Here is a 144,179-nt window from a genome sequence, read left to right on the forward strand (position 1 = left end):
AAGCTGTGAAAGAAAAGGTGCAAGGAAATTATCATTCTGCAGGATGCAAGCAAGATAATGTCAACTAGATCAAACCAAAACTCAGACCACAAGACTATCAAACTGCTTTCACACAATGGTAGACTCATGTTAAAACAAGAGAGTCATTGATCCATAACTAAAATGTTTTTCTACCTTCCTAACAGTTCTTAGAAGATCCACTAACTATATACACAACACTTCAAGCGATCATATTGATTTCTACACTCAGAAGAATTACAGCATAAAATAAAATCGAATTCATTGACATTGACAGTAAATCCAGAGTTTCAAACAAAACAAAAAAAACTACTTTGCAGAAAAAAAAACTGAAAAGGACATCACATACACCGGAAATAAGGAAAACGCCAGACGATAGGGTCCTTATTCCAACTCTCTGGCAAATATCGTGCAATAGCAGGTAAAAGTGTTGCCCTGTACACATAAGGGATGTTAAAAAGTATAACAATAATATACAACAACAACAAAGCCTTATCCCACTAAGTGGGGTCGGCTAATATAACAATAATATAGCAGTTGAAAATAAACTATAAATAAAGGACCTACGAGAGAGCAATGATCCCAAGAACAAAGAAATAGCACGTCAATACAGCATTGACCAAGTCTTTGGATAAGAACTTAAAAAGTAAAAATAGCGATAACAGCATTGCACTCCCCACAAATGGGAATCTCATGGCATGTTCATTAGACATTGTCTCCTGCATGATTGAAAATGAACGTGAATTTCTACGCAGGGACAAGAATACAAGGACAGATGCATCACAAAACAAATAAAAAGGACAGCTGTACTTACTGAAGGTGGAGTTGGCTTCACAGACCGGTAGCAACCCACAAAAACTGTGAGACACGCAGTTAAAACTACATTTAGGTTTGGATCTACCTTCACAACAAGTGGTGCTAACGTTAAACCTGCAGCCAAAAGCAACTTAGTCATTTAATTGCCGAGTGATGACCATTCCACCAAACCTCAACCATGGCATCTAAACATTACAGAATATACACTGCAAATTTTACTAGATAACTAAGATGCATTGCACTTATAACACTGGGATTGGAAATAAAAACAGATAGGCACGTAATCTCACATACTTTCCCCAAATTGGCTAGTCAAACAAGAACTGTGAGAGTGTACCAAGAAATTTTTTCATCCCCTTTTCATTTCAAATACTTATAGCAATGAAAAACATACAGAACAAAATCTGGCAGTGCATGTAAACTTTATTAGCCCGCTTATCTCAACCACCAAGCATATCCTACAACATATCGGTCTTAAACCAAATCAATGGGTGGTTCTGTCATTCCCTAATTCCTGTTCATCATATCCCTACTTTCATAAACTAAAAGCAAGGCTATAAATAGCCAATTATATTCTAGTTCTTCAAGATTAGTCCAAGGCCACCAGATGCTCCTCAAATTTTGATTCTTTTTAAACAAAATAAGTAAATAAATAAAACAAATAATTTGAAGCTTTTAGAGACTAGTGTCATTTTTCCTCACTGAAAGACCCATCAAGATTAGAAATTTATGTAATTCTACTCCCCCACAGCTCCATAGCTCAATGAACAACTCAATCTCAAACTTATTTTTCCTATTTATAGAGCAACATTTTCCAATACCCACAAAAAGAACCCAATAAATTAAAATTGAGAAAACAAATTCAATTTACTGCTTACAGAGAGCAAACCTGCTAATGCGATATTGGCAATCCGCTCAACGTTCTTCATCGTTAATGTAATCACGCGAAAAGAACCCGCTTCGAACTACAATTCCAATCAAATCGAACTGGACTAATACTCCTCCTGAAAACCCTATAAATGAGATCAAATTACAAGGTGCAAACCAATCAAATTCCCCCAAAACGCAATCTCAATTTCAACAAAAGACGCCAAATTTACACACAATTTTGAAAATTGACGAAATTACCGCTCTTGCAAGAGAAGGAATTGACAGTACCAGTGGGCCGCGACGCAGACGATTTCCAAACGGCCTCCTTCCGTACAGATCGGAGATTTTGATAAAATTTGCAGAATTAGGGTTTTACCTGACGAAGGCAATGGGGGGATTTGCGGGGTTAAAGTTACAAATCAGAGCCTGACAAAGAGAAGTGGCTGTCAGGTGGGATTTGGTGACGGCCAATAAGGAAAGAGATCGTGTGAGAATTAAAACCGTGGTACGGTCAAAGATGGACGTTTTCATACGTGGCGGGAGGTGATTGGCGGTTGTTTAAGGAACGTGCGTTCGTATCTGCAATGTGGATCGTTTTATCAGTCATAAATTTGATGACCGATTTGTACCCTTTTTAAGTGAGGCACATAGGTTGACGTTGAGCAGCCAACCATATTTCGCCATGTCGGATTTTGGAACCTCAAAAGATCTCCTTTTTCTAAGATTTTACCGCGGCTGATGTCAAAACTTTTCCGTTTCCCTTTTTGGTCAAAACCGTACTATGGAATTTGTTCGTTGTGGCTCAAACATTATAGATTGGGACTATTGCCCTTCTCCTATACCGGATCCCTTTCCACTGAATCCTCATGATCCATTAATCCGGATCCTTAAAATTTGATTAAACAGTTAAAAACAGGAAGTCTCATTAAAAGTTTTAATAACTTTAACCTTTGGATCAAATTTCAAGGGTTCAAATTGATAGATCATGAGGCTAACTGGTGGCGAATTACTGTTATCTACACATTTGTAATGGAGATAACTGGTGGCGAATTACTGTTATCTACACATTTCAAGTTCGGAAGAGGCTAGTTAGGAATTGCACTATACTTGTGGTCATGATTAAGTAGATTCATAGCTTATAGAATATCGGACTTAGGACATTCTTTTTTAATTGAGGGAGCTGTTGTTCATAGTTCCCCCCCCCCTCAAAATTACTCTTACTCATGGAAGAAAATATCCAAAATATCGCCGATATATCGGCGATATTTTCGTTTTTTTGAGTTACCGATATTTTAATGAGTATCCAATGAGTTTTCGTCAAAATATCGCGATATTATCGATAATATAGCGATATTAACTATAATATCGCCTAATATCGCGATATTAGTCCAAAAATTCCTGAAAATTTTGAAAAATCTCAATTTTGAGCATAGAGGGGTTCAAACCCCTGCCACTTAACTCCTTAACGCCTTAACCACTATACCACTTATGTTGTTGTGATAATGTGCTACAATATTTATATATATTCTTTTGTTTTGAATTCTTTTTACAAGAAACAAATTTGCACATTTTCCAAATTTTTTGTGGTATTATATTTTAAATTGTGTCAATTAATTACTTAGTCAATGGCATGTGGTTTTTAATTTTTCTATTTTTTATTTGGTCATTTACATGGTAGGGCTGGAAAAAATTCCGGAAAATCCCAAACCAAATCGAAAAAGTCTCAAACTCAAATCGAAAAATCCCAAACCAAAACCATTCTGAAGTTCGGGAATCCCATCTCGAAAAATACCGAAATTTTCGATATGGGATTGGTTTCCAAATCCCATTTGTTTGGTAATCCCGAAAAATACCGAAGTATTCGGTTTCCTATTGACTTTTGAGTTTTGGTTCTTGAAAACCATTGTCATGGTTGCTAACTACTCTTCAAAATACACTCACTCTACACATAGAGATGATGAAGATAGTGAAAATTTTGAACCTCATAGGAACTCTATGTGGTACTAAGTCACTCATGTATCTTACCATACAATGTATAAAGTGTAAAATATTGTACTAATTCATTATATATAAATGATTATGGTGTGTTTAGACTTCTTTCATTAATTTCTACATATTTTCTACATCACAATGTTTGTCAGCTCGCTATATAATCAACTTGATAATGTTAAATCCATCATGCAATGCATTTCCTTCCAATTTTTTGTGATAAACTAATAGATAATTGACTAAATAAACATCCTGCAAAGTTTCAATAAAAATTTCCAAGTTTTTCTTACAATTTCCGTGGTTTCCATGTAATTTTTATCAATATCGATATTATCCCGATATTTCCATCGATATTTCCGTGTTTTCGGATTACCGATATTTCCGATATTACCGATATTTTCTTCCTTGCTCTTACTTGACTATCACTAATATTTTCTTAACAAGTCAAATAAAAATTGTAAGTAAAGTTTATGTTTACAAAATATTCAAATTCAGTGGCGGAGTGGGGGGAACGATAATTGTGGCGCGGTGTGATACTTACGGTAATGATTTTGATGATGATTATATGAACGAATATGGTGTTAGAGAACTTTTTAGTGTAGCTTTTATAAATTATCAACATGCTCATTTTATAATAAGTGTGTATATTTATAATTCTACGACATAGTCAATAAAATATTAATCATGTCATTAATAAGCGTTTATATTTATAATACTATGACTTAGTCAATACAATATTATTGATTTCATTCACCCATATTAAAACATGTAAATTAGTCTTTAAATAAGTTCAGGACAAAAATTTATATTACAAAAGACATCATCACATATATTTTCTTTAACTCTCTAAGCTAGGGTATATTTTGTCGAACAAATACAAGTGCGTGACAACATTTTCGGGTGATTAAAGTGGATGTCATGTCGAGTAACCAACAATGGCACATGTTGATCACATAAAAGTGTTAGTACACCTGTTTGTCATCGTTGATCAACTTATATGTTGACACACTCGTGCACTAAATCGCACTTACACTATTTGTAATAAAACCTCATTAATCGGTTCTCTCAAATTCATGCATGAGAAGTGACTTGTTACTTAAGGCTTAATTTTCGCTTCACATTTAGTTTTATAATGAATTCATCTACAATGTGTAAACACGAATTTGCTTGTGATGAATGAGACAAGAACACGTATACAAAATAATATTTTGTATTTATATTGGGTTACAATCTCTTTTACAAATTTAGCCTCTGATTAGATCTTCGTAACGTGTAGGTTTATGGATGTACTGTTGATCCAAATGGCCGTTGGGGCTTGATCTTAGGATGAACAGTTGTGTAGATTTGTTGATGTTGTTGATCCAAAGGGCCTTCGGGGCTTGATCTTATAATGAGCAGTTGTTTTCTTCAAGGGCCGTTAGGCTTGATCTTGATGAACGGATGATCGGATCTTCAGGTGCCTTTAGGGCTTGATCTTGATGAACAGATGAACGGATCTTCAAGGGCATTCGAGGCTTGATCTTGATGAACGGTTGTGTGGGTTTCTTCAAGGACCGTTGAGGCTTGATCTTGATGAACGTTTCTCCAAGGATTTGATGAAGAACGAAGATAGCTTTCTTGATCCTTCAAGATTCTTGGGAATTTGGATGATTGGATGCTTGGAAGCTTTAGAGTTTCAAAACTTCAAGGATTTGGGGAATTCTCTTCCAATTTGGAAGTAGAGAAATGTATAAGTGAATTGATCCCCCAAAATGAATGCCTTGACTTCCTATTTATAGAATTCCAAAACTTGACTTTTGGATTTAAATAATCAGATGAAATAAATCATTTTTACCCTGTGTTGACATGTGTCATATTTGATGACTTTTCCGATTTATTTCGATTTTTCGTTAAGTCACATGCTACGTGTAAAATTTATGTGACATGTGAGCGTTGAGAATTTAATTATTGGTCAACATTTATTTCATCGAAATTTTGATGTCTACACAATGATAACTCATATTCCGTGTATTTTATGCAAGATTTAATCGTTGTAAAGATTCATTCAATCCCTAACTGTTGAACTTTTCTAAACCACTCAATACTATGTACCATAGAAGAAAAATCATACCTCATAGAAGAAAAATTATACATCATGTACAAAACCAAAAGAAAAAACTTGATGAAAACAAAATGAAATGATGCAGAGGGGCAAAATGGACATGTACTGACAACATAAGGAAGAGAACAGCAGAGAAAACAAAGGGAATCTTCAGGGCCTGTTTGGTAATTCTACTTTAATCTAATTTTTTAGGAAACTATTATTGGTTCTCTAAAAATCTTATTTGACACTCCTCACAAGTGTATTTTTCTTTCTAAATATAGAAAGTTTGGAGTGCTAATAACAATTCTCACTTTCTGAACTCAAAAACAATTTTCAAATTTTAGACCTTAAAAACTTGTTTGGTAGGACAATTTTAAAAAAATGAACTCAAGACTAACTAAAAAATATAATCTATTATCTCAAAAAAATAAAAGTGAGTTTTTAAACTTAAACTCACACATTTCTTTTCTTTCCCTCCTGCCCTCTGACTCAAAATATATCCCTCTCTTTTCTTCTTTCTCTCCTCTTTTGTTTTTACCTTTTTCGTCTCTCTTCCAATCCACTCTCTTCATTTTCTCGGTTATTTCTCTCACCCATCTTCCTCCCTATCTCGTCCAATCCTCTCTCTTCTTTCTCTTTCCTTCAATCATCTCTTACTTTCTTTCCTCCTCTCTCCTCTTTCTCTCTCTTTCTCTCTCTCTCTCTCTCTCTCTCTCTCGACCCCCTATTTTTAGATCTCTTTGTCTACTTTAAGTTGTAAGATTTAAAAATTTTAAATAACAAACCAATCAAATTTTTGAATTTTAAAGAAAATTATTTTGAAGAAATGTTTGAGAAATGGTAAAAATTTTCATATAGTATACCATTCCTTTCCCGGTCTATCTGGAATCCCTTAAGGGTGCGTTTGTTGCATCGAACAATCTCAGACTGAATTAGCTTCAGGAAGTAAGCTGGACTGGCTTAGACTAGACTAAGCTGGACTAACTTAGTGAAGCGTTTGGTGCAGTGTCGGACTAAAAAGCAGAATAATTAACAAATCCTAATATTATATTATTTAATCTATATATATTAATATTATATTATTAGTATACTCTATACTTTTTTTCATAACAATTCTCCATTTTTCTATTCTCTCCCTCCCCATTTTTTTTCTCCGTCCAAAGCAACCCAGTCCCTAGATCATCCCAATCGCCATCCAAACCCAGAAATAGAATCTTGGCCTCCTTCTGCCACAACCCGTAGAAGCAGTTCAGCAGAATCATGGCGGCAGCTGATTCTTATCCAGGAACAGATTGGTGGAGTTATGAGTGAAGGACCAAAATACCCACAACGAATCGAATGAGAAGAGATCCAATTCAAAAGTTGTTTGGCAAAGTGTTGCATGTCCTTTAGATCTGTGTTTGAAAATGGTTTTGGGAGAGTGAGATTGGGAGTCGATGAAGTTGAGGAACTAAGCAGAGAAGTGTTGCCTCTCGACAACGAGCTCGGCGATAAAGCATCTCGGGGATGGGCAAATCTGAGGTCTCGTGATTGTGGGTTCAAGACGAGGAGGGAGAGAGTGGTGGCTGTTTGGTGGTGTAAGAGGGAGAGCGGGAACGATGTGGTTGTCGTCTCGTGAGACAAAAAGCAGAGAGGGGTCTTCGCTAGTTCCATGGTTTTCGGGACTCTCGCTAAGGACATCGCTAAGAACCTCTAGCGATGTCCTTAGTCTAGACTAATCCCAGCTAGTCTCATTAATATTAGTCCTGTGAAACAACAAACATATGATTAGATTAATAGTCCAGTCTAGTCCAGTGAGAGCTAGTGAGGGTAAACAAACGCCGCCGCCAATCCACTCTCTTTTCTTCTTTCTCTCCTATTTTGTTTTTACCTTTTTCGTCTCTCCTCCAATCCACTATCTTAATTTTCTCGGTTATTTCTCTCACTCATCTTCTCTCTATCTCGTCCAATCCTCTGTCTTCTTTCTCTTTCCTTCAATCATCTCTTACTTTCTTTCCTCTTCTCTCATCTTTCTCTCTCTTGTGACCCCCTAATTTTAGATTTTTTTTGTCTAGTTTAAGTTGTAAGATTTAAAAATTTTAAATCACAAACCAATCAAATTTTTGAATTTTAAAGGAAATTATTTTCAAGAAATGTTTGAGAAATGGTAAATATTTTCAAATATGATACCATTCCCTTCCTGGTCTATCTGGAATCCCTTAAGGGTGCGTTTGTTGCATCGAACAATCTCAGACTGAATTAGCTTCAGGGAATAAGCTGGACTGGCTTAGACTAGACTAAGCTGGACTGACTTAGTGAAGCGTTTGATGCAGTGTCGGACTAAAAAGCAGAATAATTAACAAATTCTAATATTATATTATTTAATCTATATATATTAATATTATATTATTAGTATACTTCATACTTTTTTTCATAACAATTCTCCATTTTTCTATTCTCTCCCTCCCCATCTTTTTTCTTCGTCCAAAGCAACCTAGTCCCTAGATCATCCTAATCGCCATCTAAACCCAGAAATAGAATCTTGGCCTTCTTCTACCACAACCTGTAGAAGCAGTCCAGCAGAAAAATGGCAGCAGCTGATTCTTATCTAGGAGCAGATTGGTGGAGTTATGAGTGAATGACCAAAATACCCACAACGAATCAAATGAGGAGAGATCCAATTCAAAAGCTGTCTGGCGAAGCGTTGCAGGTCCTTTAGATCTATGTTTGAAAATGGTTTTGGGAGAGTGAGATTGGGAGTCGATGAAGTTGAGGAACTAAGCAGAGAAGTATTGCCTCTCAACAACGAGCTCGGTGATAAAGCATCTCGGGGATGGGAGAATCTGAGGTCTTGTGATTGTAGGTTCAAGACGAGGAGGGAGATAGTGGTGGCTATTTGATGGTGTAAGAGGGAGAGCGGGAACAATGTGGTTGTCGTCTCGTGAGACAAAGAGCAGAAATGGGTTTTAGCTAGTTCCATGGTTTTCGAGACTCTCACTAAGAACCTCCAGCAATATCGTTAGTTTACGCTAATCCCAGCTAGTCTCATTACTATTAGTCCCGTGAAACAACAAACATATGATTAGACTAATAGTCCAATCTAGTCCAGTGAGGGTTAATCAGGGTAAACAAGGCCTTCCTTCCCAAACCACCGGCAGCGGGCTTCAGAAAATGTCTTAGTTTCTACTTCAGTTCCACAATCTTCAAAACCAGCAAACTCCAATCCTTACCCTGCACCTGTTACCTCACCACTTTTCCTCAAAAGCCCACCATACTCAGCAAACTCCGCCTCTCTCTCCGCCCCCTTCTTCCCGCTCAATTCCCCATAATAGTATGCAAATCCAACGGCTAGGGTAAATCCTAACACTCAATCTTTTTTACTGCAGCCAATTGTAGTTGAGTTTTTTCAGTTTTTGTTTTATCAACTTATATAGTATGTTTAATTGCTAGACAGGCATAGACTTCGATGTTCTATCACGGCCATAAGAGCGAGAAGGGAAGCCTCATCGACACGCCAATGGAATATTTTGGATTATACTTGCTAACATTGGAATTTACTTGGCTGATTATGTGTTTCAGGTAGTGTTTTTATTAGTGTTTGATTAATCCAAAATTAACAGCTTTGTAACTTGTAATTAGTTCAACGTCTAATTGGGTTTAAATTTTATGATTTGTTTACGGTTGTGTTAGGTTCGCGTGATTAAAATGCTCTACTTGTACCACAATTGGCCTACTTGGTACCAGTTTCTAACAGCAACATTCTATCATGCTAATTGGTGAGGCATATGTATGATTATCTAACAAATTATGGTTGTGTTACTTATGTTGCCGGACTGTGAATCTGGATCATTCATCGGGTTGGTTTTAGTTCACGTATTCGTTCTTTTTAGGAGCCATCTTTCGAGCAACCTTTTCTTGTATATTTTTGGTGAGGGTCGTTTTCTTCTTTTCTAGTAGGGTCAAATTAATACTGAAGCTGAAAATTGTACCCGACGTATAAAATACCTATTGAAAATTAGATAGTTCCCGTTTTGCTTGAACAAGAAAGCTAGTTGAAGAAGAGGAAGGGAATTTTGCTCTGTGGCTTTGTTATATTCTTACCGGGGTTGGAGCAAACCTTGTTTCGTGGCTTTTTCTACCAAGAAATGCAGTTTCCATTGGAGCCTCTGGTGCTGTTTTCAGATTATTTACAATCAGTGTCTAGGATCTATCTTGCAAAAGAACGGAGAATTAGATGGAGATCTTAACCATATAATACAAGCTGGATGGATGAAGTGGAAGAGTGCATCCGACGTGTTGTGTGACCGCCGTATGCCACTGAAGCTCAAGGGAAAATTTTAGGACGACAATAAGGCCGGCGATGCTGTATGGCACAGAATGTTGGGCGGTGAAGCATCAACACGTACATAAAATGGGTGTAGCGGAGATGAGGATGCTTCGTTGGATGTGTGGGCACACGAGAAAGGATAAGATTAGAAATAAGGATATCCGAGGTAAAGTAGGAGTAGCCGAAATTGTAGGAAAGCTGAGAGAAAATCAGTTACGGTGGTTTGGACATGTGCAAAGAAGGCTTACTAACGCTCTGGTTAGAAGATGCGACTACGGGATAGAGGTTCAGGGCCGAAGGGGTAGAGGAAGACCTAGGAAAACTTTGGAAGAGACTCTAAGAAAAGACTTAGAGTACTTGGATCTAACGGAGGACATGACACATGACCGAGCACAATGACGTTCTAAGATTCATATAGCCGACCCCACTCAGTGACTTTGATTTTTCAAGTCTCCAATCGAGAAGTTTTCCTCACTCGAGAAATTAAGGGAATACTACCTCAACCTACATGCTTCACTCAAAAAACTTCAACATACAAGCTTCAACAAAAGAAAAATTCAAAGAACTTAGTGAATAAGGTTTTGGTGTATTTAACACAATACGTTGAAATGAAGTAAAGCTTATTTATTGATATCTCCGATAAGTTACAAATATGTACATATACATGAGTCAAAATAAACAAACAAGAGGGGGCCTTCACAAAGGTTGCTTAGGAGAAGTCTCAGCAGTCGGTAGAGCCCCAGAAAGAGAAGGCACCGGAGGGTGATGACTCAGAGCCTCAGTATTGGACAGAACCCTAAAAGGAAGAGGCATCAGAGGCTGATCATTTGGAGCTTCATTACCCGGTACAACCTCAGAAGACGAAGGCAATAAATGCCTTTGGAATAAACCCACAAACCTCTGATGATCAAGTAAAATCTGACCATCAGATTTCTTCACTTGGTCAAGCTTCCTCTTCATGTTTGTAGCATAGTCATGTGCGAACCTGTGCAACTGTTTATTCTCATACTTGAGCCCTCTAATCTACTGCTTGAGACTCATCACTTCAGCCGCCACTGATTCAACTTGGCGGGTTTGAGCAAATAGGTATTGTGCCATATTCGACACAGAACCGGCACACTGAACACTGAGAGCCAGAGAATCCTTAACAGCCAACTCATCAGACCGTTTGGAAAGAAGTCTGTTATCTTTAGGAGTGAGAATGTTCCTGGCCACCGCCGCAGCGGTTATATCATTCTTCTTCACGGAATCCCCAACGGTAAGAGGACCAGTAGGGGATAAGAAGGATATGCGCCATATGTTGTCTGGAGAAGGCGCGGCTGCCTCTTCACCAATGTTCAAGTCAAAACGACGGTCAGAAGGGCCAAACATTTTCAAAGGTGTTGAAGAGATAAGAGGTCGGACAAATCAAGATCTTAGAAGTGCAAGAAGGGAGTTTCTACTGGTGGAGATTCAAGTATGCTTTGGAACTTAATGCCAGCCTCTATAAAAATCTGCACTCGACGGAACTTCAGAAATCGAAAAGGCGTTTGCTTTCTCAAAAGTTGGGCTGCTCAGAGACCACGAGGGCCGATCTCAGAGATCGAAAAGGCGTTTGCTTTCTCAAAAGCTGGGCTGCTCAAAGACCACGAAGGCTAATCTCAAAAAATCGAAGAAGCGCTTGCTTTCTCAAAAGCTGAGTTGCTCAGAGACCACGAGGGCCGATCTCAGAAATCGAAGAGGCACCTGCTTTCTCAGCCTTGTCAGCACCTGTCACATGCACACTCAGCTTTGTGGAAATTACGGGTAATCTGTTGAAGATTTCTGGTGAAGTATAAAGCACGTGAATCTTACTGTTCAATCATCCATTTTCCACATGCAACATCAGCTCATGGGTACCACAGATAACTTTGCCAAAGATCTTTGACAAGGTTTAGACACGTGAAGCTTGCAGCTCCCACTATATCGCTATGATCAAGAAGGGTAAAAGAATAGCAAAGAAACAGCATTAACAAAGTTTCGACACATAAATTTTGAAGGTTTAGCTACCATATTATTACCCATAAGGGTAAAGGAACAGCACCACTGCTGGATAATTGGAAAGTCCCAGTGTATCAACCTCTGTGCTTCGTGGCAAGGTAGACTAGCAAAAATGCCCAACCTTTACTCACATTCGAGAAAACACTCCTAACAAGATTGCTTGCTCCAAAATCGAAGAGGCACTGCCCTCCGAATCTCGAGAGCCAGACTCCCAACAGGATTACGTTCTCAAAAATCGAAGAGACACAGCTCTTCGAATTTCAAGAGCCAGACTCCCAGCAGGATTGCTTTCTCAAAAATCGAAGATGCACCATTCTCCGAATCTCGATAGCCAGATCCCCGACATGATCGCTTGTTCGAAAACCGAAGAGGCATCACTTTCTCAACTTCGAGAGCCAGATCTCCTTGGATAAAGCTTGTCTGTAATCTTCACACGCAACATCATCTTTCCAAATACCACAGACCACTTTTTCAAAGTGCTTTGTCAGAGTTAAAACACGTGAAGCTGGCAGCTCCCACTTCAGTGCTATGACCAATAAGGGTAAAGGAATAACATTACTACTTGTTGTTAGGGAGACTCCTATATATGTCGACCTCCATCCTCAACGGACAGGCAGACCTGCAAAAATGCTCAACCCTTCCTCATATATGAGAGGGCACTCTCAACGAAGCCTCTCGAAGTACTCAGCTTTCTTTCCCCCCGATAATACCTTTGCAAACAAGCTACACCAGAGCAAGAACATCTCATATCATCAGGGTTAAAAGCAAGAGTATCCCATATCATGCTTTTTCTCTGTCTTTTCCTTTGGCCTTGTTCTTACCTGCAAGACAAGGAGAAAAAGAGCAATCAGTCAGCACTTGGCCTTGTTCATATCATCAGGAACTGACTGCCTGGAACCCCTTACCTAATTACTTACCTGGCATTACTCTCGAGTACTCATCTTCAACATCTTATGCTTCCAGAGAAGATACCACATCTGCCTGAGGAACAGATAGGGCAAGTGAGAAGGATACAAGGAAACATGTGGAGACAAACGTAACAGAACACGTGCCGATACTTCCACTACTTTGTCAACAGCAAAAGTATCCCATATCAGCAGGGTCAAACGTACTCTAGATTTGATGGACTTGTTTTGACCCTCAAATTCTTCAATCGGCCTTATACTCTGGAGGTAACCAGAAAACCCTCCAGCCCAGTTCAAGAATAAGCCTATGGAAAGTTACTTCTTCAAAAGAAAAAATATCTCATATCATCTCTTCTCATTTTCTTCTCTTTATCCTTCATGCTGCCTGCAAGATAAGGAGAATGAGAACAATAAGCTGGAACTCGAAATCAAACTTCTGATATGGGACTGATTTCTTGGAGCTCTGATTGCTTACCTTGTTTGTCATCTCTTTCAGCAGATCCCCTAGCTAGGCGACTTGGGGGACTCCTACTACATGGTTTGTATCGTGCTTAACCAAGCCTGAAACTACAAATAAGCTTCAAGTGAAATTGATACATTACCTTGTGCATCTCCACTAGTTAAAGATACCACCTCTGGACGGAGGAAGAGTACTTCCCAAGAAGATGCCACATCTACCTATGAGACAGATAAGGCAAGTGAAGACATCAGAAGCCAATCATAGAGCGACACGTGTCAACATCGGAAGCCAATCACAACACGGCACATGTCAATGTCAGAACAAGGCTAGAAACTCTCTTCTATAAAAGGAGATCATTCTCCCAAAATATTTCCTAATGCCATTTGTACTAAATCATTCACTTGTACCCACTAAAGGAGAGCTTGAACCTATGTACTTGTGTAAACCCTTCACAATTAATGAGAACTCCTCTACTCCGTGGACGTAGCCAATCTGGATGAACCACGTACATCTTGTGTTTGCTCTCATGTCTCTATCCTTTTACATACTTATCCACACTAATGACCGAAGCAATCTAGCGAAGGTCACAAACTTAATATTTTCTGTTGTACCAAAGTCCTCATTGATTTTGTGCATTAACAATCCTTAAGTCCTTACCTTTTTGCATTGGTAATGGATGAGTTAACAGGACATATTCAAGATGTTATTCCTTGGTGTATGCTTTTCGCAGACGATATAGGGTTGATAGATGAAACTCAGGAAGGGGTAAATGCGAAGCTTAACCTTTGGAGAGAAGTGTTGGAATCTAAAAGTCTTCGCCTAAGCCGATCAAAGACAGAATATATGGAATACAAGCGGGATGGATGAAGTGGAAGAGTGCATCCGGCGTGTTGTGTGACTGTCGTATGCCACTGAAGCTCAAGGGAAAATTTTATAGGACGGCAATAAGGTCGGCAATGCTATATGGCACAGAATGTTGGGTGGTGAAGCATCAACACGTACACAAAATGGGTGTAGCGGAGATGAGGATGCTTCGTTGGAGGTGTGGGCTAACGAGAAAGGATGATATTAGGAATGAGTGGGTTGGACATGTGCAAAGAAGGCCTACTAACGCTCCAGTTCGAAGGTGTGACTACGGGACAGAGGTTCAAGGCCGAAAGGGTAGAGAAAGACGTAGGAAAACTTTGGAAGAGACCCTAAGAAAAGACTTAGAGTACTTGGATCTAACGGAGGACATGACACAAAACCGAGCGCAATGACGTTCTAGGATTCACATAGCCGACCCCACTTAGTGGGAAAAGGCTTTGTTATTGTTGTTGTTGTAGTGTCCTTGTCAAAGGTGATTTCCGATCTTGGAATTTTTGTATCTTTTTGACAGGATGAATCAGTTTATGCTTAACCAGTTAACCCTTCTTTTGAACAATGCAGATGTCTTGGGACTGGAGGAAGATCCTCGAAGTGCTTATATTGGGCCAATTTGTTATAGAAAAGGTGAGCTGAGATTTTCAGAACGCTGACCTTGTTGCTCCTCAAGTCCTTTTACAGTTTTGTCATAACTTGTGTCAGACTATCTGGTTTGACACAAAATTACAGTTCAGATATCTGTAGTTTTTTAGTTTACGTGTCTGCGTGTGTGTGCACGTTTATTTTGCGTTTTTCTTTATTTTTTCCAAGATCAAGTACATATTTGTGTACAGATTACCAATATGATTCTGTTTTTGTTGCTGTTTTTGGCAACAACTAGGTTATGGAAGCAGCCCATCCTTCTACTGCATTATCGGGATCCTTTGGCAGAAATTCGTTGATGAATGTCAATCACATTGCACATCTCTCGGGTGCTCTTGTTGGTGTTTTTCTGGTATGGATTGTCAGCAAGGTTCCTTCTGAACCCCCATCACAAGAAGGATCAAGTTTCCAAAGCAAAGCAATGAGAACTCGACTACAGTTCGATATTGGAACCACACTTATATGCTTGTATTGCAGCCGTTAATATCATGCTCACCATTGTGCTCTATTTTTTGTTGACCGTGTGTAAAATCTTCTGATGCTAATTTATTCAATACAAAATGGATAGAATTTTCCCCAATTGGGTCGATCGGGATCTGAACCAGATGCGTCTTCAGATATAAGCTTAATGTTTAGACCAATAGCCATGGGTCCGAAACCGCATCAAGAATGAATGAACAAAGGAAATTCTGAATGGCCCATAAGCACTTTTGTTGAAAGTGCTTTTTTATAAGGACGCTGAACTGAAAAGCGCTTGGAAGTGTTTTATAACCCAAAAACATTGAAAACTTTTTCTCAACCATGTTTGATTACCTAAAAGTGTTTTCGATCTTTCAAAAGTGCATTATCAGTATGCCCCTTAACATGCTACATTAAGCGTGTGAGAAAATGAATCCTCATTTTTTATGAAAATGATATTCTAAACTAATCTAAGCTACGGGAAATGGGACTCAAACTTTCGCCGTAAGAGGGCGGGCACACCACTCTGTCTACATTCACGAGACTCTTCTCTATAAAAAGCAGCAGCAGCATGATTTCTCTTCATGTTCTCAACTGCCAATAACTATATTGATGATTAATGTGGGAAGGTACAGGGTAGAACATTTCATTTACAACAAGTAATCAACATGCTCAAAAAGAAGCAAATTTCAATGAAAAGAAACACTTTCTCTTCACTATCTACAACATTTGTACGCTGAATTTTCTTCCGGGAGAATTCTATGATTTTGTTTACATCCAAATCGAATTGTTCCTTCAGTTCAAGAACACAACTGTACATTGCTGTGCAAACTGACCATACACACCAAGCTGGCCCTGAGATTGCTTCCTGCATATAATTGGCGATCGCTCCCCGAATTTACAATTATGCGACAGATACATAGACTTTGCAGCAAGCGATGACACGTCCAACGAGAAATCACCATCTCTTAAAACCATTCTTCCTTTTCTAGTTGCTGAAGCTGACCCCTTTTGATCACTTGCTACGGCTGAAGGTATCTGTAAAACATTGGGATGAAATGCACTTGCAGATCTCTTTTGATATATTTTCTCTAAGCTCTCAAATGGCTCCTCTCCTTTTTTAACCTGAGGGGTCTTTTCCATACTTTTCGCAGAACCGAGCATCCTGTTTGCCTCTTTTGTTAATCCAATTGAACACCAAGCGTCTGCAACAAGCGAGACAGTAGATTTCTCTGGCTGAACACCAAACTCTTTCATAATCTGGAGTATTTCTTCAGCTTTCCATGGCAGCTTTGCTTCTCCAAATCCCCATATTAGGGTCTCAAACGTCTTCAAATTGGGAGAAATACCGGACTCATACATCTTATCGAAAACTTTAATCGCATTCTCCATTCTGCCAGAACTGCACCATCCACTTATGATGGTTGTGAATATGACAACATTGGGACGAACTCCTGATTTGATCATGGTTGCCAATAGTTCTTCAGCTTTCTCGACTTCTTGAGCACGCACGTAACCTTTGGCAAGAATGCTGTATGCATGCCCATCAGGTTTTATGCCGGCCTTCACCATGTCGTCAAATATTTGCCTACACTTCTCCATAAACCCTGCCGTGCTCCATGCATTCATGATGGTGCTGAATGTTATCACATCTGGTTTGACCCCAAATTCTTCCATCAACTTCAGCACCTGCAAATTAACACACATTATTTGTGTCAATAATCAAAACAAACACCATTTCGTGCAATCAAATAGCTATGCGATTCTGTAGGTTAACTCGCCTGATCAACCCCATCTCTATCCATGGTGTCTACGAAACCTTTAACCAGCGAGTTAAAGACAACGATGTTCGGGCGCAGACCAAGATCTTTTATCCTGCGCATAAACCTTAAGGCCTCCTTCAACTTACCTTCCTTGCAATACCCGCTTATGATAATGCCACAAGTTCGCTCGTTCGGATACAACTTGTTGTTCTGCATCTCTAAAATCAGTCCTTCTGCCTGACTCGTCTCTCCATTTTGTGCATAAGCTGTTGCTAATGTGTTGTAAGTAACAGCATCGGGCCGCATTCCAGAAGCAACCATCTTATGCACCACGCTCCATGCCTCCGTGATGTTCTTCTTCTTACACCATGCTCTGACTAGTACATTATAAGTCCTGATATTCGGCTTCACATTTTCCTCTCGGGACATCATCTCTAGCACTTTCAAAGAATCCTCAGGCTTACCCGAAATCCCATACCCTTTGATCAATGTGTTATAAGTACTGGTAGTGGGTTTCAATCCACTCTCCTTCATCTTCCTAAACATTTTCATTGCTTCCTCTACGTTCCCGGATTCAGAAAATGCATTTATAACAGCATTGAAGAATATCAAATCAGGACTCAATCCATTCTCTTCTACCTGTGAAATAACAAAAGGAATGGACTCGAAACGCTTCTGGGCAGTCAAGGCAGCCAACAGTGTAGTGTATGATATCAGTGATGGCATGTGTCCTCCTTCAATCAAACCATTGAAAAGGGACTGAGCCTCCTGTGGCTTCCCTCTTTCCACCAAAATGTTCATTAGCCTAGTTCTCGAACGCACGATTCGACAACTCTCTTTGGCAATGCAGATAGCACAATGGGATTGTCTCAATGAATCATTAGACTTTGAAATCAGATGCAATTGATCCTTATCATCTGGGTAATTTCCCTGTTGGGTTAAAATTACAAAAAAATAAAAAAATAAAAAAATAAAAAAAAATAAAAATTTACTAAATCAAACCCTCTAAAAACTTCAACTGTAACAAATCAAGCAAAATAATTTCCAGTGATTAGAATCAAAGCAACACATAATCATATCATTAAGCTAATTAACAGAAAAAAGTTACCTTGATGGGTAACTCTTGGACCGTTCCATTTACAAAAGTGGCAGTCTTTTCTTCATTTTTGTTGCCTGATTCTCCCATATGGATGTTTATCTTTGCACTGAACAAAATACCAAGAACATAATATTAATTTTTTTAATAATTTTTTTAATTTTTTTTAGTTTTCACAATTTTGGTTTTCCGGGTAGAAAACAATCAGAAGACACCAGAAAATCAAAGCTTGGTTCTTCATGGTCAAATCAACTTGAACATTAAGGAAAAAGATTACTGAAAATATATAAGATTAACTCAAAAAATAACATCTTGGGCAATATAATACCAACTAATAATAAATTGTATGGAAATGTGGCATTTTGAATATTTCTTGAAGAGCCAGAGACAAAGGTTTCACCTTTTAGCTTGAGATTGCAGAAATTTGCAGGCAGCGGGAGAGAGAGTGTGTTGTTGGTGTTGCAGAGTTGTAAGGAATGAAAACACAAGGAGAAGATATAATCTAATCTCGGAGCGGGTGAGAGACAAAGCGATGGGATAAGGGGGACAAAGTGAGGCTCTAAACTCTCTTCCATTAAATTTTAAAAGAAAAAATAAATTCACAAAAATAAATTCACAAAAAAAAAAAAAAAAAAAAAAACCACCTGCGTAACAAGACTGCAGGTGTTTAGCAAGTTTATTATTTTTTTAAACATATATATTTTTTTTCCAAACAAAAAAAATTTAAAATAAAAAAAAACAAATTGTTACACGTGTCGCAGGAAAGAGCGTAGTAAAAGTGCAAGTGTGATCAATTTTATTATGATTTCTTTTGATACACATAATTAAACAGAGAATAATGAGAATCAGTTGTACATCGGTGCGTAAGCTAATGCAGTAATTCATGTTTGGACCCATAAGCAAGAACATTTATGTTAAAATAATTTTTGGCATGACATGATTGGGTAGGACTTGATTTTTTTTTTGGAATTTTAACGAAAAGCTCCCGGTACTGTTCATTTTAACGAAAAACCACATTTTTATACTAAAAAGTCAATCCTGGTACTATTCACTTTACCCTTTATTTTGTCCTTATCATTAAAATTCAAAGTTTTCAAATCCTTTTTATTAGTTTTTTTTTTTTTGGCAAACGGGTAGGAATTGATTTGATAGAACCCTAATTCGTAAAAGAAAGAAAGTGCAGAAAAAGGAAATAAAAGCAAAGAAATTGAAATTCATTAATTTCATTCATTCCTTTCTAATAAGGGTGCGTTTGTTGCATCGGATTCTTTCGGACTGGACTATCTAGGGACTATGGTGAACTGGCTTAGACTAGACTAAGTTGGACTGATTTAGTGAAGCATTTGGTGCAGTGTCAGACTAAGAAGCAGAATAATTAACAAACTCTAAAATTATATTATTTAATCCCTATCTTTTTTAATATGTTTTTATGAAAAGAGTTTTAACGAAACACTTCTGGTATAATAGGGAATTGTTATTGGCATTCATAAAATCTCATTCTACACTCCAAACTTTCTATATTTGGAAAAAAAATACACTTGTGAGGAGTGTAGAATGAGATTTTTGGAATATCAATAACACTTCCTGGTATAATATTATACTCTATATCTTTTTAATACTTTATTATTAATTTTAACTTTTTATTTTTTGTTTCTAGAACCCTCTTCATCTCTCCCTCTCCTCTCCCATTTTTTCTCCCTATCTATCTTCTTCCAACTCTAGAAGTTGGAGAGCTACAAGATGCACATCAAACAAATCTCTCTAATCCTGTTTGAATTCCAGTCTTAATCCATCTGGAAGAAAAAACGCAGAAGATGAAGACAAAAGCAAAACTGGATCCCGTTTGAAACCCAGATTGAATCCATCGAATCCCTCAAAATTACAGCCTCCTCCTCCCCCCCCCACAACCCTTGCACCCTTATCCCAGTTAACTACCACGACAGCCCAAGTCATAGATGACGAGAAAAACCAATCCTCATTGCCCTTTCCGACTTTTTAGGCTCGAATTCAGAAGCCATTGATACCCTGAAATCGTTTTTGCAGCAGAAGATGAAAACACGATGAAGACGACGAGGCGCTCAAGATCTTGTAACGCTTGGAGTGGATGTTCATAATAGAGAGGGTTCTCACTGAAATGGGAGGAAACGATGGGATGAAGAAACGGGACTACTAATCCCATCCTTTTGCATGGTATTAGTAGTGAAGCCCTTAACGAACACGAGTCCCGTTTAGTCTCATTAAACCTAGTCATTTACCTGCACCAAACAAGGGACTAGGACAGTTTCTAAGCCAATCCTAGCTAAGAAGGCCAAACAAACACGGCCTAAAGGTTCATAGCCTTATCACATTCAGTATAAGCCTAGAAGCATCTAAACCAATAATAACCCGAATACCCGACTATATATTGACCCGAACCTATTGGCCCATTAATAATTAAAGTAAGTTTTAGATTCCACATAGCATGTTCTAAGTTGGATTACTGACGCTAGAAATCGCACGATGGTGGCCAAGGGAGGCTAAAATGACTTTATAAGTCTTTCAGAGTCCCAAAAGTGTAGACTATCGTGACGTAGCCACCAGCGTCCTTTTTTTTTTTTTGGAAAAAAAGGAAAAAAAGAAAAGAAAAACATAATTGTGAAGTGTCCAGCCTAGCCTAGCCAACCATGTTTCCATACTTCACTGATTTTGTGTCTACGTAGGTGAATGATTCTACCACTTCTCTAATGAAACAAAAAGTATTTAGTAAAGTTGTCGCGCTACAACGCCATACACAAAAGGGTAAATATCACAAAACATTGGGTAAGACAAAATATAGGAGGAGGTTTATTTTTTGCGTGCCGATAAAGATGCCATGATATCTAGATGTTTTTACTGAAATTTTTCTCTTAATGAACAACGTAATCTAGACTTCCATAGTGAAGTTTTTTTTTTCCAACCAATGATAATGTATGAAATGATCAGTCTATCAATCACCATCACCATTGCAATCTACTTTTACCATGACAAATTTGCCATGCTGAGATCATGATCTTTTCTTGGAGAACATTGTCAGATAGCTACAATGGGCTTTAATATTGGGCTTGAATCAGTTCACTATGGGTTATGGGCCGGGTCCCCATACATTGGTCTTAGCTATAAGCCCACGGCTCTACGAACTCTGCTTAATGCAAAAGTACTTCATTCTTACCGCTATTGGCAAAATTCTCGTTTCCCTTCAGATTTTCATAAGAAAATGCCGCGAAGATTAAACATTCAGACTACTCTTCTTTCTTTGTAATTAACAATATTTTTTTCGTTAATCACAAAATAATCACCGTGATTAAAACCCGGATTCAAGATTCATTTGAATATTTAGCGCAATTGTAAATTCTCTTTGAATTTTGGAAATTTTTTTCTGGAGTGGGCAATTTCGGGTAAAATTAAAATTATGCATTACCCAAATGGTTATTTATCCTCAATTTTGCTGGTAAAATTCTTCCATTTCTTGCTATGTTTCAGTATTTGCTCAAATGGGTCTCTGGTATTCACCGTTTTCCTAGATGTATCTTTCTTGTTTTCTCCTACATTTGAAAATTTAGCTCGTTTTGTATTTGTCAATGTTTTTGAATTGTTGCCATGGAATTTGAAAAGAATTTCATTGTGCTTGTTGCTTTTTTAATCCTCAAGAAGTGTAGATTTTGTTGCTTAATGGGGTTAATGTGGCATTCCAGTTTCCTGATATGGTTCTTCATGTTTAGGAGAGCAACTTATGTAGAACGAGTTCACTTTGGTGTCCCTCTGCCATAGTCATTCGATTATTAGAGCGGGACGTTATGGTGGCGAGACAATTTTTGAGTTTGGTTTTATTATCTTTTGCAGGTATGAAGGTTTGGATTGATATATACGGTCAAGACTTCTTCTGCAGCGAAACTCATTTCGGTTTGTTGTTTCTAAAGTGGTGATTGATGGGTTCCTTTTTGGGCCATTGGATTTACTTGTGTTTTCACATACATTGGTTTTTCTACCGGAAAGAGTTTTCCTCAAATCAAGGAAGATGTGAAAAAGGATTTTCTACCAGCCTTTGTTTTGGAAGGAGGCGTATGGCCAATTGTGCAAGTAGTAAGTTTTCATTTTATACCTGTGAGATATCAGCTCCTCTATGTCAACTTCTTCTGCTTGTTGGATAGCTCCTTTTTGTCATAGTTCAAGCAACAACAGGACGCTCCATGGAAGCAATGGATGAAATCTTTAGTATATGTCAAAAAACTACAAATTCAGCTTTCGTTTGAGGCCTCGATGATTACAGTGCCCCATGTAAGAAAAGGAAAACAGTTGAGTGAAAAAACTGAGATACCTATTGGATGTGAATGTAAATACCATGTGCTGTGCACATGATATTAGATAGGAGTGTAAATGACATGTGATGTGCACATGGGATTAGTAGTTTACTCTCTAAGTCAATGTATTATAAGAGTTTAAAAGGGGCTTTTCCCTCCATGTATTGTAAGAGTGTAAAAATACAATTACAGAAAAGGAAATAAAAATTCTTTGAGATTCATAGCTTCTTCTCTAAACCTTTCTTCTTCTTTGTATAATTTGTGAGTTGTTCTTGATCTCTTCAATGTGTTAAGATGATACCAAGAGTCAGGTTCAATTGCGCGGTGTTCCCGATTCATGTTTTTCGCTGCTCCGATTACTGTTAAGGTGATATTTTTCTTGTAAATTTCTAATTAGTTGTTGAAGTTGGAATTTGTTTTGGGGATTTTGAAGGCTGATGCCATACAAGAATGTTGTTTGAAGAATTTGTTGATGAATTGCCTCAAGGTCGATGCCAAAGGTGTTGATTGTTTGCTTGTAAATGTGATGTGGATCTGAAGGCCGATGCTGATTATGTTGATGAATTAGTTAATTCTTGAAGTTCTTGATTTTTTAAGGCCGATGCCATATCTGAGTTTCTTTCATTCTTGATAATTTCTGAAGAATATATCGATTGTAGTTGGGTTTTTTTGAATTTTGTCATCTGGGTTTTTCTTACCAACATAAGAATGTCAATATTGTGCATTTGTTTCTATTGCTGGGTATTGAAGATTGTTGTTGCTGATCATCATGTCAAATTATGTGAAGATTGAAAGCTTGTTGGGTATGCTTACTATTAAGCTTATTGATGATAATTTCATAAAGTGGAATTTCCAGTTTTCGTCTGTTTTACGTGGCTATGATTTATTTGATCATTTCGACGGTAGGCTGTTGTGTAGTAGCCTGATGCTCGATGACCTGCTGTTGTGTGGTAACTTGCTGCTCGGTAATATGCTGCTGAGCAGTGGCTTACCGTTTGGTGGTGGGTGGTTGTTGCTCAGTTCCATAATCAAACATACAAACTTTATCACCTTGAAACTCCCCCTGAAATGAGGACTCAAAGGAACCAAAATAAATCTCCGTTTCATGAAAAATGACATCGGTAATGATAAACATTTTCTTGGTTCGAGGGTGATAGCATCGATAACCTTTCTAAGTAATAGCATACCCCATCAACACACATCGAAGTACTCGAGGTTCAAGTTTGTTTTGTCGTTATGAAGGGTGCACGTGGACGAAAGTCACGCAGCTAAGAACACGAGGGGAAAGGTTAGGGACTGGCGAGCAACTGAGCAGAGACATAAGAGTCCAAAATGATGTCTGAAACTCAAGAGTACTAGAGGGAAGCCGATTAATAAGGTAGGCAGCATACGTGAGGGCCTTACCCCAACAATATAAGGGAAGATGTGCCTCAAGAAGAGAAACACGAACCATTTCTAACAAGTGTCGATTCTTCTGTTCAGCCATCCAATTCTCAGTAAGACTTAGTTTAGAGAAAATGGATCATAACCTCTTCTTGAGTGTTATAGAGCTTGGATTTTAAATTTCCACTTCCGGGAGGTGATTCATTGGAACCTATACGTCCATAATGTTTGATGCATGAGACATTAACATTCCTATATCCGCGGATTGTCCTTTTGGGACATGGATCCATGTGGCGACATCATGCAACAGTTATGCTTTGGGAATGCAATAGTTTAGTAGTGCCATATTCTTCTTCTTTCGAATGACTGAATCTTTTGAGTCTGAGGGTCTACCACGCTTTAGGAGTGCAACAGATGAATCATTTGTTGCCACATTATTTTGTCCAACAGAGACATCAATTCTTGCAAACACATTTGCAGCTAATATATGTGATTTTATCACTTTCCATTGCATCATTAAATGCATCTGGCATTTGATTGGCAATACTTTGAAGATGAACAATTATTCTCACCTCATTTTCACATTGATTGCTGCGTGAATCAAAATAAGACAAAATGGGTACATCCCACAACAATTCTCATCGTTCTTTTGGAACGGTCTTTTCTCCCCCTAACGGCGGAAAAACTGTCTATTCAAAATGACAGTCCGCAAACCGTGCGGTAAACTTATCCCCAGTCAAGGATTCCAAATATTGAATGATATATGGTAAATCAAATCCAACATAAATTTCTAGTTTGCGTTGATGCCTCATTTTAGTACGTTGTGGCAATGCAATAGGTACATAGATAACACAACTAAAAACTCGTAAATGTGTAATGTTTGTCACGTAAACATGAATTGTACTGAGAAGTATTGATGGTTGGCACTAGGTCTCAACCAAACTAATAATGCATCATGTAAAATGGCATCTCCCCATGTAGAAACTGACAATTTCTTTTTCATGAGCAAAGTGCATTAATCAATTTCATCCGCTTAATAAATGCTTCTGCTAAACATTTTTTAGTATGGACATGAGGAACATGATGTTCAACATCAATGCCCAGTGACATGCAATAGTCATAAAAAATTTGAAACGTAAACACTCATGGATTATATCATCATTTACATGAATCAAGGAACTTCTAGTCCTTATTTAATAGTTTGTGGACTGAGACTTTTATGGCTTTATTACAATTAAGTTGTGGCACTGCGACACTTCAAACTTATGGTACTCATCAAGGAACCTCATGTCTGATCTTGAGGTCAGGGAACTTCATGTCCAATCTTTTTGTATGATGATGATCAAGGAAATTCAGGTCCGTTCTTTTTACATGGTGGAACTTCGGGTCCAATCATTTTATATGATGAGGATCAAGAAACTGCAAGTTCTGATCTGATCAAGGAATTTCGGGTCCTGTATATACTTATCATAACAAAAAGAAGTACAATAAATAAACTAAAGTAATATGCGGTAATTCCAGCCATGGTAAATAAATTTCTTTTAAGTAAATAAAACTTGTGACAAAGACTTTAATTCAACACCATTCACATAAATAAATCAAAACTTAAAGCAAAGGGCGATAATTCCACTTACTGTAAATAAATTACTTTTAAGTATATGAAACTTTTGAAAGGGCTTTAAACCATCACCATTCACATAAAACAAAAGTATTAGACCCTTTTAATAAAGAAATGGACCGACGAGTCCATTTTGAATATCATCATTTTCTTTTTTCTTCTTTTCACATGGGGCCAATGCACTATTCCAAAACCTTTTTCTATTTCTTTTTTCTTCTTTTCACATGGTGCCGATGCACCATTCCAAAACCTTTTTCTATTTTTTTTCTTCTTCTTTTCACATGGTGCGTTGGGACCATGTGAAAAAAAGAAGAAAAAAAATAGAAAAAGGTATTGGAATGGTGCATCGGCACCATGTGAAAAGAAGAAAAAAAAAAAGGTTTTGAAATGGTGCGTTGGCACCATGTGAAAAGAGGAAAAAAAAATGACGATATTCAAAATGGACCCACCAGTGCACTTCTTTATTAAAAGGGTCTGATATTTTTGTTTTATGTGAATATTGTTGGTTTAAAGTCTTTTCTTTTGTTTCATTCCTTTTATTTTATTTTTACAACTCTTTGGGTCCGTTTGTTTGACCGGATTAGGGAGGACTGGACTGGACTGGACTGTAGTCCCTTGTTTGGTCTGTACCAGGATTAGGTTTAATGGGATTAGGTCTGACTCGCTAGGATTAAACCCCTCACTGGGAGTTCTAAGCGAAGCACCCCGATCACCCCCGGACTCGTAAGACCTCTGCGCTCCTGCAAGAGAGAACCTCGCTCAACCTCGATCCTCGCCGTGCTCCCTCCTTGCCCTGCTCCCTCATCGTCGTCCTCCTCATCCTCATCTCTGCATCCTGCTCGCCCTCATCTGGTAAACTTCAAATCCGACATTATTTCTTCGATTTTTTTTGCAGATCGTGATATTACTGGGCTTTATTTGATTTAGGTGTTTTGGGTTTGATAAATTTTCAATTATAAACCTCTGCACTTGAACAAATTAGGGTTTTGATTTTTAGGGTCAAATTGAGATTAGAATTTTCAATCATAGCTTGTCGTTGCTCTGGGCTTCGATTGATGGTTGATACATGCTTTTTAAGTTTGTATATCTTTTGATTCTGGTTTTCTAGGGTCTGTAGGTTTTAGATTTTAATTTCTTAACCAGTCAATTGTTGATTTGGATTATAAGTTACAAAACATTGTTGAGTTATTGCAAACACAAATGTATACACAAACGATCCTGGCTATATTACGCCAACAATCAGGGGTTTCCCTATCATATGTTGCCAGAGCGTATTCAAACAATCTGTTTTGTTTGGCTGTCCAAGTCGAATTGGAGTGTGGGGAAGATAGCTTGCTAGGTGCCATGATTACTTGTCATGATTACTGCTACTTGCAGATCAATCCTCTTGGCCTTCTTTCAGGCTTCTCCACTGAGCCCTGTAGTTATCTTTCATGCTTGAAAGTAACTGATAGAAAGTAAATATGTAATATGTACCATTGATGGGAACTATTTGTGACACTAGACTTCATATGGAACACTATCCAACCTTATTTGGTTGACAATCACTGCTTAGTCTTAAATTGAAGCCAGTCAGGTGAGGAGTGGTTTCTTCCTTATTCTCTCTTCTGGGTTGGCAGTGGCACGAAATAAGATTGCTTCTGATTGCTCAATATCTGTTCCATCTCTTTCCCAAATGGCAGCTGCTTAGCCTCTCTCTCCATCTGCTTCATTATGTTGTCCTCTTGGCCTGCATGTTTAACGTACAAGCAGAGTACAAACAAGGGACTTTTAGAAAAGTTAACCCTTTCTTTAGCACATTAAGGCCTTGTTTAATTTGATGGCATATTGGATTGGACCAAATAAACCACTAAAAATTCAGTATATGTTGATTCAAAACGCAGCAGTCAACTTTTCGAACCTTGTTCAAGTTGAAAGTTCTGTATTAAAGTTTCTTACTTGTTCATAATTTTACAGTCAACATTTTTAGAGTGATGATGCGTGTGTTTTCCAAATTGTCTGACTGCTAACTCTGCATCTTGAATCCAAGTTTTGACTTGCGTTCTTATTCCGGCATTCGGACTTTTATTTTTCTTATTGTACATAGTTTATTATTTTATGTTGATGTTCAAATTGCTTGTTTGTGATTCTAAACATAGAATTTAAACTTTAATTCCCTGAATCTGGTCATTTGCTCTTTTTGTTGTCATTTTATAACTGAAAAGTAATATCATACATGCAGAGGCTTGATTTTTTATCGGAGAGGATTCTTTCATTAGCTTTTGATGTGATTTCATCTCTGTTGAAACAGGGCCTGTAAGTTTTCTGATTAGTAAGTTTTACTGAATAAAGATCACCAAAATTCTGCCAACTTCATTCGTTAGGAAGTGGAACTTTGGATGTTGCTGGATCACAATTTGTTACTTGTTCAATCCACTCCTCTTAATTGGTTTTTTTTTTCTTCTTTAATCGTAAATCAGGGATGGAGAATAGTTTCTCCACATTTTTCATCTCTGTTGGACTCTGCAATCTTTCAAGCATTGGTAATGAATGAAAAGGTAAATTTCATTATCAGAAAAAAATGGGAAACATATATATTTTGAAACCTGAAGTTATAAGTTGAACTAACTCCTGTTTTTCTGGCAATTTTTCAAGTAGGATATCGTAGTGTGGGAAGAAGATGCAGATGAGTACATACGAAAGAATCTTCCATCTGACATAGTATGGAAAGTTTATACCACATTTAGTGTGTGATATGTAAGACATTTTATATAGGTATGAGGTATTACTACCAGTTGCATACTATGTGTGTAATATATGCGGCGTTGTCTTATGCTTAAGTGCTCTGCCTAAGATGTAAAATTGATGGGGTCTATTAGAATTGAACCATATTCGCCTTTTGGATTGCACGCCTGAGAATTCTGTCCATTTTTTTATCTTTCATGTAAAATACTTGACTTTTAGTGGAAACGAATGCATGCTTATTTATCATGAATGAATACGTAAGGTATGAGCCTTGCTCATATTTTGACATATAATTATCAACACACAAGAAAATTTGGAACAATGCTACTTTTGAATCATGTATGTTTCTTTCATTGGCAAGAAAATTTGGTTTTTGTATTTTTATTGAGTCTCACTCTCATCCTATATTATTAATTTTAATAATATCTGTAATAAAAAAACAATTAAAATAGAACAATAATGTAGTTCTAGTCTGAGCAAACACCAAACTGGTGAACAATATTGTTTTCATTATCCTGCTTCTTAGTCCGACACTGCACCAAACGCTTCACTAAGCTAGTCCAGCTTAGTCTAGTCTAAGCCAGTCCAGCTTAGTCCTTGCAGCTAGTCCAGTCCGAGACAGTCCGGTGCAACAAACGCACCCTTTTGGGTCCGTTTGTTTGACCGGATTAGGGAGGACTGGACTGGACTGGACTGTAGTCCCTTGTTTGGTCTGTACCAGGATTAGGTTTAATGGGATTAGGTCTGACTCGCTAGGATTAAACCCCTCACTGGGAGTTCTAAGCGAAGCACCCCGATCACCCCCGGACTCGTAAGACCTCTGCGCTCCTGCGCTCCTGCGCTCCTGCAAGAGAGAACCTCGCTCAACCTCGATCCTCGCCGTGCTCCCTCCTTGCCCTGCTCCCTCATCGTCGTCCTCCTCATCCTCATCTCTGCATCCTGCTCGCCCTCATCTGGTAAACTTCAAATCCGACATTATTTCTTCGATTTTTTTTTGCAGATCGTGATATTACTGGGCTTTATTTGATTTAGGTGTTTTGGGTTTGATAAATTTTCAATTATAAACCTCTGCACTTGAACAAATTAGGGTTTTGATTTTTAGGGTCAAATTGAGATTAGAATTTTCAATCATAGCTTGCCGTTGCTCTGGGCTTCGATTGATGGTTGATACATGCTTTTTAAGTTTGTATATCTTTTGATTCTGGTTTTCTAGGGTCTGTAGGTTTTAGATTTTAATTTCTTAACCAGTCAATTGTTGATTTGGATTATAAGTTACAAAACATTGTTGAGTTATTGCAAACACAAATGTATACACAAACGATCCTGGCTATATTACGCCAACAATCAGGGGTTTCCCTATCATATGTTGCCAGAGCGTATTCAAACAATCTGTTTTGTTTGGCTGTCCAAGTCGAATTGGAGTGTGGGGAAGATAGCTTGCTAGGTGCCATGATTACTTGTCATGATTACTGCTACTTGCAGATCAATCCTCTTGGCCTTCTTTCAGGCTTCTCCACTGAGCCCTGTAGTTATCTTTCATGCTTGAAAGTAACTGATAGAAAGTAAATATGTAATATGTACCATTGATGGGAACTATTTGTGACACTAGACTTCATATGGAACACTATCCAACCTTATTTGGTTGACAATCACTGCTTAGTCTTAAATTGAAGCCAGTCAGGTAAGGAGTGGTTTCTTCCTTATTCTCTCTTCTGGGTTGGCAGTGGCACGAAATAAGATTGCTTCTGATTGCTCAATATCTGTTCCATCTCTTTCCCAAATGGCAGCTGCTTAGCCTCTCTCTCCATCTGCTTCATTATGTTGTCCTCTTGGCCTGCATGTTTAACGTACAAGCAGAGTACAAACAAGGGACTTTTAGAAAAGTTAACCCTTTCTTTAGCACATTAAGGCCTTGTTTAATTTGATGGCATATTGGATTGGACCAAATAAACCACTAAAAATTCAGTATATGTTGATTCAAAACGCAGCAGTCAACTTTTCGAACCTTGTTCAAGTTGAAAGTTCTGTATTAAAGTTTCTTACTTGTTCATAATTTTACAGTCAACATTTTTAGAGTGATGATGCGTGTGTTTTCCAAATTGTCTGACTGCTAACTCTGCATCTTGAATCCAAGTTTTGACTTGCGTTCTTATTCCGGCATTCGGACTTTTATTTTTCTTATTGTACATAGTTTATTATTTTATGTTGATGTTCAAATTGCTTGTTTGTGATTCTAAACATAGAATTTAAACTTTAATTCCCTGAATCTGGTCATTTGCTCTTTTTGTTGTCATTTTATAACTGAAAAGTAATATCATACATGCAGAGGCTTGATTTTTTATCGGAGAGGATTCTTTCATTAGCTTTTGATGTGATTTCATCTCTGTTGAAACAGGGCCTGTAAGTTTTCTGATTAGTAAGTTTTACTGAATAAAGATCACCAAAATTCTGCCAACTTCATTCGTTAGGAAGTGGAACTTTGGATGTTGCTGGATCACAATTTGTTACTTGTTCAATCCACTCCTCTTAATTGGTTTTTTTTTTCTTCTTTAATCGTAAATCAGGGATGGAGAATAGTTTCTCCACATTTTTCATCTCTGTTGGACTCTGCAATCTTTCAAGCATTGGTAATGAATGAAAAGGTAAATTTCATTATCAGAAAAAAATGGGAAACATATATATTTTGAAACCTGAAGTTATAAGTTGAACTAACTCCTGTTTTTCTGGCAATTTTTCAAGTAGGATATCGTAGTGTGGGAAGAAGATGCAGATGAGTACATACGAAAGAATCTTCCATCTGACATAGTATGGAAAGTTTATACCACATTTAGTGTGTGATATGTAAGACATTTTATATAGGTATGAGGTATTACTACCAGTTGCATACTATGTGTGTAATATATGCGGCGTTGTCTTATGCTTAAGTGCTCTGCCTAAGATGTAAAATTGATGGGGTCTATTAGAATTGAACCATATTCGCCTTTTGGATTGCACGCCTGAGAATTCTGTCCATTTTTTTATCTTTCATGTAAAATACTTGACTTTTAGTGGAAACGAATGCATGCTTATTTATCATGAATGAATACGTAAGGTATGAGCCTTGCTCATATTTTGACATATAATTATCAACACACAAGAAAATTTGGAACAATGCTACTTTTGAATCATGTATGTTTCTTTCATTGGCAAGAAAATTTGGTTTTTGTATTTTTATTGAGTCTCACTCTCATCCTATATTATTAATTTTAATAATATCTGTAATAAAAAAACAATTAAAATAGAACAATAATGTAGTTCTAGTCTGAGCAAACACCAAACTGGTGAACAATATTGTTTTCATTATCCTGCTTCTTAGTCCGACACTGCACCAAACGCTTCACTAAGCTAGTCCAGCTTAGTCTAGTCTAAGCCAGTCCAGCTTAGTCCTTGCAGCTAGTCCAGTCCGAGACAGTCCGGTGCAACAAACGCACCCTTTAAGTCTTTTTAGTTACTCAAGAAGTGATAGTAATAATAAGTCTCAATTTGTGTTCCTCCTCCGGTGAGTTTCGAAAAAGTCGAAACGGTTCCCATAAGTTTTGGAGTCAAGAGTAGTGTCTGCAACTTATGAGAAGATCAAACCGTTAGATTTAGCTCAAATTTTAGTATGATATGGATAAGAGGATACCAAACAACTTTCTTGAAGAAACAGTTTTGATCTGAGCTACTAAAAATGGAGTTTCGGTACTCATAAGATGGATGTCGAGTTTTTTGCTGAATTGAAAACTGGGTTGGTGTTTCAGACATCTGCAACGATCGCACCGTTAGAATTTTCTGAAAATTTGATATGTTATAGGTACTAAGCAGATGAACAACTTTCAAGAAGAAAGTATTTCAATCTGAGGTCAGCAAGTTGGAGTTCAGAGGCCGTTTACATAGCTGTCAGATTTTCTACGGATTTTGAGTCTGTACCCTTTTGCTTCTGCAAAGGATGACATACAGTTATACAACAAGATATATAGTTGCTTCAAGAAAATCAGTAGTACAGAGATTTGAAGATGAAATGAAAAGATTTTCTTATCTGTGAGATTTCAGCTGACAGAGGTGAGAGGTAGGTAGTGCTTCACCGGATTTGTGGCGTTGTGCTTTCCACTGACACGAGAACTTCTCGTGCTGATAACGTGTTGTAAAATCGACAGTATGTGTGCAGTAGAATAAAAGTAAATAAGACACAATATTTACGAGGTTCCTCTACAGTCAGTGTGACTGGAGTACGTTCTCGGGGCAGCAGTGATGCTTTTATTTATAATCTAGAATAATAGGAGTACAAAAATAACTCTCTATACTCTCATCTCTTCTTCCTCTCTTTTCTTTCCCCTTCCTCTTTCTTTCTTCCGTTTGTTTTGTGTGTGTGCTCTCCTCCTTCTCATTCACTTTATAGGCAAAGAAATCACTATTTATATGGGTCATCCACGTATTATTTATAACATATAGGACGTAATTGAGGAGAGCCCGTGAACGAAATTTTAATTATTTTTTAATAAATTTCTTCCAACTAATCTTCCAACGAAACTCTCACTTACTTTACTTTTATATATGAATGGGGAAGCAGCATGTGATCAGTAAGACAGTAACTAGATGCTGTTGTTGTTGGTGGTGTTGGAAGTGGAAATCCCGTTCACCTTCCATTGTCTCACTAGGGCTATATAGGCCGCTACGAGTTGATATGGGAAAAGAGCTTGGGTGGACAACATCACGATAACGTTATTCGTACGACAATTCTCACAATATAAAATTCAATGTATTCTACGTTTTAATAGAGAGAACCTTTGATAGAGGTGTCATGCGATCCGGAGTATAAGACAAGCTAATAAAACGTTGCCACAGTGATATTTATGAAGCCAAACCAACTGAACATCGTTAGGGTTTGTGCATGTTTGTGAGGGGGAAATGGAATCCATTGCCCCATTGAGATTTTTCTGCAACCAGATTCCATGCATGCTCGCTCTATGTGAGAGCTAACCTAATAAAGCAGTCATGCCGAAGTCTCCCTTTTGATATAGGTGCCCATATCAGATAGTTGAGTCTATAGACTTCAATCATAAAAGTCATTAGGCACCCATCACTCACCCATTCAGTGTTTATCCTTAAGCTCTCTTCATTTGTAAGTAAGAAGTTTTAAGTTCGATTCTTGCCAAAGGTAAATTTGAACCACATTATTGCTAACCTATTGTGAGGCTAAACACATCCCCTCTCCGTTAATGTAGATAATATCATTTGTGAAAAAAAAAGTCTCTTCGACTTCTCAAAGTCTCAAATTCAGATTGAACAAATTTGCATACGGGGCCACTAGTGGGGGACCCACAAAAATTTCACGTACAAGTTGACTGACTTTTCTTGCTGGCACTGTTTCTACTGGGAGATGCTCCAATTAATAAGAAGATACAAAGGAAGATGTAAAAGTAGGGCAGATGACAACAATGCTTGCTTGGTTCCCAGGATTTAGGTTACAAGAGTTGGATGCTGTCTTTCTTCTTGGAGTACTCGTCTTTCATCCCGGATCAAAATCTAATATGTTTCTTTCCGTTCCTCGCAAGCCACTGAGTTCTCCGAAACAAGAGATCAAAAAGATTGTCCTCGTTTTTTCAACTGAGTCGCCAGTGTTACACCGTTGGAATACTTCGAGTAAACTAGAGTATGTATAGGATACACCGGCGCTAAAACCCTTTTTCAGCTAATTTCATGTCATTCAACCTGTCAGATAATCCTGCTCTTCGATAGCCGGCAACCAACAGATCATAAGTTGATTTCGTAAGTTCATAAGAACCCTCAATACGTTCCAAAAACAACTCCAGCCTGTCATGAGCCGAGCACCTGAAGTACGAACAGATTACCTTTTCGACATCATCCTGATGTTTAAATGACAATCCTTGCTTCAACATCCTCCCAACAGAGTACTCTACATCATCCAATCTATCCAATGCGGCATTCAACCGTATAATTCCACAGTGGACCAGCAACAGAACTTCCGAAACTTGATTGGCCTCCGTAAGAATTACAAGCAACTCCTCCAATTTCTCCACCATCTTAAGTTCAATGTACAATCCCACAACCATCTCAGCCATCTTCTCGTTGATCTTCAATCCGGCATCTAACACTATCTTCAAAAAGTCTATTACTAAATCAAAGTTTCTCCGTTTACAAATCCCTTCCACCATACTTTCCAATACGGGCAAGCTTGGCATGTGCCCTGATAACACCATTTCTTCATAGAACCCATCACCCAACTCAAAATTGTTTGATTTAATGCAACCCGAAATCAGATATTCATAGGTTTGAACACCAGAAGTGAATCCGGCAGCCTTCTTGGCCGAGTACCAAGCTTGCAAAGAATCAGCATTGCCCAACTTTGAGAATGCAAACATGAACGCATCATATGTGTCGGAATCGGGTTTAAATCCCTCCGAGCTCTTCATTATCTCAAATAGGCTTAAAGCTGTCAACACATTACCGGAAGAGAAGCAAACATGTATAAGGGAGTTGAAAACGGCAGAAGTGGGTTTGATTCCATTAGCCTCCATAGAAGAAAACACTTGCATTGCAAGTGGGAGATTGTGAATTTTTCCACACAGAGATATCAGCTCGGAGTAACGATCATGATATCTCTCGTTCGCCCCGAGCAACTTCTCCAGTTTCCACTCCAAAACCTGACTAATCAAACAATGCGCAGACATATATAAGTAGAAGTTGTTTTCAATCTTCTTGCCAACCAAGAAAAATGCAAATTATCCAATTAGACTAATCAATCACAGTGCCTGTTTGAAAGTGCTTTTACTAAAGCCCTCTTAGATAACCAAAATCGTTTATGGCAATGTTTGTCACAGATTTTTTTTGCTACTTATGGATTGTAAAATATTAGAAATTGTTTCCACTCCACGTGCTTCCAATAAAAGCACTTCCAGTAAAAGCGCGTATGAACATAAAACCTTTCGTTTCCAAACGAATGCTACTTTCTTATGGGCATTCCGTAAAAGCCCAATCGAGTTGAGTTCTGGACTCATTTCCCCACTTAAACAACATAAACCATTTCATTTTCTATTGATTTTCTCAGCAACCAAACACCGGGTGAGAAAATACAAACACTTCTCAAGAATCTAACTTTGAGCTACAACTACCCTAGTTAAGGAGCGGTAACATTACCAATCGGGATTTCTCGGGAGAGGAAGAAGAAGCGAGAGAACTGACGAGGGATTCCCAGGAAAAATCCGAGCTTTGGAGGGCGGAGAATTCATCGGAAGAGAGTAAGGATTTGATGCGTGAATTGGGTTCCTCCACCAACCTCCCAAGAAGAAAGCTTGTTTGGTTGCTCAGCCAACGCCGAGAGTGAGGGCTACTCGCCGAAGCCTTGTGCTTTAAACCCCTTCTCGCAGCCGATAAAACTCGGCAGACCAACGCCATGGCTCTGTTAGTTCCTCTACTCTACTGGAAAGTCGGAAGAAAACCAACTCAGATAAGCACCGGAGGTGCAGGCCCAAGCCCAAGTCCGACACAGGCCCAAGCCAAATCTTTCACCTACCGATGACAATGTGGGGCAGCGGAGTGGGGTAAGGGAAACGATTTTTGCACATTTGTTTTCGCTTTTAAGATATGGAAGTGTTATTGGCACTCCAAAAATCTCATTTTACACTCCTCATAAATGTATTTTTCTTTCTAAATATAGAAAGTTTGGAGTGTAGAATGAGAAATTTGGAGTGCTAATAACAATTCCCTTAAGATAACCTTGTATGTTTTTGTTTCCAAATTAAACAAATTAGCCGATAAAAAGCTATATGATAGCACCCAAATTTTTTTGATTCGGCAGTTCAACACAACAGAAAAGGCAAAAGACTAAGGTAAACGAAGTTTCTCCAAAATAAAGATCATGATGTAGTGCTAAGGTGCAAGGACACCGGCTATCTACATGCGTGCGAGTCAAACGAGGTTGTAAGGAAGCTGACTAACGAGATCCCCTGAAGGGGTTGGTTGATAAGCGGGAATTGGACATGGACATAGCTCACTCTCCTGAGGAAACTGAAATCCAATTCCAAAAGTATCTGTACATTACAATGTAAAACTTTATTCTGACTGCTTAAAAAAACGTAGCACATACACGAATTAATTTTACACGTCATGGTACTCTCCAAACTTCACCAGAAATTTGGGGGTGGTGGTTTGGGGGATACAACAGAAATATCGGTTCCGGTTTTACAATAAAAAGAGGAAAATTTAACATTACGAAAAGAAAAATCCACTCACCCCATATGGAATCTCATGTAGATTGATCTGCATCTACAAAATCACACTTTCGCACTTTTCCCTTTGTTTTCGGAGGAAACTAATCGAAGGGACTCACTTGTGCTCTATTTTCTGCTGACGTGAACTAAAATGATCATGGCATGCCGAATTTGGACAAGGCAGACTGGAACACGGATGAAAAGGGTTGAGTTGCATTTTGATCATCGGCTTTAATCTTTATTTGAGCTTTGGCAGATGATGTGTTGACTATACACTCTATCAAAAATGTAGAAGATTCTTCTGCCTTTTGTGCGAAGAAGAAAAACTTGAAGTTGGGGGATTGACCACCGGATGCAATGCAGTGGATGGATTGGCCTTGCATATGCCGTTGGAGAGCTTGAGGCGTTGTCAATGCTGCAACTCCTTGAGGATTAATAGAATACTCCTGCATCAAATGATAGATGACACTTGTGAAAAAAAATATATATAAAAAAATTGTACAGAAATATAAATCCAGGTATCCAGGTATAAACATTATGCAGGCCGAATATGGATTCCAAGGTGTACCTGTGATAAAGATATCGGCAGTTGGCGCCACTTCTGCTGAAAAGTTGTTGGATCTAAGACAGCTTTTGGATTAAGCTTCAATGGAGGAGGTGAAGGTGCAGGTGCAGGTGCAGTAGGTAGTCCCAAGCCAAGGAGATCATCAATTGCAAAGCTAGACTGCGGAACATTTCCAGACACGCTAGGGTTTGAAATTGCCAACTCCGACAGTTGAGAAGTGGGAACAGACAAAGACGAAGCATCGTATGAAGGAGCACTATATGCATAAGAACTATTATTGAGACCTCTTGTCTCCTCCTTCTCTGAAGTACTTAATAGCAGATCTTTATCATTAGCTTCGACTCTATGAGGAACAACAGTATCTGTAGATTCTGTCCCAATAGATACATTTCCAATTTCATCTGAAAACTCAAACGGTCCTCTGTGTTCCTTATAAGTAAACATGTAGGATGGCTGCAAGCATTTCATAATATCAGTCTTTGTGAGGCCTCCCTTCAACAAAGCTCTCAATATATTGTAAACAAGCGAAAACACGGCAATCAATAAAGATAAGTAGATATGGTTTACAGTTATATTCAGTAGTCACATATACATTGTGTGTGCCTTTTGTTCGTCTATCCTGACACCCAGGAAGGGAACTGGGAGTGTTGTTTTCTTTTAATATGTAATCATTTACATGGGAGGGGAATTGTTATTACCTTTTGATATACCACAGACAAACTGTTAAATTCGTCGAATATCCGATCTTTGATTTCACTGCTCTGGGTATCAGCAAAGACAGAAACAGCTTGCTTTGGAGGGTTCACCACTCGTTCTGCTACACTTATGTTATATTGCAAAAGCCTGTAGTAGAATAAGGCTCGATCATGAACATCCTGCAACCAACTGATAGTTTATTGAACATTCCTATAGAAAATATGACAAAATTCTCACCAATAGAAAATAATTGTAGAAGTAGAAGACTTTAAATTTAATCATACAAAATAACAACAAACACACAAGAACAGGCACCTGATGAAAATCAGCAAGACCTGCAGCCAGTGCAGCTCCCAAGGATTTTTGAGTCTCAGGCGGCCTCTTAAAAAAACACTTCATTACTGCTGTGAGTAGATGTAAACGAACCTGTGCAATGAAACTGTTCCATCACTCAATAGTATATAAGTAATTAATAGCACAACAAAAGGTTTAATTCATGAATTTGTACCATTAGAGGTTCAAAAGTATATCTATAGCTGCAAAATGCAAGAAAGAAGACCACAAGATCCTAAACAATCCCCACATTTTATACATTTAAATACAGAAATAGTAGACCCCAGTTTTGCTATTAAATTCCAAGCACTAGGATTTGAACCCACATTGGGCGATCAATTGAGACAGCAACACAATACTTTTTCTTTTCATAAATAAAATCCAAGTATATTCTGAGTAATTTAGAACCATCAAGAGGCTAAACAGGATACGGATCATCATCAAAACCAACTAATATACACTTCACCAAAACAAAATAACTTAATATCTTCTGTTTGCCACACGAAGTGAAGACATTGACATATAAACTGTGGCTCATTAAAATTCCAGCATATGTTTAGATGGAACAGAAAATGGAAACTTAGTAAATTACCTCAGCGGAATGCTCATCTTCCCAATTTTCAATCAAACCCTCTAAAATATAAGGTGCATCATGCATTTCGTGAGAATACTCCCCCAGCATCCATATAAGAGCTGCCTTGGCCTTGGGTTCTTGAACATTTTTGCTGCTGATGTTCCCAACAACCGCAATACAATCCTGACTCCATTGTGGATATTTCCTCAGCAGATCTTTTACAAGAACCTGTATAAAAGAACTCCAAACTTGAGTCATTCTGGCTAGTTATCGAGTATATAAAAGTAACATGATCATTACTTTGCTTTTATTTTCTATTTTCCTTCACTTTCTTTAACTGACCTATACAATCTCTAAGCCATTTAACATGTCATTCACAGGAATGAACCACAGTAAACTGGTTGCTCAGAATTACCATTATAAGTATCTAACAGAAATCAAACATGATGATTTACCAGAGCTTCAGCAGTTACATAGTCCTTTTCCATCTCCAGAAATTGAAGAAGTCGGTCAACAATTGCATTCACGTCATACTGTTGTAGAGCTATTTTCCCAACTGCACGAATCGACTCTCTTGCAATGGGAATATCAACATTTGCAGCATATTCACATAATTCCGTCACTGAAATGGAATCAAGATCATGCATCAGTCAAACTTGAAAGCTAACAAGAAAAACAGCACCCGTGACCAAACCAAAGAAAGGATCACCTTAAGAACACACTTTTACCATGTCACAGACAGACACAAATACGCATACACATACACTCAACCTATTGCTCAGGAATCTGTAATGAATTTCAGGTGGTGTTTTCTTACCGATTTCATAAGTGTTACTCTCATTTGCCACCGCAGTCAACATCTCAAGCTTCAACTTTTTAACATAAGATGGCTCATTGTACTGGCAATAAAAGTGTTTATAATCTGAAGAAAATATGAAAGGTGCACGCATCACCAAAAGATGCAGATGGCTTAGAACCGCATAAGATTGCTCTGGACTTCCTGAACTCACTAAGGTCAGGAGAGGAGCTTTAATACGTTCATATACCTAACCAATAAAAAGAGGGAAAATAAGCTTTAATTAGAGGAGTTAATCTTATAAAATTGCACGAATGGTACACGATGGTGCAACATGGATCATAGGCATAAAAGTCAAAATCATCAGATCCTCAAATGTTATTTCTTTTCCATGCTAGAATCACTTTTGATACTATATGGATTATTTTCCAACTAACAAAAAAAGGGATGACTAGCAGCTGAAAGTTCTTCTATATTGCTATATATATAGTAGCTCCTATATGATTATGCAACTATGAGAGTTTACCTTTTCTAACATTAAAACAGCTATAATTCTTCCTACTTTTTGAGTTGCAAAAATAAAAGTTTAAATGAAATTATCTTTATGTTTACCTGCTGATGAACATCAGTCATTGACAGAGTCAATTGAAGAAATACTTTAGTGGTTGCTAAGACAACAGCACCATTTGCATGCTGAAGTCTATCCTCGAGCAGATTCATGACATCAAATATCTCATTGGGATGTGCAGGTACATACTTAGCTACCAGCTCAAGCACCAGACACTGTGCCCATTCACTAAACTCCCTAATCCTGCATAAGAGAACATGTACCAAACTCAACTGCTGTTTTTTCATCATTAGTTAAGTTAAATGGAATTATTGATATTAAATCATTTTGAACAATTAAAAATTGGCCCCAGGTGAGAAAGTTGGCATATTACTTTGGCTTTCTACTTATGCGCTATGTGGAGGAATCACCATTAGATATGATATTCACTATACCAGCATGATGCAGAACCCATATGGAAAAGAGGAGAGAGAGGGAGAGAGATAAACTACCGGTTCAAAAGATAGTATATAACTGGCTTGCTAAGCAAAATTTCTCTTTCCCTGGATACTTCTTCAGACGCACTTCCTTCTAAGCTCCAAATCTCTTGTAGGGCAGACAAACAATTTGCAACCACCTGACAATATAAGATTATGAGAATCTCTTAACTAAAAAAAACAGAAGAAACTTCCTGAATCATCCATAACGTTCAATAAAACATGGTGAAAAAAATTAGGCAACATTTAAAAAACTGGAACATGTATAAGTATACATCAGATAAGTGATTATTTGATTTTTATATCTAAAGCATTGAACTTTGTTCTTCAGCCGATGCTTTATCCTTTTAAAATACAATTTTAGGAGAGCATCAAAATCAGCAAAACTTAATATAAAAACAACCCAAAGTAGGGAGATTGTTGTCAAGTTACTTTATAGTTGACCAAGTAAGGAGTATCACTGGTGAAAGAGAGGCCTCGGTATAATAGTTTCAATTGTCAAAGCATCCTTAAGCAAGACATTGTGAGACAACTGAAATGGCCTTACCTGAGTATCTCGGTCGTTAAGCAACAAATGCTTAAGCGTTGTTGGAAAATCTGCATCAACACAAGTTGAGGCCGATATATGATATAACTTCAGAACCCCCATAACTGCTATCATCCTCACATAACTATTATTGTCCTTCAAACCTGCACCTAAAGGCCCCACCAAATACTCCACGAGGTTTGTCACTCGTAGGGAACACAAGCTCCTCAATGCAAGCCCTCGGATCATCGGGTCCTCATCCTTGCAATCTCTTTGAAGAAAATTGATCGTCAAAAGTGCAAGGTCCGGATTGACCTTTGCGTAATTCCCAACATAAAGGTAACACATTTTCTTCAAAACTATATCCGACGTTGCTGAGCACATCACCATCTCTCCAAAAACAGACGAGACATCAATGCCAATCGTCATGTAAGAGATAACCTTCTTGAAAAGCTCCCTCTTTGAATCATCAACTCCCGGAGCTCGGCTGCCAGCAAGATTCCGGAGCTGCGATTTCACATCAGCAACTTCGCCTTTTCTGCTCGGAAAGTAAGTTGTGAGTATGGAATCAAATAATTAACTGATGAACATGCAGATTGTTAATGAGAGATTAAACCACAATACGAATGATTCCTAGAAAATGCTGAAACAATTGGGGTAGAATTTGCTTTCTAAGTTCAAATTAAGGCTTTCAAAAGATATAGAAAGATCATAACTTTACTTTGAATTCAGCTGTGCTCGGTTTTCTTATCGAAATTTGAATATAACTCTTCAAAACAGTTCCTCAGCAAGTAAATTAGTAAATACACTGATAATTCACATTCAGATGATCGATGCATGCAGGAAATGAGATTGACCCAAAACTAATCGAAATTTCTTCTACTGTTATAGAAATGCCAATTTTCTATAACAAAATTTTCTCGGGAACCAAACAGGTGATCAGCGTTGGAGACTAGGGTTAGAGAGAGAGGGAGGGAGGGAGAATCTGGACTTACCCAGAAGGCTGAGACGGCGAGGAAGATCGCTGAGCCTGCGCCGGAGGAGCCATGATCGATCGGAATTGAGGTCGGCCACGGCGGTAGGACTGTGTCCAGTGAGCTCGGAGATCTAATCGAGGACGAAGAGTTGGCCACTGAATCTCAGAAACCAAGTTGGAAAAACTTGAAAGAGGAGCATCCAAACAGCCTTCCACTTAGGAGAGAGAAACTTGTCGAGAAGATGATCTGACGTGGCTGGATGGTATTGGTTGTCTGTAAACTCTCCCCTCTTCTGTGCTGCACTGGAACAATTGGGCTTCAGGTCCAGAAAGCAATGAACAGAAGTACAAAATAATTGGTTTCAATGGGCTTTTTCCTGGAAGGCCCAGCAGCCCAACAATATCATCTAGAACGGGTGCTCCATTGTAATTGTCATGACGAAGCCACCAGCTACTTTTTTTTGTTAAAAAAAAAAAAAAACTTAAACATGATAGGAACATTGGTGAGGAAATTAACAGAAGTTAACATTGTACTCAAATACATTTTTTGTGACCTTTTGACATAAAGTTGCTCAGTAGAAGAACAAGAAAAATGTGAAATCTATGTTACAAGGATTGTTTAAACATTGCATTTTGGAGTGGATTTTTTAAGATATTGGAGACAACTATAATTTTGTTTGGATAATGATATGTACGCGAGCTTACCGTTACTTTGCAAGTGGAAGGAAGCGCAATCTATGAGCTTGCCCACATAGTTTCAACATGTCAAAACTTGATCTTAAATACAGATAAAACTATGCCTCTAATCAAAATACATATTACTTGGCTTTGGTTGTTAGGATTACGAGAAGCATTCCATCAAAGCAAACTCTGTATCTTAAGCCTACAACTAGCGTAGCTAGAGTTCGTTATTTGGTTGTTGGCAATAAGAATGGTTATTTGTTAGTATATTAAGTTAGGGTTTGAACGACAACTAACAATCTTACTCTATCTCATAAACCCTTAACATCATCCCAAGTTCTTTATGATTGGATAACATTATCTAAAGTTCAACTCAATCCTTAAATTTAAAATACATATAATCTTCGATAAATTTAAAATCCATATAATCTTCGAAATTTTAGGTGTAATAATATAACATTTTCATTTAGATTTTCAATATTTTCCCAACTTATAAATAGAGGACGTATCGTAGATATTTATTTACAATTTACAAAGAGGGAGAGCAATTGAAAGAGGGCGAAGTCTATGCGAATTTGCTTGAAGAAAAAAGGCTTAGCAGTTAGAGTTTTTACCTCGACCAAATCAAAGCAACGAATGATAAGGTAGAAAATCGTCGGTTTGAGTGAGTAAATATTCTCTATATGATAAACTCACTTTGCTTTTTGTTTAAGGTTTGATGGGGGACTCTATTCTCCTTTAGGTTTGTGTTAAAGTCTAAACAAGTGTCACCAGATGCTATGTGACATACAAATCAAATTAAACTCACTCGCAACTTTCAATTAACTTTTTAATATGTCAAAACTTTATCCAACAAGTGAAATCGCTCCATTGTGACATCCCCACTGGGAACACCCCTTGATGGTTATTTTCAATGATCGAAGGAAGGATTGAGTTTTGTCTAGGGATGGTAATTTTCGAAAACTCTGTATTTTGCTTATATTTTTCTATTAGACACTAAGCATACAAACATGTGGCTACTGGGCTACTCAATTTATTCTATAATGAAATATTTATCGGCGAGTTATTATTTTCAACCTATACCTAAGCTTGAATATACTATTTAATAGTTATTTTTGGACGATTATATAGGATTGGCTACAATATTTATATGTATTTAAAATAATTACCATTTAACAGTCAGATATGTCATTTCACAAAAAAAAAAAAAAAGCTGAGATGATTATATTAAATACATGTAAGTATTGTAACCGAATTCCGACTGAATGTTCGATTTGTCAAAAATAAGATATTTGTGATCACAAAACGCACCGTTTCTTGTCTATCACTAATTCCCTCCCTCGTCCAAAAACCCCCACCAAAACACAGCAGAGCTCAGCAGGCTGCTCCCAAATCATAAGACAAAAAATCAAAATACCAAAAATCTTCAGATATGGTTCTGCTTCACCTCCCAAGAACCCACATATCCCTCTCCACCCATTTCTCTCTATTCCCAAAACCCAAAACCCCCGCCTTCGCCACCGCTACAACTCTCCCCCCAATCCTCACCTCCGCCCTCTTCTCCGCCCCCAAATCCACCCTCTCAGCCTCCGAACCCATACCCATTTCCGAATTGCCGGAACCCCTAATCGAACCCCCTCAGGAATTCGAAACCCACATCGAAATCCCGCTCGAGAAGCTCTTCGTGCCGCCGGAAACCGAGGTGTCGTACACCGACGCCGGTGCTCTGAGCACCCGAATCTTGAAAGGGTCCAATATTCTGCTCAGTAAGTACGCCAGGAACGCTCAGGTGGAGCAGGCCGAGTTCGTGAAGAGCAGTGTGAGGACTGAGGATTGCCCCTCTGATGGTCTCCCGGAGTTTGCTCTCGTGGGTCGGTCCAATGTCGGCAAGTCCTCGCTGCTCAACTCGCTCGTGCGACGGAAGCGCCTCGCTTTGACGTCCAAGAAACCTGGTCAGAAATTTGTACTGTAAATTCAATCAATTCAATTTTCAATTTTTGGGTTGGATGCATTATTCAAGTCCTATAGTGAAGAAAACCCAACTAAAAATTAGTATTCGTTTGATTCGGAGTGCCGGTTTATTGAAGATTTCGCCATAAGCTCAACAAATTTAAGGATAATGTTGTTGCTTTGCTTGATTGTGTTGTGAAGTTTAGTAGAGTTTGAGAGATACCCTGATGTATGGCATTGTGGCATTTTGGTTTGTGGTTTGATCATGCGTTCTAGCATCTTAATTCGCTTTTCGTTCATTCTTTCTTGCAGGGAAAACACAATGTATCAATCATTTTCGGATCAATGATAGCTGGTACCTGGTGGATTTGCCAGGCTACGGGTATGGCTGAAAGATCTGTCTATTTGATTTCTACGGTTCGTTTTGTTCGTACTAGTCTGAAATTTCGGATGGTAGCTATGATGAAGAATTTAGTTTCCGAGAGCTGCGAGGGAGCGCGTTACTTATTGGTTTTAGTTTCTTTACAGTTTGTATTATGCTGGGATTCGTTCTGTTCCTATGATTATGCTCCTGCTAAAAACAAACACGAGACTGCTGATTTCTCCCTTGTTTATGTGAGTTTCTACTGATAGTCTTGTCGTATCTTTGTGTGTTGTGTAACCTGGCAGGTATGCAGCTGCACCACAGGAACTTAGAACTGACTGGGTTAAGTTTACTAAAGACTACTTCCTGAACAGGTCGACATTAGTTTCGGTTTTCCTTCTCATCGATGCCAGCATTCCTGCCAAAAAAATTGATCTGGAGTATGCTAGTTGGCTGGGTCAGAATCAGGTAATATCCTTTATTTACATTTAATCCTCAGATTACCAGATTGATTAACGTTAGCTTTCCGGGGGCATCTCCGGGCACTAGAGATTCCGACCAACACACACTTGTTTATTTTCTTCAGAATGATGAAGAAACATACATGGTTATTCTAATCTTGAGTTGGCCTTCCTAAACATGTCCGGCCGAAAAGTTTCAGTTTTTCGTTTTGTATATGCGAAGGAGAGCATGTCCCTTGGTTGGATGTCACTAAGCATTCGTAAAAACTGAAAGGGCGTTTTCTTGAGCATGCTTCTAATTCTATGTGCCCTTTCAGATTCCTATGACTTTGATATTCACCAAATGTGACAAGCGGAAAAAGAAGAGGCACGGAGGGAAGAAAGCAGAAGAAAATGTGCAGGATTTCCAGGAGTTAATAAGCGGCTTCTTCGAGACCGTGCCTCCATGGATTATGACCAGCAGCCTGACCAATCAGGGTCGTGATGAGATGCTATTACATATGGCTCAGCTGCGGAACTACTGGCTGAAGCACTAGGAAAACCGAAAACTTGAATCGTGCCATCACAATCTCAAGTGGGTCTGCTGTCTGAATTGTTCAGATAAATCCAAGTACAAGAACCTGTGATAAAATCCCAACATCACACGAAGTATTTTATCCACGAAGACTTTGTAAGTTGTTGCATCTGAAAATGGTGTTTAAATTGGCAGCCATACATTGAGGAAAAGGAGAGACAATGTGATTAATTTGGCAAAAGCTAATAGTTGCTCGATTTTGTTGTTGAAATGGAAAATTTTCCCTTACAACTTTGTGCTCCTTCAATCTCGTGTAAACCTATTGAAATCTTTATTTAAAGTTCAGGAACCATAATCTTTGCATTTCGACGTTGTGCTCCTTTTGTAGCTTACATATTTGTATCCCAGCCTGCATCAACTTGTTGTCTATATTAATCACAGATTGAACACTTACTAAACTGGTAAGAAATCAAACAAATCCGACTAAACTTATAAGAAATCAAGCAAATCCAAAAATCTCCACAAGGGTTGAGAAGTTGTTTTAGGATTGCACCCTAATCATGTACTTCTAAACATCCTGTGTTCTTTCCTGTTATCCCTTTTCAGTTCATATTCTCTAGGGGGCGTTTGTTTGCCCTCACTAAGTGGGACTGGACTGGACTGGACTAGCGGTTAGTCCAATAAGGTGTTTGTTCCATGCTGGGACTAACATTAATGAGACTAAAGGGGACTAGCATGGACAAAACCCTTCACTAAGAGGTCTTAGCGAGACCCTCCAATAACCATGGGACTAGCTAAGACTATCTCCTCTCGTCCTCGTCATGCTCAACAATCACTCTTGATAGACTTCTCGTCATCTCCGGTCACCTAGATCATAATAAAATATTAATAATTTATATATTAAATAATATAATATTAGAATTTGTTATTATCCAGCTTCTTAGTCCAACACTGCACCAAACGCTTCACTAAGTTAGTCCAGCTTAGTCTAGTCTAAGCTAGTCCAGCTTAGTCCTTAAAGCTAGTCCAGTCCGAGGTAGTCCGACGCAACAAACGCCCCCTTTAGGTCCAAGTTCTAACCCAAGATCTCGGATGCAAGTGTACAATCCCTAACCTCGGGTGCAAGATTCAATCCTAAGACCTCAGGAGATATTCAATCCCAAGACCTCGGGCGCAAAATTTCAATCCTAGGACCTATGCAAGATTTTGAACCCAAGACCTATGGCGCAAGAGTTCGAACCCACGACCTCAGGTGCAAGGGTTCGAACTCAAGACCTCAGGTACAAAAGTTCGATCTCAAGATCTAGGGTACAAGATTTAAATCTAAAGACATCAGGTGCAAGAGTTTGAACTTAAGATATAGGGTGCAAGAGTATAATCCCAAGATATCAGGTGCATGAGATTGACGCCAAAAGTTTCGGTGAAAGCATATTTCCAAGACTACGAATGCAAAGTGATCTTAATCACTTAAATTACAAGCACCTTAGCATCCGAGCAAATGTGCAACCTAGTATAATTCCAATTCATTAACAAAAGCGAGGCAACTTCAATCTTCGGAAGATACTATGAAGCTAAAGACATGCTAGGATCAACCCAACTAGAAAAATAAAGGCCAAATGTAATTGTAACTGAGAGTCATTTCCATTCATATCAAAATGCAGCTGCGAACCGAGACAGTCTAAACAAAATTCAAGTGAAATTCAGTACTATCAAGATAACTAAACAAAATTCAAAACGAAATCCAAACAGGTTTGAGTTCAGTGGGCTCTGAAAACTTATGAGGAAGCGGCAGCAGATCCCTTGCTCCTTGGAGCAGCCTGTGTACCTTCAAGGAAGCCGCTCTTGAACCTCCTCGGCACATTCCTCAGGTACCTCATCCGCCCAGTTCCGGTAGTCTTTCGGCGCAGCGCCTTCTCACTCCAGTTATCTGAAACAACCCCAAATAATAAAAAATTAAAAGTTGCACACTTAATTACATATAATTAATTCAAAAAATTAAAAATAAAAGTTGGGTTGGCTTACATTTTCTGAGACGGGCAGCAGGGTAGGCGCAGGCGGAGCAGCGGCTCTTCTGGAGGTGGAAGCTGCGGCGGCCGCACCGCACACAGAGAGTGTGGGTCTTGTTCCTCCTCTTTCCGAAACTTCCTGTTCCTTTGCCCTAATTCATATTCCCAAATTTACACCATTACAATCGTAATTATAAACTTAACTGTTATCGGAGCTAGAAATTGAGAGAGATGAGAGATCGAGAGAGAGTACCATTTCGTTGGTTGCAGAGAGAAACCCTAGATTTCAGAGGAGTTGCGGGAAATCTCTCACGGACCAAGGTTCAGCTGTTTATATGGTCGTCGTCAGCGACTAGATTAGGGTTTCACTTCCAACGTTGGGCCTTATTTGGACTGGAAATGTGGGCCCAATGATAATCACAGGCTTCTCATTTAAATGGGCCCTCTAGTCTGATCGAATGAAGCCCATTTTGTGATACACGTCCATGTCTTGCTGAACCCTTATTAAATTAGTGGAATAGTAACTTATTAGTACCTGCGGGGATAGCTCAGTTGGGAGAGCGTCAGACTGAAGATCTGAAGGTCAGGTGTTCGATCCACCTTCACCGCAGTTGATTTTTTTTCTTTTCACAATCTTATTATCTGCAATTTTTTTGTTTATTTGTAAAAGGAAAAATACAGACAGTATGGACTTTTGTTAGCTTAACAACTCGAAGTGGTCCTTTTGTGAAAACAAAAATCAACGTAATTTGAACTCAATAACAAAACGAGATTAAGTGTCGTTTTTAGAGTGCATACACAAGTGACTCAGCCCACCTCATTCTGGCTGATCACTATGCCCAAATGGCCACCAACATCGTAATAATATGAAAACTTCCTAATCACACAACTATATAGAACTATAATTACATGGTGGTGTGTATATATCATATCAATCACGTACATTGTACGTGGAAGATATATAATACTTTTCATGATGCATCAACGGAGAACTAACTTGAACAATGTCGATAGGGCAATAAGTGGGACACACCAAGATATCAAAACATCAACAATTCAAATTCGATTTTTCAAAGTATATTACCAAAGTGGTTGAATTGGCACCATCTTTCCCTCATCTGGGTTGTTTTTATACCATTTGGTGACAGACATTCCAGAGGAAATACTATTCATGATTAGAGAGTGAGCCCCGTTATCGTCGACTTGTGACCGTAGATTGGTGGACAATTTCCGTTGGCTAATGACTCGGTGCCATCTGATCGTGATACTGACTTTGTGCATGGCAGTCAATTTATAAAGTTAGGGCTGGAAATGGTCCATCCCCATGCATATCATGTACAAATCAAACCGTTAGGGTGATCAATTTCTTGGACCACAAGCAATTAAAGCAATTAAGGCAATTTTTAAGCCGACTATAAAAGAATTGATGGTCCTTATTGGCGTCCATGTACTCAATCATATATATATACATATATATGTATGTGTGTATATATATATATGTATATATGTATGTATATATATATATATGTATGTATGTATGTATATATATATATATGTATGTATGTATGTATATATATATATATGTATGTATGTATGTATATATATGTATGTATGTATGTATATATATGTATGTATGTATGTATATATATATGTATGTATGTATGTATGTATATATATATGTATGTATGTATGTATGTATATATATATATGTATGTATGTATATATATGTATGTATGTATGTATGTATATATATATATGTATGTATGTATGTATATATATATGTATGTATGTATGTATGTATGTATATATATATGTATGTATGTATGTATGTATGTATGTATATATGTATGTATGTATGTATATATGTATGTATATATGTATTACGTACCTCCTAAATTACCCTATCATTAAGCTTGTGGATGATATACGAAACTCACAAAGGACCACTTTGAGTTGTTCAGCTAAGTGCATTTGCTTAAAGATGCTTTCATTTGTGTTGTTCATTTGGCTAAGTTCGTAGTTAGCTTTTTAATATGGTTCTTAAAACCTAATTTGCTTTATATCATTCTTTATCTAATTGTAGGCTTATTTGACTGAACTATATAAAGGACGGAGAGGGAGAGGGGGCCGGAGGCAACAAGAGAGAAAGAGAGAGATTTAATTCTGAGGTGTGTGTTATATCACCCCCTTATGCCTTTATTTATAGTAGTAGGATAGGTAGAATCCTTACCCTTTTTAGGATTACATCTCTTAATAGGTAATCAACTCCTAATTGAAATAAACTAGATACTCCTACCTATATATTAGGATTTACACAATCACATTCCTAATCCAATAGGACTGCAACACTCCATTTTGAGTGTGTAAATACTCAAACAAAACGTCGCATCAGATTTTCAACAGATGGGGTAGAATAGTTGATGAAGTCGTCGACATAACTGGTGAACACGAGTCTCAAACACAAGTAAGTAAGTATGCATTGGTAGTAAAACTCTCAAAATCTCGCTATGGTAAAACCCAAGGCATGGGGAAAACCCATAGGCTAAGGAGAAAAGTGAGAAGTATGCATAATGTCTAAAACAAACGTCAAACATGACGAAAATAGTGAACTCAATGGAGTATCATCATCCCAGGATGGGTGCCTAATCGTAGGAAAAGAGTACATTAAGATCAAGCGAGTATGCTTTAGAATACTCCATCTGAGTTAGACATAACTTACAAATAAGAGAACTACAAGCGATTTAATTCAGATAATTTACGCATACCGATTCCTTGGATGAGCTTTTGAAAAGTAGACTTAGGCAATGACTTCGTGAAGAGGTTGGCCAGGTTGTCCTGGGAATGGATTTGTTTGACTTCAATGTTCTGATGTTGTTGTTGCTGGTGAAAATAAAAAAACTTCAGCGATATGTGCTTAGTGTTGTCTCCCTTGATTTATCCTTTCTTTAACTGCTCGATACATACTGCATTGTCTTCAAAGATCATCGTAGGAAGGTTAACGATGGAAGAAAGACCACTAGTGCTTCGAATATATTCCATAACTGCTTTCAGCCAAAAGCATTATCGGGAGGCTTTATGCAGGGCGAGAATCTCAACATGGTTCAAAGAAGTCGCAACTAGCATTTGCTTGGTAGACCTCCAAGATATAGCGGTGTCTCCAACGGTAAAGACATAACCTGTTTGAGAATGTGCCCTATGTGGGCCAGACAGATAACCAGCATCTGCGTAACCAGTGAGGCGAGAATCAACCCGAGGACCGAAGAGGGCAACGGTTCCTCTCGAGAATTCGTGGGTGTGGAATAAGCCCAAATCCATCGTACCTGATGCCAAAATTATCTTAACACACAAATTTAACTCTCTTTTGACAACTGTAGTATAAGTATAAGTAGGGATCGTTCTAGACCGGGGATTATGAGGGCTTGCTAATAACCTCTAAACTGACTCAAAAACATAAAACTAAACTTAAAAATACTTAACAAGACTCACAAGACTCAAAGCAAACTTAAAATACTCAAACCAGCTTAGAACAACTAAATAAACTTAAACTAGACACTAAGAATGACTTTGGACGAAAATTGACTTTTACTTGAATCAAAACATTTAAAAACACAAATTAAAACCGATTCTAACTAATTAGACACACTAAAGTAATGGGGGATTCAGTTTTGGACGAAAATTGAAACAAACAAACAAACAAGTATGAAAAACTAGACAGATTGTAAAACAAATTTGAGAAATAAGATGATGGATGGGATAGCTAGAGGCTTTTTCTCCACACATAACATGTATGCAAATAACTCGATTTCCAGTTACTACTTCATTGAATTATGAACGACAATGCTCCAAATTAACCGTGACATCACTAGTTAACTCTTAGATTTTCCTTGTTTTATTGGATTGGATGACATCATTCGACAACCCAAAACATTCTTCTAAAGTTCCCTACATGACATCATAATTGAGATACAATAAAAGATCATTACGTTTAATGAAAATCATAAGCATTGACAAAGCACTTGCAACTATGACATCATGTCACTCATGCTAGGATTTATGTGACCTTCACTACATGTGAATATAAGTTTGTAACGATTATGTGAAACTTCCTTATATTCTAGCAACGGATTTATGCATGCCAATTAAGTGTTGACCCTTAATTAACAAATACAAATAAGTTATCAATCAAATAGTTAAGCCAACTGCATTCACGATTCAAGAGTTCATAACTGGAATTTATCAAATTATATTGCACACATAATCATGGCTTTGAAATCACCCCTAGCCAAGAGGGGTTTAGCCACTCATATTCACAACAAAACAAAAGAAAATGAATTTAAACATTGGAAGCAAAAGAAAGAAAACACCTAAACGCTCAAACGATCCAAATTGGACAGCAAGCATGTCCAAGCACTTTCCTTCCATTCCTTTGTTACGGCACAAGGTGTTGGTAAGTGTTTGAAGGTTTGTTTGTATGGAGGAATGGATGTGAAGATGAATGGATGTGTTTGGATGAAGGTTGTATTGAATGCAGCAAAGAGTGGAGAATTGTGTAGATGATGTGTGTGTGTTTTGGATGGATTTTTTTTCCCTTGTTATGGTGAATGGTGGATGTATTTATAGGCTAGGGAGAGGATCACCATCTAATTAAGGTGGTAGTGGTGTATGTTGTGGTAATGAGTGGATGTAATGGGTGTAGTGGGTGAATGTTTGGTAATGAGTGGATGTAATGAGTGTAGTGGATGGATGTTTGGTAACGAGTGGATGTAATGGGTGTAGTAGGTGAATGTTTGGTAACGAGTGGATGTAATGGGTGTAGTGGGTGAGTGTTGTGGTAATGAGTGGATGTAATGGGTGTAGTGAGTGAGTGTTTGGTAATGAATGGATGTAATGGGTGTAGTGGATGGATGTTTGATAATGAGTGGATGTAATGGGTGTAGTGGGTGAGTGTTGTGGTAATGAGTGGATGTAATGGGTGTAGTGGATGAATGTTTGGTAATGAGTGGATGTAATGGGTGTAGTGGATGAATGTTTGTAGTCGTAGGTCAACACACTTGCACACATACATGCTGATTTCTAGCCTTTAAATCTTCAAAAACGTCTATCCTCATGTCTCCATGCTTGCACTATCCAATCTTGGCCAAAAAATGCTTCAAAATGCTCCAAATAGAACTTTGTTGCTAACTTTGTTATTTGAACCTACAAACACACGAAAATAGCTTAAAGTACTAAAAAAACTAGAATTAAACTAAGTAAATGCCAAGAAACAAGCTAACTAAGTTGCATAAATATGCTCCTATCAGTACCCTTGAAGTAACGGAAATTGTGTTTAACACCATTCCAATGTTTACGTGTAGGCGCGTTGCTGTATCTAGCCAAAAGATTAACAACGAATGAGATGTTTGGTCTAGTGCATTGAGCCAAGCACAATAAAGCACCAATTGCACTTAGGTATGGAACTTCAGGCTCCAAAATCTTCCTCATTCTCATTTGGACGGAAGGGATCTCGTTTAGCATCTAGAGTACGAATGACTATAGGAGTACTTGAAGGCTACACTTTATCCTTATTAAAACGTCGCAACACCTTCTGGGTATAGTTCGATTGATGTACTAGGATTCCATCCGAACAATGCTCGATCTCCAAGCCGAGAGAGTATCGAGTTTTCCCAAGATCTTTCATCTCAAATTCCGATTTCAAGTGCGTGGCAATTTCCTCAAGCTCTGCGGAAGTTCCAATGAGGTTCATGTCGTCGACATAAACTGTAACGATAGCAAATCCGGAATGTGACTTCTTAATAAACACGTATGGGCATAATTCATTGTTCACATAACCCTGACTTGTCAAATATTCACTCAGATGGTTATACCACATCCGTCCGAATTGTTTTAATCTGTAGAATGATCTCCTCAATCTAATCGAGATGACATTCTATGGTCTAGAACTATTTGAACCAGTCGATAGAAGTCCTTTTGGAATTTTCATGTACATTTCTGTATCTAGATCCCCATAAAGATACGCGGTTACCATGTTCATAAGCTACATATTTAGTTTTTCGAAAACTACCAAATTGATAAGGTAGCATAACATTATGACGTCTATTACGGGGAAATATGTCTATTCGTAATCAATCCCAGGGCGTTGAGATAAACCTTGCGCTATGAGGCGTGCTTTGTACTGTACTATTTCATTATTCTCATTACATTTCCTCACGAAAACCCACTTGTAGCCCACATGTTTCACATGTGGTGGAGTAAGAGCTATATGCCCAAATACCCTTCGTTTCGTGAACGAATCAAGTTCGACCTGGATTTCTTGTTTCCAGTTTGACCAATTCGTTCTACATCGACATTCATCAACGGAGCGTGGTTCAATGTCATCGCTAAGCATGATGACAGAAGTAATGGTATACGCGAATGCATCATAGACAATCATCTCATTTCGATTCCAAACCTCATCCAATATTGCGTAATAGACTGAAATCTCGCGATTCTCGGGAGACCGGGTTATCTCATTTAAGACATCACCGTAATCTAGAATAACCTCATGCGTTGGAACGAATGAGTAAGCAATGATCAAATTCAAACCAAGGTCATTAGTTTGTGCTGTTTTCCTCTATCGGGGTTGTGAATCCTTTGAACTGGGAGACTTGCCACTCTTCAGGGTAGGAGCAGGTGATTGACTAATATCCAATGTACCATGTCGTGTGGGAGGTGCGGCGACCCCACCTTCGGGGTCAGTCAGGGCTTCCACAGCAGTTGTTTGGTGTATGTTAAGTATGTCTATCCTTGCAAGGCAGCGGGTATATGTGATTTCGTCACCTTAGCTAGATCAGTAAAAGCATTTGGCATGCTTTGAACAATGCTCTGAAGATCTAGATTACGTCACACTTCAGCTTTAGACTGAGGGGTGCAAGGATCTAAATGAGACATAGTGGGAGTAATCCACGACAAGTTACGACATTCTACAGGAACGTTAGTGATCTTATCTCCTCCTAACGACGGGAATACTGTTTCATCGAAGTGACAATCCGTAAAATATACGGTAAAGGGGTCTCTTGTCAAGGGCACTAAGTTGCATATAATCGTTGATGAATGATAATTGACAAAGATTTCCATTTTTCTATGAGGACCTATTTTGGTATGTAGTGGCAGTGCTATTGGCACATAAACTGCGTACCTAAACACACGTAAATGTGAGGCATCATGCTCGTGTCCAGTAACCAACTATAACGGTGAATGAGGTTAGGTAGCGGTGGGCCTCCAGCGAACCAACATAGCTGCGTGCAATATTGCATAGCCCCAGGCAGATACCGGCAAATTGGTTCTCATAACCAAAGTTCAAACTATCGTGAATACGCTTTATGAAAGCTTTTGCCAGGCCGTTTTAGGTGTGAACGTGGGGTACATGATGTTCAACTTTAATCCCAACAGACATGCAATAATCGTCAAAGGTCTGTGACGTAAACTATCCAACATTATCCAGTCAAGTCGACTTGATCGGATAGTCAGGGTGGTGAGCCCTAAGCTTAATAATTTGTGTTAGGAGTTTCACAAATACAACATAATGTGTGGAAAATCAGCAGACATGTGACCATCGTGTCGATGCATCAACCAACATCATGAAGTATCTAAATGGTTCGTATGTTGGTTGGATAGGTCCACAGATATCCCCTTGAATCCTCTGAAGAAATTTAGGGGGGTCGTGAATAATCTTTGTAATTGAAGGTTGAATGTTCAACTTCCTCAGGAAATATGCTTTGCAAAGCGGATGGCCGGGATAAGATTTTAAGTGATGCCCATGAAATACTTTGAGGTACGGCACATCATATCTCGTCCGGGGGTGTCCCATTTGATCATGCCAAAGCAAGAGAGTGTCCTGGAACCTAGCACTAGGGCCGGCCACATGGTGTGTCTCGGGGGCTCGAATGGTTGTTTTGTACAACCTACTTGGGAGACGTTCCAGCTTCTCATGATTATGCTTCTGGCCATATTCATAAGAAGTGATACAAAAAAATTCAGAACCATTCTCTTCAGTGGTTTCAACATGATATCGATTATCTCGAATATCTCTAAAACTTAGTAACATTCTTTCGGAACGTGGAGAATAGAGTGCCTCTTTAATAGTTAATTCAGTACCATTGGATAACATTATATGAGCCTTTTTGTATCATTATATCAGGTTGGATGAGCTTGAGAGGATTTTCAGAGGTGCATTCTTAGGTACGAAGTTAGTAAAATAGTGTTTTCACGCAATATGGTGTGTGTGGTTGTACTATCAGCCAAACAACTAACTTCCCCACTAGTTATACCTAGAAATAAATTAATTGAATCGGTCACATGCATAAATATAATTCCATTCATTTAATTAATCAATTCGAGAAATAATATCCATAAAATAATTGTCCATAGTTCAAAACAAACCAAAACCAAACAAATAATTCCAAAGACTTAGAAAAATTGTCCGAAAATTAAACCATAAATCTAAAAATAGGGAGGGGTTCGGCCACTAGGGGTTAAAACACCCTAAAAACATGTCTAAAAGTTATTCATCCATAGGAGTGGATGCCTCTTGAAAATCTGAAATCTCCATGGATGTAGTAGCATATTCGAGAAGTTCTACATGCGCAACGTTAGACTCACGACGGGAATGATACTTGGCAATAGCCTCGTGGGTAGCTCGGCATATGTGTGACCAATGATCTTTTGATCCACAATGATTGCACATGTCCATTTCAATGGAATCTGATTGAACGGTAGCTTTTCCCTTATTCTTGAAGTTTGGGGCCTTCGGGGCAAGGGGTTGGCATTTGTGGGTCAAGTTTTGTACCTTGGATAGGCCTCTGTTCGGTGGACCTTGGGCCCATGATGGCCCTTGCTGCCTTTTTCCACGGCCACAACAGGATCTTTGTTGGTTGTGGCTGTTAAAATTTGTCGCGTGTCCTTCAGGTGCGGCGTTCAAGCTAGTAGGTCAAGCTTGATGATTCTTCATCAAAAGCTGGTTCTGTTTTTCATCAAGAAGTAGAATAGATATCAAATCCAAAAATTTGGTGAACTTCTATGCCCTATATTTTTGCTGTGGGACAATATTGGTGGCATTGAAGGTCGAATAGGTATTCTCCAAGATATCCTGTTTGATTAAGTCATCTTTACAGAACTTAAGCAGTGATTGGATTCTATAAGCTTTAGAGTTGTATTCATTCATAGACTTCAAGTCTTGGAAGCGTAAATGCTGCTTGTCGTGTCCTGCTTCAGGTAAGTAAATGTCTTTTTGGTGATCAAAGCGATCCGCTAGGGTGAGCCAAAGGGTACAGGGATCCTCCTCTACGAGGTACTCGGTCTGCAGTGCATCATGAATGTGTCTTCGAATGAAGATCATAGCAGTAGCTTTCTGAGTGGTTCCTCGATGGTAGCTCGAAGACTCTTTGCAGTAAGATGGAGCTTCACGTCTTGAACCCACTTTAGGTAGTTTCTTCCAGAGACTTCCAGAACGGTGAAATCGAGCTTGTTCAAGTTCGACATGTCCCTAAACAGAGGGTACACACAAAACGTGGTTAGTCGTATGGAAAGCCATAGACATACATTGTAGAACATTTGGGTTCTATAGACATGTATTGGTTTAATTTATGCATGAAAGCTACAAGTTTCATGTGGTAAGTTTTGCATGAAAACTTTGATTTTCAAAGGCACTAAATTTGAAACTACAAGTTCGATTTAGTTATGAATGTTTAGTTCGTATAAGGGTACCTGCAAGAAAACATAATACAATATGCAATAAAGTGTAGTGGATTTGTGGATTGCTTTAGGAACTCAAGTGTGAGTGCTTCGGGACTACGAAAGATAGTCAATGGTTCAAAGAAACGAAATAATTTATTGAATCGTTAATGCCAAAAAATGGGCTTCAGGCTAATAATTTTGGATTAATTGTCAGATTAATGGATTGCTGGTCACTTTAATTAATTTAATATATTAAGACTATTCGGGTTCGATCGTAGAAGCAAAAATAATTATAACATGCGGGTTAAAATTAGTTTAGAATGCCAAAACCTTAGCCCAAACACGGTGGGCATAGGTGCCGTGAGTAGGGTATGGCCCTATAGAGTTTATTGGGCTCCGGTGGCTACTAGAAGCAGCCTAAATCATGGCTGCAGGCCACGAGTTGATCTGGGTAAACCCAATCATAAAGGCTGGTGTGTTGTGGGCCGGGTGAGATGCACGGGGCAAGCCCAAAAGTTTGCGGGTGTGAAGGGAAACCCCAGCCTCAGGGATTAGCCCAGCCACATAGGTTGGCTGATGGCATGGGTCGTGGCTAAGGCTAAGCCCAGCAACAAAGTTGCTGGCGTGTGCCGAGACTAAAAACCAGTTCAGCAAGCCAAAAAGGCTATTGTAGACGAGCATGAGCTTCAAGCTTGTGTTAGGGACATGCCTATCATGTTGCTGGCATACGGTTTGGGTTGGGTTTGGACTAAGGCTGCAGGCTCGTATGGTAACCAACCCAAGTAGAGGCCTGGTTGAGTTCCGAGAGAAGTAGCAAGCCCAAAGGGCTGCGTGCTAGGTCCAAGGCATTAGAGACGTCATCCAAAGGTTTGTCGCCACATGGCTGGTGCTACGGCGGTGCCACAAAATTCCAGATTTATTTATTTATTTTCGAATTCTAGGGTTTTAAAAACCCTAATTGCTTCTAAATTAATTTCAATTCTTTGACTCACAATTCCACATAGCATATATGCGTAATGCATGAACAATTATATATATTGACAAAATATATGAACATATATACGATATATATAATTGGAAGGAAAATATAAATATAGGGAGTTCATGCATCATGGTGAATGTTTTCATGCTTCAAGGTTTTTTCAAATATCTTAATTTATTTTAGAAGAACCTGATTGGCAAAAAACGATTGAAAGCCTTTGAATTTGTAGAAGATAGCCTCCTCCTACGATCCTTCAGTTTCTTAGCTTCTGGTAAGAGCGTGCTGATAATGTGTTATAGGCCTATTTGACTGAATTGTATAAAGGGCAGAGAGGGAGAGGGGGCCGGCGGCGACAAGAGAGAAAGAGAGAGATTTAATTATGAGGTGTGTGTGTTGTATCACCCCCTTATGCCTTTGTTTATAGTAGTAGGATAGGTAGAATCCTTACCATTTTAGGATTACATCTCTTAATAGGTAATCAACTCCTAATAGGAATAAACTAGATACTCCTAGATATACTAGGATTTACATAATTACATTCCTAATCCGATAGGACTGCAACAATAATCTTCTTTTTTTTTAATTTTAAAATTTCGTATACCTCTTATAAGGTCATTTAAGTTCATCTTTCATATTTGGTCATTCTAAATCCGTTATAGTTAAGTAAGGAGAACGTTATATTCTAACAAAGAAGAAAGGAACGTTTTTGTTACCAATGATGGTAAGGGGATTTCAAACTTGAGACTTCTTCTACTATTGAGAAGTGAGGAATAAAGAAGAACACTATATTCTTACAAAGAATAATAAGTTAACAACACTAGTCACTTGTTTGAGTCGTGTTATCCATATGATTATGGACTTGTTTTAGAGTAAATCAATACATATTTAAAGTGCATATTGCAATGTGTCTATTTCGTGCCAAATATTAATAAAAGCAATTTTCATAATTTGGAAGTGTTTTTAACCCTAATTGAAGTACTAATACTTGAGTTGTTATGTCTAAACTTATCTAAATTACCGTTAGATTTATTGTTGTTTTATTTTTAAAAGATCCATAATAAACTACCCTCTCATATCACCATGCATTAATCCATGAATTTATAAGTTTGACAACTTTTAGATTCAAACGCTAAAACATATAATCATATCTAGCATACAAACTAAAGCTAGCTCATTACATTAGGTTGGCGGACAAAAGCATAGTTTGTGGCCTCAACTAAATGAGATGTAGATACATATGATGAAATTGAGGTTCCACTAAAAAATCAATTGGCAATATGGAGAGTAGTCCAAGACCATATAAGCACATAACAAACCTTGTCCCTCACCGATGTGGGACAACTCTCAACACGCCCCTGCACGTGTGGCCGATTTTCAAGCCTACACGTGGACAGCACAACAGGGTGACGTGGAGTGCGTATGATCGTTTGGCTTCACACGAGGACAACCTGCTCTGATTCCATGATGAAATTGAGGTTCAACCATAAAAACCATTTTGGCAATATGTTTGGAGTAGCCCAAGATCATATAAGCACATAGCAAACCTTGTCCCTCACCGATGTGTGACAACTCTCAACAACATACATGACGTTGAACCTAATTTTTGGTTGGAGAGTGAAATTTCCTGGAAAAAAAGTCTTGCATCGAAACTAATTTTGCAGTAAAGGATATTTCATGTGGCTCATGCAATCTACAAGTATAGACAAAAAATGAATTCAACACAGTAAAAAAAGAGGTTACGGAGGAAATAATGTTCCAAAGGGGCCCGGGCCAGTGGCCACCAACATTTGAGATCTCATGGGCCACACCGCCATTCGCAATCTCTTGCCTTGAATGGGATTGCAGAAGAAAAACACAACCCATTGACGTTGAAAACTCTCTCTCTCTCTGTCTCTCTGACTGTGGAGGATGAAGTGTCCTTATTGTGAAGCAGCATAAGATTCGATTTGTATGTGTTGCCTCATCAAGGCAATTCGGTCGGAAGAAATCCTTCCATGCATCTTGTAATCATCATGAGTTGTCAAACTCAACTCATGCATTCTCCCACAACGTCGTACCATATATGTTATTCCCACGCAAATTGCAATGCAATAAAACATGCAAACCGGAAAAGAAAACCCACGAATTTGAGTTTGCCTTTTTTAAGGTAAATAATTTCTTAGGCTATATATGTAGGCATAACTTTTCTATTGGTTAGTAGCGAGAAATTATCGGCTTGCGATACTTTTATTGAAAATTGGCCTTGTGTTCATTGTTTATATAGTTGGACTCGAATCAATTTTATCACTTAAAAAAAAATGTCAGAGAAAAAGAACCACTGCCCACCTCTCACCCTGTGAGGCAGTCCGGCAATCTCCCACCATATTTGTTTTATAATGGTTTAGTTGTTATATGTGCAATTGAATCATTATAAGATTTTATTTAGAAGTCTTTTATAGCTTAATAAGTTTATAACTTAACAAAAAGAAAAAAAGAAGATAAATGAGATGAGAGAGGGAGAGAGCAGACCAGAGAGAAAGAAAAGAAGAGAAGAGGGGGGGGGGGGTGACGATGTGACGAAAAGAGGCATCGCGAGTTAGGGTTCTGCTGGGCCAGTGGCGAAGCTAGAAATTGGCGTGAGGAGGGACGGGTTCAAATGGGTGCAAGGTTAAAAAAACGTAAACAACTAAATCCTTTTAAATAGTAGAAAATAATAACGACGTTCATAATTTATTAATATTAATTACAAACTGCCACACTATGATGAACTTAGTGATAATAAAATGATATTCTTGTACTCTATGACGAATTTAATAATTGGGTGCATACATGTGGTTTGGTCGATTGTACATATGTAATGGGTGCATAAGTACGTTGAATGTGTTAGTAAAAACATATTGATGATACGCAATTGTTTATTGAGGCACGTAGTTTATTGAGACACATAGTTTATTGAAAAAAAAAACTTTATCTACTAAAGCGTAAACCAATATTTATCTGGCTAGCATGCATAGTTTCAATTCTATATCGAAATTATTAGGAAAAATCCAGCCTTGAAATCATTCAAAAATCCCACGAGAAAGAAGAATAGAAGGATGTTAATGCTAAGGCTTCGATGATCACGTGCTACTAAACAACAAAACAATGCATGGTCCCTACTGTCACACCTTTTATTAGAAACCAAAACGCACCGTTCTACTAAATTTTTTTTTCTTTGCCCAAGTCCAAACGAGGCATTTTGGCCTGGGTTTTGAAAAATAGAAAACAGAAACTATTGTTGCAGAGCACCAAAAACCAGAGAACCAGACAGGATTGCTCACTTCCGAAAGGACCAGAGGGGCGGAACCACTGCTCCTGGGCTTGATTTCCGTCGAGGGGAGGGGCGGCCACCCCTCTTTGCTCCTCTGTAGCTTCGCCACTGTGCTGGGCTGTCGAGGTGGCATTAGTTATTTTTTATTCTTCTCCTTTTCTGACGTTTTTATCTTTAATTTATATTTTAAAAATGATTAAACTAGGTTTTAAATCCAGCTGTGAAAATAAAGGACATATGGCATATTTTCAAAGGAAAACTAATGAAAAGGGTTTGAAAACTTTGAGTTTTAATGATAATGACAAAATAAAGGGTAAAGTGAATAGTACCAGGATTGATTTTTTAGTGTAAAAATATGGTTTTTCGTTAAAGTGAACAGTACCGGGTGCTTTTCGTTAAAGTTCCTTATTTTCAATGACAGTATCACAAGTGACGTGGTGATACGGTATCATATAAAAATTTCGTGTTAGTAGCAATATATGAAACTGGCACGACTATTTTACGTGAATAGATAAAACCAAAACCTTATTTATATTGAAGTTTCAATGATATCCAAATTAGATGCATGTGTCGGTATGGTTGAAAATAATTTCGTCAAATATTTGAATTCAAGACTTTTTTAACAAAACGAAGACTGTGAATTACTAGACCAAGTGAAAATTGCCAATAACGATAATCACGACATCTATCTTTCTTTTTGTTGACATGCAGCGACATTAATTTGAATTTTGAACCATCCCCATATATATGGTTCCATCCTGCAATTTAAGGATTATAGAAGTTACTGTAATTAGTCAGATAGATCAAGTGGATCTTATTGGTGATATATTAACCAAGGAATTTAGCTGAGAGCAAAAATGCTGACAATTTAGTTGGGATCCCCTTGACATGAGTTTTTTTTTTTTTTTTAATTTTTAATTTTTTAATTTTTTTTAATTTTTTATTAACAACGATAATATCTAGGCTAGCAATAATGTGGTTCAAATTCAACTTTAATGATAATCGAACCTGTGACCTCTCACTTATAAGTGAAGAGGAATACTACTAGGCTATAGTATTAAGTGGCCGTTGATATGAGAGATTGATCCTTTCTAGATAATGAAGGATTTAGTTGAGGGCTTATTTGTTGAATTATCAGAGAGACAGACCAAATGCCCACTTCCAACAACATCGATATTGTTCCCAACTTTTACACAATCCGTCAGGTGTGGGGTTTTATCACAAAAGGCCTCGATATTAGTTGAATATTTAAACTATTATTTCTCTTTTTCTATTCCGATGTGGGACTCAATACGCCCCCTCACATGGGGCCCAATTAGTAGGTCACACATAGGAGATCCACACATCGGCAACCACACGGAGCCAAGAGGACTCACCCTACACGTTGGGCTAAGGGACCCACCATCATCGCGCGGGGCTAAGGGGACCCATCCATCACGTGGCTGTACAGTATAGGCCCGGTCCTTGGATTTGATCCTTGGATTTGATACCATGTCGAATTATCAGAGAGACCAGCCAACAACATCGATATTGTCCCCAACTAGGTAAAAATCATCTACACAATCCGTCAGAAGTGAGGTTTTACCACAAAAAGGCCTCAATATTAGTTGGAGTGAGGTTAAGACATTTAAACTATTATTTCTCTTTTTCTATACCCGATGTGGGACTCAACATTATTAACAATTAATCTGGTTGGGATTCTGAGTTTTTGGATTAAATTCATCAATGATTGTCAGTTATTGACATATGTTATTCCTATATACAAGAACAACTGATGATAGCATATTTTCTGTTATATGATACATACCGCATGTATTTTGGGATATCCTTTAATTAGACTCTTCAAGTCTAACACAATCGGGGTTGGTAAATTCTAATCTTACCCAATTTCACCGGGATTATAGTGACATGATTTTGTCATGCTTAATTACTATTTGGATTCATCAATCATATATATATATATATATATATATATATATATCTTACCCACCCCATTTTTCTCTAAGTTTGATTATGATGAGATTTGTTTTGCTTTTGATCATTCGAGAAGATGTGGAGAGCTCGATAGTTGCTTCTTTCTTTGTCCATTTCAAGTGTGAGAAAATGGCATATACGCATGCCTACTAGTATAAAGTAATAATGGCTTAATGAGATAAATAGTTTTCGTGGTGATAGGGTAGTCAGAAAATTACCTCTGTGATAAAAAATAAAAAAAAGATTTAAACTCATGTGGTGAAATTTGTTGAGATTTAAGCCCAAAATTGAAAATTTCACCATCTCCATTAATTATTAGTACATAAGGCTCACAAATGAGGCTAAAAAGATAATGTTAGCCTCACATGTAAGCTTTACGTGCTAACAATTAACGGATAGTTTCGTTTTAGCTTCGTAAGTGTGGCTCACGTGCTAATAATTAACGGAGAGTTGACAGAATTTTCAATTTTGAGCTTAAATCCTAATAGATTTTACCATAGAGACTTAAATCCTAATTCTTTTCACCACAGTGGTTATCTTTCAACTACCCTATTACCACATAGGCTAATAATTCAATTAGGCAAAATTTTAATTACTGTCACAATAACATAAAGCTCAGTAAGTGAGGGCTGGCTAGCTAGCTGTATGCAGTGCTCCTTTAGGAAAAACATGATCAAACTACTGTAATCGCGTTGATTAATAATTGTTAGCACATATATACATATACATATTTGATCCAAGTGCTATGATTAAAAACGTGGGTTCTCGAACACTTTCTGGTATGATGATCCTATTTTATGTATCTTGGATTGAAAAAGTGGTGGTCCAATCTTCTACTTGGGATCGAAATCATTCTGACAGCGAAATTTGCATGCCAGCAGTAATAAAAATCAGCAAAAAGTTTGGTGCATAATACTAAAGAAATTAAATTTGTAAATAAAATTTTAGAAATTAAAAAATGTGAAAATTGATGATTGATTTATTACTTAAATATTAATAAATGTGCTCATTATTATTGGTGACACATAATTTAGTTTACAAATTTTGTCTCCAAGTTTAATCGCTCTATCATTACCCTATTTTATTTTTTATATTTTTGGAAACTTTGTCATTACCCTATTTACCCATACCCAAGTTAACAAGTTTCTCCATTTTGCGAGGGTCGGGGATGGGTGGGAGAAACGTAGCCTTTTTCTTACTTTACAAAGAGGTTGTTTCCATCACTTGATGAACTCGTGACATGTTGATCACAAATGAGCAATATTTCCGTTGCGCTAAGGTTCGCCCACGAAAAAGGAAAAGAGTATACGGTAAAAAAATTGAAGTTAGTTGAAATGATTTTCATTATTTGTCGGTGGATCAAGTCAAATTTTCCATTGAAGTTGTCTGAAGACACTACACCCCTCCAAAATAAATCCAAAAAGAAGAAAGAAATACAAAACCCTAGCTAGGTAAAGAGAAAGAATAACCACACACACAAAACCCTAGCTACATCAATGTTAATACTACTCTCTCAATTCTCTCATCCCAACCCCATTGGAAATACAGGCAAAAAAACCACAATCATATGCATACATTGATGAAAATTAATACCAAATCCTACCCCTTAATCTGTATCACTGATCTCTCTGCCTCTATAAAAAGTCATACCTAATTAGAGATCAATAACAATGATAATGTAGAAGTGTACATGCTAGAAGCTGATGAGGTCCACCTTGCAAAATCAATACCACACACCATGCTTCTTTCTCTCTCAGAATTCCTCTTTCCCAATGCTCTGCAGCTAGCTTCTTTTCAATTTCAAAAATAAAGGAATCATGGACCTAATTCTCTCCCTTTCAACCTTTTCTTGGTACTAACATTTTTTTTTTACGGAAATGATTTCTGCGCACCGTTTTCACTTCATGCATACTTTTCTTATTTTTAGTCATTGGATTGAACAAAGCAAACAAAATCAAGGACTGGAATTAAGAGGGAGTGAGCAGAAATCACTACTTTCTTTTTTTGCACATGGCACCAACCACCAAAAACAGTCCAAGAGGTGATCCTTGGGTAAAATGTTTCCTGGCCAACCGAAATCTCTCTCTCTCTCTCTCTTGCTTTGTCTCCCAGCTGCATTCTCGATGTTATTAGCTCATCAAATCAAAATCGTCACAGTGTGATGATGATGATGATGATGATGATGACGATGGGAAAAGTTAGGCGTTAAAGGGAGTACAATGCTTTGCCTCAGCTTTCCAACACCGTTCCATATCTTCAGCAATTCTTTTGGCATCCATTGAGGTACCAAGTAGTCCACGTTTGGTAAACCCCACTGCATATAACCCACGTTCACCTTTCCAACCATTTGGAAATGGCCTTCTAGGTAACCCATCTTCTTTTGAAAACATATCACCCTCCTGCAATAACATAAATGTGAAAATTAGGGTAAATGCTAAACTTATATTCCCTTTATGTAAAAATTAGGGTAAAATGTTCTTGGTAGACTTACGTTGTCAGGCAAACGCTTTATATATATATATATATATATATATAGTCAAATTACAATATATATTTGTACGACATGTTCATGCAAGAATCAACATCAATAATACATATTGTAGTGGGATTGGTACCTTTAGCCAAATGGGCACATTGCTTCTGTAACCTGTTGCTAATATAATGGCATCAAATTTCTCGGTTCGTCCATCAATAAATTCTATAGCGTGAGGTTTTAACCTCTTGATGGCTGGACATACCTACAATATCACATAGTATAACAAGATAGAAAATCAGGAAAGTGAACTGAGTCGACATTTATACATACAATAAAAAGCAAAAGAAGCTAAACTGATAACATATATTAAACAAGATTCTAAGAGCTCCATGCATATTTTGTCCAATTATGGTGAAAATATTTATTATCATACACAGTTAAACACAGTTATACGTAAATACAAATCACCGTATGACAATATGTTAAACTTTCTGACTAGAGAAAAAGAAAATTTACTTGTTTGTGGGACATCTATTACATCAAAAGGCATATCTAGGTACCATCATTGGAAAAAGTACTGTGTAAATATTAAAAGGCCATGGCTGGCAAAGAGGAAATTAAAAGAAAAAGAGAAGATTAAAGTGAGATTGAGAATTGACTTGATGAAAAAACTTAGTACCTGTATGTCTCCACTTTTAATCTTTGCCAGTGTACCAACGTCTAAGACAGGTGTCTTTCCAGACAAGTTCTTGAGCTCCAAGGGACCCAATTTCGGCCGGTCTAATCCGAGTTGAGAGGTGTTGCCGAGAAGCAGACGAGACACAACCAGCAAGAACCGATCTACAAGTCGAATGGGCAACCACTTGAGCAACCACACGGACAGCCCAAAAGTTGACTTTCCAAGCATCTCTCTTGGTAAGACATGAACCTAATCAATTAAAAAAAAACACGAAATTATAAAGTTAAAATTACACTCGAAAAAAGCTCAAAAGTGCACAAAAAGAAAGAAAGGCAATAAAAAATTAGCATGGAGGTGATGGGTGAGTCCCATTTCATGTAGTTTGCTAGGACTTTGCCTAGCTAACTCTGGCTAGCTAATTTCTTCATATGCCAAGGGACGAATGAATATTAAGGGCACTAATGTTTCTTTATTCTGAGAAAAGAAAAAAAAGGTTTGAAAGTATGAGAGAGCCCAAGTTTCTGACCAATTTTACGCATGCTTGGGTGTTCCAAGAAAGTGAAAGACCAAAGAAATTTTTGTTTTGCCTAAAATAGGGTTTTATATTCATGTTTAATCGACTTTGAACAAACCGCTGAATCTTGAAGTTATAAGCAGCTTGAGTTTTTTTTAGCCAAGAGTACAAATTTCTCCAAAATGGGGTCTGATTATATACAAATATACACAAATTAAAACTTGTTAAAAACAAAATACTAAAAAACTCAAGGGCACCAAAAATCTTAAAACACTTTAATGGCATTTGTTTAGAGAGAGAGAGAGAGAGAGAGAGAGAGAGAGAGAGAGATAGAGAGAGAGTTCTTACCGTATCTCTGACCACAAGAGAAGGCCTAGCATTATGATTACATAGATCCAAGCACACCTCCATGCCTGAATTTCCACAACCAACAACCAAAACTTTCTTCCCTCTAAACTCCTCACCACTCTTGTACGAACTTGTATGCCTTATAGGGCCTTTAAACTCAGTCATTCCCTCAAGCTTCGGCACCAGCGCCTCTGCATTCTCACCGGTGGCGGCAATCAACCATCGGCACACATACTCCGTCTCATCATCACCCTTCACTCCCGTTGTCCGCACACGCCAAAACCCGAGCGTGGGATCAAACTCGGCACTGGCCACGGTCACATTGAACTGTGGCCTAATGTCATACTTGGTAGCATAATCTTCAAGGTATTGAATGAATTGTTGCTTTATAGGGTAAGTTGGGAAATCATTAGGGAAAGGCATGAAGGGTAGCTCACAAAATTGCTTCGGCAAGTGAAGGCGAAGGCGGTTGTAGGTCTTAAGCTTCCATAAGGAGGCTATGCAATTGGATCTCTCCAGGATCATACTTGGTACACCTTTTAACTTCAGACATGCGGCTGCTGCAAGCCCTGATGGACCTGCACCTACGATGACCGGCCCTGGAGCACACACTACGAGTCTAGAATCTCTAGATGATGGCGATGGTGATGGTGATGATGCTGACAAGGACGAAGCCGACAGGGATGAAGAGGACTTGCTCATTTTGTCAATGAAATAAGGATCATTGGATTGTTTGCCTTGTAATTCTCTTGTGTTGTAGTAGTCCATGGACATCTAAATGACGATATGTAACAAATTAATTTACTTCAGAAATACAAGTAATGAATTAAAAGTTGAAGAAGCTAGCAGAGGAATTGGTAGTGAATGAAAGAGTGTGGTTTAAGAGGGAAATAGTAAGAAAAGTGAGAGGAAAACATTCGGGAGGGGAGATGTAGGTTTTGGGAATATGTGAGTCTCTTAATCAGTCTAAGTTTGACTGTTCTAAGAGGGGATTAAACTGATGATGATACAGAGTTAGTGGTGATCAAGGTGTTCTCTCTCTCTCTCTCTCTCTCTCTCTCTCTCTCTCTCTCTTATCAGAGAAAGATTAGGCATGTGAGGACGATTCCTTGAATTATGGAGTGGACTAAGAGGGTCATATCCATTTTTTAGAATGTGTAATTCGTTTTTTACTTCCTAATCTTAATTTTCTGTGTGTTGATCAAGGGGGTGGGGCTTTGGCTGGGGCTGGGGGGGGGGTGGGTGTGTTAAGCTGAGGAATGAGCATACTACGGGACTAAATCAGCATTCAAGACAAGGAGAGAGAGAGAGAGAGAGAGGGAGAGAGAGAGAGAGATGGTGATATGTGTATTTATATTCCTTATTGTCATACAAGAATTTGTGTGAGGAAGGCTAAGCGGTGAAGATATGTGATGCAAGTGGACATGACATGAATATTAATAAATACTATAAAGCATACTTTAAAAGTAATATTTTCTTAGGCCTTTTACAGTAGGCTAAAAAAAGTGTGTTTGATATTAATATATTAGACTCGAATACATATCGGACGTTACAGTGGGTCGAAAAATATATGAGTTCAATATACTAAACTCATGCATGTGATAACAATATATTGAACTTATACTAGTGTGATAGTAGTAGATATCAAATTTAGGTTACATTTTCAAACAGTCACATCTCGAAAGAAGTATTTATCATGAAGTTGATTATTATTTGAATATGTAACAAATTGAGACCCGGTAGATCTGAAATTAGAGATGTGAATGGACGTCTTAGGGCATAAATTCTTTTACATAATCCAAAAATAATGATCCGAATAGGATAAGTAGTCACTAATCTAGATGATTAAGCGCGTGAATGATTGGCATTGGATAATATGGATCGGACCAACTTGGGTTGGGCCTCGGGGCGGGTGGAGTATGAACTGTATCCAAGAGTTCACAGGGGATATTTTGGATGCTGTGTTTCATTTGTGATCATGGAAATTTAAAGTAGATGTACTATGAGCAAAATCATGTTTTTGAAAATAATTAAAACCCAAAAGTTTGAAAAATAATAATTTTTCAGGCTAAAGAAAAAAAATTATTTTTGAAATTTCTATTCTAGTGGATTTGAATTAAGGGAGTTAGATAGATGTTCTTTCATTTTAAAAGCACTCACATTAAATGTGAAAACTTCTGGTTACCAAGTTGTAGGAGTTCAGCATCTAGCCTCAATATATAGAGTTTATTACAAGTGCATGCGCACAAATATGAATTTTCAAGCCATAAATAAGAGCCCAATAAAATCAAACGTTATGAATCCAAAGTAATCAGAAAAATGGTAACATTAGAATACCTAGAGCAATTAAATGGTCAGAAATTAGTCTACCTTCAAATTGGTCTTTAACCAACAAAAGTAAACTGGTCGATGTAACCTAGAAAATATACAACAATTCTTTGATAGCACGGTAAGAATCAACTTTAATCCTCCTAGAAGATTTAGTGTCCATCTCAAGGAGAAATTTTTTGTTGTGATCGAGATATAAGTGGTACACCATGTGTTTTTATATAAATGGTGGGAAATTGTATTTTTTAAGTTATTAACTTTAACATACATATCTCACTATTTATATAGTAACAAGTCATATACCAGGTCACACTGAAAAATGAAACTAAGTCGATCAACTAAGGATAAAGAATTAGTTAAAAATTCATTTTTAGAATCAACCTTCATTGACATTTTAGATTGTGATCATGAATTGGAAAATTAATTAATGAATATGAAACTTAAATCAGTAAAAATAACTTCTCAAGTCGGTCAACCTTGTTATGCAAGCCAAAGTCAAACTAAACTAAACCTTCTGAGGACGAACCAACATCACCTATGGCTACTGTTCTGAAAATCCCCGTCTAGCGCCGCCTAGGCGCTAGACGGTTGGTCACCGCCTCGATTAATGCCTAAGCGTTTAAAAATTAAGAAAGAGCGCCTAGACCTACTGATGTCACATCCCAATCTCGACTTCGCCGTAGCACGATATTGTCTGCTTTGGGCTTACCATTCCCTCACGGTTTTGTTTATGGGAACTCAGACGAGAACTTCCTAATGGGTCACCCATCATAGGATTGCTCTCGCCCGAACGTGCTTAACTTCGGAGTTCCGATAGAATCCGAAGCTAATGAGTTCTCAAAATGCCTTGTGCTATATGGAGGTAGGCATGTACATATAAGGCACATCACCCCCTCTCCGTTGGTCGATGTGGGATATAACAATCCACCCCCACTTAAAGGGAACCTGGCGTCCTCATCGGCACACTCGCATCGAACGGCAAAGTGGCTCTGATGCCATTCTGTCACATCCCAGTCTGGTTCCGCTGTAGCACGATAATGTCCGTTTTGGGCTTACCATTCCCTCACATATTTGTTTCTGGGAACTCAAACCAGAATTTTACCAATGGGTCACCCATCTTGGGAATGCTCTCGCTTGAACTCGCTTAACTTCAGAGTTCCAATGGAATCTGAAGCCAGTGAGTCCCTAAAAGGCCTCGTGATATATGGAGGTGGGCATGTACATATAAGGCACATCACCCCCTCTCCGTTGGTCGATGTGAGATCTAATAACGGAGGCGCCAACCTAGACCGCTTAGGCACCTGCCTAGCTCGTCCAGACCAGCCTAGATTGAGACTCACTTAGACAGAAAATAGATAACTTTCATTTTGCATTATATTTTTTCAATAAATTGTAAGAGACATGTTGAATACTTAAAGGAACACACATTATATACTTGTTCCCCATGTTTTCATTATGTTCCAATAGCTCATAATATATCTCATTCCATTTTGTAGTTTATGATGAAATCATATATATTTTAAGTATAAACAGACACTTGTTTACACAAAATATAATAGATTTAATTAAATCCGTCTAATCCGCCTAGGCGCCCGACTAGAGCCCGCCTAGGCGCTAGGCCCTAACCCGCCGTCCGACTAGTGCCTAGTGTCTTTTTAGCAATTGATTTCGAATGAAATATAAACCCTCAACTATTAGTTTTAAATAAACCATCTAAAAATGTATTGGAAAAACTAAAATGCTGACATAGAATAAGAAGAAAATATACCATGAAGAGAATTATATAGACAAAATTACCCTCCAAAACTAAGATTAGGTATTTTTAAAAGCTGGAAAAGCTTTGTGACAAAACATAGGATAGATATATCCGTTTTTTGATTTTATTGAAGAACATTATCAATCGGAGAAAAAATTTAAAGTCATCACGAAAGAAAATTGAATTAAACAAGACAAAAGACTAGTCTCAACTAGTCATTCCCCACTAGAAACTAAGGAAAACTAATGAAAAGGGCTTGAAAACTTTGAGTTTTAATGATAAGGACAAAATAAAGGGTAAAGTAAATAGTACCAGGATTGACTTTTTAGTGTAAAAATGTGGTTTTTCGTTAAAGTGAACAGTACCGGGTGCTTTTCGTTAAAGTTCCCTAGAAACTATCCTAATCAATACTTCAAACACTCAAGGTGCGACTTCGTACAATATCCCAAAAGACGAGGCTGGAGTCAAACGAGGCATAAAACAAAACAATTTTACTAACCAAAGTTTAAACTTTATAGAAAAACAGTTAAACAAAATTGAAAATAAAATAGATAAACTTCCAAAACAGGAATTAGCAGCTAGGGAAAAACCTTTACTGGAATTTCCTGATGCTTTCTCTAGTAAAATTGCCCTAAAATTAAACTTCACTAGTGAAAATTTGATAAGAGGTTCAAAGAATTAAAAATAGAACAAAAACCTGTTTTCGTAGAAAAACACCAAGAATCAAAACCAGATACAACCTCTATAAATTCTGAGTCAGATGACAGTAAATTAAGCACGATAGAAAGATTAGAAGAAGCCTTTCAAAATCTTGAATTAAAGAGGATCATGAATAGAAGCAAAGTAAACCCATCCAGTCTTACAAAAAATTGGTATTCAGGCCAACACCTCCGGATATCCAATTTGAAGAAAAATTCACAAAGTTAATTTTTCGTATATGCGGATAAACTCTATGTATGGAACATAGATTGTTTATTTGAGCAAGAAATCTTAAACAAGTTACAACACATGTCTATGATTGCAAGCTGTTATGTTATTAGCTATAACCTTAGCCAATCAAAGGTCGTTGACCTTTTGGCAACCAGATTCACAGGAATGTTACAGAAAAACACATCACCGAACAGTCCAAATTAGCTATTAAACATGCAGTTAAATAGAATGAAGTTGGAATCCCTATTTTTGGTGAAAGAATTGGTATGGGAGTCCCAAACTCAGTCAACACATTATTTTTGTCAATAATAGAACATTTAATAGGAACATCAAGTAATGTAACCTCTAGAATACATGATCAACTTAATAATTTAAGATTTCCTACCTTGAGTCATTTTAGATGGTATAAAGATACTTTTTTTAGTACAAATATATTTTTACATTAAGGGGAGGGGGAGTTCGACTAAGCCACACAATGGGCAACCTAATTTGGTATTGAATTTGCCATTTACGAGGTTCAAACCTAAGACTTCTCACTCCCAAGTGAAGAGGAATACCACAAGACTGTAGGACTGAGTGGCAGATGATATAAATATATTTTTGGAAAGAAAAATTTATTAACGGATTACTAAATCTATTTGCATATAAAACCAGACAAGTATTAGTTAATGAAGATGGTATCATACCATACAATATCATTACTTATGGAAATATAATTAATATTACCCAAAAAGAAGGACTAAAAATGTGTACTGACATAAAAATAACTAAACAAGTCAACAAGGATAAAAGAGCAGCTAAATATGAGTTAGGTACATTTTGTGAACAATACGGGCTAACCCCTGTTACCCCTTCAAGTAAAAAGAAAAGAATAGAAAATTACCTAAGTACAAGTTACTATAGACACAACAGGAAAAACAAAAACAAGAATTTTGATACTAGTAAATTTTATGAAAAAAGCAAACCTAGGAAAAACTGGTCTAAAATACCAGTTCATAAAATCCATCCCAAAAATCACAGTAAAAATACATGTTACAAGTGTGGTAGATATTGTCATTATGCATACAAATGAAGAGTAAAAAAAGACAACTAATTAGTTAAAAATATCTGAAAAAGAGAAAATAGACATAATTAGAATTGTAAAATTAAAAGATACAGACCAAAATGAAGAAGAGCAACATGACTTAGCACTACTAGAATTATGGCTATAAGCCACCCTTTCATTTGGTGGCTATTGTCAAGTGTTGCCACTCACATTGGTGGCAAACCTTTATGGCCACCAATCACCCACTAAACTAAAAGTGTGGCCTATGTAGAGGACTCCATTGTAACAATGGCCACCAATATTGCATTGGTGGGTATGTGAATAGTACACCATTTTTATATTTTATAATTAATTGTAAAATGCAAAATATGTCATTGTCTCTCTTATTGGTGGCTAGATTTGAGACTAACATTGGTGGCTTTCATACTCATACACCCACCAATCCTATGTGTCTCTATTAGGATGAGTGGCTTTTAAAGTATAGGCACCAACAATGGTGTGAATCTATAGCATTCCAAATGACCTTTATGTTCGAATTGTATTACATGGTTGTTAAATCATTGCTTTGTACTACATTAAAACTCATCTTCTTAATATAAACTTCACAACTATATTAAATTTGCAAAAGGCATCACATTGACAACCAACCACACTTTATATCCCATACGGAATAATAACAAGGTTTGTCCCTTTTCAAGGAAGCATATTACATTCAAGTTTGTTGTCCAACACATCCAACTACCCAAGGGTGAGGAGATTACATTTTATAAAACCAACAGTACATATGCACATCCACCAACAGCAACTGAACTAACAAAATCCGCCCCATTGGATCTATGCCTTCCCTACGGCATTTGTACTATTTACATCAAGCAAAAATCACAGGAATGATCACAATTAGCTTATCACTTACTGAACCTAGTGACATTCACCATGCATGGACGATAGACCATCTCATCCGCTGTGCCGTTATTGTGCAGCACAACAAAGCCGTCATCTTCAACTTCTCCACTTGCCTGGATCTTTAAACTAGTCCCTTGTTCAGTTCTAGTCACACAAGCTTCACTCACATCAACTCGGTTTGGTTCCACAATGCCTGCATCAGCAGCCCTCATCGGCGCGGACATTATTGCAGCCCTCAGTTCACGCTTCATGTTCTCCACTTCCAACTCCATCCGTCTGTTATGTACCACCATTGAATCAGTTTGCTCTTTCCTCAATTGTGCAACCACATTTGCCTGCTCAATCCTTTGCCTTTCCTCTCTCTCACTTGCCTCCATCTTAAGTCTCTCAATTTCAATATTAGCAGCTTTTATTTGTTCCTCATATGCTACTGTAATTGCTTCAACTTCTCTACAAATCCCTCTTTTCTCAGTTCTAATGCCCGGCACGTCAGACCACACAACCCCTGTCCCAAATCCTTTTACACGGTTGTATTTCTCAGGCCCCAATACATCAGCGTACACATTATGGCAAACCTGTTCAGTTATGATCTCATTCCTATCTGCGTACAGTTTCAACTTTGTATTGAATTCATCCTGCAAGTAGTTGGGAAGATTAATCACATATACATATGAACTCTATATCGATTTCATAGCCTTCTAAATCAAATATATTCCAACCATGTTTCTCAACAATACTAGTTCTATTAGTGATTGTTCTGTTGTTCAAACAAACATTATACCAATAAACTCATATGCACCCTTATCTCTTTCATTACTTCAGTGTATTCACTAATGCAGCCGGTTGCTGCATTATGTTCTTTGTCTCACTGAGTTTGCGTATAAAATATTACAAACCACCTGATTGTTCACATTCCACAAACCTTTTATATATATCGCCTCCTATAGGACACCATGGCATACTAACAATTTTTTATGGCATACTTACAAACCGGAAACATATATATCACCTACATCGAATATCAACATTGTATCAGCTGCTAATTGATGGCATACTTACAATTATTGCAGCTGACCGAGCATCCACTGGTTCCCCATTTTTCCGAGTATGTGTTAGTGTAAAGAATGTAATGCAGTCCGGTTTGCTTCCATTCACTTGTTCCTGTTAACATAAAATGTCAAATAACCAATAGACCAGATATTTCATGAGATTGTTTTCATCCAGCACCTTCATTCCATGTGCACTAAACTGTACTTAAGTTAGCATAACACAAAACTGAAGGAAAATCCTTACATGTTCGTGTCTGATTTGCGCAAAAGACTTGGTTCCAGTCGTGTGATATATTTGTAGTGCCTTCCTGTTCTTTCTAGATGCCGTAGCACGCTTCTACATATGTCAATTGTATCATGCATTAGTGGGGCTATGTGAAAACATAATTCATCCTAATTTCCAATACATACAATCCATACATTTATCATTCACATAATTTCCCAACTAAATCAACCATATATGGTGTATAAACAAGCAAGAACATTTGATCACTGTGTGTGGTACCTGAGCATGTCCGGTGTCCCATAGTTGTACTAACAATTTCCATTGCCCTTGGTTGACCCGGCCATCTTGACAATGGAACCTCTCCGCTGATGGTGAGTGCAGGCATGGAGTATAGTATGCCTTCTTGAGGTTTGCCTTGTAATCCTTCCATCTATCATTCATCTTCATCTCACAAACCCGCCGAATTTTTGGCTCCAATTCTAATGTGATTTCATCTGTCCAATCAAGAGTCCCCTGCCCATTTAGATATATATATATGTTGTTGTTAATTATGCCCCATTACGTAATATATGAAATATGAAACAAAACATTTACTTTGTAATACCCCTGCAGTAGGTTTCAATTTTTTTTTATAATCGTACATTTTAGCCTTACATGAAACAGTTAAAAGCAGGCTCATTACACATCACCAATCTACAAGGATGCTGCCTTTTAGTGCTGCATTATGTGCAGTGGACCCTATTGTAATCGTATATGGTGCCTATTACGACGTAATTGGTGCGTCTTATTTCAAATATATCACATTCAAGCATAATTTATTCTAGTTCTACTTTGTAACTGACCACCTGCAGAATATTTGACATAACCAATGACGAGTATTAACTGGTGTATGGATAACAGTAGTTAAGGTCAATTAGTTTTGGAATGAAGGCATACTTTGTATTGATGGCATACTTATGGCTAACAGCAGTTAAACTTGTGTATTGATGACATACTTATGCATGTATAACAGCAGTTAATGTAATGTATTGATGGCATACTTATGGCTTCAACGTGTGTGTTGAGTAAGCAAACAAAAGGCCATGTGATGGCATTTTGTGGGTTTTATTTATTCCAGGTTTAAATCTAATTGACAGTGACATAACTATCTATCCATACAGCAAAACCAACCAACCATATAACCAATATCCTTATGTTGATTTACCTTAATCCTCTGCCAAGCACGATCCATGTTTGAACCCCTGTAGAAATGCCTCCAATCAACTACGTTAATCGGAAAATATGATGCTTCCTGAGATAGCATTCCTAAAAACCTAGAAAATCTAGCAACAGTGTGAGGAGGCTCTACCGGCTGCCCTTTCTCATTAAATTGCATCACCTCCTTCGTACCATTGGGTGCCCAATGTGGCCTATTTATGCCCCTAGGTGCATGTGCTCTACAAGTTATACGTGGACGTTCATCCACGCTACCTTCGACATTATTTGGAATCGGGAAATGATGTATGTGGTTATGTTCCATCAGGTTGAATGCTGGTGGTTCAGTTTCGATGCCTTCGTCAATCAACATTGATGCAACTGAGTTATTGATGCTGACCCACAGTACCTTCAAAATTACATTTCATGTAAACAGAACACAAGTGCGTCCAATGAACAGCAGTACACAAAAGCATTTACATTTAACACCTCAATTAATTATCTGGTAAGCAGAGAACAATAGTACATACCTCCTGAAATGGCTTCAATGTAACCTCTGTGCCCTCCAGATATTTTCGTCTTTGCGTTGATAGCTTGATGCAATTAAACAAGTCAAGTGATATCTATGAAGCCAGACACGTTCCGTATTTGAAATACAAACTTCAAATATTTGTAGACACATTTAAGTCGAGCGGCAACTCCTCCCGCCTACTAACAATAGTAAAACCATTATTTAATTGATATACACTGATGGAGTTCGCCCCTAGCCACACATAATGGCCAGCTGTTGCTATTAACGAATAAAAAAATATAGGAACCCATTAAATAATTTATCAGTCTGTGAGGTGGCAGATTTGGAATTCATGGTTGATGAGATTGGCATATGCCATGTGCGGTCAAATATCCCTGCTTTTGTAAGGAGAATCCCGGGACTTAATTGTTGACACCCTAATTAATTATTTTTTCAACTCAGTGTGTGTGAACTTACAAGTGCCTTGCTCTCCATTCTAATCTCATTTATAAATATCAACGTTGAAGAGGTTGTTGAACTTACAGCAGTTTCAACTTCATCTCAAATTTACACCAAATCACCAATGTCCCATTTATTCCCAAATGTTCGCAGACAGTTATTTTGTAACACGACTGAACCCCTTCTTCCTGCGGTGGATTATGAAGTGCTTGGTCCCATGATGCCTGCCCCAACCAATAACACTGCAACCCCGGTTCCTACCCAAGAAAACCTTCTCCCTGTGCTCACTGCCAATCATGAAGATCCTGATTTTTGGCGTTACCTACAGGCTAACTTTCACGTCGAATTCGAGTTCGAGCAAAACCCCACATTCGACTCAGGTGCCAACCAGCAGTTCGAATCCCCTGCAAAGACAACTACTGCCTGGGGTGAATGGAAAGACTTTTCGCATGGCTCTAACATGCCCATTTACCCTCATCCATCACCCAATCCCTTGATCAATATTTATTGTCCTCGTTATGATGAGGCAGCGAAAAATGTGATCTTAAAAGATGAGCACTTTCCATCTGATCTTCCAGGTTTTGGTGTGAACGTGGTTCCACCCTGGTCCAACGAAATCGGCTACGTGAAGCATGGTAGCCGTGGAAAACAACCTTGCATCAGTGCTGATACTGAGAAATTAATGACCAGTGGAAAGCAACCTTCCATCAGTGGTGACACAGTGAAAATAATTTCATCTTTTTTCCCCGGTGATTCATACCGCTTTGATCCTATTGAGATTTGCAATGCTGTACACTTCGATTCTGATTCTGATTGTACCAGTACTGCAAGGACTCGTCATCCTCAAAAAAGGTACAAGGCTGTTAAGGAGTGTGCTGCGTGCGAATATGTGGGAGGTCAAGAACGTTGTGATTGGATGAATCGTGCTATAGGTCAAACAAAACAGGAAGCCATCCCCAAAGATATTCAGAATGCAAAATCACCATTCGATGACGCTTATGGTAAGAAGAGTTGAACCTAGCTGGGAATGGATGTTATATTCTAGTATTAGTATGCACGTATGTCCATTGCAGTTCAAGTTGTCAACGTTTAAAAACAATTCTCTAGTCTTTTGCTCTATGTAAACATTCTTGCTCAGTTTGTACCACCGCAGAAGATATGGATGTTTATATTTTGAACCTAGGCATTTGGTAACTATATAGACTGCTATGTTATCTAAGTTTTTGTATGGATGGTTTATGGAATCAATATCATGTATGACTACGCTGTGTATTTTGCACTTTTACTAATGTGTACCAGTTTGATTTATATGTATTAAGCAACAGTTGCGCTAATTAAATATCATGACAGAAAAACAAAGAAATCTGAAGACAAAATATATATTGAACTAATGCTTACATCTTCCAGAGCAGAAGAATGGTTCGACACTTCAGAGTTTAGATGAGAAAACATTGATTGTGAATTTCCTTCAAGATCCCCAGCTATACCATCTAAAGCTTTATTACCAGAACCATACATGTTTTTAAGCTTTCCTAATCTTCGTCGTTATTCTTTAGTATCCTTCAAAATTAAGCCAAAAAATGAAGTTGTATATAGACTGACAATTCAATCTCAGGAATGCATGCAAATACAATCATCTTCTTGTCTAGGCCTTACCTCCGCCTTTGTTGATACAAAGGACTGCATGTCCTCTTCCATATCCTTTAATTGTTGCTCCTGTTGTGTTATGCTTCCCTGCCAGAGTCTTATGCAAGACTTCAAGCTGCTGAGTTAATTGGGACTGAAATTTCTGGACTAGTATCCGGTTTCCATCTTAAATTTTGTCCTTGCGCTGTACAACACCATCCATGGTCAGAAAATAAATAACCTAGAGTTTTGAGGGAGATCAAAGAAGAACAAAAAAAATAATAATACAAACCAATTTTTGCAAATAAACTGGACACATCTGATGCAGCATTATCTAGCTCTGCTCTTAGCTCAATTGCACGCCCATCGAGTGATTTCTTTCAAAGTTAACAATGCAATAATAGTAAGCAAGAGTCATTTAAATGTACCTTCCAGCATGAAAGTTAATATATGCCAAACATTTAACATGAACTATTGTACAATAATCATGAATGTCGACTGTATAACTTCAAAGTAAGATGAAATGGAGAGAATCTATCTATGGTCTGAAAATGCAGATGGTGACACGACAAGTTGTTTTAGCAAACAACTTTGCTCACCCGATTTGAGGAGATTAACTATCACAAATTCCTGCTCTTTGATGGACGCATTTGCTTCAAATGCTTGTCCTCAAGACCATACAGTGCATGTCCAGTTTCCTCAAGCTTTTTCTGAAGTATAAAGTGTTTAATTATCTCAGAACGAGAGCAGAAAGAATAAAGGACACTCTGTAAGTCGATATTACAAATGTATTACCTCAGTTTTCACAAGTTAAGCATTCAATTGTACAGCCAAAAGTTGCTCACAACTGTAAAGTTCCTGAAGCTCCAGCAATTTCTACTCTCAGGCCAATGTAACGTTCATATTAGTTCTCACCCTGTAGTCAATATTATTAAAAAAGAAAGGAATGAAATGTTGATGGAGATACCTTGTGTTTTGAATCATAATCAAGTTTCATCCGCTCTATCTTTTCAGACATTGCCTACAGTACATAAAGAGTTAATGAAGTTAGTAACCAGTCAGTTGTGAACGTAGGAAAAACAGTCCATAATTCAGTTCAATGACAAGAATAAGACCTTCTTCTCTGCTTCTTCACTAACATAACGATGTCGTGGTATATATATTCCATTCTTCTCTGTGGCAGCATATACCTCTGAATGAACATAAGAAACATGTCATACATTTTAGCCTGCAGCAAAGTAACAATAAGGAATAATTAAATAACCTGTCAAACAAAAAACATTATATGGAGAGAGAGAGATAGAGAGCACATCAACGCTGGAATCAGTTAACAACCTTGCTTGAGTCGATGAATCTCAGAATACAAATCGTTGATCAAAACAGACCTCATCGTTTTTTGAATGACCTGAAACAATAAGTAACAACATACCATAACAAGGGTCAGATTGAAAGACAGTTCAACTATATAATTTGAGAGAACATGGATGGGCGTCTACATCGATTCTAACTCGAACCTCATCATTATCACCAGTTGCATGTTCCACATCCTGTCCATCGCACGGATCATCATCATGTGTTGAGGACATATCAAAGAAATCGCGTGGTCTCGTTTTGATTGCAACATGCCATTCTATATCTGTTGGGTCTTGTACATAGAACACTTGTAGTGCTTGTGATGCGAGAATGAAGGGGTCACTCGTAGACGACATCTTATTGAAGTTAACCAATCTAAAGCCATATCTGTCTGTTTTTACTCCCTCACCAGTATTTCTGGAAGTGCCATTAAACCAGTTGCACTTGAATAAAACCACCGTGCGTTCCATATGGTACTTGATTTCAAATACATCAGTCAGAACCCCATAGTAGTCTACCAAACTGGTAACAGGGTTCCGGTCACGTGGGCCAGCATAACTTGGAACATCAGACTGTAGGAAAACACCATAGTTTTGGTAGTTCCCATTGGATTGTGTGCCTCTTACTTTGAACCTGAACCCATTACATACAAAAGTCTTATATCTCCGACACCACTTACTAGGTCCATTAGCAAGCGCCACCAAGTCGTCAGTTGCACTTGGATCACCTGATTGTTGCAATTGATTAACCTACACAATTTACACCCAGGTTCATATGCATAGTTAAGAATTGGAAGCTAAATAGGAAACCAGTACACACAGAATTAACTTATTCCGTACTAACATGGTTTTCGAACCAATATGGGAAGGATTTAATAGCTTCTTTCTTTGCTTCTAGCATGGTTACACGCATTCTTCGAGTTTTTTGAGCATTTTCCACGTAACTTCTGTAGGTGAAAATAAAGTCAATGTCACTCTGTAGAACCAACAGTAGAGTTTCAGAAGTTGGTGCCATTGAACTGCAGTTTATAACATTTAAGTTTAATCACCTCCTATATGCCATTGACTTATCACAATTGGCTAAAACATACGATCGTGCAATCTCCCAATCGTGGTTGTCAAGATGATAATCTTCCCGTATACCAAGTGAATGGCCGGTGGCACAAAATATGTCAAAGTCGCCCTCATGGTCAGGCCGTAATATATCTGCATTTCGGCTTGGACGGTTCAAACGTGTCTCCACGCCTTCCAAGTACATCGCACAAAAAGACAAGCACTCCTCAGCCAGATATCCTTGGGTCATGCTTCCCTCTGGTCGATTTTTATTTCGAACATACTTCTTCAACGTAAGCAGGAACCTAATTTAAATAGTACAACATCAAAATTGCTGTTCTAAATAGTATGATGCACAAATGTAATACCCATAGAAACATACTAAAAGTTAAGGAATACCTCTCAATTGGGTACATCCATCTGTAGTGCACCGGACCTGCAAGTGCAGCTTCCTCGGCAAGATGTATTGTGAGGTGAAGACTGACGACAAAGAACGCAGGGGGTAATATCCTTTCCAATTGGCATAGGATCATCACTATTTTGGGTGTAAGTTTGCGAAAGCCTTCCACTGACCCTTTTTTAGTACACAAATGTCTGAAGAATGCACTTAGTTCTAATACTATCTGTGCAGTCCCAGATGGGAGGCTTTTGCGTATGGCAATTGGAAGGAACTGCTGCATTAAAACGTGCCAATCATGACTTTTAAGTCCCCTTATGATCTTTTCCCTTACATGCACAAGACGTGAAATATTGGACGAGTAATTGTCAGGCACTTTTATTGAGGCTAAGACCTTGCAAAACAATTCCTTCTCTAATGGTTTCATAGTATATGCACCGGGAGGCATCTTTGGCTTTCCATTGACAAATTTGATCTGCAACTCCGGTTTCATGCCCATCAATTCCAAGTCCAACCTTGCATTCATGTTATCCTTGCTTTTCCCAACAATACCCAGCAGCGTTGCAACCAAACTTTCAGTTACATTTTTTTCAATGTGCATGACATCAAGGCAGTGTCGAAGGACAAGATGTTCCCAATACGGCAATTGGAAGAAAATACTATGTTTCTTCCATGGCCCAACCGTTGGTGTAGGTGGTGGTCTTTTGTCTCCAACCAGTTTCCGTGGCGTCTTACCATATTTGAACCGTAAAGTGTACAACCGCCGAAGGCATTCACGTCCGGTCATAGGGGAAGGTGCTTGCTCTCTTTCGTCAGAAAGATTAAAGGCTTTCCTTTGTCGACGAAAAACATGTGACATGGGCAAGAAACGACGGTGACCCCTATAACAATATTTCCTACCCTTTTTGAGATATGTCGACTCGGTGTTGTAGTTGCAATGAGGACATGCTAATTTCCCATGTGTGCTCCAACCAGACAAGTTCCCATAGGCGGGGAAGTCGCTAATAGTCCACAAAACAGCTGCTCGTAAGGTGAAGGTCTCTTGCCTAAACGTATCATAAGTGGGAACCCCGGAGGTCCACAATACCTTCAGCTCGTCTATTAATGGTTGAAGGTATACATCAATATCATTTCCCGGAGATTCTTTGCCCGGTATTAACAAAGCCATCAATATGAAAGGTGATTTCATACACAACCAAGGTGGTAAATTGTATATGGTCAACAATACTGGCCATGTGCTATAGTCGGTGCTGCATTTTCCGAAGGGGTTGAATCCATCACTTGCCAACCCAAGACGTACATTGCGCATTTCCTCACCAAATGTTGGAAATTTCAAATCTAATTGCTTCCATGCAAAGGAATCAGCTAGATGTCTTAAGTAGCCATCCTCGGGCCGAGAAAGACCATGCCAACACATATCTTCACTGGTGTGTCGAGACATGTAAAGCCGTTGCAAGCGGGGTGTAATAGGAAAATATGTTAGCACCTTCCGAGGTATTCTCTTTTTACTGCTTGGCGCTGTGTCATCTACCTCGGTTGTATATCACACCATATGTAGGACAAACATCTAAACCACTGTTATGTTTCCAATACAACATGCAGTCATTTTCACATGCATGGATCTTTTGGTGAGGCAACATGAATTTTTTCAGCAATCCCTTTGTACTCATCACCTTCTTCGGTAAAGAATGACCATTTGGGAGTATATGTTTGAGAAGCTGAAGATTAGCTTGTACTGCACTTTCGCTGCACCCATATAAGCACTTGTTTTGAAATACTCGTATTAGGAAATCCATTTTCTTCATACCACATCCCGGATATAATTCCGTATTTGCATCTTGCACCATGGCTTCAAACTTACATGCATATGCAGGTATTGAAGCTTCCTGCTCGCTGTGATTATTAATAGGCATGCCACCCATCACACTGGGACCAGAGAAAATATCTTCAAGCAAGGGGCGTAGTTCAGAATGAGGAGTATTAATAGCAGCAAGTTGTTGTGCAGCTTCGCTACTTGGAAGAGGGTCACCAAATGTCTCTCCATGCCATACCCACGAGCCTTGCAAGTATGAACGGTCCATACCTTCAACAATTAGATGCGCTTCGACTTCTTTATTACTCAACCAGAACCTATTCAAGCATTTAGCACACGGACATTTGATGTTCCCCTCATGAGAAGCAACTTCCAATGAGTTTGAGATAAATTTTGCTAGCCCTGTTCTGTAATCCTCTGTAAACGGATTGAAAGAGGCCCAACTTTTGTCCATCATCACTGAGTATAATCAATAGTTTCTAGAATTGGAACAACAAGGTGCCTAAAGATGAAAAAGGCAAGTAAAATATGTAACGTAAACAAATTAAGTAAATATAGTATGTGAATACTATATGGACAGAATTTACATAAGCAACTGCAAGGGAGAGTATATTATTTTAGAAATCAATTTTTGTAAGTGGGAAAACAACTCCAATCGCATTTATGAGTGACATTGTATATATGAGTCTTACACAGGATTTTAGGTTGCAGGGGATAGTAAGAAGGTCATAAAAGTCACCAAAAGAAGTTAAGGAAAAAGTTCATATACTGAGTAATGTCGGTCAGGCAGTCATTAGTTTAAAATGTAGAGGTATTTAGTATGTTTTGTATACAACATTTGTATAGTATTTGTAGGAATGTGAATCGTGTTTCATTCCAAATTTGTATCTATGTATAGAGGTTTAAGTGTTCCATTCTAGAATGGTTAAAAGTCCATTGTTCAAAACCTCACATAACTTGATTTGCACCATTTGATAAAAAGGCACGAATTGAAGGAAGATATATTTACCAAATGATTATTCACAGAAAAGCACAGTTAAGAAATGATTATTCACAGAAAAGCACTTTTACCAAATAATCAGGCAAGCATTTGAATTGTATTCATTCTAAAAACAACTGAAACACAAGTTAAAATAAATAAACAGATAGATAGGCTTAAGCACTAGATTGCAAATATTTCCCTGAAGCTTATAAAATTAGGTGCGGAAGAAGTTAGGGACAGGAAGAGATGTAGGAACCTTGAAGTGGAGTTGAAGGGATTCTTCAAGACGTAATCCGTGTACAGCTCATAGATATGTTTCAAGAAACCTTCCATGTGCTGTGTCCCAGGCTCAGAGACAACAAAGAACTTTGTCCCTGCAAATAATGAAGGTATATCATCACTTTCACAATCCAAGACATTGTAAAAATTTATAGTAAATTTTTTTCTTCCCAGGATAAATTGAACAGCCACAGGAAAAATGAAATTGAGACCAACATCCTGTTCGATAAAAAAGTCCCAATTCAAAAGGAAAAAAAGCCAAGCCCAAAATAACAGACTCAATTACTCTAAAAACAGAAAACAATAAAACTTGTCAACACTAAAACAAACAGTAACTTCGTGCTGAACACTTTCTAAACCAGGCAGATGGACCCGAGTCGACATCCTAGATACTAAACCAACTCATTCGCCTTACAAAATTCAAGTATAGCAGTTGTCAAGACGTGTAATATGTACGGTAAGCTTGGGTCATTAGAGCTACTTTTTGCTTAAGAAGTATAGCAGTTGTCAAGACGTGTAATATGTACGGTAAGCTTGTATCATTAGAGCTACTTTTTGCTTAAGAAGAAAAACAAACGAGTAAAATGGTATCATAGCAGAAAGTACAGAACTCAGAAAACCCAATATTCACTACAATAATATGACGCAAGTCAAAGCGGATTGGTAGATATAGAAACTAGAAGGAGCAAAACAAAAGGTTTCACCCTTTCTATAACCAGACCAAAGAAGATCCTAATTATGTGGAAATTGATAACATCACACAAGATCATGTAGAGGAAAACACTTGTCCATAGCCCATCTTCAAAATACAGAACCACAAGATAGATGTTGCCGTTGACACCAAATGGCTTACAAGAAAGCACCACCATTAGTTGTGTCAATTAACGGATCAACTCACTCAATCCCAATATTTAGCAGTCACCACACTTGCGAAACTCTCGTTGTGTACCCATCTTCCAAATTACAGAACCACAAGACATCTGTTGCCTAAATCGTACACTAAATGGCTTATAAGAACACTGCCATTCAACTTGCTCGATGACAATATTTAGCATTCACCTCAGTTATGAATTTATTCCCCCACCCCCGGTAATAACTATCATCCGCTAGATTACATCGTAAAGTGGTCCTAAACTACTGCAATGCACAACATAACTCACAAGTAGGACTAGCAACAGATAGATAACAATAATAGGCTTAAACCCTGTATGGTTTCCAGATTGTTCCAACTTGAACAGATAGAATAAGCACTTCAAACTGAACTAACAAAAAACTCCAACAGAAGCGCAGACATAATAAACAAATTGAAATGTTTAGTCTAAAAAATGCTGAATATTGAATTTGTGGAACACAAAATTACCTGTTTAGACTCCCAAAAATCAATCCAGTTGGTTGCAACCCCAAATTGATTGCAAGAAACCCAGCTGATAATAAATAATGAACTGAGGAGCTTAATTTGCTGAGAAATTGACAGGGCAAGGTATGCGAAGCAAATACCCAGCCGCGTGGGAGCGGACTTCCGTTGACCCCTCGAGTCGCCAACTAAACGAGGCCACTAAGCTTCTTGTCCGCTACGCCCTGTCCGCATTGCCCGACTGGGACTGGTTCGCAGAACTGGTCGACTTCATCATTGATGCAATAATGGCCGATACATGCGAGTAGGGTCGAAGGCTCTGTCATTCTATGGGTTTTGGCTCTATCTCCCTTTTGTATTAGATGTGCATCCGTAGGTCCTGATAAGCAAAGATATATCCCAGCTTTATAAACAAAAAAATTAACCTGCCCTGCCACACAAAATAAATTAAAAAATACATATGAAATTAAAAAGTAGAAGGAAATACAATTTAAGAAATAAAAATATTTAACAGCCACCAATGATTGGTGGCTGAATCTTGAAGGCGACCAACATCAGTGGCATCCCATGGTAAAGCCACCAAAAAATTGTAAGAGTAGCAACTTTACATATATGGCCACCAATTGCAAAGGGTGGGAAAAAAATGGTGGCCTATGAGCCAAATTCTAGTAGTGTAGAATCCAACTCCCCTGAGTCTTCAAGCAATTCTGACTCTCCAGACATAAATATAGAATGCAAAGATGATTGTTGCAAAACATTTTCAGTTTTAAACAAACAGGAAGAACAAGAAAATTTGCTAACAAAATTAATTAGTAAAAATAATGATTCAGAATTATAATCTTAATATTTGCAAAAATTAAAGAAAATAGTAAAATAAGGAGAAAGTAGTACTAGCCAGACACACAATCATCAAGGTAAAATCCGTCCTAGCACAATTTTAGAAAAGTTTAGTAAAACATAAAAGGAAGTTACAATTAAGGATTTACAACACAAAGTAAACAAAATTAAGGAATAAAAATCCTTAAGTCAGACAATCAAGAAATTCAAACTCATCTCAGCTTAATTAAAGCACAAAATCTTATTAAACAACAAATCAGTAAGAAACCTAATTCTGAAAATGAACCAGTAATTGCAGCCTCATCGATGAAGACTCAAGTAAGGAAAAACCCTGAGTTTAATTAACAATATCAAAATTAAAAAATGGTATTCAAAGGTAAAATTAGTAATAGAAGATTTTTAATTAAAAACTATTGCTCTAATAGATGCAGGAGCAGATTTAAATTATATTAAAGAAAGAATTATCCCAATAAAATACTTTCATAAATCAACTGAAGCCTTTAGCTCAGCTAATGGTTCGCCATTGAAATTAAAATATGAAATACCCAGAGCCCACATCTGTCAAGAAAATGGCTGCTTCAAAACATCATTTGTCTTGATAAAAAAAAATAAAACAGACCATATTACTCTTGGTCTTCCATTCCTAGCTATGTCGTATCCTTTTACAATATAGTATGATGTAACTTTTACTAATGCGAGTCAAATTTAAATTCTAATAAAAAAAAACTTGGAAAAAGAATTATTGAAAAAAATGGTGTCCAAAAAGCAATAAGAGCCTAATTAAAAGTAAAACACTAAAAGAACAAATAAAGTACAAAATAATAGATGAACAGTCGGCCATTAATGCTCTACAACATAAGATTAGTATTTTTCAGCAGAAACTTGTTTAATTGATATGCTATACATTCCTAATGCCTTTTGGAGCAGAAAACAACACCTAATCAAACTTCTTTACATCAAAAAATTTGATGAAAAGAAAATCCCCACTAAAGCTAGATCAATCCAGATGATTCAAGAAGCTATGGAATTCAGTAAAAATGAGATTACAGATTTACTTAGCAAATGTATAATAATAAAAAAGTAAAACACCTCGATCATATCCCACTTTCTATGTTCAGAACGGTGCTGAATTAGAAAGAGGTGCCCCAAGATTGGTCATTTAATTACCATACTCTAAATGAAGTTTTGGAGTGCATTAGATATCTTATCACCAACAAAAGAAATTTGATAAAAAGATTAAGTCAAGCAATAATTTTTTTCAAAATTCGTTATGAAGTCTATTTTTGGCAAATGTAGATACATGAGAATGGCAAGTACAAAACTACCTTTGTCACCTCTTTCAATTATGATGAGGGGAATGTAACATAATTCGGATTAAAAAATGCACCTAGTGAATTTCAGAACATCATGAATGAACTATTCAATTCTTAGTCATTTTTCTATTATTTACGTAGATGATGTTCTCATTTACTCAAAGTCAATTGATGACCATTTGAAGCATTTAAGCATGTTTGTCAAAATAATTACGTCAAATGGGTTAGTTGTTTTGACAACAAAAGTAAAACTGCTCCAAACTAAAGTTTGGTTGCTAGGATACAATATTTAACTAGTCAACAATCCAACCTATAGAGTTATCCAATTTGTAGACAAATTTTCCGATGAGATCACTGATAAAACCCAGCTTCAACGATTCTTCAAATCTCATGTTAAGTCATTGCCCTATCTTAGTATTCCTACAATCAATTATTTCAAAATTGTTAAAACTAATACTGCTAAACTCTGTTATGAAGGTATTCTCAAACAAAGAAGTCGTTCTAATTCTCTTGAACAAATTGTCATTTCCATTCAAGAGTTTGGAATCTGGCCCAAAGAAATTATAGTACTATTACATAAGAAATATTATTCATAATACTATGTATATCAAAATTTCAAGATGATTTATTAAATAATTTCTTTACTAAGAGCCAATTGTAAAAGTGCTAAGCATGTTTTACAAAAAGACGTTCAAAACATTGCATCATAACAAATTTTTGCAAGATGGCAAACCGTACTAACCATTTTTTATTTATTTTGAAATTGAGTATTTAAAAGGTAGTCAAAATTGCATCCCTAATTTTCTAACCAGAGAATTCTAATAGGGAAGAGATGTTAGGAAAGAAACCTGATACTAATCAGTCAACTAGCAGACTTCCAGCCTCATTCATATCAGTAAAACAAGAGTCAACCCTCATTCCTTAAACATTTAGTAGTTCAATCAACCGATTTACTCTCGTGGGTTCTACTTTAGAAAGTATTAAATCAAACTACCAGTCAGCCTTAGTAAGTGCGTATGATCCATTCCAGCCACCAATCAGAAATTCATCCCTGCCTATAATAAATAACAGTAAAATCCTTTTACTCAAAATCACCAATTAAAGACCTTTCTGTATCTCGACGACACTTTGTCACATCAAAACACCATAAAAGTTAGCCAAAGCCTGATTTTCTCCGGGTTTCCTTTACTCTACGGGAGATTCATTCAAACGCTCAATTTTACAAAAGCATCTTATTTTAAAAAGTCAGTATCTATTAAACTAATTAGGAGTTCTACTGACCAAAAAACCAAAATTCTTTACCATTCCATTTATTTATACCATATTTAGGGCCTCGTATTTAGACCTCGTATAAATAATCGGGGGACTTAAATGTAATTATGTAATAAAGGAAGGGGCAAATATGTAATAAGTGAGGAGTCCTTATTCTATAAAAGGACCCTCACCCTCACAATTAGGGGGAGGCCAACTCTTAGGCCTGAAACCCTCTCACATCCCCTCTCATATTACAGAGACTCTCTCCCTCACTTCTCAGAGAAATACAATACAATCAGTGTGGACGTAGCCCAAACCTTGGGGTGAACCACGATACACCTTGTGTTATTTACATTTCATGCAGATTCACGGTCGGATGTACGTTGTTCCAAGACCTCCGGTTTTGTGCATCAACATTTGGCGCCGTCTGTGGGAATCGACACAAAAAGCTATGTCGGTTCTCTTTCATTTTTTCATCTCACCACTGTGAGACCTCATCACTGTCCTCCGTGATTTTGCAAAACCCAGGGCCCAAAACCTCACTTTTGGATTTTTTCCAGAAAATCCTCTCTCTCTTCGATTCTCAAAAAAAATAAAAAGCTTCAGTCTTTCTCTCTCTACTAAAACAGTAGAAGAAACCCAACTCGAGATGCGCCTCTCCTTCTCTTCAAGTCTCAAACTACCAATGGAGAATAATCAAAGTATAAGAAGTGGCAGAGCTATTTTGGTGACTAACAATGGCAAGGACGAATGAGCAAAACACCCTTTTATTCTCAGCTGGTGCCACGAGTCCTCCGTCAATCCTCCCAAGCCTTCCTTCTAGTGCCACCGTCGGGTCAAGATCCCGCAGATCACGATGATTAAACGACGGACGACGATCCGTCCACACTGATCCTTGATCTCACCAGGATTTTGGAACAGAGACGAGCCCTTACAGAACTGTCTCACAGATCCAACTATGGCATCCCATCCACGACGTCCATTCATTTTCCTGATTTCGGACTCCAAACCTCTCCTAAATTACCATTTAATGCCACTCCTCCTCTTCCTCCTCACTCTCTTTCCATCTCCACTGTGAAATCTCCGACCTTCCGACCCTTCTTACTGCAACTCCCACTCGCCCCCGCAGCCTCTCGAGCTCAGTTTCGCAACAATGGCGGTTCCTTCGAGCTCAATCTCTCTTCTCGTTTAGTTTCCACTACACTCAAGAGTTTCATTCCTCAACAATGGTGGTTCCGGTTCTTTACACCTGAGGACTCTATAAGATTTCATATCTCTTAGCGTTCTCACACTCATACAAGCTCTGGAGGCGATTGGAAGAACACGAGGCTGACATGCCGACGCAGCCTTCGAATTTATGCACCGATTGGCCTCGGTTTCAGATCTAACCGCCGTTGATCTTCATTTCGACTACGACTGCAAGGCGTTTTCTTAAAGAATGGTTGCTTGAGCGAGTGGTTGGAAATCAAGTTTTAGTTTTTATAAAATTATCGGTGGAATCTGTGTTTATAGCGATGAATCGGAGTTTTAGAGCTCATGACTCGCAAATGCAAGCGATGATTAAGCAGAGGCAGCAACTCAGAGCCTTGGTGAGGAAGGAGAAGAGCTCGCTTTATTCCTAGAGATGAAGAAGCGCAAGAAGGAACAGAACGATCTTCTTCTCAACAGCTCCGAAGAGTTCGATTCACTATCAGTCAACTCGTACTCAAGTGCTTCTGTCGGTGATTAAAGTTTAAAAGCTGTGTGTGACATTGGGCATATATTCTGAGGGATTATCTGCTATGTCTCGAATGTGGTGAGAATGTGCTCGAGCTAGGCCCTCATGCTCAAGAAATCAGAGATGCAGTAAAACAAAGCAAAGCAACAAAAAGCAAAAAAGAGAAGAAAAGCAGGAAAGCAGTAGGGAACAAAGCATAAAAAGAGAAGAAAAGCAAAAAGCAAGAGGAAATGGCATTATTCTGTCATCTACCAAAAGAAAGAAAAATAAAGAGAAGGGAAAGATCAGCAACAACCCAGTACGCAGTAAGTGCAGTACGCACCAACGATCTGCAACTGTCAAAGCTTTTGTGTCGAAACTTTTTGAATGATGTAATTTATTTTCCTTATCTTTCGGAGACATTTGTATAAACCCTATCAGAGGGTAGTATGTACAAACCCCATCAGAGGGTAAAAAAAAAAAAAACGCCAAAACCCAAAACAAATGGGCTGGCATGTTGTGGAGGGCGAAAGCCCATAAGCCCAAAATAGCACCTACCAGGTCATCAAAAGTACGACCAGTACTCCAAAATTATTCGGCAACCCGTCGTTATTACCACCAACCAGGTGATGAGATGTACAACCCATACTCTAATTTGGCAACTAGCCATTCATGCCACCAACCAGGTGATCAAAAGTACGCCTAGTACTCAAAATTATACATGAGCATTACTCATGTCATTCATATATAAACATTCATGAACATCACTCATGACAATCATACATAAACATTCATGACCATCATTTATGTCAACATTCATGAGCATCACTCATGTTAAACATTCATGAGCATCACTCATGACAACATCCATGAGCATCACTCATATTAATCAACATAAACATTCATGAGCATCACTCATGTCAATCAGCTTCAAAAACTTCATTTACAGAGCTCTAGCTTCAAAAGCGTCATTTACAGAGCTCTAGCTTCAAAGCTTCACTTGCAAAGCTTCACCTACAAAGCTTCAGTGCAGAGTATACAAATATCGCCTCCGAACAACCGCCATTTCGGCCCATACATGGATTCAATTTGAAGTCTCCAGCCAACAAACTTTGTTGACCGAAGACTTGGGGGATTACAATATACACCATATATTGGGCCTCAACTGGGCCCTATGAAAAATACTTGGGGGACTTAGCCCATTACTTATGTATTGAGGAGCGATCCCTTATTCTATAAAAGGGACTCCTTCACCATCATTAGAGAGCAATGCCGCCAGCTGAGCAACCGCCTCGCCGCGAGCATCACTCTTAACACATCACTTATGTATTGAGGAGCGAGCCCTTATTCTATAAAAGGGACTCCCTCACCACCATTAGAGAGCATCACTGCCTACTGAACAACCTTCTCACCGCTAGCATCAACTTTAGCCCATCATTTATGTATTGAGGAACGAGCCCTTATTCTATAAAAGGGACTCCCTCACCATTATTAGAGAGCATCAACTCTAGCCCATCATTCATGTATTGAGGAGCGAGCCCTTATTCTATAAAAGGGACTCCCTCACCTTCAAACGCCACAAGCCGAGCCAACCAAGGCAACATAAGCCACGAGCCGAGTAGCCTCGCAGCGTTTGCTACTTCTAGTTGAGCGTCATTTCAGATTGAACACTGCCTCATATCGAGCATCAGTTCAAGACATCATCTAGTTACTTCGGCCCACACATGGACTGAATTTCAAGTCTCCAGCCAAAAGAGTCTCTTGACTGAAAACTTGGAGGACTAGTATTTATACCATATTTAGGGCCTCGTATTTAGATCTCGTATAAATACTCGGGGGACTTAAATGTAATTATGTAATAAAGGAAGAGGCAAATATGTAATAAGTGAGGAGTCCTTATTCTATAAAAGGACCCATCACCCTCACAATTAGGGGGAGGCCAACTCTTAGGCCTGAAACCCTCTCACATCCCCTCTCATATTACAGAGACTCTCTCCCTTACTTCTCAGAGAAATACAATACAATCAGTGTGGACGTAGCCCAAACCTCGGGGTGAACCACGATACACCTTGTGTTATTTACATTTCATGCAGATTCACGGTCGGATTTACGTTGTTCCAATACCTCCGGTTTTGTGCATCAACACCATTCATATAAGAAAAGTCATCCCTGAGTCAGAATGGGGTATTCCCATTTATTAATACAAACCTCTTTGTTCATAACTACCAAATATTCAGTATAATTACTATGACTATATTGACACATCAACTAACATTTTCCCCTATCAAACAGAGGATTTTAGTCATTCTTGGCTTACTAATTTTGACAGTAAATTCAGGACAAACTTCCTAGCTTGTTTTCTAGGTCGTGGATGTCTCGTGGGCCTACAGTCGATGTTATTCCAAAAACTCTCATGCAAAAAGTCAGGCATTTCCAGTCTCACTACAAGAAAGACACATACGGTGAAAGATTCCTTATTCTTTTACACTTCATGGACAAATACAAGGTGCCATGAATCTTAAAGTGGAGATATGATGTTAGTTATGAAGATGTTTTTAGAGTTATCCCAGTCAAGTGGTTGGACAAATTCAATCAGCAACGAATCATGGACTAGATCCTCAAAGAGTTCCTAATCGAGTAATCTCCGATTTCTCCAACCCAGTCACTCTCGTATATTTCCCTTTCCTCTTCCCTTTAAGAAAGGTCAAAACCATCATCCTCAAAAGGAAACAGTTGTAGAACTTACGAATTGCTCAAGTAGCCTAACTAGATTCTGAAAATGAAGATGACTTTTCTTTAGAATCTTCAGATGCTTCCTCCCAGAAGCCGACCACTACAGTTAAAATCGATCCAGTAAAACAAAGGTTGAAGCTTAGATAGGTAGATTGTGAAGACAGTCAAGACCCTTATGAATAAATTACCAAAAATTAAAAATTAAATTTTGATGACAATTATTCATCCAAGACATAGATTCAAACAGTAACTTGAAAAAATACTATTCATCTATAGTGTTGGCCGTTGTGCCAATGATCATTCAGCATGCAAGCTCAACAATAAACCAACAAGATACTATTCATCCATGTTGTACCAATAATTACTCCACGTACAATATCAACAATCAAAATATTAATCATTCGGACAACCCACTATTCACGCATGAACTAAAGTCCATCCATCCCATGCTCTCACAATTGCTTCGTGCTTCTAATGTCAATTGTGCAATCATTCATGCTTTATCTCCAATCTATAAAAGAAAGGCTCCGAAGCCTAAGTTAGTAAGTTAATTCAAAATTTATTTTCTCAATTTCAAAACTTCTCTGAGTTCTTCTTGTACCTAGAGACAATTGCAAACAATTTTAATTTCTGCAATTCATTTAGAGAGATGCATGCATGCATCAATTTCTCATTTCAGTAAATTGTACCTTAGTCATTTGTAAGTTTTTTAAATTTACAAAGTAATTTCATAACTCTTTTTTAGTAATTCTTTTGCATCATTATTTTGAATTTATTATTTCATTATATAATGTATCGTCCAATAATCCAAAATAATCTTAAGCATTCCAGACATGAAGTTTTTGTTTCTTACCTCATTCATAAAATAAACACAGATCCAAATTTCCATCTAATATCAGTCATCTAATCAAGTAAACTTCTAATCCCTTTGATGTGTGTGTGTATATATACATATATAAACAAATTGGTAAAAATAAATCATCGTTGTGCTAAAAACCCGACATATATGTACACATGTGATAAAAATCATCCTTAACTACACCATTATATTTGATGGACAAAATATCAGAAGAAATGATTGAGCCTAAAGGGCCAACACTGTCAACACAACACCAAATACTATATATGTGTTAGCTCCCCTACTATTTTCCTTATGTTCAACTCTATTGTTGTTTTGTAATTATTGTTACACTGATAAAATATTAAATAGTCCAATGCAAAACCCGAGGAAACCAATGATTTCAGTAAAATGCAACTACAAAATCCCAAAAGTTGTAGCTAGCATCTGCAACCATACCTAATCATTGGAAAATATCAACAAAATTAAGAGCGTTGTGGAAACAAGGACCATACAATTATTAATGACCTGGACGTACGTACGAATTAGAGGGCCACCTCTGAAGACAATATATGCAGGTGGTTTTGATTCTTATATATGAACTTCTCATCAAAAGAAATCATATCGACAATCATTACGTGATATGAATTGGCTCAATGGAAGTAGAATATTAGCCCTCTAATCACCAGTGTGATCAATATCTGTCCCACTGATGTTTTCATAAAATTACGTGTTCAGTTGTTTTTAATTGGTCTCACACTTTTCCAAAATAATGCATTTTTAAGAATGAAAATTTGGTGACATATATTGTGTTATGAAAATATATGAGGTTCAAAAGTTTGTCAAGTTAATTATAACCCCATCAGGGTTTAATTTTTGACTTTGTGTGCATGCGTTTTCGGACAATAATCATTTTTCCAAAGATCATGGTGAAATATATATTAGCCTATGTTTTCATTACGGTTTAGGAGTGTGATAATTTAGGGTTCCTTAAAAGAAACATAAATCTTTGATATATATTGATTTTTATGTGTAACAACATTTTAATATGTTTGCGGAACCAAATTTATAATATGTAAAAGAATTTCTACGACGCCACGAGATGGTGAATTTGTTTCAAGTAAGTTGCTCTCAAGTTTATGAGCAGGTGAGAAGGAGAGGAGATATAAATTTCATACATGTGGCATTTCGTGGTGTCCGTAGTCCTGTCAAGTGATGCACGGTCATTATACAAGCATACATATATATGCAAATCTTGGGGCCGGCTAGGGCGGCTAAGCACATTTCTGAAGCACATTGCTTTCAAACAAGAGCACAGCAATATGGAGAAATTTATCATGGATAAGGTGCATGATTTTGCTATTGGGTACGTAGGCGCCTTGCTGTATATATGTCATTCATTTCTTCTCCTTCTTTTTGTTGGGTGAAATAGGATAAGGGTGCATTTGGTAGGGGGTAATATCATGGAACTGTGGGGACTGAAAATTGGTGCATGGCAAATCGCAAACATCTCCAATAGGAAAAATGGTGTTTTCTGTTTTGAAAATACGAAGGATGTTGGTTAATTACGTATGTATTAAGGTTTTTAGTATGATAAGGATTATGATTACTTTCCTTTTTTAAATTAGGGTTCAAGCTTGCTTTCCTAATTAATTCTTCCAAAATACAGTCTTATAACTCGGTATGAAATAAATCTTAATAATTTTTATTTATTATTTGGTGATGTAGACAATCTTTAGCATTTTTTCTCTGCTGTATACTCAAAGCTCTGCAATCAGTTTCTCTTCTTTCCATCCTTTATTCAATATGCTAATAATTGTAGAAAAAGATGTATAGGGTAAAAGTGTATATTATTGATACGTGAATAAGAAATATATACAAGTACATTCCTTGCTCTACAAGGCTTAATCCCTACAAACTAGGAATACAATCTCAATTAGGATTACAATCATATCTATTACTTTGACTAGGATTCTATTGTCTAACACTCCCCCTCAAGTTGGAGAGTGAATGTCAAGAACACCCAACTTGCACATCAAAGTTGTAAACTTGTCTTTCCCAAGAGGCTTAGTGAACAAATCTGCTAACTGGTGTGCCGTACCCACATATTTGGTTGCTATAGTGCCATCTGCAATCTTATCCCGTATGAAGTGACAATCCATCTCTATGTGACGAGTCCGCTCATGAAAGACGGGATTAGCGGCTATGTGCAATGCTGCTTGATTATCACAAAATAACTCGGAAGGTCCTTCAAAAGAAACGTTCAAATCCTTCAATAAATGCCGAAGCCAAACTAACTCACAACAAGCACCTGCCATAGCCCTATATTCTGCCTCAGCTGATGAAAGCGACACGGTTTTCTGTCGCTTTGTTCGCCACGAAATTAAAGAGCTTCCCAAGAAAACACAATACCCAGTAGTCGAACGGCGAGTGATAGGACAACCCGCCCAGTCAGAGTCACAAAATGCAGCTAGCTTGGTCTGGTTGTCAGAACGAAATAATAAGCCTTGACCTGGAGTAGTTTTCAAATAACGGACAACACGAAGCGCAGCATCCATATGAGAGATACGAGGCTCATGCATAAACCGACTCAAAACATGCACGAAATAAGTGATATCTGGCCGAGTTATGGTAAGATAAATCAACCTTCCTACTAAGCGCCGATATTTTTCAGGATCCTTGAGAAGTTCTCCTTGATCAGATAATTTTGTATCATCCATAAGGAAAGCAATGGGACGTGCCCCCAGAAAACCATAATCCTTAAGAATCTCCAATGCATACTTCCGTTGTGAAATATAAATGCCCCGTTGAGATCGAGAGACCTCAATACCCAAGAAATATTTTAATTCACCAAGGTCTTTTAATCGAAAACGATCACGGAGAAAAGTCTTGAGAGAATCTATAGCTCTGACATCGTTGCCTGTAATCACAATATCATCCACATAAATAAGTAATGCTGTAAAAGAAGTACCGGACTTTCTGGTGAACAATGAATAGTCAACCTTTGATTGTTGAAAACCAGCGGAAAGAATGGCAGTAGTGGAAAAGAGGACGGACTCGGCAAGGTCAGGCTCCAAAGAATGAAGAAGCCATGAAAGAATCATATCGTTGCAGCGACGCCAGGCAGCGTGCGCATCAGGGTCTTCGGAGGAGGACGGTTCTGCAATGTCACCATTAATAAAACCAAGTTTGTTCTTGGCACTCAAAGAGATCTCCATGCCGCGTGCCCAGGTGGTGTAGTTGTCTCCATTTAATTTTTTGGAAACAAGAACAAGGTTAGGGTGATCAGAATGGTGAATATAAAAAGAAGTACTGGAATCGGAATCTCCCATGATGGAAGAACAAGAACAATAACGGCAGGAGGATGAGGCTGCCGAAAAAAAAAATATATTAAAAAGAAGCTAGGGTTATGAAGCCTGCTCTGTATACCATGTAGAAAAAGATGTATAGGGTAAAAGTATATATTATTGATACGTGAATAAGAAATATATACAAGTACATTCCTTGCTCTACAAGGCTTAATCCCTACAAACTAGGAATACAATCTCAATTAGGATTACAATCATATCTATTACTTTGACTAGGATTCTATTGTCTAACAATAATACACCATACATTGAATCATCTAAGTACATGGAGCTATTTCAAGTAGTGATGAGGGAGAGAAACATTGAGTTAAAACATGAATGATATCGTCTGGAATAAATTCAAAAAGTTCAAATTATAGCTTCCTCGGCCAAATTAAATTCATATTTACTTGATTAACTGTACGGTTGTATTGTATGTTTATACGCATACAATAATGCATATTTATGATCAGCTGGTTGCTTCATTTTCTAGAGTATGATTTGGCTTCAGGTCATGTTTGTATGGCCGTCCCAATCCTGAAAGATGATTCTAAAATTTAATAAGCCACTACTGTGTCTGGAAACCTAACAGTACGACAAATAAAATTTTAGTTTGAAAAGTGTTTCATTATTTGATGAGGAGCAAGCAATCATGTGTGCTTAAGAGGCTTGATGATATCGTGCGGGCTGCCTACAATTTTTTCCTAAGGGGAAGGAAAGCACTGCAAGATTTTTTTCTCGGGTATGGCAGCCATATTGTCATTCTTTCATTTAAAAAAAATAAATCTCTATGTGCGAAAAAATGATATGGACGAAGAGTTTATGTTCAGTGAAAAACACGAATTTATAATTTGTAGTATAGTATTACTAAGGGCTCGTTTAATAATCATTTCAGAGTTTGCACAAAATTGAAAACCAAAATAAAGCTATTTTGAAGACTCCAATTTTTAGTTCACTTATCATGTTTTTTATTTAATTGAAAACAAAATTATTATAAAACAGCCCATAAATAATATATGTATTATATCATGCATGAGTATAAGCAATACCATGTGAGAACATTATAGTCACATCGAAAATTCTCAACATTTGAGCAGAACTCGCACCTTGTGTTGTGTAGAGATACGTACTATTATACGGCTAAAAGTCAGTATCTCCATCTTAACATTCATACATACAAAGTAGCATGCAAAACCATCAAATTAACTTTTTCCCTTTTTAAAGGAATCAAATTAACCTTTTTCCGTTATCATTGCACTTAAACTAGACCCGGCAGTTTTTTTTTTTTTTTTTTTTTTTGACACGACATGAAAACGACACGAAAGTAACGGATTTTGGGTCAACACGATAACTAATCAGGTTATTATTGGGTAACCCGTTAAGAACCCGTTAATAATAGGTTCTTAATGGGTATACATGCGGGTAACACGTGGGTAATCCGTTTCGACGCATTAAGAAATTTTTTTTTTTGATAATTTTAAAGTTTAATTACTAAAAGATTTATTATAATATACAATAGCCATATTAATATATACAATATATTCTATATTAAATATATAATTTTGTATTATTATTCTATATAAGTTAAAAAAAATTAGTCATTATTTATTTTTATTATGAGAGTTCCTTATTATCATTACTCTTAACATGTTGTTTCCCATGGTGATTGAGGAAAATTGAAGGGTTTGATTGAAAGAAAATGTGCAAGGTTCCAACATTCTAATGTTCCAATGTCCTTAATTTTGCAAATCTTTTGAACATTTGATATTTTGTAATGTTCTAATGTTTTTTTATTATGCTCTTATTTTGGGTATGTAAATATATACTTAAAAGAAAAATGTGTTTTTATGTTTTGGATGTGACAAAATGGTATGTATATACTTATTTAGCATTATATTTTTCATTTTGATTATTTATTGGTTTAAAATATATTTTCCTTAACAGGTAACCGGTCGGGTCATATTACCTATTAATATTATCAGGTCAATTTCGGGTTGGGTCATTTTACCCTTTTATTTTAACGGGTGTTACACGACACGACCCGTTAAGATATTGCTTATGACACGAAAACGATACGAACACGGAAAAAACGACATGAATATAGAAAAGTAAAACTAGTTTTTTATTTTTTTTAAGAAGGAGAAATGCGAAGAACCTAGTTAAAAAGGCAGGCATGCAGAAAGCTATATGCAATTAATCTTTGCCTGAACTAAATAAGAATGTTATCACCAACCGAAAGCATAAAGTAAACAGAATAGTGTGTTAAAAATAGGGAAAATTTGAAAGAGGTTCAATTTTTATAGTCATCTTAGGTCCAATTTTTAATGACTTTTGACTTTTGAAATATGTTCAATTAGACCCATATCAAAAGACCTCTTAAAAATAAGTAATAACACCTGTAATAGCACATGAGGGTATAGGCTTATAGCCTTATAAGCCTATCTCCAATATAGATGGAAGAGGCCAAGAGGGGAGCTTAAACTTGACGTTGTTACTATATTTAGCATTTCTCAACAAAAAGTATAGGGAATGAGATTCAGATCAAAAAGTTGTTACTATATTCAGTAATATTCCATCTTCCTAACTTAGAATCGAATCTGACCTAGGTGCCTATGGCAATTAGAAAATCTAACCTTACCCTATAGCTTGATTTGCCTCTATGAGCGAAAGAGAGTTTTGAATGGGACCCTTGAAAACGAATATAGAGCCCAAACTAACCAATAATTTGGGCTTGCTTTTGCATGCGGACTCTTTGAGACCAAGACCTGATAAATGTGAGTACGTTAAGCAGATTAAAATTTTAGCCTATATTTGTAAATTATGTGATATATTACCAGTAAGAAATAAACATATTAATTAACATTTAAGTATAAATTCAATCATCAACAACCACGTCATATAATTTGCAAAATATAATTTTAAATTGATGGTTTTCCTAGCGTTACCTTTAAGTTAGAGAAATGTGTGGAGCCAAAAATAATCACAAGGCGACACGTGGATCTTTGGACAAAAAAGGACAAAAATAACCTTGAGGTATAACGAGATTTCTACGCGCGAGCAGCGGGCAATCATTCTTCAACTAAATCAAAAGTGCCCAAAATAGGTAACAATTCAAAACCTATCTCGTTAAGCCCCTTCTACAAGGAAACTCCCAAAACCTATTTCATTCCATATATTTTTTTTACCTCATTTTCCCTTTTTTAGCTAATCAATTAGCTATTTATTTTATTCATTCCATAACCTCCCAAAAACTTTCCTTTTATTATGTTAATTAGCCAATTAATATATTTATTCCTAATCAATATATTAATTGCTAATTAAATCACCAAATAACACCCAAAAAACATCCCAAAGACCGGCAACCTTTTCTCCAAAGGGGACCGGCCATACTCTATATAAGCTACCCCATTTTCTGCAAAAAAAAGGAAGTTGACACTCGCAAAATTCCAAAAACTCTCTAAACACTTTTTCTCTCTAAATTTTAACTTTTGTATCAGAGGTTCTTCGGCCAAAGCCCTCCCCACCTCATTCATCGTGGGCGCGTGAGGCTCTTGGCCTTGACCCTAAGGTGTTAATTGTTTTGTAGGTGCAATTTTGTCCAAGAAGAAGGAGGAAGAAATTTGCATCCACAAATTGGTGCTTTCATTGAGAGAAGAAATCTACACTCGTAGAAGACTCTTGCATAAAAAAGGTTTTCTCTATTTTCTAGTCTACTTATATTTTTTCGTACGTTCTTATTATTAGAATTTTTTATTTGCAAAAATTATTTGATAAAACGTAAAGGAAGAATACAATGGCTAGAAATTTAGAAAATTCCACGAGTGAAAATTCCAATATCCAAGGAATGGGACCACGACGATCCATGAGGCTAAATGCGACAATAAGTGGAGTGGCACCACCACCACGAGTTTCCACCACGGGAACCACCGCGGTGGCTACTTCGGTAGCCACCCGTGGTGAGGTCCAAGGTGCCTTCACCACGGTCCGAGCCGTGCCATCCAAGGCGACTCACGGTACTAAGGCCATGACCCAAGCTTCACTCTCGCATGCATCTCGCACTAAGCAGCCCACTCTCGTGGCCCAGCTTACTCCCACCAAGCAACATGCTCCCGTCAAACAGCTTGCTCCTGTGGTCTCCCAAGCAGCCCAAGTCGGCTCGAGACCATCTCGACCAATCATCGAGTCGGGGGCATTTTCACCACATTTCTCCACGGATTTGACATTTCCCAACTCGAATCTCGTGCCCGAGGCCTATCATCATTCCACTGCTCAAGAAGGCACATTTCACCGCATTTCTCCGGCAATGCTCTGGCAAGCAGCCACTTGACCAACCACAAAATGAGCATTTAGGCAGCATACATTCTCGATTAAGCCCCTGAGATAGTGTATACTCCCGTCTTAGCGCGCGGAGGAGCGTGCACTCTCGATTAGGCATACGGACAATTATTCATTCACGGTTGGGGCCACATTCCGATAATCAACATGAGCAGCCTTCTAGGCAAAACGTTCATTGGCGGCTAGACCCGTAAGGAGCATTCTCCTCATCACATCGGAGCAGACAACATAACGGATGGAGATAAGCAATCACTCAATTTGTATCAAGTTCAACCGGTAACCTGCATATAATTCCCTTACCTACTTGGGATGAACCACATGCACCATCGCCGGGGCATGAACAAGCCAAAAGAATGGAAGAGTAGCCTAGACCAGCAGGTCGGGCAGCCGAGAACTTCGCTACCCCAGCAAAGGCAAATCCAAGAAAAGGTAGAAAGAATTTTCAATGAACGGTTGCGTGATTTTCGATGCAACGAAATGGCTGATGAAACACTAAGGCGAGATATGACATACATAAGCAAGTCACCTTTCACGGACAAGATCGAGTAGGCAGAGCCTTCACGTAAGTTTAGCATGCTGCACTTCACATCTTTCAAAGGATATGAAGATCCAGAGAGGCACTTGAAGCACTACCGAAGCGCAATGGTCCTTTATTGGAACAATGATGCCCTTATGTGTTTACCACCACTCTACAAGACGAGGCACAAGATTGATTTCACACTTTGCCATCACGATCTATCCAGAATTTTGATGATCTTTCCTTGGTTTTCACCAAATAATACTCATCTTACCGCTCGATCAAGAAAAAGTCCGATCACTTGTTCAACGTAAAGAAAAACCCAAAGGAGTCACTCTGCGACTACATGAAAAGGTTCAAAGCAGAGAAGGCGAAGATCGTCGGATGTGACGACTCGATAACAATTGCAGCTTTCCAAAAAAGACTCACAACAAACCACCCATTGTTCGGAGAAATGATCATGAAAGAAGACGTAACTCTAGTGGATTCCTTTGCACTAACAAAGAAGCATGCACTTGGGAGGAGGCTTGACGAGCAGAAAAGATGCCCGAGCAGCCTCGAAAAGAGTCGACAGCTGCTTAAAGAAAGGAGGACGGGAATCAGCCCAACAAGGCCAGGCCGGAAGCCAAGCGTAGGGATCAACCCAAGAACAAAGAAGGCTCGATAACCAAAACTAGTCTAAGTTCTCAATTCTGATCCATCAAATCCTTCATGATATCAAGAACGAGCAGTGGTTCAAGCTGCCGAAACAATTAAAAGGAGATATTTCCAAGTTGGACCATACCAAGTATTGCACATTCCACCAGGGTCCTAGTCACACAACCAACGACTGCTACACTTGGAAGAATTACCTAGAGAAGCTTGTGAAAGAAGGCAAAGTCGATAGATACTTGGACAAACCAGCTGCGCAGCAAAAAATGAATGCAGACGATGATGAGAAGCCGCCAACCAAGATGATTCAAATCAATGGCATTTTCGTCGAATCTGAGCACTTAGGGGCTGCTAATAACTCCAAAAAGAAGAAGATCCATTAGACTTTACTAATCTCACAAGTCCAAGTAGTCGATACCCAACCTGGACCCATTATTGGCTTCATTGAGCAGGATGCAGAAGACGTTGATTTCTCACACGACGATGCACTAGTAGTATCTGTCCAACTAGCCCATGCTATAGTTAACAGGATGATGGTTGACAATGGGAGTGTAGTCAACCTATTTCAACTATGAGTCATTCAGTAGATGAGTATGGAAAGCACAATCATACGCTGAGCAGAGGTACTTACCGGATTCAACGAACACACCCCAACTGCTATCGGCCACATCACACTTGACGTGAAAACACCACTAGTCATCTTAAAGCAAACGTTCACGGTCGTAAGGATCTGTCTCCCTACAATGGGATTCTTAGGAGACCTTGGTTAATTAAGCTGGATGTCGTAACTTCCGTCAAGTATAAAAAAATTCGATTCTATATCCCGGGAGGAGAAATCGAAGAGATCAAGTTTGACCAGGCCTCTTGAAAAAGCTATGAAAAGGGCACAACGAGACAAATGGGATGAAGAGTGCGAAAAAGCTTTCCAAGACTTGAAAAAGTATCTTACATCACCTCCCTTACTATCCAAGTCGGAAGTAGTGGAGGATTTATATATTTACCTGGTAGTCTCCGAAGTAGCAGTGAGCTCTGCCATTATACGAGAAAAGCTGGAGGCTACATTTCTAAAGCTCTTCTCGATGCGAAAACAAGATATCCGAAGATCAAAAAATTAATTTTGGCATTAGTTATTGCGGCTCGGAAGCTTTGACCATACTTTCAAGCTCATACAATCATTGTCATGACTCAGTATCCTCTACGATCAAGCTTACACGGTCCGGACGCTTCTCAACAAGTAATGAAATGAGCAGTGGAATTTGGCCAATATGGTTTAGTTTTCCGACCTCGCACAACGATAAAGGCTCAAGCCTTAGTGGACTTCATAGAAGAATTTGCACCTAGCCTAGGATATGCAACAGAGCAGCCTAGTAATACTCCAGAAGCCAAACACACCTTAGCCATGCTTACACCCCCAAGTGAAGATTTCTGGCATTTGCATGTTGACAGCGCATATAACTACAAAGGCTCGGGAGCAGGCGTGGTCCTTGTTATCCCAGACGGCTAAATGTTCGAGCAGGCGATCACTCTAGGTTTCAAAGCATCCAATAACGAAGCAAAGTACGAGGCCTTACTAGCAGGCCTCTGAATATAAAAAGACTTGGCAGTGAAGAAGCTTGCAATTCATTTTGATTCCCAACTAATCACCAACCAGGCTACTAAGGAATACAAGGAAAAACATCCAAGGATGGTGCAATACCTAGAGAAAGTACGCCAGCAGCTTGAGTCATTTCAGACTTACACTCTCACTCAAGTTCCACGTGCAGACAACGCCCATGCAGATGCGCTAGCCAGTTTACGCTCCTCTATCGACCGCTAATTTAAACGCTCCATTCCAGTGGAATATCTAGACAAGCCAAGCATAGAGATGGAGCCGACAGCCGAAATGTCATAGGTTAGTGTAACTTCCAACTGGCAAAGTTCTATTATAGTTTACTTGGTCAACGGCACATTACCCACCTAAAGACTGAAGTCAAGGAAGCTCCAAATCAAGGTGTCACGCTACTATATGTGGAATGACATTCTCGTCCGAAGATTCTACACCAGATCGCATCTCTGCTACTTAGCACCTCCCGATGACTTGAAGGTTCTAAGCTCAATCCACGAAGGCGTTTGTGGGAATCACTTCGAAGGTCGATCCTTAGTACAGAAGGCTCTTAACGCAGGCTACTACTACCTTACCATGCACCAAGATGCTAAGGAATTAGTACAAAAATGCGACCATTGCCAACGTTACAAACCTGTACCAGCACTGCCTGCCAACGAGCTCCATCTGCAGACTAGTCCTTGGCCATTCATGCAGTGGGCAATCGACCTGGTAGGGCCTATGCCCCCTGCTAATGGGGGCAGATGCATGATGATCATGGCAACCGACTACTTCACCAAATGGGTAGAAGCAGAGCCCATGACGACCAGGACTCAGACGGACATAGAGCGCTTCATATAGAGGAACATCATTTGTCGATTTGGCATCTATCAGTCCATCGTCACCGACAACGGCCGACAATTTGTGGGAAAAGATTTGGCGAAGTTTTTCCAAAAGTATGACATCAAGTAACATATGTCCACGCCAAGATATCCTCAAGGCAATGGGCAGGCCAAAGCATCCAACAAGAAGGGAAAATGGCCAGATGAACTCCCCATATGTTTATGGGCATATCGCACCACCAAAAGACGAGCAATCGGTGTGACTCTTTTCTCTTTGGCATTTGGTTCGGAAGCAATCATTCCTCCCAACATCATCGTGCCAAGCATCAACACCCTACTGCCAAGCATTGAGCAGAACATCAAAGAGATGGCCACAAACTTAGATCTAGCAGAGGAAAGGCGCGAGCAAACGATCACCCGTATTATAGCCTACCAGCAGCAATTCCTTTCTAGCTACAATAAAAGGGTCAAGATTCTGCAGTTCTAACCTGGAAATCTAGTCCTAAGAAAGGCCTTCATCACTGCCTGCAGAGAAGGCTCGAAAAAGATGGATCCCATATGGGAAAGTTCGTACAAGATCAACAGAATAGAAGGCAAGGGTAACTACACCCTCACCACCATGAATGACAAAGAGATTTAGAAGCAATGGAACACCTACAATTTGAGGAAATACCATGTGTGACTTCCCACTATATCAAGACCCTAAGACTCAAGCAGCTCAAAGGGCACCACCTCGTAAGCCGATGACTATCCAGTCATCATGTAGTCTTTTACAGCTAAGTTATTCGTTCATTTTGTTCATTTTTCAATGAAGAATTTAGAAGTAATTTGTAACTTGGCTCGACTACATGTCTACAATAACTTATCTTTCCTGCATTTCAAAAGAAGATCGCACCCCCTTTTTGGGACTCACCGTAGGAATTGCACCTCTCGAGAAACCAACCATGCTCTCCAAAGCGGGAGGATAAACTCAACACTCCGAATATCTAGATGTGGATGAGCCTGGCTGCCCTTGTATAACTAGATGCATGATGGCTTGCACCGAGATTCTTAGAAGTAGCCACAATGGTATTTTTCAAGGCCTAGCCCTAGAGACGGATGAGGCACATTATGCAGTACATTTTACGGGAGGCTGCCCTATAAACCTAAAGCTGCTACCGAGTGCACTAAGGTAGCCTACGGTTTTTCGAAAGACTGCCTATGGCTTGCCCTTCAAGCAGTGAAGCCACGTTACACTTGTACAACTATGCATCCTTGTGGAAGGTTAAACAAGCTAGCGTGCATATAGGAAGTTTTATCCATTGCCGACATGCTACTTAGTCGATAAACTTCACCTCTGCCAAGCGCGGAACAATCTATAACAAGTCCTAAAGTGTTGTGATACTTGTTACGCAACCTACGGGATTGAAGGAAACCAAGGTTAACAGCTTAGTGGTTACGCGGATTTGTCTACTTCTGTAAGTAAGACATCCGGCTGCCAACCCTATGGCTAATAACTTTGCAAAAGTTCTACACCAACACCTACGATTGCGTAGGATACATAGGCCTGTCTGCTTATAGAAAAGTAGCACGCCTGCCACTAGTTTATAAGATCTAAAGGTTAGGGTAAGGACAAAAAGAAGCGAAGATAGAGAAAAACGAAGGAAGCAAGTTTATTAAATTTTCTAGCAAAATTGATAAACAACTAGCAAAGACTAAAGGAGTTCAAGTTAAAGCAATAAGGAAAAACAAAGAAAATCCTAAAGGCTAACTAAGAGATCTGCACTTTCATACTTTACTTGGATTGCATTAATCCTAGTCTTCAAATCCATGATCTTTTGGCGAGCGGTCTCAAGCTGTAGAGAAGTGGGGCCATAAATGTTAGATCCCTTCAAAGCAGCAAGCTTAAATTCTAATTTCTTGATTTTTTTGACCGAGGAGTAAGCTTCAGTAGCCATGGTTTTTGCCATCTTTTTAGCAGCCTTAGTATCCTCTTGTTCAAGGAACATAAACTCGGCTGCCAGAATTGTTGTTTTCTGCATCATGGCTAGCAGAGCAGTCTTCCTATACTCAGATGTGTGCTTCGCGAAAAGACTCAGACCAACAATCTCCTTGATGCCATTAATAAACTTGGCACATATATCCATGTCTTCAAGTAGATTTGGCTTCAAAAGCGTGCAAATCTCAGCAACTTCCCCAGAAACAGTCTTGGTGGATTCTTCAAGCCTGCATGCACGAGCAGTTTCCTTCTTATCAGCAGAGGAGTTGGTCGTAGCAGCGGAGGAAGCAGGTTTTGGCACCACTTTAGCAGGCAAGGGCACCTTGTCATACTTCATAGTAGCAAGCCTCTCCAAAGGTGAGCCAAACTTAGCTTTAGACGAACGCTTTGGCACAAACTTTGGCACATGATGCATGGAGGAACTTTTGTGCTGGGCAATCCTTTCAGCAATCGAGCTAGCAGCCTTCAGAGCAATAGGCGTTACCGGCATAAATCTAGCAGTTCTTTCTTTCTCGCCCTTAGAGGAAGTCAAGTCAATGACAAACTTGGGAACAGTTGATGAACCTTCACGAGCAGTAAAAGCAATCTTTGGTTTCTTCTCAGCAGGTATCTCTTAAGCAGCCGGAGAACCCTCGCGAGCAGTATTCAGTTTCTTTTCAGCAGGCATCTCTTAAGCAGGCGGGGAATGTTTCTTTTTCCCACTTTCATTGGTAGCAGGCTCAATCACAGTGATAGGATGAGCCAACGCATCTCCATTGATCCGTTTTATCTCCTCTTTTGGTGGCAGCCCATTTTTTTCCCTACGAAGATGACTAAGTAGCCAATGCCACTAACGATATTCGGAAGTGATACCTAGAGCGACATGTACTTTCTTTATGTCTGGAGAAACCTTAGGAGTTGAGCCGAATTCTGAATCTACAAAAACAGCGAAAGACAATCAGAAAATTGAAAAGTAGCTTGGCATTAAAGCAAAGTAGCCGAGAAGATTAAGCAGCTTGCTTACCAGATATGAAGATCGTTGGTACACGCAGCTCGGGTGAAGAATCAAATTCCTATTCTCCACTTATCTCTAAAGTTTCTTTGGCCTAGTCATGATCTCCCTTGCTCGAGTTATCAAAAAGCTTATGGTGAGATCGCAGTTGCCCAACTCCATCAATGTGACGTATGTCAAAGAAGTACCAAAACTCGTTGACGGTTAGATCTAAGTCAAAGAATCGGCTTAGATTGTGGAATCCCACCATTACACGGACCGCGTTCGGGGAACATTAGGCGAGGGCACATCTTATGGAGCAGAGCACTTCTTGGAAGAAACGCGGCATAGGGAAAGTAAACCCTAACACAAAATAGTAGGGGTGGAACTTGATGGCTCTCCGAGTTCCACTGCATGGTTCCCGGCTGCTACCATCCTTAACTCGCTTCACACGCACCCCCGACGGAATGTCATGCCAATACGCCTCAAGAAAATCTCTAAACAAATCATCGTAGCTAATCTTGAAGTGAGCAACTTTGGAGTAGCCAACCTTGCTCAAGGACCCGCCTTGACGATGCAATGTCGGCACACCATCATCATTCTTATGGTTCAAGGAAGACATACTTGAAGGAATTCTACAAAAAATACAAGGAAGATTCATTAGAGGGTTGTTAAAAAAAAAAAGAACCAAGTCGCAGAAGCCTAGCAAAACTTCCAGGCCCCATGGCCTGGCTTATTTTTCCTCACACCAGCGCCCTATCGCCCAAAGATATATGAGGATGCACACAACACAACCTTGCCATGGCCTCCCAAGCTACTCTTTCACAAATCCTCGACTTCCGTCAAGCCAAATTTCGAGCCCCGTGGCTTCCAAAAAATTATGAAGACAAGGAAATTAAAAGTTTCTTACCTAGAAGCAACAAGAAAACGAAGCAAGCAACGAAAGACGATCCTTTGCACGGGCAAGATGTAGAAGATTGCTAGAGAAGGGGGAACAAATATCCTCTAAGCTCTCTCTCTCTCTTGTAGGGTAAAATAAATTGCTCTCCAAAGTTGATTTAATAATCCACTTAAGGTGGACTTAAATAGGCTTTGAGAGAAATTTATTTCCTTTTCCTAGAAGGATCTAATTTCCTATTAAAAGAGAGAATCAACATCAAAATAGGAAACAATTCAAAGTTTCCTAATGCAAGAAAATCTCTACACCTATTGCCCTTTTCTGCAAGCAGCCCAACATGTGTAGGGGCATTTGTGAGGCCAAAAATAATCACAAGGCGACACGTGAATCTTTGGACAAAAGAGGACAAAAATACCCTTGAGGTACAATGGGATTTCTACGCGCGAGCAGCGGGCAATCATTCTTCAACTAAATCAAAAGTGCCCAAAATATGTAACAATTCAAAACCTATCTCATCAAGCCCCTTTTACAAGGTAACTCCCAAATCCTATTTCATTCCATATATTTTTTACCTCATTTTCCATTTTTTAGCTAATCAATTAGCTATTTATTTTATTCATTCCATAACCTCCCAAAACATTCCTTTTATTATGTTAATTAGCCAATTAATATGTTTATTCCTAATCAATATATTAATTGCTAATTAAATCACCAAATAACACCCAAAAAATATCCCAAAGGCCGGCGACCTTTTCTCCAAAGGGGACCGGCCATACTCTATATAAGCTACCCCATTTTCTCCAAAAAAAGGAGGTTGACACTCTTGCAAAATTCCAAAAACTCTCTAAACACTTTTTCTCTCTAAATTCTAACTTTGACATCGGAGGTTCTTTGGCCAAAGCCCCCCCAATTAAAACCCTAAGGTGTTAATTGTTTTGTAGGTGCAATTTTGTCCAAGAAGGAGGAAGAAATTTGCATCCACAAAATGCTAAGGAGACTCTCTCAAAAATAGGACTCTCCATGGACTCTTCGTCACCTCATATTTTTGGCACAATTCACATGACAATATTACAAAACATGCAAAAAAAAAAAAAAAATGAGATGACAGAGAGTGTATAGAGAATCTCACTTTTAATAGAGTCTCCTTAGCATTTTTCTTAAGGTTAATATTTTGAATTTTTTATTTTATAGAAAAAGTAAATGGCCTTGTATTATAAAATGCAGCTTGCAATAGGCAGTCAACATGCATATACGAAGTTTTTGTTACTTTAGAGCTTTACCTCTTACCGGAAACCTAGAGATAAATCCTAAGTACAGAACATAAATTTTTAGGGGAATTATTATTGGCACTCCACAAATCTTATTTTTTACTTCAAACTTTCTATAATTAGAAAGAAAAATAGACATGTGAGGAGTGTAGAATAAGATTTTTGGAGTGCTAATAACAGTTTCCAATTTTAAAATGCAAACCTAATTGTGTTTAGTTTGACACAATTACAGCAACATGCAGGTATGAGGTTAATTACTTAAGAGTTTATATTCTTCTCACCCGAAAACCCGAGTGCTAAACTCTAAGCGCATAGGGAAATAAGTAAGCATGCGAATCTAGAGATTAAATTTTGATGCCCTGAGCCAAAACTTTCAGTCACAGATCTACAATTGGTAATTCTTGATTGTCAAAATGAAGCTATGTATAAGTGTTTAAAATACATCACTACTACAAAAAACACTTTGTACAACAAAATAAGATTTGTTGTGCAAATTAAGATTTCGTCGCTTAAAACTTTGGGTGACGAAATTTTTGTCGTGCATGGTTTGTGTAGATAGGGTTTGCGTGATGAAAATTAATCTTCATTGCGCAAAGTTTTAGTTTTTTTATTTTTTTATTTAATTTAATTAATTTAATATTTTGCGCTACGAAATATTTGGTAGTGCAAGATTTTGTGCGCAAAAGTTTTTGGTTTTTATTTTTTTATTTAGTTAAATTGACATTTTGTTTTATTATTTCTATTATTTAATTTAATTATAGTAATTGTTTGCGCGATGAAATATTTGGTAGCGCAAGATTTTTTGAATTTTTGACTTTTTGAATTTAATTTAATTGTGTGGCTTTATTTTTTTAATTACTTTAATTTAAATTGACATATTCAAAATAAAATTACAAATAAAAAATAGTGATCAAATTATCCATAATATACATTATATTAAAAATGTACATAGAAATTAACAAATTACAATAATAAAATCCTAATACAAGTCTATTGTGGTGGTGGTGGCGGGGGATATGGTCCGATAGCGTCATAATCCTCAACTCCTCAACTTTCACCTTCAAAGTCCCGACGATTCCCTATGAAAAATGCAAACATGGTCAAATAAAAAAAAACCATAAAATAATACCGAAAAATGGGCATATTTAACCTCCCCTAAAATCGGCATACCCCAAATCCGACCCAAACTCCACCCCTTTCCATATACCCAACCCCAAACCCCACCCAAACCCAAAATTAACTCCAAAAACACATATTAATGAAAAATATATTAAAATTTAGGGAGAAAATACCTTTTGGCAAGATTGAGAGTGGGTGAGAGATAGGCAGAGAGGAGAGAGTGTGAGAGAGTGAGAAGAGATAGTGAGAGAGTGAGTGAGAGTGAGAGATAGAGAGAGAGATGAGAGATTGAGTGTGAGAGAGGGTCGGATTTGCGGAGAGGGTAAGAGAGAAGAGGTAAGAGAACTAGAGAGAGAGACATTGAGAAAAATGTGGAGGAGTTATTTTGGTTTTAAAAATTGTATCACTTTGTGCGACGAAAAGTATTAAAAAAAAAATTCCCGCTTCCCATTTTAGGAACCCACCCAAATTTTTAGGGTTTTGCACGACAATATTGGTTTGTCGCGCACGACGAAGGATTGGTGGCGCAAAGTTTAAAAAAAAAAATTTTAGCGTCCCATTGTCGGCACCCACCCAAATCTAACGATTTTGAGAGACGAAATATTGGTTCATCGCGCAAAATTTATACAAATAAATTTTATTAGACAATTTAAAATATAAAATTAAATAAACAGGGTTTATGCTACAAAATAGTATTTGTCGCGCAAAGTTTTAAAAAATTAATAAAAAAGAAAATAATTTTATTTTACAATTAAAAATATAAATAAAATAAATAGGGATTATGTGATAAAATGTTGATTCGTCGCAAAGAAAATAATTAAGGTTAACAATATAAATATAAAATAAAATAAAAATAAAATAAAGAGGATTTAGGTGGCGAAATATTAATAATTGTCGCACAAAGTTAAAAAAAAATAATAAAAACTATGAAAATAATTAATTTTACAATTTAAAATATAAAATTAAATAAAAAAGAAAATAAATTGGGTTAGGCGACGAAATATTTGGATTTCGTCGTGCAAAGTTTTTAAAAAACAATTATTTATTTTTTAAAACATATTGCGCAACGAAGTTTAAAATTTCGTGACTTTGCACGACGATGTGTATTTCATCGTGTAAAATTTTGTTGCGCAAGGGATTTTTTTTTTACTAGTGCATGCATGAACAAATCTACTCATTGTCAATTGATTTTAGGTCTTAACTCTAAGTTTAAATAATAACATAACAATATTTTGGACTGATAAATAATCAAATCTATATGCCAAAGTATATATGCTAATTGGAATTATTTGCAAGTGTTGTGGCATGTTTAATCAAGTATTCTTTCACCTTTACTTATTCGATTACTTAATTAAATGACCACTTTAGCTAAAAAATAGTTTCGTTTTATAGCTTTAAGAACATTGAAAGCTAATACATACCACTTATTGCACCAGGTGCAATACACACACATATAGTCACAAGCTTTTTGATGCATATCTTCATTGGTCATCATAAATTGCATATCTTTACACTTGTAGCCCACATGAAATCTAATAATGGGTACACACCATAATGCTCTTCTTTTTTTTGGCTCTTAGAATCTTCATTCATCCCTATCATGTAATTGGATCTGCTCTTTGCAGTCGGTTCCAATTAACAAATCGCTGCCACTTAAAATTTGCAATTTACCACTTAGACATTTTGTTTTGTCTATATTAGTCAATTCCAAAACGAGTTGAGAGATATTTTCTTGCTTAAATGATGTTAAAAGAACTGGTAGGCCAGTCAAAGGGGGTTATTCCATCATATTTAAGCATAAATTAAGAAGTGACAATTAGGTTATTTTAGGTACAATCTTCATCTAAACATGAAAGGTTATCATTTAAACACAACATATATTTTGACACTTTGGAAAGCACCTACACCCCTCTGTGGTTCCACTTCCATTAATCTATCTTTGCTTATATTGCTAGACATTCTTCAACTTTTCCTAAATCGTGATACGTTTTGTAGTAGTCAGCCACCAAATTGTAATAAAGGTGTGATCCTGTAATATGTCGGTTAGAAATCTACCTACGATCATGCCTTTTCTTTTCCTATTTCTTTCACAACTTAATCACTCCGTTTTAAATGATGAAATTAATCCATATATCAACCTTAACAAGAGAAAAATGTATAATGACAGTCCCACATATACACAGCTGGATGCATATGGGACGTGCGATGTATGTATAGTACATGATGATACTTCAAAATCTCAGGGCTGCCAGCCCTACATCTCCAATTTGCTCCTTTCATTTCCTTTCTTTTTTGTCACTTCTTCTAAGTTTTTCTGATTTCAAAAACAAAATTGCAGTTCAAAATCCAAATTAGAAAAAGAAAAAAATGAAAATTGAATGTGTCGAAACTCAACTCCTCATGAATAAGCATGTGTAAAATATATAAAGAAAATTACAAAATTAGTACTTACATCCACAATTCTCCTTGAAAATCAAGACCCGCGTGCACAAAACAGTACTTAAATCCACTAAAAGTAATCTAATTATTGCTTGAGTTGACATAATCTTTCGTGGTATCTTAATCATCCATATTTAATTGGCCCAAAGGCTTTATGGGGATGATCCTATAACATTCTGATATTAGCAGTTTATTATTGTTAGTTGTACTATGGATATATATATATGTATGTATATTTTAAAGCACTATGGATATATTTATAAAACCAATCTAATCATCACGAAATTAAGTGGGGACGTGAGGAAAGGAGGACTTAAAGCAACTCACTCTGGAAGTGCTTAAATTAATAAAATTTAAGCACTCAAATATGTATTTAGCATGTTAATGGTAAAGATAGTATAGGTACAGTGTGAATAACTTCACTGTGAAGTTTAGATCCATTTATTAAATTCCCCTCCAAGTTAAAGCACAATTAGAGAATGAAAAATTAGATTAATTTGACGCTCTGTGTAATTTAAAATTGAAGTTCGTTTTAACTTTTTTAACCTTTCTTTTCTTCGGCTTTCTGAAAGTTCCTGCTTCAGAAAAGCAAAGTGAACAATTCATATTTGAGGCTTTGAGTAAGTTAACGGGCAGAAGCACCATATAAATTAGTCAAGTATGTCTTGACGAATTAGAAGTGAAAAAGTGTTAAGTGTTATGTACAAACCCAGAAGACGACATTTTGATAGTGTAAATCCAGAAAGAAGTTAAACGTCTTCTTCTGCAGCACCAATTTAAATCCCTGCAGCTCTGGATGATCCATGTAAAACTTACACTGCAGTTTTTCTATTTATTTTCCATTATAATGAACCTTAGGTCATTTTTGATTTATTAACCTGGAAACTCAACATGTCCATGTCTATATTACCTAATAAGATCAGTTCTTTAAAAAAAAAAAAATTAGTAATATTAAGGGATGAGAGAGGGTTTGAAACTATTACAATAATTTAGTAGATGGGAGTTTAAAATCTGGGACTCATGGGTGGAAACCCAACATCCTATCCATTACGATATTGGACCACATGCACCTTATAATATCAATTCTTTTTTTATACTGAAAACCTATATTTAGATCTATTTGGACATAATCAGCCTTTTCAACAAGTAGCTTCACAAATGGTCTAGAAATTGATATAATAACATTTAATTAGACTTGTGGGATTGAATTATGTGACACATCAGCATTTAACAAAATTGTTATGGAATGACCATATTGATTGGTGACATTCATTTTTAGGGACCATATAGATAGACTTTCAATTTCAGAGATCACCATGATGAGGTGAGTCAATTTCAAGGACAATTTTAATAAAATCTCTTTATTTTTTAGTTTTTTGCTATAAATTAATTTCCTCTATTGTAATTTATCCTACAACTATTTAGTACTGGTTTGGTACTGAGGTGATTTTATAAAAAATGGGTATAAAAAGCTAAGCTCAAAAAGGTGTTTGGTAACCACTTAAAAACAGCTTATTTTCATAGTTTTGGATGAAAAAAAAGTTAGAAATGTGAAGCAGCAAAAATGAACTTATTCTCACAGTACAGCAGAAACAATTTTTTTCAAAGCACAACAATATCAAACCAGCCCTTAGTGTAATTTGGCTCCGTTGCTCATAAATTGGCACAATCTCTCCTCTATTGTGTTCGATAAATAATAAGGTAATATACAATAGGTTCATCAAATTATAAGAAAAGAGATTCAAACTTGAGTGTAGAGAATGAAATAAATTACTCTAGCCAACTTACTGTTGAACCCCACATCGGTCATAGAAAGAGAGAACTAATAGTCTAAATATTTTAACCACACTCTAACTAATACTAAGGCTTTTTGTGGTAAAACCCTACACTTGTCAAACTGCGCATGTGGTAATTAACAAGTTGGGAACAATATTAGTGTTGTTGGAAGTGCGCATTTGGCCTGTCTCTATGATAATTATGGTATCAAAGCCAAGGAGTGGGCCCGTATTGCCATATGATGGGTGGGTCCTCTTGTCCCCGTGCAATGATGGTGGGTCCCTTGGCCCCACATGTAAGGTGAGTCCGGTGGCTTCACATGGTTGCCTATGTGTGGATCTCCAACGTATGACCCGCTACTTGGGTCCCATGTGAGGGGCATGAATCCCATATCGGTCATAGAAAGAGAGGAATAACTGTTTAAATATCTTAATCCCACTGCAATTAATACCGAGACATTTTGTGATAAAACCTCAAGCCCTGTCAAATTGTGCATGTGATAATTAACAAGTTGAAGACAATATTGTTATTTGAGAAATGAACATTTGGCTCGTCTATTCGACACTTACTAAACCTAAATATGCAGTATAAACCTCATTTTATAAGTTTCATTCTTTCTCCCACTATGATTTATGTTTTGATAGTAATGCATAAGGTTGAATATCCATAACTTCCACAAAGTGGTGCAAATGTTTTGTTAATAACCTGCCACACAAAGAAACAGTATGATTTGATCATGCTTTTGTCCATGTGGACTTTTGTCTCGATGGAAAGCAATGTGGCCTATACAAACAGAGCTGTGCTCTCATACACATTAAAGGACCAAAAAAAAATAGTTGAAATTTATCTCAATCGTTCATTCTTTTGTGACTGAAAAATGTGCGGGAGAGAATTTGTGCACATAATATGTATTCCACCTTGATAATTGCAAACTCCTAATTTTTTTAGAAAAAAAAAATTATTATTAAGGAGAAAGGTGAGAGGATTCGGAACTGTAACATTAATTTTGGATAGGTAAAAATTTCGAACTTGAAATGCATGAGTAGAAACCCAACACCCTATTCATTGAAAATATTGAATTCAAACTCCCAATTTAATAAGTTCAAATGAGAGCTTTTTAAACCCTTTTCAAACACAATAACACTTTATATTCCATCAAATATCATTGTATCCATTTGATATCATTGTGCAACAAGCATTGTATCCATTTGATATCATTGTGCAACAAGCGATGTATCTATTTGATAGAGACCGATATTGATATGATAAGCAAAATAAATACATGAATATATTCATATAAAAATACCAATCAGAGGAATCTCTTGAAGCTAGCGAGAGGCAACAATTCCACAAGTCATGGTTAATTATAGCCTTACAGGAGATTAATTCTTTATTAATTATGAATATACTTCTTCCACTCCCTCCATGGAACAACTTTGTAGAAGAGACAGAATCTGCGTGTTTCATGCCTTCCACTCCCTTCAATAACCTTTAGCCTTTTACACTGCCCAAACCATATACCTTTATGTTAATTAAACTCAAAGTTTTGATCAGACGGTTGTGGGGATGCAATTAACTTTAATTTCCTTTATTAAATTAAATTAGCTAGTATTCCACTAATTTCAAAATGCTTGTATATACCACTTCACTCATGAGGATGTGCGTGGAGATGATGTGCAAAGAGATGATGTAATTTTAAAGGGGCATGCAACTGTAGATTGGATTATAAAGATGCTTATGCCCTAGCTAGAAAACAGTTAGCTAGGTTAAAGCTCTAGGATGATACTAAACCAATCATATAAGGTACATGAATGCTTTGCAGTAACCTTCCTAGAAAAAAAAACAGATATTATATAAGGAGAAGGGCTAAGGAGACTCTCAAAAGTGGGAGTCTCCATAGACTTTTTGCTACCTCATATTTTTTGCACAATTATATAATGTTGGCATGAGAATTGACATTAAAGTGTGAGATGACAGAGATTCTATGAAGAATCCTACTTTGAGAGAGCCTCCTTAGTATTTCTCTTATATAATTATAGGATTATGATCGGAGGGCACACATTTTTTGACATTCATTTTGTATGGCTCACTTCATAATTATGTTTCAATGATTTGAACAATCCATCGTTTTAGGTTTTCTCTCAAATCTAATCTCTACCAAGTATCATCCAAATCCGAAATCACATAACCATTGGATTAAATTTAGTGTTTTTTTATAACCATATTCTTTCTTTATTTTTCACTATAAATAAATATCTTAATAATTTTGGATTTGTCTAATTTTTTCAAAGATGATCTATAAATGATGAATTGAAATATAGATAGTTTAGATCATTAAAAACATTATAGAATAAGATTTACAGAAATGTATGTCAAAATGTGTTCCGTGACCCTGACCCTAAATTATATAGTGCTAGTATTCTTTAAATGTTTTTTTTTTTTTTTTTTAGTTCTCTCTTTTTTTTTTCTTTTTTTTTCCTGGTAAAAAGGTAAATATATTACCACAAGAAGCAAACAAACGTACAAACTATACAACGAAAGGTCCAAAGACAAAAGTACATAGACAAGCAAAATGGACCAACTAAGGCCCCGTTTGGGATTGAGGTGATTTTAAAAAAAGCCACTGTGAAAAAAAGCTGAGGGTCATTTTTGTGTTTGGTAAACTGAAAAAAAGGGCTTATTTTGGAAGCTGCTGTGAGAATAAGCTGAAAATCAAAGGAAAAGCTGAAGCTGCTATTTGCTGCTTTGAAAAAAAGCCAGTTTTTTCAAAGCACACGGAGCTACAGTGCTCCTTTAATGAAAAGACACACTATCATCCTGCTTTTTTTTCCAAAAGCACTTTTACAAAAAAGTTTACCAAACACTCTACTAGCTTTATTTCACAGCCGCTTATTCTCACAGCACAGCCGCTTATTCTCACAGCAGCTTTTTTTCAAAGCACAGCAATACCAAACCAGCCCTAAGCAAACCAAAGCAAAGCCCAACCGACAGTGTGGGCCCAAAACAGAAAAAACTAAAGAAAGCCGAGAATTCCACAGCAGCCACCGCTGCAACAATATTTCATGATTCGCCCAATTCCACGCCTCCAACCTCATGCCGACTCGTCGATCATAGCATCCAACCCCAAGCACCACCTGGTACGAATCCTCAACTGAAGAATTCAAGCAACCAAAAGAAGAATTCCGGCTACCAGAAGAAAGAAGCCCGTGAAAATCCATGAGCAACACTGTTAACAAAGGTAGACATAAAGAAGGTGGTGGTGTTGGGAACACCTGAGCCTATATATGCAAGCACCGATGCGGACACACTATCTCAATAAAGCATGACTGTAGATTGGATTATGGATGAATAAGGAGGAGGGACGCCAGTGGGAAAAGAAGAAAAGGGCAAAATGAAATAGAGAGCAGGGGAAAACACAACCGAAGGTAGGAAGACGAGACAACGAAAGGAAAGGGAGAACGGCTAACCAACCCCAGCCGAAGCTAGGGTCGGCGCCACCATATATGCACAAAATTGAAACCCTCACACAAACAATGAGAAAAACCCTCAATCAGAGAGAAAGGCTCTCACAACGAGAGAAAAATATCAAGTGCTACAGTAGCATGCACTGCATTTAGGCTCTTTTTCTCCATGGGATTACATCCTATCGGATGCATCACGGCTCCATATGTCAATAAAGCTAGAAATTCATATTGAGTAGTATAAGATATATATATAAAATCAAATGAAACAATCCTTGGCTTCGTAACTTTTATTGTTTTTCAATTTAAACCAAACCAATTGAGTTTTGAATAATGTTGAGTACACTGTGTCGGTTTCTAACAAAAAACATAGCAAAACAACACTAAGACGTAGAGGAAAGGTTATTGGCGGAGTCAAGTTATGCTCAATCAATCTATGCATAAATAAGCTTGTTGTGTGTATGGTAAGACAACACTAAGGCTAATGACTAAATAGGCCAATAAAATTATCTTAATAGGCAAAACTTGTCAACACTCTTCGTTAATAAAACGAAAGAGAAAAGGAAAAGAAACCTTGCGAGGAATTGCCACAATTCTTTTAAAGTATAAAACCCATCTCTATTGAGTTCAAACCAAATAAAATGTCACTAATGATCTAACCTCCCCATTTTGACACAATGTTCTTGACATTTACTATTTAAAAAAAAAAAAACAGAAAAGAGAAACAAAAATCAAGATCACCAAACCTTTATCAGTATTACTATAGCTAGGGGAATCACCTTTGTACAACAAATGGCTTCTTTTCTATTTCTTAGTACAATAATTGCTTTCACATGCTCAAGCTGTCCACTTTGATTAGGATGTACAAATTGAAGATCATCACAATTATCTCCAAAACATTTCCTCAAGAGAACAATCCCTACCAATATGACAAACATCAAAAACCCCACAAGGGAATTGACTAATTTCATGAGTCTTAACAAATAGAAAAGTAGAAAACTATTTGTTGGGTGACTTTTAGGTTGAGGTGGACTTGGGTTTTGCGAGTACTCTTTTGCTTCTCTGATTCATGTTTTCTTAACAAGTTCCAGAATATCTTGACATAATTAGCACATCTTAGGAAATATCTCGGTTGGATCAATGACTCAAAGATAACATGATTAAACAAATAATAGCTTGCTCAAGTAAGGCATGGTGTGGAAGCTAGAAGTTTATTAGTTTAGCATGAAAGAAAACTTTGCATGATTGCATGTTGTTCTAAGTTGGGTAATCTAGGTTTCCTACGGTTCTAAGAGGGTTCATCTTGACCCAGAGAAATGAAGGAAGTTTAAGGAAAACACAAGGTTGCATGAAGGTGACCCTCCCAAAGATTTAAGACCGTTTGCATTTAGAGAATTATTTCCCTTACTTGGTGCAATACAACCTTGATTGCTTCTCTCCCTCTCTCTAACACTTTATTTTGTTCTCTCTGTCCCCCCATCCCCTATTTCAAGACCTTTGACCTCTCTTTTGTAGGTGAAGGATTCATTTTCTATCTTATGTCCCCTTTCTACTAGCATAGCTATGACCTTGCCCTTCCCCGAGCGCTTATTTACCAAGTCAGTTCCACTACTAAATTAAACACTTTGCGTGACGAAGGAGTCTTTGTCGTGCAAAGGTAGTGAAAAAAGACCTTGCGTGATGAAGAAGTGCACATTCGTTGCTCATCTAAACAATTGCGCGACGCTTTAGTACTCGTTGCTCGAAAGGCATATGGACAAAGCCTTTCCTCGTACGATATAAAAGGGTACAAGTGTGCTTTGTGACGAGAAATTTTTGGGGACGTCAACAATTTATCTCGAAAAAACTTGCGCGACAAAACATATAAGACGTGCGTGGTTTTGCGCGACGATTAGTCAGCGTTGCGCAAGTGTGATTTTTAATAAAAAAAATAATAAATAGAATAAAAGGACTATTATAAAAAAATATTTCATACAAACGACAAAATAAAAAATAGAAAATTAATGAATAAAAAAACAATGTATTTATAATAATTAATGAATAAAAAACAATGTATTTATAATATAAATAAAAATGTACGTACAAATACAAAGTTTTAAAATAAAGTGGGAACAAGACGATGAAAAAAAAAAGTGAAATAATCTGTAGGCAAGTCGTTTGGAGGTGCATGGTAATCTTGCTACTGGTAGGGGGTGGGGTTGGGGACGGGGTCGAAGGTCGATAGACCTGATTGCTGTGTATGCTCAGGGTGGAAGGGCTCTGACGGTGATGGTGCAGAAAAATCAAGGAGACGTATTCCAGATGAACTGAGGGCATGTACAAGCATTGACATTTGAGACTTGTGCAATGCCAGCTCACTCCTCAGGCCAGCAACTTCCTGCGTCAAAGCCTTAACCTCGCCCTTCGACTGCGAAGATGAAGAGGCTCCATTCTCCCGCTGCCTAGCATTTCCCATCCTCCGACAATGTCCCTGGCCTCTGACTGAAAGTCTAGTCCAACGTCTCTGTCAGGATGCGAAACTCGCATCCTCAGGGGGATCCACAGACTCCATCAGTGTGTCTGGGGGAAGTTGGGAGGTGGACTCCTAAAGCATCAACTGACCCTTCTCCACCATAGTCGCATGTGAAAAAAAACATGGATTGTTAATATAAAACAATTTGAAATGAGTAGTATAAATCTTTAATACATAAGAAATTACTTACATGAAGGGATTGGGTCAACTCATCCCCAGGTCGAACATAAATGTTAACAAAGATGTTGATCTCTGGGAATTTTGAACCCTCTTGAAATAGAAAAAGATAAGGAAAATGTTCGTACGAAAAAAAAAATTTATTACCGACATTTTAAAAGGAAATGAAAGCTGTAATATATACTTTCTGTCGTGCCTCCATCATATATGAGAAAGGCCTCAAACCCGAATGGTGGAGAAGGGCCTTCTTCTTCTTATTGTTTTTGTTTGCTTTCGTCTTCTTTTGTTATACACAAAATAAACGTATTAGTTGTAATATTTAAAGAAAATAAAAAAAATCATAATAAACATTACTAAAAATTTTAAAAAGTAAAATGAAAGAAGTCCTACTTAAAAACGCACCATATATCCCGGCTCCTGAAAATGACTACAGAGCCAAACCCAACTATCTTCTAAGTCCTCAAACTCATTCGGGCAACCCTCCTCGACTTGCGGATCATCAAAATGGCTCGAAATACTGCTACAGGTCACTCTTCCACTGCTTGTAGCGTTCGGAGAAGAGCCGATTGAGGTATGCCAACATGTCCTTGTTGATGGCATCGAAATTGTAGTTTGTCTGCAATGTATACGAATGTAATAGTAATAAAATATAGTAATAAATATAAATATTTAAATTTTACATGAAAAGCATTAAAAAGGCTACGCTACTTATCGACAAATGATTGCGCACCGTGTTCTTCACCTCCTCTGGCATCACCTTCCAAGACTTCCACCACATAAGGCAAAACGTCCGCACGACGTGCCCAATGTCATGGACCAATGCACTATGTTGCTCCGCCGTTGGTGCTGCCCAATGTCGCTTATCGTATTCGATTGCGATACGACTGTTGGTCACCCGAGTGACCTTCATCCTCTTCAATTGCTGACAAGGTTCCCGGGTGTTTTTCTTGGTTGCAAAGAAATGAAAAAAAAAACGTTAACCAAAAACTAATAACAAATCCTACTAAAATTTTGGCATAATCTCCCTATAATTAAAACATTTCCCAAAACCCTGAAAACAACATAAACAATATACGTATCCAACACAATGATCACAACAATTTAATAATAGGTTCAGAACGATGACAACTTTTTAATCCTTAAATGACATAACTTAACAATTTGAACCTAAAACAACAAAACTCAGTTAACATGGGAATGAGGGAGTAAATTAGGATTGTATACCTGGTTGTGTACCTGAGGCATTGGTTGTGAATCTCGATGGCGACATCTGGTCAGGAGTGCGAGGGCGCCGGTGAGCACTTCGGGTGCTAACAGGTAGTGCCACTGAAGAAGTCGATGATGCTGACGCCTGTAGGACTGGAGGACCAACTGAGTCAACTGGATTCATTGGCCTATGGTCCATCTTTGCCGGAGCAGTGGCGGCAGTAGTTGGTGTAGTCGTCAGAGAAGGTGTAGTCGTCGGACTAGGTGTAGAAGTCATCACCCTTTGGGATCTAATGAGTTATGCATCTACAAAATTGGAAATAAATTTGTTTCATACACAAAGATTTAACTTACCGTACACAGGCATAATAATTTCAACTTAAATTTAAAATGAAATTTAAAAACCCTAATTCTAAACCCAATTCAAGTTTGGCAGAAACAAAACTTAAAACTGATCTATTATACACAAACTAATCAATGTTTGCTAGAATATAGACCCTACAATTATAACTTATACGAAGAAACTAGCATAAAGGAGTAGTTGGAGGCAAAATCATAACTCAACAGCTTATCATGGAGAGTGGGCAGTTTACTACTAATTTGAGTACTTGACACAATGCAATAAAAGAAGGGTTAATTAGATTAAAATTCAATTGAAATATATGATCTATTGACGAGCTTATGTATGTACAAAAATTTGTAGGTGATTTGGAGTACAGTTATATAGAACTTTTTAACCGTTAGATTGGTTTTTGTGTTTTTAACCAAATATTTAACATTTAAAATGCATATATGCAGGTATCTATATTAATGGGACTAAAAAGAAATATTGACAATTATCTAATTTACCCGAGCAAGAACAAAACCAGGAGAATTTAATTAGTGTAATGTCATAAAATAGTTCTAAAGTTTGCACCAGGAGAATCTAAAGTGATTGCTGCAGCGCATGCTCTTTCAACCTTATTTTAAGGCTTATTTTTATTAACTCTCTGAAAATTGTTGAATAAACTCAACATACTTAATACACCTTATATTTGTTTTTTTACTTAAAATTTATCTTAATACATCCAACTATTTTCCCATAATACTCACACACCCCACATTTTCTATACACCTCACATTTCTCAAATCTTATAACACTCATTTTTAATTTTCAGGGACCGAATCTAACCATTTGAATGTTTAGTTTGCCAAAAGATTTCAAATCATCTGAACATTTAGTTTGCCGAAAGATTTCAAATCAACTTATCAAATTGGTTCCATTACCTTAGTTGGACAAGTGCTCCACCATCGTCCTCTAGTGAATCTCAGCAACGTTACCCACATTCAGATCATCCACATAGAAGAGGATGATCTCAAGGGTTGCCATACTTGCTAACAAGATGATGGTCACTTGTAGTAGAATAAGGAGCCCTGAATGATATTCTTGCGGTATGGTTTTTGAGATATGAAAAATTAGGAGCAATAATTTTTTAGAGTTTTTTTGTTTGCTGCAAATTTCCCCAGAATTGAATAGAGGATTTTCCCAAATTTTTGTAGCAACTTTCTTCATCTTTCACTTCACGTACAACACTATTAAATAGAACCAGACCTAGAGGCTTGAGGTTGGAAAAGGGAAAAAGGGGCTTGGGCATAGGATGCATCCAATGCACAATAATTGATCAAGGGGGGTTAGGGTTTTGTTCAACAATAGAGGTGGGAGAGTTTTGATAGTTGAGAAGATAAATAATACGTTAAAAGTGCTTTGGAGTGTATTTAGAATTTTAAAAAAAAAAAACTTAATAATGTCAAAATTGTCATTGCATGGTGGGTAAATAAGTCATTTAATATTACATTTTAATGTGGGGTACATTCAACATTTTATGAGGTGCTAATATAAAAAGCCTATTTTAATGCCATTTCCCTTATGTTCTTGCTGGTTCATAATCCTAATTCCAGAACCTGAAGACTATTTATTGATTCCATCTGGCAATTTAAGTTTCTAATCATTCTTTAATTATATGTTTAGCACAGGTTAGAGCTGGTCCCAGTTCTTGATTAAAGATTGAATTTGTCCTCTCTATCTTATATTATCTCTATTATATTCGTCGATAGGAAATAATATTCATTAGATAAATTTTAACAATACATTAAAGATGTTGACAAGTAAAAAATACTAAATGTAAAAGTAATAATCTCAAAAGTAAAACTTAAGGAGGAAGAAAACCACATAAGTGTAAGTATTAGCTCATTTCACCAAATCAAAGCTTAATCCTAAACCAAACTCATGCAACCCAAAATACTCGAAACCGTAAATTAGTGTCCAAAAATCCACAGATTGATTCTTCCTTACTTGTTTCATCGATGTCTCCTCCTATACCAATTCCAAATAACAATAATGTTTTGGTTCTTCTGATCAATCAAGTATTTCATCTAGTACTCAGTCATTCAATCAAGAGGGAAAAGAAACCCATACTGAGTTGATTTTTATGTTGTGTAATTAGTGTTAACTAGTATAAGGCTACCATCCATTTCTTCTTACAAGTTCACTCGAGTTGAACAAATAAACTCAGAGCGTTCACTACAATTTCATACATCAAAATGCACACCCAAATGGGATAACAATCCGAATTCAAATCTTATCAGTCACAAACAAGGTGAATAATCACCAGTATTAATTATACACAAATTATAATTGATTTGTGCACTAATTTAATTAGTTTCTCCCATACAATTTCCATTAAAAGTGAAGAGAAAAAAAAAATCATAATTCCACCCAAAAAACAAATTGCAATTGTTATAACAAGAGGAACATTGCAAGATTTTTCAGCTCCCGCTAGTACATGTTTGAGCACAGACTCCAAAGTACTCAAGGCATAAGGAACATTGCCTGTGTTGTTCAATCTAACCCCAGTGAAGCAGCCTAAATCTAACCCCCAATTTAAGAAAACCTAATCTAACCTCATTGCCCAAAATCGTTCCCCTAATTTAAGACCTAAATCTAACCCCAATTAAGAACCCTAAAAACTCTAATTTAAGAACATAAATATAACCCCCAATTTACAAACCCTAAATCTAAACCCCATTGCCCGAATTCTAACCCCCAATTTGGGGGAAAAAAACCCTAATTCTAACCCCCACAGTCAATAAACAAAACTAAAAATAAAAACGGAAAATGAAATTACCTCTTGGAGATGAAGATGTGACGGCTGGTGAGAGGGATGGAGAGACGAGGTGAGTGAAGGAGAGAGGGATGGACATACAGAGGAAGGAGAGAAAGGGTATCGTGTGGGGAAAAAAAGGAAGAAGAGGGAAGTGAGGGGAGGAATGAGACACATGGGGTTAAAAATATAGAATCTTGCGTGATGGAGGCTTTGTCGCGCAAGGTTAAAAAATCATAGTGCAAGTTTTTTAAAATTTCCCCAAAAAAAAAGAGCCTTAATTGAATTTTCAGACACTTGCATGATGAATACATAGTTTTGTTGCGCGAAGGGTATTTGAGCGATGACATATATGTATTCGTCCCGCAAGTGTATGAAAATTCATGCTTCCCGCGTAAAATTAAAATGCTTGCGTGACCAAATATTGTTGTGCGTCGCGCAATTATGTTTTTTTTTTATAATTTTTTATTACAATTTATTATAAAATACAAATAAAACAAATTTATTTACAAAGTAATTCACATATAAAATGGGAATCATTCATACCATTTTTTCCCATCACTCTATACAATGCATTAAACATTTCATGTGTTTTACAAAAAAAGTTACAAATAAATTGCATTAATCTTCATTCAAACTATAATAACTTTCACTTTTGTCACTATTATCATTTTCAGTGTCCCATTCCTCATCATCGATAGGTACGTCACCATCGTCGTTTGTAGGCACTAAACCATCGTATAATGGAAGATTACCGAGGTCAATTGTTATCGACTGGATCGGTATTTCGATTGAAGATACTTCTTTGATCTGAAATGGTTATTGGATAAGATTAGTATCTCAAAGTGTTTCCACACCACTTTCCATCGAAGATTCTAGACGATGGTTAGCATCATTGTCGATGTCGTCGTCAATAGGGTATTGTTCTGGTATAGCATACACATTCCTATGATCCATCTTCTGAACAACTTTCCAACCCCTTCCGGCTTTAGGGTCATCTAGATGCACAATTTGTTTGGCCATGTTTGCTAAGATGTAAGGGTTATCATCGTACCAAGTTTTGGTAGTGTTCACTGATAGTAATCCATGATCTCTTTTCACACTTCTCTGCCTATTTAGGTTTGTATCAAACCATCACACTTAAATATGATCACTTGGTATCGATCTTTGTAAAGCAATTACACGACACTTGTTAGTTTGCCATAGACTTGTGCGTCCAGTTCATATGTGTAGAAGGTCTAGTCCTACTAACATTGGTCCATAAAAGAGCAAAATCCAAACGGTTGAACTGTTCCAAAATCTGATCACTTGACCATTCTCTAGGTTTGAGGCGATGCTCTTTCTCCCTATCAAACTCTTTATCATTCTCTTGCCACTCATGGTCCCATGGCAAACATCTCCGATGACCAAGGTAACAAACTTTCTAGCGTGCCAACTAGATGTTACGTCTTCCTTGCATACATGGTAAGCCATATAACCCCTAGTGCTCTACCTGAAAACTATTACATATGTGGGCAAATCGTTCACAGTCCACATCACTACTACCCGGAAAGTGAACATCTTGCCAGTACACTTATCGTATATGCGCACATTGTGTGTCCATAAATCCTTTAGCCTATCCACCAAAGGCCGTAAGTATACATCGATTGACCTACCAAGATCCTCAGTTATCAATAAAGTCATCATCATGTATTCTTTTTTCATATATTTCCATGGAGGCAAATTATACAAAAATACGAAAATCAGCCAAGTACTGTGATGTTGGTTTAGAACCCCTAACATATTATTTCTGTCAGTGGCAAGTCTCAATCTAATGCTCCGAGGATCAACAGCAAATTCAGGGAACGTTCGATCAAACTCTTTCCATGCCTTTCCATCTGCAAGATGCCTCAGGACATCGTCATCTACCCGCTTTTCCTTATGCCATCTTAAGTCGGTGGTAGCATGCAGTTACATATACAACCGCTGCAACCTAGGCTTCAACCTAGGCTTCAAAGGCAAATAACACATGACTTTTTGTGGGATGTTCGTCGATCTATTATGAGATGTCATTTTGAATCTCGACTCATTGCATACATGGCATTTATCCAGTGCTTCATTCTCCTTATAAAACAATACACAATTGTTTTTGCAAGTATGAATTTTTTTCATAACCCAATCCGAGACCATTCAACACCTTTTGAGCGTTTCTATGGTCTTTAGGCAAATAATTGTCCTTTGGTAGCATTCTCTTGAAAACTCCCAAAAAATAATCAAAACACTGGTTCGATATATGATACTTTATTTTTCCGTGCATTAGTTCCATAATAGCTGTGAGAATGGAAAATCCCTCACACCCCGAGTATAACTCTTGGTTGGCATTTTTAATAAATTTTCATATTCTTCGAATTCTTCCCTATCCATTGGTGTAGGCACATCATCTTCCATTTCCTGATTGGTATTAGTCAATGAAAATGGAAAAACATCATTTAAGATTTCTATGACTTGTTCATTAGGATCCATATTAGGTTCAACATTGGCCACTGTTGTCACGTTTGAAGACGAAGCATTGTGTAATTGTTCCTTGTGATTGCTCCAAATATTATAGGTCTCTACCATTCCATTCCTTACTAAATGAAATTGAACATTTTCAAAAGTTTCCCTTAACGTGTTGTTACACCTCTTACAAGGACACCGAATTCTAGTTGCACCTGGGTTGTGTGTACATGCAAAGTCAATAAAATCCTCGATTCTGTTCAAGTATTCATTGTCCCATCTGTTCGGGTTATGCATCCACATTTTGTCCATCACTCCTGCAACCACAATAACAGTACAACAATCATAACAACTTCTACCTGATATTCTCACCTTCTGCCTCCAGTAAGTGCCCTATCCCATTTGAGAATGCAAAATTATGTCACATAATTTACAGATACTTTGAATTAGATTTCGACGTGGAGAAATTTCGACAGCATCTTTGTGCAGTTCTTCAAGTGCACGACATAGATATGAAGTACCTATGCGCCACCCGAAGAACGTAGGAAGATGACACTGAAATCCCTACGACCGAAACCTAATCATTTAACCGTAAACTACGCGGCATAACTTTGCATTCCCAAACTGTCCAGATAATGGGACAATTCAAGAATCAATTGGACCGCAGTCATGCTTTCGCATCCATGCGCGATATCCAACTAATCCTCAAACGGGAAACTAAGTTTTACTAAAAAAAAACAAGTACGAAGTTAATTTCAATTAACTTTGTACATCACAACACATATTTATGTGTCACATACAAAATTGTACATATACAATTCAACATTATACATAATTATAACATAACAATTAATGTAATTTAAGAACTTAATATAAACAAGTTTAACAATATAATTTCAATATACTTTAACTAATTCATATTTTATAAAATAAAACGAAGAAAATACCTTCCAAATCGTTATCCACTGAGCGCTAGTCACACACAATATCCCTATACACAACGAATTTTACGGTGTTAGTATGAATTGGCATTGATAATTTTAAACAAAATAACAAAAACCCTTACCAAACACAATGAAATACTTCGATCAACCTAGAGATTTAGATGGATAAAGTTTTAAAGGAAGAAATTGAGAGAAAATAGGACTGACGGATCCCGATTTGAAGAAAAGCAGAAGGATAAATTGCAGGCGAGAAAATTGTAGTTTTCTCCCTCTGCAACTAATGTCAGGTTATAAAGATCACTTTTGGAAGAACAACTTTGTGCGACGAACATAGAATTTGTAATGCAAGTTCCCTTAGTGCAATGAAAAGTTATATTCGTCGCACAAGTGTTTTTTTTTTCTTTCAAGATTCTCTTTTTCGTTTTCTTAATAATTTAATAACGTAATCTATTTGTGCGACGAACATTGTTCGTCGCTCAAGTTGCATTATTCATTTTTTTTCCATTTTATTTCTTACTTATGTAAAAAAAATTTATCCAATTAAAATTAACAAACCAAATTATATATTACCAAAATATTTAGGGTTATTATAAAAAATGGTCCCTGAGATTTGCATGATCAATAGAAATGGTCCCTGAGATTGTCTATCATCCATGATTTTGGTCATTCCATTAAAAACTCTTTGGGCAATTTTCAAAGCTTCGTAACTCAATCGATTCTTAACCAAATTCGACCCATAATTTATCAAAATGAAGATAAGAAAGTGTAGAACAAGATTATACCTATTTGGAAGCCCAATGATTATTGGAGATGGCCAGAAAATAGCCTGAAAGGTGACTGGTCTGCGAGAAAACTGGAAAACTCGCCAGAAACTGGGTAAACTTTAAACGTTCATAACTTCTTTAATACTCAACCAAATCAAGTGATTCAAAAAGGAAAATCATATTTCTCGATGAGACGAAGATAATTGTATCTTTCTTGATTGCTAACTGGCCATGGTTTGGCCGGAAAAATGTTCGAAAGTGGCTAACTATAAAATGATTAGCCATTTTCGAGCAGTTGTCCGACCAAACCACGACGAGTTAGCCTTCGAAAAAGGTACCATTCTCTTCATCTCGTCAAGAAGTATGATTTTCGTTTTTCAATCACTTGATTTGGTTGAGTATTGAAGAAGTTATGATTATTTACAATTTACCCAGTTTTCGACGAATTTTCCAGTTTTCCCGCGGACCAGTCACCTTTAAGGATATTTTTTGGCCAACTTCGGCTACCATTGGCTTCCAAATAGGTATAATCTTATTCTACACTTTTATATCTTCATTTTGATATATTATGGATCGAATTTGGTTAAGAAACGATTGAGTTACAAAGCTTTGAAAATTGCCCAAAGGGTTTTTAACTGAAGGACCAAAATCATGGATAGTGGACAATCTCAGGGACCATTTCTATTTATCATGCAAATCTCAAGGACCATTTTGTATAATAACCCCAATATTTATTAAAACTAATTTATTAAATTTTAAAAATAAACTCCAACATAACGTTCAAATAAATTTTATCTCACAAATAAAAAAATTAAATTAGGTTCACTCTTCATCTGCGTCATCAGCAGGGGCATCGACAGTAGCATTTTCAACTTGTGAGCACTCTACAGCCCACTGTACATCGAACTTCCACTCCCTGAACTTCTTCTTAAAAAGGTCGTCCACATACTTCCGCTGCTTCTCATCAGTTTCATCAACATCCCAAACAACCTGTAATGGCAATAAAATTAAATTAAATATTGCAAAAATATTATTTTTATACAAAATCAATTACACATTCTTTAATATAAACTTATCGATAATTGTTGCACCATGGAGTTCTTCACGTCCATAGGCACCATTTTCCAAGAGTTAAACTTGATAGAACACTTTTTCCGTAGCAATCCCTACATCACAAATAAGTTCGTCGTACGCTTCAGCTGAACTTTTGTCACCAAACGAGGGCAAATGCTTACGTCGGTACCTCTCCTATGTCATACAACTTTCTTCATTTTTTTCCTACTACAAAAATTTAAATGTAATATAGCCTATTAAAACAATAATTTCAACCATATCAAATGTAAAACAATTAACTCAACAATAACTTTTTTTTACCTTTCCCTTCACGAGAGCCTTCTCCATCCCAACCTTTTGTTGACTTAGAAACTGAATCGGCCATCGTTTGATATAAAACCTTTGCAAAATAGGGTTCTGAAACTGTGTTTATATAAAACTCCACACACTTTGCGATACGAACCCTTGGTCGCACAAGGTCATCATAACTGCCCATTATAAATGGAAGCGTTTAATGCGTGACTGACCAGTTTGACTGTGTTCAGAACCATTTGCGCAACGAATAGTAGTAGTCATCGCGCCAAGTGGTCTTGTGTGACGATCAATTTTAAGTCGTGCAACGATTACTATTGTTTGTCGCGTAAACATCAGAAGACTTAAAAAAAAAAAACCTTTTTGCAAAATAATTACAACCAAATATTCAGTTATAATATTTATTCTACAAATAATTAAAACCTTAAATAAATTTATTTAATCCATTCAATTATTTAAAAACCCAAACACCAATTAAAACCTAATTAAGTCCAAATACATAACTTATAAAAAAAACCTTAAATTTAAATATTGTTCTCAAAAACTTAAATTTAAAACTACTATTTCGATGGTGCTCCATTCTACTCGACATCATAAGGACACCGATTGTTACCTCCATCCAACACATCCTCCATCAACTTCATCAACTGTTTGTTCGTATCATCATCATTAAGAGTATACTTACATTGTTACACATATATGCAAATAATTAATTCCAACATATAACAAAAAATTTCACAAAATTACTTATTGATCCATCGACAATATACTTACTAATAATTCATCCATCACTGCCTTCTTCGCATTCTTGGGCACAAATTTCCAAGAACGCCATTCATCAGTAGGATAATTATTTCGCATGGCTACAGCAATCGCATGTGCGAACTAAAAATGTTGGCTCAAATCATAAGGGTTGGCGGCGGGCATGCTCTCATATCCTCCATCTTAGCACGAACAAAATTGTGATGAATAAGAAGAATATAATTGTGAAGAATACGGACAGCAGAATCGCATATTTATAGGAAGGTTAGGGCCTTTGCGTGACGAAGGCTTCATCGCACAAACATCTATACTAAATGCAGTATTTATTCCTCTGCAGTGAATGATCTGAGTGAAAACTGACAGCAACTTGCACAATGAACCCTTTGTCGAACAAAGGTCCAGTTTTCGTTGTGTAAGGTGTTCACGCCAAAAAAATTACTACGCGTTTTTCTTGTGACTTTGGGTGATGACAATGCTTATTCTTCACGAATTTTTTTTTTCTTTTTCTTTCCTGTCTTTTTTGCGCAATGACACTTTTTTTTTTGTTGCACAAGGACCTCTTGTGTGACGAAATTTGCTTCGTCATGCAAGCTGTTTTTTCTACTAGTGTTCCACAAATGTTAATTCTAGTAACAAGTCTCTTGGCTTTCGTTTATCGTTCTTTTGTTGAGCTAGTTGTTGGCTATCCCACATCGGTGAGGGAAAGAATAAAGAAAGAGTTTAAATATGTTTACCCCACTCTAACTAATACAGGGAATGGTGATGTTGCCCATTTTTCAGTATTAGTGTCTGCTTATTTCTTCATTAAGTACAAGCTCTGTTAGGCTCTCACTTGAACTTGAAACCTTGAGTCTGATTCTCTTCTATTGCTTAGTTGGCTTGCTAGGAAAAGGAAAAAATAGGTTTGTTCTCTCTCAAACTCACCTAGGTGGACTTCAAAGATTGTGAGCTTGGATCTTTGGGCTCCCAAGCAACCCAAAGTCTTCTATAATTTTGACTTCGTGTAAACCTAATAAACTTCTTTAACCACTCACACCACAATTCACTTGACAAGTCCTGACATGTGACTTGGGCTTAATTTAGCATAAATAGTATTCAGTATGATAGAGCTTGGAGTGACGAATATGCATGGAATAGCATAGGCATGGTGTGATTTATACTAACGTCCAACTTATTTATCATACTGTGGCATGCTTGTAAAAATTTTCCTTTCTCTATTATGCACATTTGCATGTATTTAGTCTTAACTCAGGGTTTGTATGATGGTTGGACCTTGACTTTATTGGGCTTGCTTGTGACATTTTTAGGCCTAAACAGCCTTCTAATTAGTGGCTGATACACCCCACCAAAATTTTACTTGCTAATTATTCAACAAGAAGGCCTTAATATTGCTTGTTTGCCTACATGTGGGAAAGTAAAAAGAAGAATTAGTGCACCAGCCCACCATATGGGCTGTAGGACTTGAACTTTGGTTATTCAAATTAAAAAAGGAAGCCGACATAAGTTTTACAAAAACGAAACCACGCCTTGTAATTACATCCCATATTTCATGTTTGATTCATCTAGGAACATCATTCTGGTCAAATTGTTATATTGTTAGGGTAGTGCTATCTATACATTTATTTTTATTTTTCACACATTATCTCAATTTTCAATTGTCAGATCCAAAAAATTAACAAAGATATGTAAGTAAAAATGAATGTGTAAATACTACTATCCTATTTATATTTTACGAATGATTATATCAGATGCTTTGGTTTTTGGGATTAAGGTTTTGTGAAGTTCAAAGTAAATATTTCGTTTTCATTACCCATCAAGCCAACAAGCCCATAAATTGAGGATGGTGCTATCCACAACCATTTTTATTTCTTACACATCCTTTTTAATTTTTGGTCGTTGAATCGAATAAATTGAAGAAAATTAATGAACAAAACTTAACAAGATTGTGAGGAGGTAAAAACGGAATGTGTGAATAGCACTACCCCTAAATTCAATAATTGCCAATTCCAGGGTAAATTTCTTAATCTTTATTGGGCCACTATATAAAGTTCCTATATTATGTTTAAGGCTCAAACCATGAATCTTTGGCAAAAATTGAGGTAGGGGATCACGTATGTTTATATTCATCCAAAGCCCATATTGAGAGAATTATTTTGTTCATATTGGAAAATATTAGAAACCCAACAATTTTCATTCGACAACCAACTATACCTTACTACGCCGATCCTTTCTCACCAAGCAATTAACAATTTAATTCATTAGTGCTATTGTTTGTATAAAAAAATAAAAAAAGAACCAATGTTGCTTAGGAAATTTTGAAAAATTTATTTTTTAGGGTATAAAAAACACTTTTGTCCTCCATTTCAATTTTTTTTTTAATAATTGTCATTTTTAAGTGTGTAATTTTAGATTTGTCATTTTTAGTGTGTAACAACTTAACCGACCTTATAGTTTTGATTGGATTCAAAAATGACAATTCTAAAAAAAAAATGAAGAAGATAGTAAATAATATGATACCATGCAAACATAACACTCGAGAGAGTCTTCATTTTAATTTTAATTTTATTTCTTAATAATTTTAATTTTATTTCTTAATTTAGCCTGGCGTGAGGCGAGTTAAATAGCTAGGTTCGTTACCTTGGAGTAAAGGGACATAAAATATAATACTTTTACCAATTGGTTTGGAAATTCAAAATACAATTTTTGAAGTTGTGGGAGGAGCAAGCTCTTAGAGTCACTTTAAGCAGTGAGAGAGAGTGAGGTAACTAAAAATACAATTCTTGTATACTGTTTAAACATAAATTTTGTATAATATTTGGGTGAGCAGTTGTTTTTGTTGAAGAAAAGTAACCGACGAGAAAAGAAAAAAGAGACTTGTTTTTTTTGAAATGTCATATGAATTCATACTTATTTTTCCATTTGTCATATAAATTTTATGAAATCATTAATTTGTCATATCGCTTTAATTCCATTAAGTTTTACATTCAAAAAATGGTTATCTTGGAATTTTGACCTCATTTTTCACACTACCAGAAATTATCATTTCCTACACTACCAGAAATTATCATTCCTAGATGAATGTTTACTGACAAACTAATTTTCATCATGCAAAGTAACTTTACCCGACGGAATAAAACATTTGGTTGGGCGAAAGTAGTCAACGTTTTGATTTATTTCAGAGACTTGCGCTCAATGAAAGACATTCAACAGACAAACTATGCTTTGTCGGGCAAATTTTGTTACTGACGAACCAATTTTCATCAGGCAAAATAACTTTACCTAACAAAATAAAACTTATGGTCGTCGGGCAAAAGTAGTCAACATTTTGGTTTATTTCAAAGACGCACCTGACGAAAGATGTTCGACATACTATGCATCGTCGAGCAAAATTTATGCGCCAAGGAAAACAATGGCACAGGGATATGCCACATTTTGCCCAACAGAAATAAGTTTGTTGGCACAAACAAGTACACTCGACGAAATATTTGTCTGGCTAAGTATATGAATCGTAGGGCAAAGACCCACAACGACCTGTCACAAACCATATTAACAAATTTTAGCTCAACGACTTTAGTGGCTTTGCCTACGAAGTATTCTGTCAGGCAAACTCCAGTTCATTAAAATAGGCCATGCGGCCTTCCTTTTCCTTATCCTTCTATTTTCTTCATTCTTTCCCAGCTCTTTGTGCTTTCTACTCTCTCTCACTCACACCCATCTCATGCCAATATCTCACTCTCCTACTCCCAGCTAATTTAAGGTTTTTTGTTATTTGTTATTTTTTTTGTTTAATTGTGTAATTAATTTTGCTTGTTGTAGGTTTGCGATTTGTGGGACCATGATTTTTTCAAGGTTGGAGTATGACGGATCAAAATACAAATACCTTAAAAGTCTAGTCATAGACTCAACAACTCTTATTAGACTAAGTTGCACAAACAGACCAGTGATGCCACCATTATCTTGTGTTCTGGAAAACTAGGCAAGCCTGCTACTTGTAAAAAAAAAAATTCTCTTTTTTCCTCGGCCCGTAACACTGCAACAAGCATGCAGCTTGCTTTGAATGTTATTCGGCTGCCAATTACAGCCTACTCAAGCCCAAATTTGCGCCTAATTTATTTGTGTGGCCTGCATCCAACATTAAATAATTAATGGGCCTTGACAAATTTTATTTTGCTTCTACGATCGACTTTGTTTGGTTCCGATCTATTAAATTAATTAAAAGTGACCTGCAATCTATTAATCTAATAATTAATCCAAAATTATTGACCTGAAGATCACTTTTGGACATTAACGATTCAATAATTTATTTCTGTTCTTTGAACTGTGACATATTTTCATAGTAACGAAGCTCTCACACTTGAGTTCCCGAAGAACCTCAAATGCATTACAGTTAAATCATCATCATATTGCATTCTGTGTTCTTGCAGGAACCTCTTTTTTATGAACTAAACGTTCATAAACTAAATTGAACCTGTAGTTTCAAAGTTAGTGCCTTTGAAACCCGAAGTTTTCATAAAACAATACACCCATGAAAACCCGACGTTTTTCTTGAAAACCATGTCTTAGAACTCGAATGTTCTAACTTTGATGCATATGGATGTTTCATTCCAATAAGCACCAATCACAATCTTGTTCCCTCCAATTCAATGGATTGTCGAACTGTCACAAGTTCGATTTCCCTTATTTGGATGTTCTAATAGAAACCATTTTATATGTGGGTACAAGACGTGAATCTCCATTTAACTATTAAGAAGCTGATAAACCATTGTAGCTAACAATGGCATGAAAGAGTTGAATAAGCCTCAACCATGATCTTCATTCAAAGACTTATGCCTAAAGCATTACCAACGGAAGTACCTCATGAACGAAGATTCAATGGCTCTTTGCCTCGCTCCTTTGGACTGTCTAATCATGAAGGATATTTCCCGAAGCACAACATGATTATGTCCATGAATGAGTACAATTCTAAAGTTTATAAATCAGATTGAATTTTGACTAGAGAATACTTCCTTCCTTGTTTCTAACTCGCTCCTGAAGCAACAAGTGTAGAAAGCGAAAGTTTACCAAATTCTCGAATCTAATTACTACCACAAACATATGGTAGAATTAGGGCCTGCCAAGGTGTGGCATCATTATCCTTGGCACCTCAGACCTAAAACTTCAAGAATAAGGGATAGTATTCTCGAACCTCAACCCTGCATAATCTATTTTTGTCTCGATTGAATAGATCATTGGTTATGCACCTGTTCGTGCCTCTACCAATGTTGTTGTGAAGTACCATTCTAGTAGTCGATATGTGAGACTAATTTTGCTCCACCGAACACCATTGGAAGAGCAGAATTTTGACATGGATGGCCTTGTTGGCCGAATCCCCTTAGTAAATCATTTACTTTGTGAACATTTTTCCATGTTCTTGGATTTATGTTTGGTGTTTGTTTTACTTATGGATAATCTTATTGATATTGTCCTCGAATATGAGTTAATTGAATCATGTTTCTTAATACATGTGACCGATTCAATTAAACACGTGATTAGGTATAAATGTGGGAAAATTAGTTGTTTGGATGAATGCGTACTAAGCACACTAACTTTACACCTAAATCACATCTTTAACAACAACTTCAGGTCCATCCAACCTGATTAAGAGCATTGGCATGCTCTTTGTTGTATGAATGGTACTACATTACCATTTAAGGGACCTTATATTCTCCTTGTTGTTAAGTTTTTTAAGGATATTCGAGATGACAATGATCATAAATGAAGCCACCAAAGAAAATATAGTGGAATATCTTTGCACCACCTCCAAAAATGAGCCTAAAGCTTTGATTTGGGGCCAATGAGTTGTCTCCCAACTAGGAATATACCACATGCAGCCGGTCTGGAGTCTGGTGATTGAGTAGTTTACTTGCTTTAACATGACCTTTTGGGACACTTAGGTCGAACAATGATGCTACGACGGATCTCTTTACTCGAAGTAAGGATATTGTGCCTACAAGCACACTTTGGCAAGCCTGCTCATTAGGGAAATTGATTTTCTATATCATTTCTCGCAAAGATACAAAATCAACCTTTTTCATAGTGGATTCAAGGGAATATATGTGGACTAATCCAACCAAAATGCGGACCATATAAATACTTATGGTTTTGGTTGATAAATCGGCAAAATGGTCACATGTTTTTCCACACACATTGCTGTTAAACCTCATGGCCGATTAAGGGTTCACCACCCTACTTATCCTTTAAGGTTTGGGAGACTGGATAATGCAAGAGAGTTTATATCGACGGTTTTCGATAAAGTATTGCATGTATTTTGGGTTTATAATTTAACATCGAATTCCCATGTTCACCCTAAATAGTCTCGCTTAGCGATCATAAAGCGCAATTTAAATGATTGCCTAGATTTTGGTAACTGTACCAAGTTTTCGATTTATGCCTAGGGCTATGCAATCTTGTATGCAGTTATGTTGGTTCGCCTTGAGGCCCATTGCCACCCAACCTATATGATGTTACAATTAGTTACTGGGTACAAACTTGACGATTATCGTATTTACGCATTTGGGTGTGCATTCCATGTGCCAAGTTGCGCCGCCGCAACATACCAACATGGGTCCTCAAAGAAGGATATGTATCTTTTGTAAATCATGATTCTCCTTCACACTAGTTCTCTTCGAGCCCTTGCATGCGATCTTTTACCGCTCATTTACGGGTTGTTACTTTAATGAGACAGTTTTCCAACCGTTAGGGGGAGATAAGAATGTCAACATTCATGTAGAATAACGTGAATTTGCATGGACATTGCCCACTATGTCTCATCTCGATCCCCATACCGCCTAAGTGTGATAAGCCAATGCAATGAATTCTAACTTTCAGAATGTTGCTCCAAACGTATTCCTCTGATTTAGCTGAAGTGACAAGATCATATACCAACTGTAAACATGCCTACGAGGATAGACGTACTCAACGGACGTTGGGTCAACATCCCTAGAGGGTGTGCTGATGTGAAAAATAAGTTAACACACAAATTAAACCCTCTTTTTGACAATTGTAGTATAGATGTAAGTAGGGTATCGTTCTAGGCCGGGGATTAGGAGGGATTGCTAATCTAATCTAAATTAATTTAAAAATATTAAACAAGACTCAAGGACACAAAACTAGGCTAAAAACTCTTAATAACTCGAAACACACTTAGAATGACTCAAAATAATGAAAACAATCAAATTAGACACTGGGAACTAAAATGGACGGAAATTGAATTAAAAGACTAACAACAATGAAAACTAACTAAATAATATAATTTAATAATGGGGGGTGTTTGGTTTTGATGAAAAGTAAATTAAACTTAAATAAATTACAGAATTGACAAAAACATGAAATTAAGGTGAAAGGATAGGTGACGGACTAGCTAGAGGGTTCTTCTCCACACATGACACATATGCAACCTAAATTGATTTTCAGTTGTTCTTTCAATAAATTGTAAATCTCAACGCCCCAAATTAACCGTGAATTGCACTAATTAACCTTCAGTTTTTCCACAAGTTATTGGGTTGGATGATTGCATACGACAACCCAAAACATTCCCTACAAGTTCCCTACATGAATTGCATAATAGAGATACAAGCAAGAATCATTAAGTTCTATGAAAAACATAAGCATTGACGAGGCACTCGTTACTATGATTTGCATGAAACTTATGCCAAGAATTTACTTAACGTGATTGTGACTAGCAACCTTCACTACTTGTGAATATAAGTTCATAACGATTAGGTGAAATTCACTTATATTCTAGCATCAAATTCATGCATGTAAATTAAGTATGCATCCTTAATCGACATACAAAAATAAGTTATCAATCAAGCAGTTAAGCAAATTAAATCACAACTCAGAAATCACAACTGAAGGTAATCAATTCATATTACAAATATATTCATGGCTTTGAATTAACCTCTAGCCAAAATAAATTTAGTTACACATTATTAACAAATTAAACCAAACGTAAAACATGAGTTTGAGAAGATAACACCAATAAGACCGGAGTGAAGCCCTCTGCCTCTGTGCTCCTCTTCTTCCCTGTGCTTATTTCTGCGCCTAGCAAGTCCCTGACTTGCCCTCCTTTCAATTCCTCGTGTCTCACGCTGCCAAAGGTAGCGTCCTGTCCGTTCTCCCTTGCTCTTTCTGCGTTCCTTTTTATATATCCCCTTCACGTCTGACCTCTCTGCTCCTTTATGCCGTCTCAATGCACTCCCCTCTCTTCTTTATTTTATTATTCTTTTATTTTGCCATCCCCACTTCTCTTGGCTGCCCCGTTCTTTCCTCCAGCTGCAAAGCAGCTATTTCTTTATTCTTCTCTGACCTTTCCAAAGTTGCAAGGGCAGCTTACTCCTTTCCTCTCTCACGCTGCCAAAGGCAGCTTTCTGCTCTCCCTGTCTACCCGTATGCCTTCTCCTTCCTGTTTTTTTTTCAAAGCTGCAAGGGCAGCTAAGCTCCTCCATCCCGCACTAACTCTTTCCTTTTTTTTATTTTTCTTCCAATCCGTGTCCTCCCGTAGCTGTCTCCCACTCTTCTCTCCCCGCGTCCTGCCAGTCAAGCTGCCAAAGGCAGCTTGTGACCCCTCTGCGCCTCTTTCCAATCCCCCCTCTTATATTTCCTCGCGCGCTGCTTCTCTCTGGCTTCACTTCTCTCCCCGCGCCTCCTTTTATTTTTTTATTCAATCCCATTTTCTTTTCTGACCTGTTCTCCATTTGCCAAGACAGCCCACTTCTCCTGTGTTCTCTTGCTGTCCAATCCGTGAGTCTCCACTTGTTTTCTCCTTTTGCATGTTCTGTTATAAGTGGTCCGATAATTGAGTATAGAGAAATTCCATCTGCCAATTTCTGATCAGAATCCCCAACCTAAAGCACATGCCAGCTCTCAATTAGCAAATATGATCAGATGAATATGTCGATCCCATAAGCCATCTTTAGACTAGTAATTGTTATGCGACAAAAGGTTATTAGGATTGATTGGGGAATTGAGATAAGATCTATGATATGCGAAAAAAAAATTATTAATATTAGTAATCCATACAGAATTAAGTTCACAAGTGACTCAACTCAAAGGTGAAAACACAAGGTTTTGGGCAACACAGGGCCTTAACATTTCTGTTTGAACCAACACTAACCACGAAAATAACGTAAATAGATCTCATTTGTGCTATTTTATTTTCTTTGCATAACAAATCCTATAAACACAAAAATAACGTAAATAGCTCAAAAATATAAGGAACTAACTAAGAAAAGACGGGTAAATTTGAAGTAAATATATATATAAATATGATCCTATCAAATACCCCCACACTTAACTTTTGCTAGTCCTCGAGCAAACCAAAGAAAACATGAAAAACATTAGCTTCCCTCTATGTGACCCTCATAGAATTTCATTTAAGAAAACAAATCATCAAGAACCATAGCTAGCATCAAACCAACTAATTCAAGTTCATCTTCCTAATTCAAATATTAGCAGTAATCTTTGAATCATCCTTGAAGTGTAGTGTGTGATATAGCCATGCTAATGCAATTTCAAGTTTTTATTTTTAAAATCATCATATGCAAACTAGCGACTTTCTCACGGGATATGCACTCAATCACACATGTGTTTAGTTTTAATGTGTTTCGCTCAAAGAAACAAATGTGAAATTTCTACCATAAGCTT

The 144,179-nt window shown here is 37.5% G+C and overlaps 8 protein-coding genes, 4 long non-coding RNA genes and 1 other non-coding gene across 19 annotated transcripts in view; 5 read left to right on the forward strand and 8 right to left on the reverse strand.

The window, feature by feature from the left end:
• The window catches only part of LOC103441182 (signal peptide peptidase), a 5,160-nt gene extending 2,985 nt beyond the window's left edge, over positions 1–2,175 (reverse strand). For 2 of the 7 annotated variants that reach the window (XR_011583674.1, XM_029106965.2), the window contains exons 1-6: positions 1,963–2,133; positions 1,724–1,847; positions 833–948; positions 586–737; positions 368–453; positions 1–3 (exon numbers count right to left, since the gene is read on the reverse strand). The exon at positions 1–3 is cut by the window's left edge and continues 125 nt beyond it. Coding sequence is in view for 4 of the 7 variants with exons in the window: in XM_029106965.2 (XP_028962798.1) it covers positions 1–3; positions 368–453; positions 586–737; positions 833–948; positions 1,724–1,763 (397 nt within the window). In the remaining 3 variants the exon portion in view is untranslated. Of the gene's footprint in view, positions 4–367; positions 454–585; positions 738–832; positions 949–1,723; positions 1,848–1,962 lie in introns of all 7 variants that reach the window. The other 5 variants (XR_011583673.1, XR_011583675.1, XM_008379887.4 and 2 more) reach the window with 5 other exon arrangements.
• A 12,716-nt stretch (positions 2,176–14,891) lies between these two features.
• On the forward strand, positions 14,892–15,552 carry LOC139198208 (uncharacterized). Its single transcript, XR_011583487.1, has 2 exons — positions 14,892–14,957; positions 15,211–15,552. It is a non-coding gene; the product is annotated as an uncharacterized lncRNA (long non-coding RNA).
• A 426-nt stretch (positions 15,553–15,978) lies between these two features.
• On the reverse strand, positions 15,979–18,850 carry LOC103441183 (pentatricopeptide repeat-containing protein At5g25630-like). Its single transcript, XM_029106968.2, has 4 exons — positions 18,691–18,850; positions 18,303–18,399; positions 17,213–18,124; positions 15,979–17,120 (listed from the first exon to the last, which is right to left on the reverse strand). Exons 2-4 carry the CDS (start codon positions 18,378–18,380, stop codon positions 16,227–16,229), a joined length of 1,884 nt encoding a protein of 627 aa, XP_028962801.2. The 5' UTR covers positions 18,381–18,399; positions 18,691–18,850; the 3' UTR covers positions 15,979–16,226.
• A 7,309-nt stretch (positions 18,851–26,159) lies between these two features.
• Positions 26,160–28,505, forward strand: LOC139198364 (uncharacterized). Its single transcript, XR_011583795.1, has 4 exons — positions 26,160–26,459; positions 27,829–27,902; positions 28,067–28,144; positions 28,245–28,505. It is a non-coding gene; the product is annotated as an uncharacterized lncRNA (long non-coding RNA).
• Positions 28,506–29,179: 674 nt separating this feature from the next.
• On the forward strand, positions 29,180–31,324 carry LOC103410747 (uncharacterized). Its single transcript, XR_011583796.1, has 4 exons — positions 29,180–29,287; positions 30,658–30,731; positions 30,896–30,973; positions 31,074–31,324. It is a non-coding gene; the product is annotated as an uncharacterized lncRNA (long non-coding RNA).
• A 2,285-nt stretch (positions 31,325–33,609) lies between these two features.
• Positions 33,610–35,865, reverse strand: LOC103410746 (pentatricopeptide repeat-containing protein At2g30780-like). The gene is made up of 2 exons (XM_008349417.4): positions 35,508–35,865; positions 33,610–35,014 (listed from the first exon to the last, which is right to left on the reverse strand). Exons 1-2 carry the CDS (start codon positions 35,763–35,765, stop codon positions 34,025–34,027), a joined length of 1,248 nt encoding a protein of 415 aa, XP_008347639.3. The 5' UTR covers positions 35,766–35,865; the 3' UTR covers positions 33,610–34,024.
• Positions 35,866–36,369: 504 nt separating this feature from the next.
• LOC103421161 (beta-adaptin-like protein A) lies at positions 36,370–42,334 on the reverse strand. The gene is made up of 11 exons (XM_008359196.4): positions 42,110–42,334; positions 41,136–41,652; positions 40,604–40,728; positions 40,157–40,355; positions 39,566–39,794; positions 39,204–39,370; positions 38,767–38,976; positions 38,157–38,267; positions 37,844–38,020; positions 37,149–37,598; positions 36,370–37,026 (listed from the first exon to the last, which is right to left on the reverse strand). Exons 1-11 carry the CDS (start codon positions 42,160–42,162, stop codon positions 36,736–36,738), a joined length of 2,529 nt encoding a protein of 842 aa, XP_008357418.3. The 5' UTR covers positions 42,163–42,334; the 3' UTR covers positions 36,370–36,735.
• Positions 42,335–44,065: 1,731 nt separating this feature from the next.
• Positions 44,066–46,423, forward strand: LOC103421162 (GTP-binding protein At2g22870-like). Its single transcript, XM_008359197.4, has 4 exons — positions 44,066–44,723; positions 45,034–45,103; positions 45,391–45,553; positions 45,864–46,423. Exons 1-4 carry the CDS (start codon positions 44,204–44,206, stop codon positions 46,080–46,082), a joined length of 972 nt encoding a protein of 323 aa, XP_008357419.3. The 5' UTR covers positions 44,066–44,203; the 3' UTR covers positions 46,083–46,423.
• A 1,256-nt stretch (positions 46,424–47,679) lies between these two features.
• Positions 47,680–48,440, reverse strand: LOC103421163 (large ribosomal subunit protein eL37x). The gene is made up of 3 exons (XM_008359199.4): positions 48,320–48,440; positions 48,083–48,218; positions 47,680–47,987 (listed from the first exon to the last, which is right to left on the reverse strand). Exons 1-3 carry the CDS (start codon positions 48,320–48,322, stop codon positions 47,836–47,838), a joined length of 291 nt encoding a protein of 96 aa, XP_008357421.1. The 5' UTR covers positions 48,323–48,440; the 3' UTR covers positions 47,680–47,835.
• Positions 48,441–48,603: 163 nt separating this feature from the next.
• Positions 48,604–48,676, forward strand: TRNAF-GAA (transfer RNA phenylalanine (anticodon GAA)). Its single transcript has one exon. It is a non-coding gene; the product is annotated as a tRNA-Phe (tRNA).
• Positions 48,677–65,347: 16,671 nt separating this feature from the next.
• On the reverse strand, positions 65,348–69,263 carry LOC103441186 (indole-3-pyruvate monooxygenase YUCCA6-like). The gene is made up of 4 exons (XM_008379894.4): positions 68,040–69,263; positions 67,178–67,426; positions 66,638–66,760; positions 65,348–66,421 (listed from the first exon to the last, which is right to left on the reverse strand). The coding sequence occupies exons 1-4, from the start codon at positions 68,811–68,813 to the stop codon at positions 66,221–66,223; spliced, it is 1,347 nt and encodes a 448-aa protein (XP_008378116.3). The 5' UTR covers positions 68,814–69,263; the 3' UTR covers positions 65,348–66,220.
• A 6,807-nt stretch (positions 69,264–76,070) lies between these two features.
• LOC139198204 (uncharacterized) lies at positions 76,071–76,784 on the reverse strand. Its single transcript, XR_011583478.1, has 3 exons — positions 76,556–76,784; positions 76,295–76,387; positions 76,071–76,162 (listed from the first exon to the last, which is right to left on the reverse strand). It is a non-coding gene; the product is annotated as an uncharacterized lncRNA (long non-coding RNA).
• Positions 76,785–123,196: 46,412 nt separating this feature from the next.
• Positions 123,197–128,328, reverse strand: LOC139198332 (uncharacterized). The gene is made up of 5 exons (XM_070826886.1): positions 128,210–128,328; positions 125,064–125,351; positions 124,570–124,785; positions 124,242–124,455; positions 123,197–124,119 (listed from the first exon to the last, which is right to left on the reverse strand). The coding sequence occupies exons 2-4, from the start codon at positions 125,082–125,084 to the stop codon at positions 124,360–124,362; spliced, it is 333 nt and encodes a 110-aa protein (XP_070682987.1). The 5' UTR covers positions 125,085–125,351; positions 128,210–128,328; the 3' UTR covers positions 123,197–124,119; positions 124,242–124,359.
• Positions 128,329–144,179: the final 15,851 nt, after the last annotated feature.

The sequence above is a fragment of the Malus domestica genome, chromosome 08 (genome assembly GCF_042453785.1).
Source record: "Malus domestica chromosome 08, GDT2T_hap1".
NCBI lineage: Eukaryota > Viridiplantae > Streptophyta > Magnoliopsida > Rosales > Rosaceae > Malus > Malus domestica.

What these genes read in the sequence shown, in the direction of transcription:
- LOC103421162 (XM_008359197.4), top strand. Translation starts at nt 44,204, where the DNA reads ATGGTTCTGCTTCACCTCCCAAGAACCCACATATCCCTCTCCACCCAT. An exon ending in GTGGATTTGCCAGGCTACGG is followed by an intron (nt 45,104 to 45,390) that starts GTATGGCTGAAA and finishes GTAACCTGGCAG; the next exon opens with GTATGCAGCTGCACCACAGG. An exon ending in GTTGGCTGGGTCAGAATCAG is followed by an intron (nt 45,554 to 45,863) that starts GTAATATCCTTT and finishes GTGCCCTTTCAG; the next exon opens with ATTCCTATGACTTTGATATT.
- LOC139198332 (XM_070826886.1), bottom strand. Translation starts at nt 125,084, where the DNA reads ATGCCTCAGGTACACAACCAG. An exon ending in TGCCTCAGGTACACAACCAG is followed by an intron (nt 124,786 to 125,063) that starts GTATACAATCCT and finishes TTTGCAACCAAG; the next exon opens with AAAAACACCCGGGAACCTTG. An exon ending in CAGAGGAGGTGAAGAACACG is followed by an intron (nt 124,456 to 124,569) that starts GTGCGCAATCAT and finishes TATACATTGCAG; the next exon opens with ACAAACTACAATTTCGATGC.
- LOC103441186 (XM_008379894.4), bottom strand. Translation starts at nt 68,813, where the DNA reads ATGTCCATGGACTACTACAACACAAGAGAATTACAAGGCAAACAATCC. An exon ending in TTAAAAGTGGAGACATACAG is followed by an intron (nt 66,761 to 67,177) that starts GTACTAAGTTTT and finishes GTGATATTGTAG; the next exon opens with GTATGTCCAGCCATCAAGAG. An exon ending in ATGTGCCCATTTGGCTAAAG is followed by an intron (nt 66,422 to 66,637) that starts GTACCAATCCCA and finishes ATGTTATTGCAG; the next exon opens with GAGGGTGATATGTTTTCAAA.
- LOC103421163 (XM_008359199.4), bottom strand. An exon ending in TGCTGCCCGTCTCAGAAAAT is followed by an intron (nt 47,988 to 48,082) that starts GTAAGCCAACCC and finishes GGGTTGTTTCAG; the next exon opens with ATAACTGGAGTGAGAAGGCG.
- LOC103441183 (XM_029106968.2), bottom strand. Translation starts at nt 18,380, where the DNA reads ATGGGAGAATCAGGCAACAAAAATGAAGAAAAGACTGCCACTTTTGTA. An exon ending in TCCAAGAGTTACCCATCAAG is followed by an intron (nt 18,125 to 18,302) that starts GTAACTTTTTTC and finishes TTAACCCAACAG; the next exon opens with GGAAATTACCCAGATGATAA. An exon ending in ATAGAGATGGGGTTGATCAG is followed by an intron (nt 17,121 to 17,212) that starts GCGAGTTAACCT and finishes GTTAATTTGCAG; the next exon opens with GTGCTGAAGTTGATGGAAGA.
- LOC103421161 (XM_008359196.4), bottom strand. Translation starts at nt 42,162, where the DNA reads ATGGCTCCTCCGGCGCAGGCTCAGCGATCTTCCTCGCCGTCTCAGCCT. An exon ending in TTAACGACCGAGATACTCAG is followed by an intron (nt 40,729 to 41,135) that starts GTAAGGCCATTT and finishes TTATATTGTCAG; the next exon opens with GTGGTTGCAAATTGTTTGTC. An exon ending in GAGTAACACTTATGAAATCG is followed by an intron (nt 39,371 to 39,565) that starts GTAAGAAAACAC and finishes ATTCCATTTCAG; the next exon opens with TGACGGAATTATGTGAATAT.
- LOC103410746 (XM_008349417.4), bottom strand. Translation starts at nt 35,765, where the DNA reads ATGGCGTTGGTCTGCCGAGTTTTATCGGCTGCGAGAAGGGGTTTAAAG. An exon ending in CTCCCGAGAAATCCCGATTG is followed by an intron (nt 35,015 to 35,507) that starts GTAATGTTACCG and finishes TTGATTAGTCAG; the next exon opens with GTTTTGGAGTGGAAACTGGA.